At 29.5% G+C, this 127,225-nt stretch overlaps 7 protein-coding genes across 7 annotated transcripts; 4 read left to right on the top strand and 3 right to left on the bottom strand.

The window, feature by feature from the left end:
• Positions 1-12,852: 12,852 nt before the first annotated feature.
• Positions 12,853-48,299, bottom strand: LOC135954069 (uncharacterized). The gene is given in 27 exon segments (XM_065504124.1): positions 12,853-12,948; positions 15,567-15,656; positions 15,794-15,956; positions 20,268-20,422; positions 20,824-20,946; positions 21,187-21,347; positions 21,432-21,629; positions 21,804-21,998; positions 27,724-27,888; positions 32,578-32,683; positions 34,764-34,791; positions 35,140-35,379; positions 35,454-35,608; positions 37,615-37,737; positions 37,804-37,964; positions 38,068-38,265; positions 38,337-38,528; positions 39,734-39,772; positions 40,336-40,420; positions 43,680-43,769; positions 43,840-44,002; positions 44,098-44,252; positions 44,373-44,495; positions 47,089-47,264; positions 47,331-47,525; positions 47,590-47,827; positions 47,892-48,299. Coding segments are annotated over 27 exon segments (4,221 nt in total).
• An 8,256-nt stretch (positions 48,300-56,555) lies between these two features.
• Gr61a (Gustatory receptor 61a) lies at positions 56,556-63,654 on the top strand. Its single transcript, XM_065505161.1, has 7 exons — positions 56,556-56,741; positions 59,296-59,490; positions 59,688-59,864; positions 62,060-62,181; positions 62,364-62,518; positions 62,604-62,856; positions 63,541-63,654. The coding sequence occupies exons 1-7, from the start codon at positions 56,579-56,581 to the stop codon at positions 63,631-63,633; spliced, it is 1,158 nt and encodes a 385-aa protein (XP_065361233.1). The 5' UTR covers positions 56,556-56,578; the 3' UTR covers positions 63,634-63,654.
• Positions 63,655-66,180: 2,526 nt separating this feature from the next.
• Positions 66,181-76,643, top strand: Cep290 (Centrosomal protein 290kDa). The gene is made up of 16 exons (XM_065504319.1): positions 66,181-66,400; positions 66,472-66,572; positions 66,641-66,811; positions 67,000-67,425; positions 67,484-68,070; positions 68,132-68,487; positions 68,555-69,706; positions 69,773-69,926; positions 69,993-70,224; positions 70,292-70,956; positions 72,825-72,975; positions 73,049-73,590; positions 73,764-73,896; positions 73,953-74,971; positions 75,634-75,829; positions 75,891-76,643. The coding sequence occupies exons 1-16, from the start codon at positions 66,181-66,183 to the stop codon at positions 76,224-76,226; spliced, it is 6,441 nt and encodes a 2,146-aa protein (XP_065360391.1). The 3' UTR covers positions 76,227-76,643.
• Uba3 (Ubiquitin-like activating enzyme 3) lies at positions 76,330-77,965 on the bottom strand. Its single transcript, XM_065504318.1, has 3 exons — positions 77,760-77,965; positions 76,712-77,692; positions 76,330-76,616 (listed from the first exon to the last, which is right to left on the bottom strand). Exons 1-3 carry the CDS (start codon positions 77,911-77,913, stop codon positions 76,408-76,410), a joined length of 1,344 nt encoding a protein of 447 aa, XP_065360390.1. The 5' UTR covers positions 77,914-77,965; the 3' UTR covers positions 76,330-76,407.
• Positions 77,966-78,256: 291 nt separating this feature from the next.
• On the top strand, positions 78,257-84,728 carry LOC135953454 (beta-1,3-galactosyltransferase 1-like). The gene is made up of 5 exons (XM_065503362.1): positions 78,257-78,801; positions 79,004-79,401; positions 79,580-79,736; positions 82,576-82,723; positions 82,904-84,728. The coding sequence occupies exons 2-5, from the start codon at positions 79,056-79,058 to the stop codon at positions 83,744-83,746; spliced, it is 1,494 nt and encodes a 497-aa protein (XP_065359434.1). The 5' UTR covers positions 78,257-78,801; positions 79,004-79,055; the 3' UTR covers positions 83,747-84,728.
• Positions 84,729-87,013: 2,285 nt separating this feature from the next.
• Vps60 (vacuolar protein sorting 60) lies at positions 87,014-88,650 on the bottom strand. The gene is made up of 5 exons (XM_065503363.1): positions 88,491-88,650; positions 88,272-88,423; positions 88,053-88,218; positions 87,765-87,998; positions 87,014-87,362 (listed from the first exon to the last, which is right to left on the bottom strand). The coding sequence occupies exons 1-5, from the start codon at positions 88,557-88,559 to the stop codon at positions 87,300-87,302; spliced, it is 684 nt and encodes a 227-aa protein (XP_065359435.1). The 5' UTR covers positions 88,560-88,650; the 3' UTR covers positions 87,014-87,299.
• A 1,620-nt stretch (positions 88,651-90,270) lies between these two features.
• On the top strand, positions 90,271-116,334 carry anchor (integral membrane protein GPR155 homolog anchor). Its single transcript, XM_065503456.1, has 14 exons — positions 90,271-91,212; positions 110,306-110,595; positions 111,110-111,249; positions 111,312-111,640; positions 111,935-112,100; positions 112,164-112,403; positions 112,464-112,655; positions 112,724-112,877; positions 113,216-113,308; positions 113,371-113,701; positions 114,362-114,566; positions 114,631-114,806; positions 114,875-115,000; positions 115,616-116,334. Exons 1-14 carry the CDS (start codon positions 90,962-90,964, stop codon positions 115,815-115,817), a joined length of 2,895 nt encoding a protein of 964 aa, XP_065359528.1. The 5' UTR covers positions 90,271-90,961; the 3' UTR covers positions 115,818-116,334.
• The last annotated feature ends 10,891 nt before the right edge of the window (positions 116,335-127,225 follow it).

Genomic DNA, 127,225 nt, shown 5'->3' with positions numbered 1-127,225 from the left:
AACATAATTATACAAAAGAGCATTATTTATTTAAGTACATTAAATGTGTGATAAATGTATTACTTAACAAGTAAGAGAGCTATATTCGGCTGTGCCGAATCTTATATACCATTCACCAAATTATACTTTAAAATAATTTTTTTTAAATATTTTTAGGTAAACAAAATTTATTTTTTTTTTTTAATTGTTTTTCAAAAAAAATTTTTTTTCGAATTAGTTTTTTAAAAAAAGTTTTTTTAAAATTTTTTTAAACACAATAAAAATTTTTTGATGAAAAAAAATTCGGGTCAAAAAATATTTTTCCCGATTTTGACCCATGTAGGTCCAACTTACTATAGCCTTATCTACATCGTTGCAATGGACTTTGAAATATCTATCATTAGATATCCATATTGTCTATATTAATGACTTAGTAATCCATATATAGATCAAAAATAGGTCAAATATCGAGGTTGTCCCGGTTTTTTGCTCATATCTCCGTTATTTATGGACGGATTTTGCTGATTTTAAATAGCAAACTTCTCGAAAGCATGTCTGACAGAATTATTGAAGATTTGGATCCCGAAGATATCTGGGGTCTTCAGAAAATTGATTTCAACTAACAGACAGACAGACGGCCATGGCTTAATCGACTCCGCTATCTATAAGAATCCAGAATATATATACTTTATAGGGTTGGAAATGTAAAATGTAGAACTTACAAACGGAATGACAAACTTATATATATACCCTTCTCACGAAGGTGAAGGGTATAAAAAAGGATTAATTTTAAATGTATGTATTTAAAAATAAATTATAAATGAGCAGCATATTTCACACATTTTACACTTTCGGTAAATTAAATTTCAAACAAGTTATTAAATTTACAATTAATATGGTTGGTTGAACACCTATGTAGATTGACCGGTTAAATTTGTTATTAAATACAATAAAATAATAAATGAAATATGTAACTAGGTAGTTGTTAAAATTGTTTGTCATCAAATTGTGTAATAATTTACCTATATAACAAGAATTATGCAAAATGTCGCCTAAATTTATACTTTATGACAATCACATGGTTATATTAACATATTTTAAGGCCTTGTTAACTTTTGTTTATATGACCTTGTCTCGCATACACCCAAAATTATGCTTTGCTTTTATTTATAAATATGTTGTTATGGTGTACGTTTTAAGGCGTTTGGTTTATTTGTTTTACCAAAATTGCCTAAACTGACCTTGTCTCTCTCATAGTCAGCAAACATATTTATTTTGTTGAAATACACCTAAAGTTATGCTTTATTTCTGTGTGTTTATAAATAATTGTTATGTTGGGTATATTTTTAGGTGTTGTTTGCGTTTTAATATTTAATAAAGATTTTAGGTAAATTGTCAAGTTAAGTGATAAGTAACTAATGTAATTTAATATATAATTTCATTTATGCTTAGTTTTAGTTTTGATTGTAGTAAATTGGATTTTCATTTTGCTTAATTGCAATTATGACCTTTACTTTTACAGCCACAACATTTTATTCTAATTTATGTTTTATTTTATTTATTGCATAATTTTAGGCTTATGTGATTTTTTTATTTAGCCCTAAATTTTGCTTTATTTTATTAATTTACATATATTTTTTTTTTTTGCATAACCAACTCACTCATTTTCTACTACATCCACTTTATGCGTTTTCCAAAATTTTATTTCCACCAAACGTCGTTTTGGTGAATTTAAATAAATTTTATTTTTCGCAATTTTCATTTTCCTCCTTTCCTTTTGTTTGTTTTGCTTTAAAAATTTTTCTCTTACACTTTATTTCACTAAATAAAACATCGCTACAGCAAATCAAATTTGCATTTTAACATAAAAAATCTTTCGCATTTTATTTTCACTACAAATTTTTCCATTACAAACACTGCTTTAGCCCTGAAACTAAATATGGCTGATACATACATAGATACGCACACACACTCCCGCCCCGTATTATACCCAGCAAAAACTTTTTTTTTCAATTTAAACTGCTTCCTGCTATGGATTACTTTTTGTATTACAATAGCTTCACAATGAACTCATCGCTTGTTGCTCGAGCTACCAGCATTTCTACACAACAGCGTTATCTTCTAGTGACTTCCAGAAAGATCGCCTAAAGCTTTTAAAGCTACTTTACAGTTAATGTTGTCATACTTATAAACAATGTTAATAACAGCGTGTTATCAACATTGTTTATAAGAGAAAGACTCTGCTGATGTAAATGTTTATAAACATGATGAATGTTACAGGCAGCCGTTACATATCAATAAATTCAAATTGATAATGGAATTTTACAAACAGTTAGTTGTAATTTTGTATTTATAGTATTATAGGTATAGTGACGTATAATGTATGAGACTTTTGAAACATTTCTCGGAAAATTCATCGATATTTAAAACCATTTATTTGCTAAGTAAAGTTGTTGCTGGGTTTATGCCATTTTATAGTGAATACTTCAGCAAAAATTTCGAGTAGTTTCAATTTAAAAACAAAATTGTTAAGTATTAATTTGCATGTTTTGTATGTTTTGTATTATACGAGGGTTCTAGTCATTGTGGATTGTTATTAAATATTTTTACTTGTCATTTATGTGTTTAGAGGAGCTTGTCAACAAAATGGGCGAAAAAAAACAATGAATACAAAATTTTGCATTCAATCGTTCATTCATTCATTCGTTTTTCATTTGAATCATGAATTTGCACATTTTGACATTTTTAACAGTGGTTTATCAAACACTACCTACATACATACACTCAATAGACATACATATGCATACATTTTACGATTTTAATGACCTCCCTGAAAATAACCAGCAGTTCTAGGTGACTGTCCCGAACTAGAGATTTTATATAACACAACTAATATTATATATAATATTTCAACAAATGCATGCATGCCTAAGCAGGGTCACAATGAGTCTGTCTGATAGCTGATTGAAAGTAGTCAACGCATAAATTCACATAAACAGAGACCGTTACAAAATAAACGTTTAAAGTAACTACACTCCAGGTTACTTAGAGACACTAAAGTGGCAATTGAAATAAAGTGTATGAGAGTTAAATCAACACAATTTTTATAAAACCAGTTTGTTCGAGTTACTCACAAAAATGTGCAATACAAACTAAACATTTGAAGTGACTACACTCTAGATTACTTAGAGGCAATTAAGTGGCCATTGTTTTCACACTAGATTACCTAGGAAGTATAAAGCAATCAATTGGTACATACATGTCAAATTGCCCAAAATATATAAATTTTAATCAGCTAAGTAATCAACATTAGAGACAATTACTGTCTATATTGGATCATTGACTACTTAGTTAACTGTTGGGTAGTCACTGGATTTTGTGCTGGAAATTATATTTGCAATCAAGTGTTTTATTTTTATGTACACGCAAAGTAGTAAATAAAAAAGAGAAAATATTTATGGAAAAAGCTGTGTCATATATATGTATACTAGTTGATTTCTAAACTAATCCTTTTTATTTTTAAAATTTGTTTTAGATATGAGAAATTATCAATAAGTGATAATCTGAACACTTGTTTTTTCGAATTTCCGATATAAATAGAGTTAAAAACGCAAATGGCGAATGATTCCCCTTTTTAACTTGAATGTGTTTGACCTTGACACAATTTACAGATGCTAAAATATGAATAATAGTTTATTGTTTCAAACTTTAAACATTAAATTACATATTTTTTTAACTCAAAACTCAACATTATAAAGGCCAATTAGTTGTTTAATATTTTCAAATATTAATCATTCTCGAATGGTTTAATCTTGCCCACATAAACATAATTAATTTCAGAATTAATGTGTAAAAAAATATATTAACGATATAGTAGTAAAAACAATGGACTTGTTAATTAATTTAACAATGTCATTAGTAACTTATTTAGTAGTTTTGTTTAGCGTGTTTAAGGTTGACTTTCACACTAATTATAAGAGTTAAGATTTAAGTCCAGTACAGTTATTAAGAAAATAGAAAAACTTTGAGGCCAAATAAAATGAAACGTATCCCAAAGAGAGGGTTCTGCATCGATCGAGATAAAAATGGATACATTTTTCACCTCAAGTAATGATTCGGTGCAAGAACGATTTTATTTTCTAGCGTTCAAACATCATTTCGGACATTCAAAATCGTCTTTCAAGATCTCGCGGCTTCAATTTCCCCGCTTTTGGATGAATCCTGCTGCTCGCAAATGTTTTGAAATTATTGATTGAGTAGCTCCCAATGAATTTGCACGCTCTTGTTGTGTTTGTCAACAATCTTCACTGAGTAATGCCTCCATTTCTTGGCTTTCAAAATTTGTTGTCTTTTCTGGGCGATCTTTGTCTTCCGTGTCAAAATCATCACTTCTGAACCGAACAAACCATCTTTCGCACGTTGAAACCGATGGAACACATTAACCATAAGATTTGGTGAGCAATCGGTGGGCTTTAGCGGCACTTTTTTTTCAAATTAAACATGTAAAGCAAAACTTCCCGCACAAAATTCAACATTTTCGAAGCAAACAAAAAAACTATGATGTTTACACTATAATATTCACCTAATAAAAAAGTAATAGAGCTATATTCGTGCCGAATCTTATATAAACTTCACCAAATTATACTTTAAAACAAAAATTTTAAATATTTTTAGGTAAAAAAAAAATTTTTTTTAACTTATTTTTTTTTCTTCAAATTTTGTGGCAAAAAATTTAGTTTTAATTTTTAAAGAAAAAAAATTTAATTGTTCAAAAAATGTTTTATGAAAAAAACCGATTTTGACGAAACTTAAGAAAAAAATAAAATGAATGGAATTAACCCTTAAGAGAAAAAATAATTTTCGAGATTTTAAAAGTTCAGGGTCATTTGGACCCCAAGTGCTATTAAGGGTTAATATCCATTTTTTTGCTGTTATTGTAAATACTAGATTTCATTTTATATTTTTCTTAAGTTTCATCAAAATCGGCCCAAAAATATATAATATTTCGCTATCTCTCCATGAAAAATTCCAAATATTAAAAAATTTGACCTTTGACCCTCAAGATTTACGCTAAGCCGTATTAGTAAAACATTCAGACTATATTTAAATTCACCTGAATTGGTTTTACTTAAAAAGCATAACAGTAAGGAAATTCGGCTAATTCGCCAAAATATGGCCAAAAAATTAGTTTTTCTCGAAAATCGCAAAATTTATATCGCAGGTACGGAAAAACTGTAGGAGGTATTGACATACTATTTCCACATTTTTATTCCCTATTATTTTGTAAATAAATCCCCATGTGATGATCAAAAAATTCTGAAATTTGTTTAAAAAAATTTTTAAAAATTTGAAATTCGAGTTTTGAAACTGCCATTAAAAAAAATAGTTTTTTTTGGTTATACCTGCGAATAGGTTAACTGTATCCTATGAAGATAAAAACTCATATACAAGTAAATAGGGATATATAGTTTAAGTAAGAATAAACTTTTATTTTAATATTTTTCAAAATATGTTAATTTTGTTCCTACATTTCTTGTTCTAGTGGCCTGATACATATTAATGGCCTGGCGATTTTTTAATAACTTTAAAACTTTTTAACCATTTTTTTTCTTTTATATCTTATTAGAACGACAATTACGTAAATTCTTTTAAATTAAATTGCAAAAGTAATTATTTAATAGCAAAATTAAAAAAAAAAAACTGAAAAAAATGCATTTTTTCTCCTTGTAAATGCACCGCAAAACTAAATCGAAAGTCGAACAAGCTAAAATTTGTTGGTGGTATTTTAGGTCATTACGAAAGTTTTCAGTGGGTATCGTTTCAACATTTAGGTCATTACGAAAGTTTTCAGTGGGTATCGTTTCAACATTTCAAAAAATTTTATTCTGAGGGACACTCTAATATACATATGTAGGGTATAAATACCTACACCACAATAGTGGGGAGGGTATAATGCGTTTGTGCAGATGTTTGTAACGCCCAAAAATATTAGTCTAACAACCACCTTAAAGTATACCGATCGACTTAGAATCACTTTCTGAGTCGATTAAACGATGTCCGTCCGTCTGGATGGCTGGCTGGTCGGCTGGCTGGCTGGGTATCCATGTAAACCTTGTGCGCAGAGTACAGGTCGCAATTTTGAAGATATTTCGATCAAATTTGGTACGTATTATTTTTTCGGCCCAACGACCAAGCCTATTGAAACTGGCTGAAATCGGTCCATTATTTCACCTAGCCCCCATACAAATGTCCTTCCGAAATTGGATTTTATCGGTCATAAATGTTTAATTTATATATGTATCTCCACAAATTCCCCTCCAAATAAGTTTCATATATACAAAATTCATGTCACCAAATTTTGTTACGATCGGTCCATAATTAGTCATAGCTCCCATATAGACCCGCTTCCGAAAATCACTTTAACATGCATAAGTCTCTTAAAAATGTTGGTATACACACAAAATTTACCAAACCTAATTTCATGGTGATCGCTCTATAATTGGTCATAGCTGCCATATAAGGCCCACTTCCGAAAATCACTCAAAAATATAAATTATTGAAATTTTAAAAGAAAAATGTTTTTGCTCTTTTACTTAGTGTAGGGTATTATATGGTCGGGCTTGACCGACCATACTTTCTTACTTGTTTTTTAATAGTTTTTTTATTGGATAAAAGACAAAATGCACAAGATAGGATTTGATTTTAGAACCTATGGTTTATTGAGGCAACTTTTTTGGAATTTTCCGTAGATTGCGTTTCTGCTATACGATTTTTTACTTTTTGATCGTCCATACAAATAGACCCATACAATGTTCATATTTTTAGAAAATAATGACAATAATATTGTTTAGGATTGGTTAAAATTCGATAATTTACATTCTGGTTTTAAAAAATTTAATTTAGTCGGACTTCTCTATATTTTATACATTGCTAAATTTTGAACAATTATTTGAAAAATTTTACTGATTTTTCGATTATTTTAGTATCAGTGTAGCGGTCTCCACGCTAAACTATACTAGATAAAACAGTTAGTTATTAGAAGCGAAAACTATTTTTGAAAATGTTATATTGTTGATTTTATTTATGCATGATATTTTATGTTTTTTTGTTTTTTTTTGTATGAAGTTGACGATGTCAGAAAAATTGTATATTTATACATCTGTGCACATATGACAGAAAACATTTTTAAACCATGGGATCATAGTCAACTGGAAAATAGCTAAATAAGAGACAACCAAATGGTCACCATTGTTGAAACGAATGTGATTTGTGTAATTTTAGTTACAGGTGGAGAATATTTATGATTTAACTTGTTTCATAGAAGAATAACGAGGAACAAGATTCTCAAAAAACATTTAATATTTATAAACTATAGAAACTCCAAATCTTTTCCGCCACGAAGTTGGTCAACATTTATATTCTATTAAGTCCCCTATATTCAATTGTATGTATGTAGTTTCAAATGTTTACAATGATATTCTACTCTGTTCATATTTCCGCCTACTATAGTTTCCTGAATAAATAAAATCAATAAAACCTTTCAATTTAAAAAAAAAGAAAAAGGAAACTGCGCCCAACATCATACAAAGTGATATTTAATATTGGACTTATACAACTTAAACAATTGCAATTGTTGTTGGTATCAAATGGTAATAAAACATTTTACTTACAAATCTTTAAATAATATTTGACATTTTTTTCCTTCAGGAAAAATTCTAATACAACAACAAAAACAATTTAAATAAATGACAAGACCAACAAATATCAATTAGAATGTCAAACACTTATTGATTGAGAGTGAAAGAGAAAAAGGGAGAGATAACAAAAAATCAAATGCAAAATAATACAATTAAATAGAAATCATAGAATTTCTATTATGTAGGGTAAAGTATTGATACGCTACACAAGGTCATTGGTGATTTGCTAAAAAATAATTAGACATTTTCAAAACTCTTGCTTGCACAAAATTGTGTTTTTTACTACAAACTATAGCAAATAAATCTCATGCTTTTAATTTAATTTGTATTCTCCAATTTTGTATTGTAAGTACTTAAAGCAGCGCCATAAATAGTCTACCAGTTTTGAATATTTCAATACGACTCCTTTCTTTATTGTTCAAAACACACACAGATAATGGCAGGAGAAATAAAAACCAACAAATAATTGAATTTAATAAACAAGACCACAATCTGGTATTGATTTAATGTCGAACAAAATCAAGGAGTTACACAAAATACATGTGTATGTTTGAATGTATGTATGACACTCTTATAGAGCGAACGCAGTCGTCCACAATATATAGGAATACAAAACCACAAAATACTAGAGTCATTTTATTGTTTGTGGTTTGTGTTATCAAACAGTAACGTAAGTAGAGATACACATCGTACTATTCGAATGGAACACCAGCAAATGGTCTTATGTTGTAATGTAGAGTAGGATAATTTGAGGTATGGGTAATTCCAAAGTCTAGTGATTTAAAACTACAGCTTTAAAAATTTAAGTCTGTTTATCTTCTATCTATCTTCTATATACATATATGGGGCATTTCACGTCAAGTGAACCAACTTTTGAAATCGACGTCTTCCGATCGGGATGAAATTTGCACCAATATATTGGATAGTAATTCAAACACAATTTTTCAACAAGATCGGTCAAGAACTGTCTGAGTTAGAGGGGGTCAAAGTTTGACATTTTGGCCAAGTAGGTGTTTTTTCTTATCCATGTAATCTTATCCTATTATTCTTAGTAAAATGTGTCCCAAATAGTTTAGATAGCTCTTTCTTCAATCTTTCAATAAAAAAATAAAAAAATTTTTTTTCCGAAATCAAAAACTTTTCTGATTTTTTTTTTTTAATGGGCCCTTTTTTCTTAAAATAAACCTTAGATATTTTCCTTGAAGACCTATCTGGTCGCTTAGTGGGATGCGAGTTCGGTATCTATCAAAATAAATGTTTTGTAACTCAAAACATAAAATTTTTTACTTTTTTTTGCAAAATCAAAAACTTTGTTGACGTTTTTTTTCAAAATGGACTCTTTTTAAATTTTTCTTTTAGCTCAAACAAAAGCTTAGATATTTCCCTTGAAGACCCTTTATGTCGCTTAATGGGATGCGAGTGGGATATATACCGAAATAAATATTTTTTAACTCAAGACATACAATTTTTGACTTTTTTTTTTTTGCAAAATCTAAATTTTTTCAAAATGGGCCCTTTTTTAGAAATTTTTTAGGGTACACACAGTATTATTATTAACTTATCCTGTAATACTGTGTAGTCAATAATACAAAATAATATATGCGTGCGTATGGAAGAAAATAAATCAAATTGTAAAAATCCATGCATATCTAAGAGTACATATGAATAGATAAATGTGGATAAAATCGAACTTGATTTTACATGCATTCATACACACTTTAGTACATACATATCTGTACATCCCCATTCATTGTTCACAAAAACCAGATGAGTAGGTTTTATATAAATTAAACTTGTGAAATTTTCAATTTTCCATGGCTCTGGCGCATAAATCAGGCTGAATTTGACCGATGATATCTCACCTCCTCGTGCCATATCATACAATTAAGGCCTATAGATGTTGGTAATCATCGACTTATAGCTCTTTCCGTTGATGAGGATGGTCTGGCCAACGTCATTCTCCATGAAATATGGACCGATGGCGCACCCAGCCCAAAATTCCCAATAAACAGTGACTTCTTCCGGATGAATTGGACTCTTTTGTATCTCATGTGGATTGATATCGTCCCAAATTCGACAAGTTTGTTTTTTGACATCCAGAAATGAGTCCTGTATTGTAAAATCAAGCCCATTATGATTTGGTGATTTGGCAAAACAAACTGAATAAATGACTGCCAATTCGACAGGTGTAGCTTCAGCTATATGCAACTGTGAAAGTTCGGTAGCCCCTATTGGAAGAATCTATTCAAATCACTAAATCTTTGCCTCACTAAAATGGCAATAAAATTCTTTAAAGTTTGTGAGTATAAATAAATTGAATTACTAAATATTTTTTGAAAAACTTCTTTCAATTTATTATTTTTTTTTAAATTATTCCTTTCAGCTTAAGTAAGTTTTAAAATATTAACGGCGACTTATAGAGTAATTTTTCGAAATATAAAAATTACTGATTTATAATGCTGTCCCTGCTATGGAAATACTCTGCTACTTGATTGAAATTAATAATATCTGACACCATTGGAATTTGAAGTGTGTCAAATTTCAACTTTCTAGATCTTCGGGGAGCTTCCGAAAGATCTGAAAAGAAGCAAACATACATTGAAGTACTTAGGATAGATTGTGTAAAATTTTATTTTTTCCCAATTACACTATGCCCTTGCCTTCTTTTAAGGACATTTACGACTATTAACAATTTAGATTGCAAAACAAGAACAATTTGTATCAGTCTTATTGACTTTTATAGGCAAACATAGATACAGCAATACAAATACTGTCTCACACACATCGATTAATTTTGTTAATTGATTTTTCAAATATTTGCTCAAATTTTTACACCCACCATCAAAAGAGATGGGAGATATGTATATTGATTGTATCAATCCATTTTTAACACTTCAAAATATTTGTCTCAGACTCAAAAGTCTAAGACGATGAAAACACTATAGGTCCCAAACAAAAGGATCTGGCTGGATTAAATTTTCCACAAATTCTCTCTGATGATGGTTTGTCTAGTATTGAAAATGGGCAATTCGGTCCAAGCCACCATATAAATGTCCCCCGGAATACTGTTTGAGCTATCATAAATATGTTCATTATGCGGCACAAATTTGTTCCAAGTACTCTGAAATTATACTGTATACTGGCGAAAACCGGTTAACATTTGTCACCAGTCACCATACAAGGTGACTTGTATGGTGACTGTCGGTCCTACAATGGCTCAAAATTGAGAAATTTTGTTCACCAAATAAAATAAAAAAATAGGTTTTTACCTTTTAAAAACGGTGGTTTATTTCCTTTAAACCGGATATTTTTGATTGCAAATAAAAGCAGTTTAGTGGTTTAAAAATTACAACAACTCTTTATTTATTCAAATTTAGACAACAACAGTTTAAATAGTCTCTATGTGTTTTTATACCCTTCATCTTCGTGAGAAGGGTATATATAAGTTTGTCATTCCGTTCGTAATTTCTACACTTTTCATTTCCGACCATATAAAGTATATATATTCTAGATCCTTATAGATAGCGGAATCGATTAAGCCATGCCCGTCTGTCTATCCGTCAAATAACTTACATACACCGAGAATCGAGAAAATCGGTCCTCAAATGGCTGATATATAAGAAAAAAACCAGGACAACCTCGATTTTTTACCTTTATTTGGATTACTAAGTCAATAATATAGACAGTATGGATATCTAATAATAGATATTTCAAAGACCTTTGCAATGACGTATATAAGACCATAGTAAGTTGGACCTACAATGGGTCAAAATCGTAAAAAAATATATTTTAACCCGATTTTTTTTTCACCAAAAGTTCTTTTTCGCTAAATATTAAAAAAAAAAAAATTTTTAAAAAATTTAATAAAACAATTCAAAAAAAAATTTTTTTTTTCAAAAAATGAAAAAATGGAATAAAAAAAATTAATTTTGTTTACCTAAAAATATTTAATATTTTTATTTTGAAGTATAATTTGGTGAAGGGTATATAAGATTCGGCACAGCCGAATATAGCTCTCTTACTTGTTATACAAATACTTTTTTATAATGTACAATAATACACACACTTTATAATGTACAAGACAGTTGATGTTAACTCTAACAGCGCCAATGATAATATAACTACTGACGGCAACCGCTGCCACTATTTAAATAGCGTCATCTTCCTTTCAGTAGCTTCATGAAAGATCTGATCAACTCAAAGCTTTAATTCAGAAATGTTGAGATACATGATGAACCTTGAAACCAGCCGTTAGAAACCGTTATATTTTAGAATTCAAATACAATTTCGTAACAATGTTGGAACAAAATTAGAATTTTTTAAAAATTTTAAGCTTGTAACCGACAAATTGTACCCCTTGAACCGCCGCCGAGGTACTGTGACTGTGGCAGGTTCTCATCATATTTAGTATTAGAACTAGGTCAGGTCCTTGCCACCTAGCACCAGTCACATGACAAGTATTGGGTAGTTCCCTTCCCCCTAAGGTGATTTTTAAACAATTTCAAATAGATTTAAATGTTATTTAAATCTATACAATCTACTAAAATTAGTTATTATGAATGGTTATTTATAAATAGTTTTTATTTCCCAATTTACACAGAAAATGTAAACAAACATTTTTATTAGAGACAAATTTTTTATTATCATTGGCAGCCAAAAAACCAGAACCTCATTTTCCAGTTTTGAACACGCGTAATTGTAATAAAACATCATAAAAAAATATTAAAGCAATATGAGCTTGTATATTTTATGATCTCTCATAACTCATAAATGAAAGTTAGTCAATAAAAAGAATTATATTCAATATTATTATTAGCAAAAGATTAAAAAGTTTTATATGTACACACACTGGCATTAAAGTCTTTATAAATTTTAATAGATTTATAAATTGATATTTTATTGCCCATAAAAAATTAACTTTAAAGTAACTTCTATAATGTTTTTATTTATTTATTTTTTATTATTTAAACTCTTAAGAGATGTCCTCAAAAACAAAATTACATCAAGTATTTACTGAACATGGTTGTAAAAAAAATTTTAGCACTCTATAAAAATCATTCAAGTAAATAAAACATCAGCTACCAAAACGGCAGCTAGACTACAACCATCCAACATTATGGTCTTCAGCAGGAGTCTCTTCATCAGCTACATTATTAGATAGAATGTATGCATCCATTCAACCCTTTCGTTGACTGCAGAGTGGAATTGAAACGTCAGACGTATCGACTTGATCCAAAAGTACCAGCTCGTATATGACCAGTGTGCCAGCCATCTGTTAAAGTCATAAAAAACCATCAATACATCCATGTACAGCAAGGAGATGCGAAAAAAACAAATACACAAATATTGTGATGAAATATAGGGAAGGCATTCTTTACGAAAAATCAAGTTTATCGATAACCCAGCAAAAAAATTAATACAAGCAGAGAACTTATATGGTTACCGTACAATACAAAAATTATTGAATAGATAATTTTCGTAATTGAAACACAAAAAATAACAAAAATGTGTTTTCAATTACGAAAATTATCTATTCAATAATTTTTGTATTTGAAATTCCACCAATAACGAAAATTGTATATTCAATTGTCAAAATAATCAAATTCAAAACTCAAAATTCAATAGAAAAATCAAGGAATTTTGTGTATGAGCAAATGAATACTTGATTTTATTATGAAATAATTGAAACCAGTTCAATATGTGACAAATATTTGAATTGAAACGGTTTAAGAAATAGTTTTTTCTGTGTAGTTTTGGTGTTATAATAACAAATTTAAGCAAAAAATATATTTTTTACTGGAAAATAGCAAATTTGTTTGTTTTAAAAAAATCATGAAAAATCCAAAACGGCAGAAATTGTACAGATTTATTACTTTATCGCAAATCCACATATAATAGCCACAAAAGGAGATATCGATCATAAAAATCGATTGAATCTTTTCAAATTTATTCACAATTAAATGAATTCGCTCATTTTCACAAAATTTTAATTTCTTGTTTGAGATACATAAAATTGAGTAGTTAATGTTCTTCTTTCGAATGATTGAATTTTGAAAACATTTTCCCCATGCTATGTGCAAATTTTCATATATATATTGCGTTTCAATCGGCTCAGTAGTTTCGGAGTTATAAAAACAAATTGAAGCAAAAAATATATATGTTTTAAGAAAATCATGAAAAATAGGAATAATAGGAACAAAATGAGATATCGATCACAAAAATCGATGGATTCTTTTCGAATTTCTTCACAATTAAGTGAATTCGCTCATTTTCAGAAAATTGTGGGCCTAATTCAGAAACACGAAAGGAAATCGATTTTAAAATTTTTTTATGAAAATCACTCAGTTTTCAAAAAATTTTTGAGTGGTTTTCATACCAAAATTTTAAAATCGTTTTCCTGTGTTTCGTGTTTCTGAATTATGCCCTGTATGTGCTTACAAGCGTATACTTTGAGTGTAAATTTTACATGTGTTTTTATACCCTACACCACCATAGTGGGGAGGGTATAATGCGTTTGTGCAGATGTTTGTAACGCCCAAAAATATTAGTCTAACACCCACCTTAAAGTATACCGATCGACTTAGAATCACTTTCTGAGTCGATTAAACGATGTCCGTCCGTCTGGTTGGCTGGCTGGCTGGCTGGCTGGCTGGCTGTCCATGTAAACCTTGTGCGCAGAGTACAGTTCGCAATTTTGAAGATATTTCGATCAAATTTGGTACATATTACTTTTTCGGCCCAAGGACCAAGCCTATTGAAACTGGCTGAAATCGGTCCATTATTTCACCTAGCCCCCATACAAATGTCCCCTCGAAATTGGACTTTATCGATCATAAACGTTTAATTTATCTATGTATCTACACAAATTTCGCTCCAAATAAGTTTTATATATACAAAATTCATGTCACCAAATTTTTTTACGATCGGTCCATAATTAGTCATAGCTCCCATATAGACCCGCTTCCGAAAATCACTTTATCGTGCATAAATCGTTTAAAAATGTTGGTATACACACAAAATTCAACATAGTTAACTTTAATATAGACATAAATCACACGACCCAATTTCATGGTGATCGGTCCATAATTGGTCATAGCTCCGATATAAGGCCAACTTCCGAAAATCACTCAAAAATATAAATTATTGATATTTTAAAAGAAAAATATTTTTACTCATTTACTTGGTGTAGGGTATTATATGGTCGGGCTTGACCGACCATACTTTCTTACTTGTTTTTTATTGAATAAATTCGAAAATAATCCATCGATTTTTATGATCGATATCTCATTTTGTTCCTATTACATGTGGCTTTACGATAAAGCAATAAATCTGTACAATTTCTGCCGTTTTCGATTTTTCATTAAAACAATCAAATTAGCTATTTTCACGTAAAAAATATATTTTTTGCTTCAATTTGTTATTATAACTCCGAAACTACTGAGCCGATTGAAACGCAATATATAAACGGATTAAAGGTTATGTAAACCTAAAAATTTTTCAAAGTTTATTTTAATAACATCGGACTAACCCTTTTTGAGTTATCTTTAATTATGTGGAGAAATGTCTAAAAAAATTTATAATTTTACTTAAAAATTTAAAAAAAAAAATCCATCCATAGAAATGAAAAATTTTACCACAAAAGGTGAAGCCTTTTGTTGCTCTTGACCTGTGTAATATATGACCATATTACAGACCACAATATAATTTGACAGCATCCATAAAATCCAATCATACTATTATACTGTTCGATTATGGTCACCACAACCATATATTTTCTTTGCATTTAGAAAATTAATTATTAAGCTGTGATTTGTTTGTATATAAAGTCAAGCATATATGGAATATTCATTTCTAAACATTTCACTGGGTTATGCGTCAATCCACACTTACAGCAAACATCAAACGTCTGGTAAGGAAAAAGAATCCTCTGCCACTTAATGCAAACAAATCAGACACAATGACTTCATTAAGTCTTTTAAGCTAAAATCAATATTTAAAAATACATTTTTAACACAATTCCACTTCAATAAATTTAAACAAATTTGCAATAAAACTTAAAAAGTTTTAAAACATACCCAACTGCTGGACTTATTACACATAAGGACTTGCATACATACCTCTAAACACCAGTGAGCTGTAGGAATTTCATACATGGATGATATAATCTCATTGGCTGTATCATTAATATTGGACGCAGTCAACATCATGTAATATGTACGAAACGCTACATAGGCCAAAGAAAACCAAAAATACAATTCCATCATAAAGTTCTCGCGTCTTCTGTTTATAAAAAAAATAAATTAAAGTTGCAAATATGAGTAAAATTACTGACTGTACGTTTCCACTTGAGTTGGATCAAAAGAAGTTCATTTGCACAAAGTAATTTGCTATATTATTATACCCTACACCACCAGAGTGGGGAGTCGATTAAACGATGTCCGTCCGTCTGGCTGGTTGGCTGGCTGTCCATGTAAACCTTTTGCGCAAAGTACAGGTCGCAATTTTGAAGATATTTCGATCAAATTTGGTACATATCTATTGAAACTGGCTGAAATCGGTCCATTATTTCACCTTGCCCCCATACAAATGTCCTCCCGAAATTGGACTTTATCGGTCATAAATGATTAATATATATATGTATCTCCACAAATTTCGCTCCAAATAAGTTTTATATACACAAAAGTCATGCCACCAAATTTTGTTATGATGGGTCCATAATTAGTCATAGCTCCCATATAAGGCCCACTTCCGAAAATCACTCATGAGTAATATTTTGAAAGAAAAATTTTTTGGCTCATATTCGGTATTATATGGTCGGGCATGACCGACCATACTTTCTTACTTCTTTTTATATGTATTTTACTCATGAACAAAACACATCAACACAGTGGATTTGCTGCAAACTGTTTCTTCTCTAACATGCTTATTGTGTTTTAGCGAAATAAATTTAAAAATTAAATGTCATTTGGTAATGAATATTCAACAAAATGGCATCAGTAGTAGATCGTTTTTCTTGTATACCAAAATTAAATTAACAGTTAAACTTTACTCTAAAATACAAAATGTCATACTATTTGGGTATTCACAAGGTAGTCGTAAAGTCGTATGTCATAAAATAATAATTTGAAAAATTAGACTGCTGTCAGCAACCCTCATAAGTAGAAACATTTTAAATATTTTTTTTAATTTTCATTTCAAAATTATTAAAAATTAAATAAAAAAATTTTAAATTTTTAGTGAAAAAAATGTTATGCCAAATTTTTTTTTTAAATTTATTAGTGAAAAAAAAAACTTTATGATAAAAAATTTGTTTGGTTAAAAAAATAATCGGATTAAAAAATTATTTTCCCCATTTTAACCCATTGTAGGTCCGACAGTTTTTCCCTTTCGACAAAACCATTAACACAGCATAAAAGGTCTTATTATTTTACGACTATTTTCTTTGAAGCACAAGAACAATTTTTTAAAAATTTTGTAATTTATGACAATATGACCTGATAGCACACCGTGTGAATACCCCAAATATGTTTGGCTGAACCATACTATGATTTTGCTGTGGTTTTATCAGCTAACATGGTTGTGGTGGAATCATAGTATAGTGGAACAGAATCATGTTATGGTTCTGCTACTTTTACAAAATGATCGTCGAACCATAATATAAATTCACATGATAATATATGTTTGCCAATAAACAAATAATTATAATTAGGGATTAAATTATGGTTAAGAAGGATCATATTATGATATTTAATGATACTGCACTATTAAAATAATAATATAATTTGACAGCAACCGTAATATGAGGCGTGCAGTTACCTAATTTAGGCATGTTTAATTGATTTCGAAATTTTGGAATTATAAAACAGTTAAAACTTTAACATGATTTGCTCAAATATGCCAATCAATTAAATACAACAATCGCTAAATTGCGGAATGAAAAATAGTAAAATTAAATCTTGTTTAGAGCTTTGTCTTTATATTCTAAAAAATTGTTACCAAGTAGTGGATGTCACAAAATTGTTTTTTGCATATACCGCGGTTATTATTCTTCCTACGATTTTATGAGTTACTACATTTATAGAGAATAAAATGTGCTATATTTTGGTAGCAGACAATGTTTGTGTTCCATATACGGTTTTCTAGTTATAGTAACATTTGACCTTCAATATCTCGAATAACTGACAGGTGATTTGTGATGACTTTTAGCAAAATATTTAGGCACATTAACAATAAAAACTTTACTTAAAGTTAGCTCAAATTATAGGTCTTAATATTCCGTTGAATAGTATGACACATTATTATTTAGTTTGATTAAATTTTTGACTTGTAATTTTGTAAAATTATGACCTATAGTTAGTGCTTAGAATATAACAGGGACCGTAATAAGTGATATCAAAAAACTTATTTTATAACAGTTATTTTGTGACTTTAAAAATAAAACTCCATCTGAAACAGTTACTTTTCAACGTAAAAATAAAAGTTCACATAAAACTCTTAAAAAAGAGTTTTAAATAGCCGTCAGAAAAAACTCATTTGAGGAGTTTTATTTTATCCGTCAGAAAATAAAACTCATTTGAGGAGTTTTATTTTTCCCGTCAGAAAATAAAACTCATTTTATGTAAATTTACACCTAAATCTTGCCGCTGCACAGTGGTCGGTGCTGTATGGAGTCGGCGGCCAAAAATACTTCCAGTGTAGGTATCAACTTGTAATTTCGGTCACGGCTTTATAAATATGTCAGAACTGTTTAATGATAAAATGTGAGTGTTTGATGACTCATATCCACCCCCTACCATACCTTAGCATCCAAATTCACCACATCGCTCAGTGCGAGGTTATGACATTCTAGTTAATCATAATTCCATATCTCGGTAATAAATAATAGTACATTTATAATTTTTGGTACAATATATAATAAGGATATTACACAATTTTTTTTCAAAAATGGGCGTAATTGTACAACTGCCATACCCACTCCCCATATAAGTGAAACTATAAACTTTTTAAAATTGATAAAAAATTAAAAATCAATAAGAATTCTTACTAAAAAAAATTGCAAACTAAATCTGGGTGTGGTCCGCCCGCTCATGTGAGTTTAATAAAATCGACTCCTTTTAGGCAAGCCAATCAGAATATGTATTTTGAACTTTTGTTTTTATACGATTGCATTTCTGACAAAATTTTGAAATTTTTTTGCAATTATAATTTGAACGTGTTTCTAAATTACTTTCTTCAAATGTGTAGCCCTCATTTTTAATATAGTTTTTCACGACATCCTTCACTTTTCGAGCTTTTTCAGCATTTTAAGCACCAAATATCAAAAATATGTGAGCGCGAAAGTTTGCAATTATAAGATGTGACTACTGCAAAAACAATTTATAATAAGAACCAAATTCATAAAGTAAAAATATTAAAAGTCCGTGGAAAAGAAAAAAAAACAAACACAATTCTTTACATGCATAACAATAACAAAGCAACGCGAACATAAACTAACAAAACACCTCACAAAAATTCAAAGTTGGACATCGAAAACAACGAGGCCGCTTTGGTGTATGGGACATAAATCAAAGAGATGTAAAAGGATGCAGCTGAAATTTTCAATTTTAGAATCTTGGAATATTAACTAAGTAATAAACGAGAAAAAATCCCATTGGAGACATCAGGGGGGAAACACAACTAAAACTCTAGTTGAAATTGAAATATATGGTCGAACGAACACTAAAAATGACACTGGGCAAATATTAATTTTATAAAAAATACACAAGAAGCTAAACACATTGTAATTATCTTAAAATTAAGTTAATACCTTTCAATTCAATATTCATTTTGATTTATTTCAAAAAAACATTTTTTTATATGGTTTTAATTAATTTAAAGTTGCGCTTAATTTTCCACTTTTTCACTCTGCAAAAACCAACTGTCAACATGCTCTCACTTTTGAAGCTATTCCTGAAGAGTATAGTTGGAATAAAACAAAGACAACTATAAATTTTAAAACCTTGTTTTTATAAGAAATAGTGATGACACATTTGGTGACAAACTTTTCACTTTGTTTTTTTATTTTTGGCCTATGGGATGTGCGCTGGTCAGATCATAACAATTTGTAAAGCACCTTGCATTGCAATTAAATAAATTTAATTAAAATAAAAACAAGTTTGATTTTAAGTTGCTATTGTTTGATACCTATTAATTAATGGTTATTTTTCTTAAACAAATAAATTACCACACACATTATATCAGATAGACTCAATAAAGAAAGATACTCAAAAAAAGTAGATAATAAACGAAAAGAGTTTTATTTTATGACGCAAAAGAATAAAAATCCTCAAATGAGTTTTTTTTCTGACAGGAAAAATAAAACTCCTCAAATGAGTTTTATTTATGAAAGAGCACGTTAATACGAATCCATTTAGGTCTCCGTTGACTCTAACATAGAGAGTTTTTGATTTTCAATTTTCAGGATAACCGTTATTTACGGTCCCTGGAATATCTTTAATAATATTTGTTTCACAGTCTTTCATTCCACAGTAAAAATCATGTTGATCATATTGTGGAAAAGCTCTTTAAGAAGAACTAACTATTATAACTTACTGAAAACTGTGAAAAATTTGCACTGCCAAAAAGTACAAATTCTGAGCTGAGGATAACAGCACCAGGGCGGATAATTTGTCATCGTATTGTCCAAGTAGTTCGGCGAGAGTTAAAAAATCATTACGTATTTTTAGCCAGAATTCATTTGACATATTCTTCATATTTATAACAAAGGATAAGAAAAGAAAAGAAAAGGGGGAATATTTAAAATTAATAATAAGAAAAATAAGACACATTTGTAATGAAATACTAAGGAGTGCGTCGATAAAAAATGTAATATGTAAAGTTGTATTAAAAATTATTGGAGTAAAGGAGAATTAAAAGTAAAACCATTTATTGTTGTATTTTCAATTCCAGATTCATATTGAACTGTGTGACTGATTCGAGGGGCTATTAAATCTCCCATATTTCTCAAATGTAGTTTAAGAACTATGAGAGAATTTGTATAGTTTGTTGTTATCAACATAATTATATACTTTTATTGGTAGAATTTAATTTTTAGGAAAATATGTACTTTTATCGATGCCCTCCTTAATATGAAAATTAATCCAAATACCTTTTTAATGTGACGTTTAATGCAACAGTTGAACTGACGAAATCGTACCGTCAAGCCAAGGCAAATAAGAATCAGAAAAATATCAATGAAATTCCAGGCAAATGTCATAGATATTGTAATCCACTAAATGTAATAAGAAATTAACAAATTAATAAAAAATTTATTGTATTGAAATTACTCTAAAATCTACAACATAAATTAAAATAAGCTACAGTGCAGTAAAGTAATGGTGCTATTAACATTATAATAAAATAAATGTTGTTATAATATGTACATATGTATATCTACCATTAGCTAAGAGTGCTACTAATGAGTAAACATCAATGAACACATTTATTAAAATTAGATTGCAAATTAACTTACCTGCAGCAATGGTATCAACCACACCGTGTAACCCATCAGGGAGAAGATTTGCAAACGTTCTCTCACATAATAGTTGTGCCAGAAACCTACCGTTAAATTACACTCCTTAATTTGTAAATAATTACTGTAGATGCCGCTGCTAACATAACATAAATGTTCAACTAAAATGCAAACAAAACAAAAAAGAAAATGTATAATCGAAATAACATTGTAATAAAAAACAACAATTTCCCCAAATGACTTACAAACGGAACCAACCAAAAACGCACAGCCTATGATACGTATACGCTGACTGAACTTTTTGGAATCTTTGCAGGTGTAGAGATGTTGGGAAAAAATTTGTTCCAAGCGGCGCGTTGACTTAATCAAATTTGGCCAATTACGTGAGAGACATAGAAAAACAATAAAGGCACTTAAGCATTCAATGCTAAAGCTTAAGGGACCTTACAATAACAACAACGATAACAACACCATGGCATTACAAGAAGATAGAAAATAAAAAGAAGAAAATAAAACGATAAGGATAATGATAAGAAAAACAAATTATTTTATTAGAGTTTATTTTTCTCGTTTTTTTTGTTTTGTTGTGTTTGTGGAAGGAATTATCCGATACCCACCTGTTGTTTTCAACTTTAAGCCTTGTTCCGACACCACTTTAAATGACAGACAACAGTCCATTGTTGCAAATCCTATCATTATTATGGACACCAATACAGGCAATGTTAACCATTTAAATTGTACTTGCTGAACATCGGCGTTTGCCCAAACTCCCATTATGGGTAAAATGCCGAAACAACGAGATAGAACTAGAACTGTAAGGTATTTAAGGGGTAAGGGGTTATTTCTAAATAGTTTTTGATCAAAATGTTATTGAACTAGGATGATGTAGATTAAAAACCGAATAAGTAAGAAAGTATGGTCGGTCAAGCCCGACCATATAATACCCTACACTAAGTAAAAGAGCAAAAAAAAATGTTTCATTTAAAATTTCAATAATTTATATTTTTGAGTGATTTTCGGAAGTGGGCCTTATATGGGAGCTATGACCAATTATGGACCGATCACCATGAAATTAGGTCGTGTGATTTATGTCTATATTAAAGTTAACTATGTTGAATTTTGTGTGTTTACCAACATTTTTAAGCGATTTATGCACATTAAAGTGATTTTCGGAAGCGGGTCTATATGGGAGCTATGACTAATTATGGACCGATCGTAACAAAATTTGGTGACATGAATTTTGTATATATAAAACTTATTTGGAGCGGAATATGTGGAGATACATATATAAATTAAACATTTATGACCGATAAAGTAAAATTTCGGGAGGACATTTGTATGGGGACTAGGTGAAATAGTGGACCGATTTCAGCCAGTTTCAATAGGCTTGGTCCTTGAGCCGAAAAAATAATATGTACCAAATTTGATCGAAATATCTTCAAAATTGCTACCTGTACTCTGCGCACAAAGTTTACATGGACAGCCAGCCAGCCGACCAGACGGACGGACGGACGGACGGACATCGCTTAATCGACTCAGAAAGTTATTCTAAGTCGATCGGTATAATTTAAGGTGGGTGTTAGACTAATATTTTTGGGCGTTACAAACATCTGCACAAACGCATAATACCCTCCCCACTATGGTGGTGTAGGGTATAAAAATCATTTGTGGGCCGATTTTCCCGTAAGCGGGACTATTTTGGATTTATTTATCTATCAATCAAGTAAGTAAGTTATTTAGGGGCTTCGAAAACTTGCAAAAAATTTTAAACAATTTTACCTTTTTTTCCCATGTTCAGGTCCATAGGTAGCAAACCGTTCAAAATACAAGGAAACAATCAACTACAAAAATGTTATTAAGAAAAGACTAAAGGAATTAAGTGTTTTGGACCATAAACTATTAAATTATTATAAACATACTTTTAGGCAGCTTTAAAAAAAATTATTCCTAAATTTATTTCGAATTTTTTAAAGTTTTTTGCGATTTTGATCTTGAAGATGAAGTTTTTTTGCTTTTATATGTTCACAATTTTTGTTACTTATGACAAGGGCTACAACTTTGCCTCAGAGAGTAAATAAAAATTCTGAACTATTGGCAAGATATGAGCCAGAGAAAATTATAATTTTTTTGCAAAAATTACACAAAGGCCCCAAATTTTTGGGTGCCCATAAAAAAATGCCTGACTTTGGGCAATACTTGGAGACACGGGACTTTTTTTTTGGTTTTTAATCATATAGTGGTGTCCATATATGATTATACAGTGGTTGACAAAACAATGGAAAGTTTTCCAAATAATCCATATGTAGCCCAAAATTTAAAATATATTTTTAAAATAAAATTTTTTTAGTATTTTACTTGTATAGTTTTATTTATATAAATTAACTGAAAAAAAACAAACAACATAATTAATTATATTCTGAAAAAAGGGAACAAAATTAAAAATATTCACTATTTCGCTACTGACAAAACAATGGAAACTTTTAAACATCTGCAAGAAAGAAGTGTAAAACGAAAATAATATTTAAAAGAACGATGTAAAACGCATCGTTTACAGTTATTATACCCTACACCACCATAGTGGGGAGGGTATTATGCGTTTGTGCAGATGTTTGTAACGCCCAGAAATATTAGTCTAACACCCACCTTAAAGTATACCGATCGACTTAGAATCTGAGTCGATTAAACGATGTCCGTCCGTCCGTCTGGTTGGCTGACCGGCTGGCTGTCCATGTAAACCTTGTGCGCAGAGTACAGGTCGCAATTTTGAAGATATTTCGATCAAATTTGGTACATATTACTTGGCCCAAGGACCAAGCCTATTGAAACTGGCTGAAATCGGTCCATTATTTCACCTAGCCCCCATACAAATGTCCCCTCGAAATTGGACTTTATCGTTCATAAATGTTTAATTTATCTATGTATCTACACAAATTTCGCACCAAATAAGTTTTATATATACAAAATTCATGTCACCAAATTTTGTTACGATCGGTCCATAATTAGTCATAGCTCCCATATAGACCCGCTTCCGAAAATCACTTTAACGTGCATAAATCGCTTAAAAATTTTGGTATACACACAAAATTCAACATAGTTAACTTTAATATAGACATAAATCACACGACCTAATTTTTTGGTGATCGGTCCATAATTGGTCATAGCTCCCATATAAGGCCCACTTCCGAAAATCAATCACGAATATATATCAATAATTTATATTTTAAAAGAAAAATATTTTTACTCATTTACTTGCTGTAGGGTATTATATGGTCGGGCTTGACCGACCATACTTTCTTACATGTTTTATTTTTAAATTCTGGTAATTTTTCACAATTTCTTTTTCTAAGTTTTTCGCATAATTGTTTTTTTTAATGTTAACGAAAATGGCTAAAGTTAAGATTTGTGAAGACTTAAAAAATAAAATAATTAACGATTTTAAAGCTGGTTTAAAACAAAAAAGTATCTGTGACAAATATTCAATAAATAAATCAGCAGTTTCAAAAATTATAAAGAAATTTCGTGAGACCGGTTCTGTAAAAACTCAACATTTAGGTGGAAGACCTCGTAAGACTACTCCTAGACAAGATAATTTAATAGCGAGAGAGTTCAAGAAATTCCCAAAAATAACTCCTCGAGAGGTTGTTAATAGCCTTAAACTAGAAATAGGTACCCGAACAGTTAGTCGCAGGGAAAATGAGGCTGGTCTTGGTTGCTATCGTCCTGTGTCTACAATTTGCCAGGGATACAGAAATGGAATACTGTCCTCTTTTCCAACGAATCCAAATACAATTTAAGAGGCAGAGATGGGAGAGCATTTGTAAGATGGCCAAAGGGAAAAAGATTAGATCCAAAGTACACAAATAAAACTGTAAAGTTTGGCGGTGGCAATATTATGGTATGGGAATGTTTTTCAGGGCAAGATATGGGCCCAATTCATATTATAAAAGATACCATGACATGTATAGGATACAGAACCATATTAAACGATGTTATGTATCCATACGCTGAGGAAAGAATTTAATTAAATATGTCCTTTGTTTTTTGTTAAATTAAGTTAATAAAAGTATACAAATAAAATACTACAAAAATGTTACACACAGTGTAATTTAGACACAATTTTTCAACAAGATCGGTCAAGAACACTATTAGTTAGAGGGGGCCAAAATTGACAGTTTGGGAAAACAGATGTTTTTTCTCATCCATGTAACTTATTGTTCTTATCAAAATGTGTCCCAATTAGTTTAGATAGCTATTTCTTCAAAATATCGAAAAAAAAATATTTTAGATTATTTTTTGCAAAATCAAAAGAAAAACTTTTTTGACTTTTTCCAAAATGGGCCATTTTTTCTCAAGAGAAAGCTTAGGTCTTTTCCATGAAGAGCTTTTTGATCGCTTAGTGGGATATCACCAAAATAAAACATAACATTTTTGACTTTTTTGGAAAATCAAAAACTTTTTTTTTTCAAACTAGACCCATTTTTATTTTTTTGCTCAAAAGTAAGATTAGATCTTTTCCTTTAAGAAAATTTGTTTTAATAACTTAGTGGGATATATCTCAAAAAAAATGTTTTAACTCGAAAATTTTATGTCTTGAGTTACAAAACATTTATTTTGCTTGGAATACGTATATCGAATTTTGAGTAAACACAGCGTCATATTCGGGAAGTTTAGCTTTACTACTTTAATTTTAAACAAAAAGTGCACCGATTGCTCTCTCGGTTTAAAAGTACGAGAGATGGTTTTTGCGGTTCAAAAGGGGTGATTTTGAAACGAAAGACAAAGAATGCTCAGGCCAGCTAAAAAAGGATAAAAAGTGTCATACCTATTATGAGCAGCTGAAATCTGGCCAGACCATCACAGGAAACCTGCACTAAACGCAACTCATTCCTTTGAAGCGAGCATTGGATGAAAAAAGCCCAAAATATGCGGCCATACATGAAAACGTAATATTTCATCATGACAACGGAAGGTCTCACGTTGCAATACCTGTTAAAAAGTATTTAGAATGAAGTGGTTACGAAGTTTTCCTCACCCGCTTAATAGTCCAGACCGTGTCCGTGTCCCGACAACTATTTGTTTTGATCGATGCAGAACGCTTCCTCTGGGATATTCTTCACTTTGGCACAGAGTACCCGATATTGTCTTGATTGGTTATTGGCCTCAAAAGATGAGCAGTTCTTTTGGATCGAATTCCATATGTCGACAGAAAGATGGGAAACGATCATAGCTAACAATGGCCAATACTTTAAATAAATTAATATTATACAAATGTTTCAAAATAAAAGCTAAACTCTTTAAAAAATCCCGCATTTTTAAGTTATACATCCAATTGTAACAAAATTAGTTGATAATACAGATTTAACAGATTTGAATTTGGAAATATTAGTGGTAGTAATAGGTACACTTAAAAAATGTTCAAGTGTATCTATCAACTTGATCATTATACCCTACACCAGCATAGTGGGAAGGGTGTAATGCGTTTGTGCAGATTTTTGTAACGCCCAAAAAAGTATACCGATCGACTTAGAATCACTTTCTCGTCCATCTGGCTGGCTGTCCATGTAAACCTTGTGCGCAGAGTACAGGTCGCAATTTTGAAGATATTTCGATCAAATTTGGTACATATTATTTTTTCGGCCCAAGGACCAAGCCGGTCCATTATTTCACCCAGCCCCCATACAGATGTCCTTCCGAAATTGGACTTTATCAGTCATAAATGTTTAATTTATATAAGTATCTCCACAAATTCCCCTCCAAATAAGTTTTATATATACAAAATTCATGTCACCAAATTTTGTTACGATCGGTCCATAATTAGTCATTTTCGGAAGCGGATCTATGCTTCCGAAAATCACTTTAACGTGCATAAATCGCTTAAAAATTTTGGTATACACACAAAATTCAACTTAAATAACTTTCATATAGACATAAATCACACGATCTAATTTCATGATGATCGGTCCATAAATGGTTATAGCTCACATATAAGGCCCACTTCCGAAAATCACTCAAAAATATAAATTATTGAAATTTTAAAAGAAAAATGTTTTTGCTCTTTTCTTAGTGTAGGGTATTATATACTTTCTTACTTTCTTAGTGTATGTATATGCATTTTTGTTATTGAAAATTAAATGACAATTTCAATTTTCAAATCCCAGAAGATGTAATGTATCTCAATATAAACTAATACTTTTTTTTGTTTCACCAAAACTTTCATGCATGCAAGTTAAATAAACATGAAAATATAATTAGCACAACCACAAAAGATGTGGTGAAGCTGAAGTAATATTTCTATGCATATTCTGTGGATTCGAATTTCCCAGAATACCAAATAGTCTTCTCAGTAATAAGTCTCCACAGAAATCTATGAAGTGTTTTTGGAAATGCTGACCAAGGTTATGTTTCAATTTTAGTACGAAAATTATGATTTAAATAAATTAAACTCTTGTGCTTAATACTTAACCACAACTGTTGGCAATTTCCCTTTACGTATTCAATGAACTTGTCGATGTTAGTGTGTTTGATTTTATCACTTACATGGCCCCAGAGCATGATGTAGAGTGTTTTTAACACTTTTACTCTCATCACTTGACTGCACTTTAACTGGCAACATCTGCCATTGTGTCAAACGTGCTGCTGAAGTTGTTGCAACCGTCTTTGAAGTAGCATCACTAGTTGCAGCTGCTGGAGACATTGTGCTTTCTATACGTTATTTTCTCACTACGTGTTGAACAGTTTTTTAAGAGTGCATTTGTTAAACTAAATAAACGTTTGTTTAATATTTCAACAATGTTCCTTTTTACACTAGAAATTTTACACACATGTTGAGAAATATTGAAAACTTTACAGTTTTTTTTTATATTCTAATAGTTGGAGTGTTAGTAAGCAGAAGTGTAGTTTAGAACAGTGTTCGTTCCTTTAGTTTATTTTCGCATTTAATGTTCATTTATATTTCAAACAAAATGAAGTGCCACAATGTACGTTGTTGCATGACACATTTAAATTTACAGCATGATACAAAAAACAGTAATAAAATACAAATAACAATTGTAAGCATGTGAGATATAAATCTAAAACAAAACCCTAAACAGTTGGCATTAACCCTAAAATGAAGGGGAGTATCGCAAAATGTCACAATTGTAAATCATTTAATAATTTAATATTGACATCTGATTTAGTGCATTGTAGTAAAAGAACTTTAAACATGTTTGCACTCCATGATTTTACAATAAGTAGTTTTGTGTTAAAATTCTATTAAATCTTAAATATTTTGATTCTTGGAAATATAGTTGCCTCTAACACCTACGACTAGCAATGTATAGTTTTATGACTATTTAATGGAATACATAATTTATATAGAAATTTCCATGAAAACTAGGAAAATATTTGCCAGAATTAGGTTTCAGTGCAAAATGTTTATTAGCTTAATGCATAAAAGCGTATATTTTTGTTTAACCATTAATAAAGAAACCATAAAATCTGCTTAATAGAAAGCATGTGTACGTAAAACAGTGGATTGAATTGAAAATTTGTTGAAACTTTTTTTTTAGTAAACAAGAAAATTAAGGTATTTATTAGGTTTTTAATAATGTACAAAAAGTAATCTCCCTAGAAATCGTTGCGGGATTTTTTCAAGTTTTTAGCTTTTATTTTGAAACATTTGCAACATATAAATTTATTCAAAGTAATGGCCATTGTTAGCTATGATATTTTCTCATCTTTCAGGCAAAATATGGATTCTGAGCCAAAAAAAACTGCTGATCTTTTGAAGCCAATTCGATCTGAAGTGCTGCGTACACAGAGAAAGAATTCTGGATCGATTGAAACAATTAATAGTCGGACGGAACAAGGGTTAGGCTATAAAGCGAGCGAGGCAAAACTTCCCAGCCACTTCATTATAAATACTTTCTAACAGTTATTGCAACATGTGGCCGAACGTTGTCATAATGGAACATTACGGTTTCATGTCTGGCCGCATATTCTGGGCGTTTTTCGGCAAATGTTCGCTTCAAACGAATCAGTTGCGTTCGTTACAGGTTCCATTTGTTGGTCTGGCCAAATTTCAGCAGCTCTTAATTGATTGGACACCTTTGCTACCACCAAATACCACCTTAGCGCCATGGAATGGCTTTAGTGTCGATTCGATTGGTTGGTCAGGCTTCACGTACGATCTCTTACGCTTCGGGTTATCGTAATGGATCCATTTGTCATCGCAATTAATGATTCGGTGCAAAAATTATTTTCTTTTATAGCATTCAAGATGAGTTTCGGACATGCAAAATCGTATTTCAAGATCTCGCGGCTTCAATTCGTATTGGGTACCAATTTCCTTGATTTTGGATGAATACTGCTGCTCGCAAACGTTTTCAAATTACTGCTTGAGTAGCTAGCTCCCAATGATTTTCCAAGCTCTTGTTGAGTTTAACAACAGTATTCTTGGTCTTCAAACTTTTATGGCTTGCCTAGGCGATCTTTGTCTTCCGTTTCAAAATCACCACTTCTGAATTTCAAAATAATAGAATTCTTTCAAGAATACTTATCAAATCTGCCAAAAAATGTAAAAGTAGAAGACATTCAAAAACCAAATTTAAAAAAATAAAAAAATTACTTCACTTATTACACAGTAGAGTTCGTTTGTGACCAGGTCATTTCATTTGATTTTCGGGTACCATAATGTTACGAAATATAACGATTTTAACGAAATAACAGTGCTGTAATAGCAAACTGTAACATATCTGTGGGCATTATTAACATTGAATAAAAGCTTTCAGTTGACTATTGATCGTAAGTTTGCAACGCTGTTTGCTGCAACCGTATATTCGAATTCGAATATTCAGTTAAAGAACATTGTAGAAAGTACACCACAGATGGCGTATGTATTAGAAACCTATAGACAGTTAAAGAGAAATCTAGAGTACAGATGGCAGTGTTATAAATAGTGGCAGAGGTTGCAGTAGTTAGTGAGTTTAGCAGAGACGCTATTCGAATAAACATCAACTGAGTGCCTTAAAGTGTGCTGTATTTTTCAAGTGAATTCGTGTACATTATAAAGTGTGTCTGTATTTCTGAGAATTTATAAACGTGTATAAAAAAACATTGAGTGACTATTTAATTCTGTGGTTGTTGTACATTTTAAATAAATAAAGAGTTGTTACAATTTTTAAACTTTTATTTGCAATCAAAAGTATCCGGTTTATTTAAAGGAAATAAACCAAGCGTTTTGAAAAGGTTAAAACTTAACAATAATTTTTTTGATGGTTTTTGGGTAAATAAAAATAATGGCGTCCTTTTTTTTTGGCAAATTTTTACTCCTTGTGGTGGTTCAACGCACTTAAAGACGTGGATTTTGACAACATTTTTCTGTAGAGCAAAAACGTTTGAATCTATTGCAAATATGATTTCACCAGTCTATTCTACAGCAAAAATTAATACAATTGACATTTTTTGAATGCTTAAAAAAAATTTCCAAAAACCAACAAATCTCAATTTAAAAAAAAACAAGAATTTTAGTTTTTTTAAACATGCTCGATGAAAAGCTTAGCAGAACGGCATTAATATTTCCTTTCTATCACTAATCATTAAAAAGTTATTTGCGCCACCTGTTGTGGCTTTTTGGAACTTTGCGCCTCTACAAAAAAATTAGCTCAAAATCCTCGTCTATAGGTGCGTTGAACCACCACAAGGAGTGAAAATTTTCCTCAAATAAAATTTTTTAAATTAACTCTATTACACAGTGATACAAAAGTGAAGGAATAAAATATGTAGGGCTTCTTTCTCATATATCAATTCTGTAAATCACGTCACCAAAGTAATATTTTTTGTTTTATATACAAAATTTTCAAATTATGAAAGGCAAATTAACGCTTGAATTTTGGTGCGTTTTTAAAATTTTTGAAATTTTGTTTTTGCTTTCCAAATATCACTTTGTGATGTGATTTACAAAATTAGGGCCTTAAAATTTTGATCACTTCGATTAAACATACATTTTTTAAAGAAAAAAAAAAACAATTTTAAAATTAACTTCAAAATATATTGATTTTGTCATTCCGTTTGTACCACATCAAAGTATTTGTCACAGACCCACATAAGTATAAATATTCTGGGTCCTCATTAGATTCTAAGACGATCAAGCTATGTCCTTCCGTCTATATGCCTGTTGAAAAAACGATAAGGCTCAAACTAAAGTAGCTAGCTGACTGAAATATACCACAAATAATCTCTGTTGATAAGGTCTGTTTGGTACTGAAAATAGGCAATATCGATATATGATTTCACCTAGACCCCATAGAAATGTTCCCAGGAATAATGTTTGAGCAGTTATACAAATTTTTATTATGCGGCAATCCTGATAAAATTTTCACAAATTATATCTAAGTACTATGCAATTATAGGGTAAGTATATCAAAAATCGGACAACATTTGTCCCAAGTCCCCTTCAGAAAATGACTTGAACATTCATAATTGTCTTATAATAATTAATATCGTGATGAAATTTGGCACAAAAAAGTTTTATATGAAGATTGGACCATAATTGACCCTACCCTTATATCAGAAAAATTCTTTATTGTCATTCGTCACAGTCGAACATAACACTCTTACTTGTTTTCAATTCCCAATAACGTTGAGTTGATTGTCTTTTCTGCTTTGGTAACTACAGACTCAGTGAATAGAAATTAAAATAGAAGTCAAATTCCTTGCTTCATGTGCAATTTTTCAGCACTTCTGAATAGTAAATTCGTATTCTTTTTCAATATTTTGCAAATATTTTTTATTTATGCGGCCCAGTGTGCTTTACCAAAGACATTAAAGAGCGTAATTTGTAAATTGTACTCGTAATGGTTAAATTATAAAAGTCATTTGTTTTACTCATTGACTATTCGTCTAATTTGTGCTAATGTTTTGGAGACTATGACGTGTTTATGTCTCAGACAATAAAACTCAAGTTTCAATTTCTAATAATAACATCCTAATACTTGTATTATGGTTTATAAATGTTTATTAAGAACACAGTAGAATTCAATTACAATGAATTGGACTTATTAAGTACAACAATCTACTAGGATCACTTTCGAAATACCAATCGCAATTTAAAAACTAATTTCATGAGATTTGGCATATATAGTTGTTATATGCACTAGCAGGTGTATTTCATACTCTTTTACTTATTTTAAAAGTTAAAAAAAATTCATGGTTTTCTTTCTTTTCTAAGTTCGTTATAATCCAACTCCACTTTAGTAACAAAATATTCCATCTTAATGCAACAAATCAATAAAATATTTATATTTATTGTAATTATTTTCTTTATTTAGTTTGTGGACACAAAATTGTATTACATTATTACACATAATATTGTGTTTGATTTATTTTAAGAATATTGTTCAACATTAGCACTTGGCTCATCATAATAATGAGAACAATAATCGGTGATTTGTTTAATAGAACCCTGATTTATGACATCAGAAACCATTAATTGATAAGTGACAATGGTGCTGGCCATCTGTTTTAACAATAAAGTATAAATACAAATGTTATTTTAGATATTTGGTTAGTAATTAAAAAGAAATAAAAAAATATAGCTCTTCTTTAACTATACCCATTACCAGAGATAATGTTACGTCTTTTGATGAATCATTTTTATGCTGTTATAACTGGGAAATGTTTTCAAACAAAAAAATATTGTTGATTTTAAAAAAAAAAAAATCAAAACTACTACTAAAGAAATCAAACATATTTTATCTAGTCAAATATATGTATATTTTTGTTAACTTGAATAAAATTTACTAAAAATTTTTCAAATCAACAAAAGTTTAGTCAAAACAGATGTAACTCAATTACTCAAATTACCATTCCAAAGACAAGTTAATTTGAATAATATTTTTGTTAATTTGATAAAATTTTGTTAATTTAATTATCTTAAATGGAAACGATAAATCAAATTTATCGTCTATAGACTTGTCCATAGTCTAGTCTATTGATTCCTCCATAATATCGTTTATAGTCTCCTCCATAATCTCGTTTATGGACACGTCCATAATATCGTTTATAGTCTCGTCTATAGTCTCCTCCATAAATCAAATTTATGGTCTATAGACTCGTCCATAGTCTCGTTTCATATTGTCTCGTCGATAGTATCGTTTATAGTCTCGGCTATAGTCTATAGTCTCCTTCATAGTCTCGTTCATAGTCTCGCTCATAGTCTTGTCTGTTGACTCATCCATAGTCTCGTGTATTAACTCGCCCATAATATCGTTTAGAGTCTCGTCTGTTGATTCATCCATAGTCTCGTCCATATTATCGTTTAGAGTCTCATCTATAGTCTCGTCTGTTGACTCATCCATAGTCACATATTGACTCATCCATAGTCACATATTGACTCGTCCATAGTCTCTTGACACATCCATAGTCTCGTCTACTGACTCATCCATAGTCTCGTCTATAGTCTCGTCTATAGTCTCGTCTACTGACTCATCCATAGTCTCGTCTATAGTCTCGTCTATAGTCTCGTCTATAGTCTCGTCTATAGTCTCGTCTATAGTCTCGTCTATAGTCTCGTCTATAGTCTCGTCTATAGTCTCGTCTATAGTCTCGTCTATAGTCTCGTCTATAGTCTCGTCTATAGTCTCGTCTATAGTCTCGTCTATAGTCTCGTCTATAGTCTCGTCTATAGTCTCGTCTATAGTCTCGTCTATAGTCTCGTCTATAGTCTCGTCTATAGTCTCGTCTATAGTCTCGTCTATAGTCTCGTCTATAGTCTCGTCTATAGTCTCGTCTATAGTCTCGTCTATAGTCTCGTCTATAGTCTCGTCTATAGTCTCGTCTATAGTCTCGTCTATAGTCTCGTCTATAGTCTCGTCTATAGTCTCGTCTATAGTCTCGTCTATAGTCTCGTCTATAGTCTCGTCTATAGTCTCGTCTATAGTCTCGTCTATAGTCTCGTCTATAGTCTCGTCTATAGTCTCGTCTATAGTCTCGTCTATAGTCTCGTCTATAGTCTCGTCTATAGTCTCGTCTATAGTCTCGTCTATAGTCTCGTCTATAGTCTCGTCCATAGTCTCGTCTATAGTCTCGTCTATAGTCTCGTCTATAGTCTCGTCTATAGTCTCGTCCATAGTCTCGTCTATAGTCTCGTCGTTGACTTGTCCATAGACTCGTCTGTAGGCAGACTTTTCTGTCGGTTGGTCTATAGACTACTCAGTAGTCCTGTTGTCTCGTCAGTAGAATCATATGTAGTCTCGTCTGGACTCTACATTTATCTTTCTAGGCTCAAAGTTTTATGTACATTTGTAATCGAATCGGAACACTAATATTTTTAAATAAGGAAGGAAGGATCTTAAATGATCCCATGGTACTTTTTTGATTCTTTAATTAGAACTTTTTGAATTTTTTATAATAATGGACCTAGCTAGAACTATTAAATTAAATATATATGGTCCTGACTCATACTGAATCTACAAAAGAAGACTTTATGCTGAATTTTTCTTAATTCTAAAACGTAATCTTTAGTAATGGGTATATAAAATATATGTTATTCCAAATCTTCTAGCCAATATATAGTGAGCTGCATACAATGTATAAACTTTTCTTAAATTCACATCTTTAATTAAACTTTTGCCCTCAACCTTTTAATTCTTTAAATTGTCCACACTACAGCTCACCACACTACATTAAATATTAAATCACAAATCGCAATAAAAAATCAAATACTTTTATATCTATATTTACCGCCAGTATAAGTTTACGGGTCATAAAGAAAAATCCACCGCCAGAAAAAGCTGTTAAATCAACCGAAAGTTGTTCACTAAAACGTTGAGTCTGTCAACAGATGACGACATGCCGACAGCCAATACAGAATCGAATATAAATAAATGAAAACAAAAAAAGAAAAAATACCAAAATAAATTGCAATAACAACAATAAAAATCGAAATAAAGTTCATCATCAAAAAGTCAACACAAATAAACCTCACTGACACACACACAGAGAGATTAAATAAATAAATGAATGAATGACAATAAAAAAAAACTAACTTCCATACACCAGGATCTCGAGGGTACATCACGCAAACAGGATACAATTTTTTTCGTATAGTCATCAGTTAATGTGGCCAGGTAGAGTGTTAAAATTGTACGCATTATACTGAAAACCAATGAAAACCAAAAACCAGTTTCGGCCACCGAATCGACACCGATGTTGCTAGAGAAAGAAAGAGGGAAGAGATTAATTCATATTTATAACTGATATGTTAATATGTATGGGAAAAAACTCACTTGAAACTGTTAAATAGTTGAAAACATATAAAATACATATTATTGGCCAAGGTCAACAGGATCAAGGGCGATATTAGATTATTAATGATACGCATAAGCTTCTTTAATACCAAGTAATGTTCTCGAGTTTCAGTCCAAAATATGGAGGGCATAGCCTAGTCAAATATTAGATTGTGTAAATATCGAAATTTTTTAAAAAATAATAGTTTAAATAAAAAATTTAATTGGTATATACATGTTGCTAGAATTTAATATTCTAGCAACATGTTGCATGTCACCGGTAAGAAAAATTAAGAGAAACAGACATCACCAGCAACATGTTGCTATAATGAAATAGGTTTTACCATTCACGGAACATGTTGCAGGAATAATTACTTGATAGCAACATGTTACTAGCATTAAAAATAGCACTTTAAAATTAAATTGTTATTTTTTTAATTTTTAAATATTGGATATATAATTTCATTGATATATTCCAGCAACATGTTGCTGAAAATAAAAATTTAGCAGCAATAAATAAGCAAAACTTTTAATAATATTATATTATCATTATGCTACAATGTTAAAATCATATTTCAAGATATCATATTACAAACTTATTGGTAAAATCATATTTTAAGAAATTTAATAAGATTTAAAGATTTTTCTAGCAACATGTTGCTGGAATACAAAAAAATAATAGCAACAAATATGCAAAACTATTTGAAAATTTTAAAAAAAATATTAATTTTATGTTGCAGCAAAGTAATTATTCCAGCAACATGTTGCTAGAATGTTATAATAACAACGAAATATTTCAAATTTACTAATTAATACCAATTTTATTATAAAATGCTCTGATAGCAACATGATGCTCCAGTATAATTATTCCAGCAACATGTTGAAAGAATGATAAATTTGTGTTTTAACAAATTAACAACAAAAATTAAGCAAATAATATTTCAAGAATTTTTCTAGCAACTGTAGCAAGTTTAAATAAATACCTCATCACTTAAAAAAAAAACAATTTCTAAAATATGCTTTCCCTCAACATGCATGTAGATTCATTTTTTTAAATTTTCAAAAACCAGCAGAGTGTTGCTAAAATATAAAAATTACATTGAAATGTTGAAATATTTGTATTTGTTAAAAATAATATACCATGGCCACATATTGACAGAATATTAAAAACTTATAGCAACAACAGAAAAAAAACAAAGATTTTATTTAATTTTACAATGCTAACATCATGTAGCTTTAAAACATATGTATTCTAGCAACATGTTGCTAGCTTATTATAAAAATATTAATATTAAAATTAAATTACTTGGAAAAAATTTAAACAAGTTGCATGAATGTTAAAAGCTTATATCAACAAAGAAACACAAATACTATATTAAAATGATAACCTAACTTAACATTGTTAGATCATAACCATCATGTATCATAGCAAGATGTTGCTAGCTTAATTTTAATGATGGAATATGTTGGCATCATTAAAATTAAATAACTCGAAAAATATTTGAATATTTCTAAACATTTTAAATCTTTAAAAAGGATTTTCACTGCAATCCTGTTTATCATGTAATAAATTTCAGTATTCTATTTTAATTTATTAGTAACATGTTGCTAACTTACTTATTCCAGAAACATATGTTGTTAAACATAAAGGTGACATATTTTTTTAAATATTGAGACATTTGTACAAAATCTCTGTTTTATTTTTGAAGTACTTTACTGGAGTAATGTTGCTAAAAATGATGAGCTATAAAAACATGTTGCTAGAATGTTAAATGTTTATAGAATATAAGCAAAACAATGATACATATTATTAAGAAATCTTAATTTTATTATCATGCTCCAAACAATTATCCTAGCAACATGTTGCTAGATTTTTAAAACATAATAAATAAATTATTTATAAAATATTTAAATTGAATATTAAAAATAATGTCCGTCAACATAATGCTTGCATAAAAAACTAAACTATTATATTTGTATCTGTCTTTTATATGAATTTGTTTCTTAGTTTTATATGAATTTGTTAGCAACATGTTGCTGACTTACTTTTTAAATGATTTTTTAAAGAATTTTTTCAGCAACAATATTTTTATTATTTCGAATTTCTTATTTTGCTAGGCTATAAATAATGAAAATTAAATATATTTTTTATTCTACTCACCTTTTGTTTAACACTTTCAATGCGCAAATATATCTGACGAAACCTGGTGGCCAAACCAAAGCTGATAATTATAATAAAAGTATCGGTAAAGGAACGGGGATAAGCCAATGTTAAATTAATCCACTAATAGAAAAACAAACGAATTAACATGAAAATTTTTTATTATTTTCTTATTCCCCCATATCATACCTCCAAAACCATTATAGCGAAATAATTAAATGGTATAACATTTTGCAAGTGAGGTCTTTCGCGCACATACAAAACTTCCCAGAAACTGATATTCAATTTACATTGAGTTTGTTCCAATTCACTTTTATGGAAAGCATTTGACAACAGTACCGAATGTTCAGCTTGAAAATTAATAGCAACAAATGTAATGGAAAGCGAACAATAAACCAATTAAAATTATTTATTATTTACATATTTATATTTGTTGGAACAAAACATTTATACCTAAACTGCCCAACATAATGAACGAATACCAAAAATATATTCTCAATTTCATATTGAAATTCGCATACAATTGATAGGGAGCCTTGAGAAATATTTGTTCCACTTGTCGCCATTGTACCATGAGATTTGGCCATTTAATGGCCATACGCCAAAAATAGACATGCTCAAGCAGACACACAAAATACAATTGAATTGTACCTTGAAATCCAAAAAAAAAATATATGTATTTATTAAGTGTCTTAAATTATCGCTACTTTTTAATTATTTACCTGATGAATGAAAATTGAGACCAGTTTTAATGATGTACTTTAAGGCAGCGGCAAATTCTAAGATATTAAGAATCATAATTAAAGATGCGTAAAATGTCGTTATGCTCAGCCAGTTATATTTAATTTTTAAGTGATTTTTGTAATAGACATTTTTTGCAGGAAATAGACCGAAGATTTGTGATATAAAAAGAACTGAATGAGAGATGACAATATTGAATGCAATGAAATTTTAAAGTTTTAAAATAGCAACTGAACCAGCTCATTTCGAATAGTTTCGAATACCATGAAAACTGAACCCATTAATTTCGAATACCAATAAAACTGAATCTGAAATCATTTCGAATCAAGAAACTTTAACCGATTAATTTTAAACAGCATGAAAATTGAGCCAGTTCATTTTGAATACCATGAAAACTGAACCGAATCATGAAAATTGAACCGATTAATTGTAAATACTATGAAAATTTAACCGATTCATTTCGAAAACCTTGCAAACTGAACCAATTAATTTTAAATACCACGAAAATTGAGCTGATTCATTTCGAATACATTGAAAACTAAACCGATTCATTTCGAATCATGAGAACTGAACCAATTAATTTTAAATAACATGAAACCCGACCGATTCATTTCGATCCATGAAAATTTAACCGATTCATTTTAAATACCACGAAAATTTATTCGATTCATTTCGAATACCATAAAAACTGAACAGATTCATTTCGAATCATGAAAATTTAACCGATTCATTTTAAATACCATGAAAACTGAACCGATTCATTTCGAATACTATGAAAACTGAACCGATTCATTTCGAATCATACAATTTTAACCGATTAATTTTAAATACCATGAAAACAAAACCGATTCATTTCGAAAATCTTGAAAACAGGACCGATTAATTTCGAATACATTTAAAAACTGAACCGATTCATTTCAAATAACATGAAAACTGAACCGATTCATTTTGCATACCTTGAAATTTGAACCGATTCATTTCGAATACCATGAAAACTCAACCGATTCATTTCGAAAACCTTGAAAACTTTTTGCGGTTCATTTCGAATAGCATGAAAACTAAATCCTACATTTCGAATTCAATAAAAATTCATATCGAAAATCAGTAAAACTGAACCGGATCATTTTAAATATCATGAAGACTGATCGTTTTTTTGGAATATCATGAAGAGTGGTTCAAATGTTATACATGATATTTCATTTGGAATACCATGAAAATTTTACCAGTTCATTCTGAAAACTCAATCTGTAGTTTTGAATTATATAAATCCGGTCCTGGTTATATCTTTATATAAATTTTATTATACTTTTATTTCGAATTTTTTTCGCAATTATATTTTCATTTAAAACCATTCCATCTATATTAAATTAATACGTACTTCTTCTTACACACTGATGAAACGTTTGTTTCTCCATTTAATTATTTCTTTCACTTTTTGTATTGAAACGAATAAATAAAATAGCAATTATTGTCACTGTGTATTAAAAACAAAAGTGTATTAACTAAAGTAAAAAAGGAAAATAAATAAATAAAGGTAAACTACAATAAAATTGTCTCTGTTTAAAAAAGCAACAGGAGCAAAATAAACCAAGAGGTACTAGAGTAACTAGTGCAAGTGAGGTTACTCCAACCGAACTGTGCTGTGTTTTGCGTGTCTTTGTTTAATTTGTATGACAGTTGTAAATTAAGTGTCTGCTATTGCCACTCGACAGCACTGTGTCTCCTAGCACAGTTTTACTTTCTACGAGGGTTGCTTTTTGCCAACTTACAATTAGTGTTAACTATTTATGTAGTACATAAAACATGTCATGACATGCACTTTATTTTTATTTTTTTTTAAACTATCAATACAAAAATAAATGTATGCATTTTATTTGTAATTTGTTAATAAACGTTTTTGATGTATTTCAAATGGGAGTGTCAAGTGACATATTTTAGCAGCATTTTTGTGTTACAAATTAATTTCCCATTAGTTTTAACCACACAAGGCTGTCAAACCTTTAGCACGATTAGGTTCATCGAATTGCAGGAGCACTAATTCGTATGTCACTATGGTGCCAGCCATCTGGAAAAGTTTTTAAAAAAAATAAATGGAAAATTATTACTATTAATTATTTAAATGTACATAGTAGGTTCCTATAGCGAACAGTACAAATAACTTGTCCACTAATCCAAGTATTAGAAATTAACACTTAATTGAGGAGCCGCAGAACAAAAGGTACTTTTTCGCACATTTAAAATTTTTGAGAAAATGAGTTTTATTTATTTCGCCCCGTTAAAAAACTGCATGAACCTGGAAATGGTAACAAGTTTCTTACTTATCAATAGATACATCTAACTGTCATAAGTCACCACATTAAATGTTAAGGATGTTTGATATAAAACCATTTTAATATCGGAAAAAAAACTTTTTGTTAAAAAATAAACAAAAAAAAAATGTTTTGTTAAAAACAAAATTAAAGAATGTAATTTTTTTTAGAACCCATTTACTTAGTAAAAAATTAAAAAAAAAATACTGACTTGATTGTTTCTAGAAGATTTCAACCCAAATATTATAAAAATACCAAAAAAAACAATTTTTGATAAGATGCGAAAAAGTACCTTTTGTTCTGCGGCTCCTCAATTGCAGTTTTAAAAAAATAAATCACTTAAAATCACTGTTATACAATCATTTATGTGGCTTGTTGTGACCCTTACAAGTTTTTTGGTTTATTTTTAATAAAAATCAGAAACAGTGTTTTTCAAAAAAAAATTTGGAATTCGAGGAAATAAGAAAGGAATTCGGGTTTCTGCTTTCCTTAAGCAAATGAATGTAGGTAGATTCGTTTTGTTTAAGTGATACCTAAATGGCAACATTTTTTTTTCTTTTAATGGAACGACTCAAAATACCATGAAAACGGAACCGGTTCATTGCGAACACATTGAAAACTGAATAATTTCTTTAGGAATATCATAGAGACTGAACCGGTTAATTTTGAATATCATGAAAACTGAATCGGTTCATTTAGAATAGCACGAAAACTGAACCAATACATTTCGAATACCATAAAAACTAAATCCGTTTTTCGAAGCATTATTTATTTAATAATAAATTTCGCATTTAGTTATAACAAAATCGTAAAAAGATAAAAAAATAAATAAAAAATCGGTTGAAAATTGTTCGAGTTATTTCAAAATTCCCCAGACCACTAAGTGCCCAAGGTCACTGCTAAAAGAAAACTCAAAAACCAAATTTAAATCTTTTTGAGAATTTTATAACTTAATACTATTTTTACCATTCTAACCCCCATTTTCTCAATCTCTGGTTATTTTTTATCGTGACGATAAACTGACAGTTCTCATATAACAAAAATTTTAATTGGAGGTTTATCGTTACGAAAAACGATAACCAGATATTGAGAAAATGGGGGTTATATTGATAACAGCTCTCACATTAAATTTTGTATAACTACGATAAGGCAGATGGGCCAATAAAAATTTTAAGTTGATAACATGCTTTTTAAAATTTTAAAAATTCGTTAAACGAATTCAAACATATTAACAATTTCTTTTCAGGATTTTGTCATGGATATATAAGAGAATAAAAGCCAATAATAATTAGATCAATACCTTTTATAAATTTGCCGTTTCAGCGATTTGAACTTAAAGGATTTTAGAAAAAAAAGGAAAATTTTGTCAATACTTGATTCCATAGTCATTATTTTCATAAAACAAATTCAGAATATTATTACCCAATATTGACTTTTTAACTGAAATTGGGAAATTTTTACACTTTCCCCACCGAAATCAAAAGTAACTTTTTTCAATATTTGGAATTATTTTTTTTTAGCTTTGACCAGCACTCAGAGGATGACCCCTACTCATGTATTGCATTGTGTTGAAACTAGGAAAATAGGTTATGGGAGGGAGGATAGAGGGAGTAGAGTTTGTGGACATTTGATTTGAATTTTCCTATATTGAAAGTGACAGGAAAGACTTCATCAGGAAGCTTATTCTGCTTACAGACAGTACGACTAAAGGACGAATTTTCCCTGTAATATGTTGTGCGATCCACTGTTCAGTCGACGACTAATTGATGAGCCCTTCTCGAAGAACGTGTATTGCGTAAAAAACAGGGAACAAGTTCTTAGCAGAGCACATACCTTTGTAGTATCGGTAGAACAGTAAAACACAATCCACATTGCTATGATATTACAGGGAGTCAATGGAGCTAAATACCCTACTGACACCGATAAGCACCATCACCCTCTCCTGTACGCGGTCGAGTAACTCCAAAATATACTTCGAAGCACCGGCCTATAGAGTTGTATTCCATATTGGGTCAGATATAAGTGGTGTAAACAGTAAGGAGATCAGATGGAGTGAAGTATTTCCTACATCGTTTTAGAAAACCAAAACACTTGAATGCTTCTTTCGGCACTTGAAAAATGTGTTTTTTCCAGCGGACATCTCACTGTATACTAATTCCCAGAACAATCTCCGACAGGCTTGGTCTATAATTGAATGAATATGAATGGCAAATGTTGATGTCAACTGCAAAAGATAGATAGGGTTGCAAGTATGACGAAGAAGGACGTTTAGGAAGATAAGAAATAGAGTAGGAGAAAAGACTTTTGGCGCATTTTGACCTTAATTTCAATAATTTTTCCTTTCACAAATCCATAACAAAATGTTCTAATGTTAATATCTATTTCAATCAAATAGTGTTTGTATATCTATTATAAAATTGGTCTTATTTTGACCCCTAGTGCATCAAAGGTCTAATAAAAATATAATATTCAGTCATCCTGGATAAAGTTTTATCAAAATCTTTTAACAAATACAAAATAATTCAATTTTTTATGAAAAATCCCAAATATTCCAAAATTTCACCTATGACTTCGGTTTTTAAATGATTGATGGTATTTTTTCTTTTTCAAATTGTAACTTTAGATTCTTCTAAATCAGTTACGTCCAAGCACGCATACATCGATTTCTGAATTTCTGTTAAACAGCTTTGAAAGTACATAACGTAACATCGACTGATCGTTGTTTGTTTGCCAAATAAACAGCAAGCATTGTTGGCTGATTGCTTATTGTACTCTTGTCCATGTGAAAGCACAAAAGCTCTTTTGTAAAAGCTCGCACATTGTGCATATGAGCTGGACATAACTGTTCTAAATCAACGAAGTTAGAGACATGGAATTTTTTGTATTAATCCTATTTAAAAAATAATAATTATCTTAATACTATTATTTTCTCATTACCATTCTACTGCTATAGCTTTTAACTTTAAAACAGCTTTTAAACATGAATAAGTTTCAAATTAGAAACAAAATATTTACCCCAAAAAGTAGACGTCTTGTTAAAAAGTAAAATTTCTTGCCAGACAATGCCACCGTTTGTGTAGTCATTTCAAATATTAATCGTTCCACCTAAATAGGCCATAGAAAAGAAAAACACACAATTCAAGCAAAAATAGATAAATTATAAAAAAAAACCTACCTCAACACACCAGGTACGAGAGGAGACTTTTCTTAAGACAGGCAAACCACCTTTGGACTCATCATTAATCGATGCAGCCGAAAGGAAAACAAAAGCAGTGCGACCAATTAAATACAACAAAGAATACCAAAAATATATATAATTAATAGGCCATCTTAGTTTGCTGGAAACAAAAATTCAAACAATAAAAAACACAAAAGCAGTAAATTTTTAGTCATTATTATCAAAGATTCGAACAAAACGAACAGAGCTACTTACTTAAAGATGTTCAACAATTGATAACAAACAAAATATAAATTGTTTATACAGGACAATAGTATGATGCCAGATAAATTATCATCTATAAATTCCAAAAGTTCACACAATTTAACATAATGTTCACGTATCTCAATGAAGACTGTTTCGGGTATTTCCTTTAAAATAAATCACAATAAGTGCAAACGACATAAACACAAAAATTACATTATTATTATTTTACTTTTTGTTCATTTTCTTTTATTGTTGAATTAAAATTTAGCAGACAGTCAGCTTACCTTGTCTGTTAATTTATTAATACGTTTTGTTACTTGCTCGAAACGATAAGCGATGCCCTTGCTGACCATCATTATAAATAGATCCATGTAATTCCAAATAAATGTACAGGAGCCATTTACGATCTGTTTAAATGTAAATGTTGTGGTTTATAAAATTTTAATGAGATTTTTAAATTAGATTTAAATGAATTTTATTTCATTTTATGGGAAATTTAATTAATTTCAAACGATTAATGATATTTGTAATGTTAATGTTTTAAACGAGTAAAAGTATATAAAATAGATAGATAATGAATTAATATTGAAATTTTGTTGAAATAAAGAGAAACAACAAATAATATGATGCGTTTAATAAAGAATTTCAATATCGTTTATCACATTTTACAGGAGACACAAAAAACGTGTTAAAATGTTCATCCATCTTTTTGGATTCAGTTGAGAATCAGTAAACGCTATCACAGTTAAACAAAAATTCATAGAGCTTTTATGAATATCAGTAAGATGAAAATAATATTGCATTATAAATTCCAAAATTTCAAATAAAATCAAGTAAGAGAGCTATATTCAGCTGTGCCGAATCTTAAATACCCTTCACCAAATTATACTTCAAAATACAAATTTTAAATATTTTTAGATAAACAAAAAATTTTTTTTCCAAAGTTGTTTTTTCATTTTTTTGAAAAAAATTTTATCGAATCGTTTTTAAAATTTTTTTAAATTTTTTTTTTTGGTTTTTTAAATTTTTGTTTTATATTTAGCGAAAAAAATTTGGTAAAAAAAAAATTTAAAAAATATTTTTTCCGATTTTCACCCATTGTAGGTCCAACTTACGTCATTGCAAAGGTCTTTGAAATATCTATCATTAGATGTCCATCTTAATGACTTAGTAATTCAGATATAGGTAAAAAAAATAGAGGTTGTCCTGGTTTTTTTTTGGTAAAATTTGTAAATTTCAAATAAAAACAAATAAGAGAGCTATATTCAGCTGCGCCGAATCTTATATACCCTTCACCAAATTATACTTCAAAATAAAAATTTTAAATATTTTTAGGTAACAAAATTTATTTTTTTTTTCCAAAGTTGTTTTTTAATTTTTTGAAAAAAAAAATTTTCGAATCGTTTTTTAAAATTTTTTTTTTTGGTTTTTTCAATTTTTTTTTTAATATTTAGCGAAAAAAAATGTTGGTGAAAATAAATTTAGGTTAAAAAATTTTTTTTCCGATTGTGACCATTTGTAGGTCAAACTTACAAACATGAAATATCTATCATTAGATATCCATATTGTCTATATTAATGACTTAGTAATCCAGATATAGGTAAAAAAATAGGTAAAAAATCGAGGTTGTCCTGGTTTTTTCTTATATCAGCCATTTGTGGACCGATTTTCTCGATTTTAAATAGCTACCGAGCCGGAAGAATTCCGGAGATATTGATGTATGAATCGTGTATGTAAGTTATTTGGGGGCTTCGTAAAGTTGATTTCAACAGACAGACGGACAGACAGAGGGACATGGCTTAATCGACTCCGCTATCTATAATGATCCAGAATATATATACTTTATAGAGTTGGAAATGAAAAATGTAGAAATTACAAACGGAATGACAAACTTATATATACCCTTGCCACTCATGGTGAAGGGTATAATAAAATGTTCCCCCTTTAAACGCATTTCCAAACTTCAGAGACTTTGACATAGACATATACTTGGACACAGACTTGGACATATACTTTAACATAGATTTTAACATTGACTTTGATATAGACTTTAACATAGAATTTGGACATGGATTTTGGCATAATCAAAGTTTTTTTCACAGACTTTGGTATAGACATTGATATAGACATTGACATAGACATAGACTTTGACACAGACTTTGATATAGACTTTGACACAGTCTTTGACATATACTATGCCAAAGCCAAATTGACATTGGCTTTGGCATAGAATTTTACATAAACGTTGACATAGACCTCGACATCGAAATTGGCATAGACGTTGACATAGATATACAGTGGTGGCCACCAATTTAAGACAAATACTTGAATTTTTTTCATCAACTGAATTTTAAGTGCGATAGATGAAATTTATTATTAATGTTTCTAGTTTCTGAAAAATGTTTGGAAAAATCGGTAAAACATATAAGGACAAAGATATGTGGAAATACGTTGACCCACATCAGCGAACATCCGCTGTTAATAACATGATATGAAACTAATGGAACTAAAAATACGAAATTTGGTCCGAATATTTTATAATAATAAAATTATAATGATATAAATGTGAGAAAATATGTTTAATTAAAAAAAAAATTTTTTTGGTCGAGTTGATGAAAAATTTTATGTGTTCGTGGTGAATATGTATGAATTGACACAGTAGAATAAAACACACTTGTGTGTTAAAACAGTCATCATGCATACATATTTGTGGAAATATTTGAAAAAATAATTGTCAATCACGTGGAATTTAGCAAACAATTTTTGTCTTAAATTCCTGGCCACCACTGTAGATATACAACATAGACATTGACATTGACATTAACATAGACACTGACATAATGTTCACTTCAGACGATCTAATATCTTTCAATGAATTTTGTGATAAATGTATGACACGAGTATTTATATGATTAAATATTGTAAAACCTTAAAACATGTTTTCAAAGCGACTGAATTTAATTATAATAAAAAAAAGTTAAAGATATTCGTCAAACTTACCAATATAAAAATGGCCACAGACATATTATAGGGTAAAATTTCAAAAACATAATTATAGTTACGTCGAATATAATCCTCAAACGAGATTTCCTCTGTATAATTTCGCATTGGAGCGCACAACTCGATACTACGTCTGTAGGTTAAAACGGCCGAGCACATGTACAAGGCATGTTCCACTACAATAAATAAATAATAATAAATTATTAACAAATTAGTTATGTATTTAATATAATAGTTCCTACCAACTGAGCACAATATAATAATTAATGCCGCAACACGTACTCTACTGGCCAAATGTCTTTTGGCCATCTCATAGGGTTTTTGGGTAAATATTGTTTCAATTCGGGACCAATAACGCATAATTTTGGGCCAACGCTGAGCCAGCGAAGCAAAAAGGAAGGTGGAGCATTGGACACAGCTAAAGAAAACCAAGCCGACTAAAGTAAATATTGAGATATTATTTACTCTTAATTTTGGACAGGTGTTTATGGAAAAACTTACCAAAATTCTTGGCATTTATGCCAACATTTATTAAAAATTTAAGCATGGTTAAAGTTAATATTGAGCTAGAGCATATAAAGAAAAGTGTAAGGATTACTTGCAGAGATTTGTAGGAAAATCTTAAGCGTTTCGGATTAGGATTTAAGACGCCCATGACGGGCATTAAAGCAAAACATTGACCCAAGAATAGAACTGGCAACAAACAAAAAAACAAAACAAATAAAATAAAATATTTTACCTACGAAAGTATGTACGTATATAAACTTACTGGGACTCACTGCTCTATGGAAATTATCCTCTACACTATTAGTAACTTCACCTTTGTCCTCTTCATTGCCACTCTCTTCAGCGGCATAGTTCTTATTCGGTTTGATTGCACTAAAGTTATCCTCTTGCACCAACATGTTCTCCACCGGAGTCTTGGTATTTCTCAAAGTCAAAGCACTTGCCACTATACGATTATTGTCATCATTACGTATATAACGATCGTCCGGCAATATCTCAACATCCTCAACATCTTCCACTGCATAGAATTCTTTTAGCGATTGCTTACGCATACTTTGTTCATCACCATCACTACTTAGTTGTTTATTTAAAGTATTTATACTCTGTGTTCGATTATTCATGACAACTTTAAAATACTTGTTGCTTTTCGTTAAACCTTCTGGATTTTCTTTAACAAATTTTTTAAACTTTTCACGAGAAAACATTTTTTTAGCAAATTTTTATAACTTAAAAAAAACACGTATGAGTAGTTGGCGTTACAAAGTTGTTGAAAGAAATGAAAGATTGTATAAATTTAACAAATGTTTTCAAATGCTCTGGCGTTTTTTTGCTCTTTCTATTTGTTTTTTTACTTTTGTTATTGCTAAAAAAATACCACAACATTATAAATATTTGATTAACTAAATGGCGGTTGAATGCAACAGCACCGTTTGTTATAAACGATTGTCATGCAAATATTGCAAAAAATATATGAGTTCATTTAGTGAAAAAGGTGCAACATTTTAAGTAAACATTATAATTTAGGAAGACCATATCAAAGTTTTATAATAAATTTAAAATTGATTTATTTTTTAAATTGAAATTGGTGGCGTATGATTAGTTTTTCAAATAAATTGCAATTAAATATTAATCATACGTTTAGTATGACAAAATATTTTAGATGTAAGAGCTTCACAAAATTGGTGGCGTATGATTAATATTTCGAATAAATTGCAATTAAATATTAGTCATACGTTAGTATGAAAAATATTTTAAATGAAAGAGTTTCTCAACTATATTATATTGTATGCTATTTAGTGTAGCGCCATTGTTGCCAACTAAAACTATAGTTTATTTAATTTTAAGATACGATTTATCTATGAAAAGTAATTTAGAGATTTCGAAAAATTCTGTTTAACTTTAAACAAGAACTTATTTCAAAATCAAATGTTGAAAATACTATAACTAATGAGAATATAAGTGCAAAAGTGGTGTAACCCCAATCAATTTATTTAGTGGTTTATTCAACTTACACCACTTTTGCGCTGATGGCCTCAAATATAAGTAAATAAATATTTTAATAATTTATTCGTTTTTAGTTCTTGGTCACAATTTTTTTATATTGTAAATTATTTCTTAAAAATTAGTGCCAAGCCTATTTTATAATATTTAATTATTTCTTTAGTTTGCTTATTTACAATTTTGTAGTTTTAAATTTCCGCGACAATCTAACTCTTTTCTATCAGCAGTCAAATACTGTCCAAGCCGGTTAAGTTATACCTCAACACTAAAAATTATTAAAAATATAAAATATAATGACATTTGTTTGTTAAGAACAATTTCTGTAATCTATACGGCCATAGCCATTAAAAAAAAATAATTGTCCAATTCACAATCTACATTTTCAAACTAAATTTTTGAAAACAAAAACAAAACAATTAAAATACACCGTTTGTGTATTGGACAAATATATTTTTTATGATACTTTATTAACCCATGGTAACCTAAAAAAATTCGCATAACAATAAGACCATTAATAATGATAAACAACGAAATTGTCAAATAAAATAAATGTTTAAACTATTTTTTTTTAAATACGAAAAACATTTAATGTAAACAAAATTTTGGACATTAAAGGGTTAATGTTTGTAAAAATCTGTATGAATGCTAACACGTATTACTTAAAAATAGTTTCGGAATTTTTTTTTACAATATTTATATGAATTCGAAATTGCTTTGAAAACTCCTTAAATTATACCAATCTGCTCAGAATCAATCTGAGTCGATTAAGCGATGTCCGTCCGTCTGTCCGTCCATGTAAACCTTGTAATCAAAGTATAGATCGCAATTTCAAAGATAAGTCGACAAAATTTGGTACAAACTCTTCTATTGCTTCAAGGGCGGAGCCTATTGAATTTGGTTAGAATCGGCCCATTAAAAAAAAATTAAGCTCTCATAAATATCTTATTTACATTGATATCCAAACCACATTCAACACAAATAAGTTTTATATAAGCCTAACTCGCACCGTTAAATCTTGTGATGATCGGTCCATAATTAGTCATAGCTCCCATATAAGACCCACTTTCGAAAATCACTTTAAACAGCATAAATCTCTTAAAAATGTTTTTATTCCAATAAAATGTAACACTAATAAGTTGTATATATACAAGTCATTACACCAAATTTTGTAGCGATCTGTCCATAATTAGTCATAGCTCCCATATAAGACCCACTTCCGAAAATCACTTTAACGAGTATAGATTTCTTAAAAATTTTGGTATTCAAATAAAATTCAACACAAATAAGCTTCATATACAGTGGTTGACAAAACAATGGAAACTTTTCCAAATATTCCATATGTAGCCCAAAATTTAAAATATTTCTTTAAAATAATTTTTTTTTTTAGATTTTTACTTGCATAGTTTTATTTATATAAATTAACTGAAAAACAAACAACATAATTAATTATATTCTGAAAAAAGGGAACAAAATTAAAAATATTCACTATTTCGCTACTGACAAAACAATGGTAAAAGTTTCCATTATTCTGCAAGAAAGAAGTGTAAAACGAAAATAATATTTAAAAGAACGAAATTCTGGTAATTTTTCACAATTTCTTTTTCTAAGTTTTTCGCATAATTGCTTTTTTTCAAAGTTAACGAAAATGGCTAAAGTTAAGATTTGTGAAGACTTAAAAAATAAAATATTTAAGGATTTTAAAGCTGGTTTAAAACAAAAAAGTATCATATATTCAATAAATAAATCAGCAGTTTCAAAAATTATACAGAAATTTCGTGAGACCGGTTCTGTAAAAACTCAATATTTAGGTGGAAGACCTCGTAAGACTACTCCTAGACAAGATAATTTAATAGCGAGAGAGTTCAAGAAAATCACAAAAATAACTCCTCGAGAGGTTGTTAATAGCCTAAAATTAGAAATAAGTACCCGAACATTTAGTCGCAGGGCAAATGAGGCTGGTCTTGGTTACTATCGTCCTGTGAAAAAACCACACACGACCTGAAACACACTTCTAGGGTTGTAACTGAGTGGTTACAATCCAACGAGGTACGTGTTTTGAAGTGGCCTGCCCAATCACCAGATCTTAATCCCATAGAAAATCTATGGAAAATTGTACTAATGAAATTTTTGGAAAAGTTTCCATTGTTTTGTCAACCACTGTATATAGAAGACATGCCACCTAATTTTAAAAGAAAACTGATCTTCTCGGTGTAGGGTATCATAAGGTCGGGCCGACTATACTTTCTGACTTGTTTACTTCGGGTTAAAGACGTCCAACTATAAAACTTTATTAATTTTGTACAAGTATTGATCTCAACAAATAAATTGCATCTATTTAATAGTTTAAATATTTTTTGTATACAGGCTTAACTTTTTTTTAAATTTTTTTTTTTTCGAAATTGTTTTTCCAAATTTTTTGCAACATTTTTTTTTTAATTTAAAAAAAAAAAATTTAAATATATTAGTGAAAAAAATTTATGAAAAAAAAACATTTTTTTTTGGTAAAAAAAAATTGGGTTAAAAAGAAAATTTTTCCCGATTTTGACCCATTTAGGACTTGGAAATATCTATCATTAGATATTCATATTGTCTATATTACTGAATTAGTAATCCAGATATAAACCAAAAATCTAGGTTGTCCCGGTTTTTTCCTTATATCTCAGCCATTTGTGATTTTAAATAGTAACCGAGCCGGAAGAATTCCTGATATATTGATGTATAAATCATGTTTGTAAGTTATTTGGGGGGTACGGAAAGTTGATTTCAACACACAGACGGACATGGCTATTTCGACTTCGCTATCTATAATGATCCATAATATATATATACATATATACTTTGTGGGGTCGAAAATGAAAAATGTAGAAATTACAAACGGAATGACAAACTTATAAAAATAGACAACGAAATGTTTATTTAAGACATTTTGTTAACAAATTTGTGGCTAATACTAAATTTTCCTCGAAATCCTCCAATTTAAAATGGTGCCAAATGTTTGTTCAGCTGTTTGCTATAAAAAAAGTTTAATTAAGCGTATGCTTAATTTTTATTGAATTTACTAATTAAATATTACTTATACGTAAAGCTCTTTTTATAGCAATTTGCTGAAATTAGTAAACATTTAAAAAAGTAATGTATTTTTATAAAAATTTCGGGAATCCAGAAAATTTTTATAGCAATTTGCAAGATTGGCTACCTATTCGAAACGGTTAAAATATAACGGTAACGCTAAATTGGATTTTAGCGATAACGATAATTTCAACTATTTCGGGGACAACAGCTTAACGGTAATTTAATCATTTATTGAATTTTTAATGAAATTTACAAAAATTAAAAATAAGTTGACAAAAAACTGCTATTTTATTTTGCAGATTTTTTTGAAATCAAAAATTTTCGTTTTTATAATTTAAATGATTTATAGAATATCAGTTCGATAACGGTAGCTAAGTATTTTTTTTAAAAACAGCATCTTTTGATAAATGCTGTGAGTCCAGTTATCTGTTCAATTCTTTAGCTGTGTGCTAAATTAAAATATCAATAAATTTAAGTTAAATTTAATTTAAGTGCAACTGCAGCGTATGCTTAATATTTATTTCATATACTAATTAAATGTTACTCATACGTAAAGTACTTTCGTGTAGCAATTTGTTTATATTGCATTTGTGAAAAATGATTTGTAAATCTGGTCTTATTCAAAACATTTTATAATTGTAGGCCTTTCAAACTAAATTGCATGTTTTATTTATTTATATGTTATACAGTTTGTGACACTTGTACACAATTTTACTTTACAGTGGGTCAATAATTACACAATACAGACAACAATATACTTTTTGTTAATAAATTCGTATGTTTTGAGACAACAAATGGTTAAACTTTTGAGATATTTATTAAGAAAATACTAAAAATACAATTAACATTTTAACAAGAATAAAAATAAACAGCATTATTTCTGTTTTCATTTGTCTCACTCCAACTATATTCTGCGTTTTCGTTCAAATACCGATTGTAAAATAATATACAAACAAATCGTACACGAGGACATAAGCTTTCAGAAAATTAAATTTGTGACCACCGTATTAGATTACAAGGTGTCAAAGTTCACCGCTTTTAGTTTGCTAAGTGCGTGCCGTTTTGAATGATTCACAGGCTTTTAATTTTAAACATAGTCTCATTTGAGCTCTATCCACTTTGTCCAACGTTTCCCCAATTTGTTATCCCCTCCAAAAAATAAGATTTATCGAAGTCATCAAAATATGTATTTTTTGTGAAATGAGTCAAATCTCCTTTCGCCTAGAGATTTCTTCAGGTTAGGAAACACGAAATAGTCACTCGGGGCTAAATCCGGATTTTTCATGGATTTTGTCCATGGAAACATGCGGCAGCCACCTTCAAGTGATTATGCAAAATTGAAAACACTGATCCACAATCTCTCGCACTTTCATCGTAACTGTTTTCAATTGTTTCGGGTGCAGATTTGATTGACCCTTATTAAACAAAAGTTGGATTTTGGCCAGTCTCATCCCCCAGTTTTGTGAACATTGGTAAAAAATTATCCCGAAATTTTTTGTAGGTAAATCGGTAAAAACCTGCCCTCTGAAGTTTTGAAAAAATTCAAATTTTGCCATTAAAAAATTACTTTTGCAATTTAATTTAAAAGAATTGAAACGTGTACGTAATTTTCGTTCCAATGAGACATAAAAACCAGAAATTGGTTAAAAAATTTTAAAGTTATTAAAACTATCCCTGGCCACTAGAAGAAGAAATGTAGGGACAAAATTAACATATATTGAGAAATATTAAAATAAAAGCATATTTTTACTTAAAATATATCCATGTTTACTTGTATATGAGTTTTTGGCTTCGTAGAATACCGTTAACCTATTCGCAGGTATGACCAACAAAATAAATTTTCAAAACTCCATTTTAAAATTTTATAAATTTTTTTTACAAATTTCAGAATTTTTGGATCATCTCATTTAGGTTTTATTGAGAATATAATAGGGAATAAAAATACGAAAAATGTATGAAAATATCTTCTATAGTTTTTCCGTACCTGCGATTTAAATTTAGCAATTTTCGAGAAAAACTCATTATTTGGTCATATTTTGGCGAATGAGCTCAATTTCCTTACTGTTATGAATTTTAAGTAGAACCTATGAAAATATTATAGTCCAGATAATTCTAAATATACTCTGAAAGTTTTACTAAAATTGAAAAACGGTAAACCTTAAATCGTGAAGGTCAAAGGTCAAATTTTTCAATATTTGGAATTTCTAATGGAAAGATAGAGAAATGTTATATATTTTTAGGTCGATTTTAATGAAACTTAAGAAGTCTATTATTTATAATAACAGCACAAACATTTAAATTAAACCTTAATTGCACTTGGTATTAAAACCTAAACCGATTTACCTAAATTTTTTTCAGGATGATTTTTTACCAAATTCCACCAAACTGGGGGTGAGACAGGCCAAAATCCAACTTGTTTGGCACAACAAAATTCAAACCACTTTTTAAGCATTGATATTGATGGTGCAGAGTTCCCATAGTATTTATCAAGCTTAGCCTTGGTTTGAGTGATGGTTGTTTTCCTCAAATAATGCTTAGTGAGCAGACAGAATTTACTTTTTTCCAATTTCTTCTCAAGTCCCGATGTGGTATACTATCAGTGGCTGTCAAGCACAAACTAAATAACTCAGCTTGTTTAAATTTTGACAGGAGTCAACTGACATATTTCTGTCAGTTTTTCTGAGCAGTGTTGCCCTTTCCGTTAAGAGCCGGGAAATTCAAAAGCCGCGGACTTATTGACCCATCTTCGGGGTCTTAAAATTGTAAAATGTAATAATAACTTTTTTTAAACTTGTGTAATTAGCAAAATAAAAACTCTTATTTTATCCTTTCGTTCTGTTGTAAAATAATGCCGTCTGAGAACTTTTACTCTTTAGCTTAACAGCTGAATACTTATCCAATGCACAAGAACGTCAAAATTTATTTAATATATTTTTGATGAAGAAAATCTATTAGACCAGAAAAGTCTTGTTAAATATGAAAGTTATACAGCTTTCGTTTAAAATAATAAAAACAATATTTAGCTTGGCTTCAGCTTAAACACCTTTTAAATTTGTTCTTGGAAACTAAAAGTGGCCATCATTTATTAAAACCGAATTATTTGAGTTATTTTCTTGTTTGTTACAACAAAACGTTTTAAGAGGATTATTAATGTTTAATGACTACTGAAAGTGAAAACGTCTTAAAGTCAATAAAAGAAAAACATTTTTACATGCTTAAAGAAATGCCACAACAAATAAACGTACATACATATGTACATCGACATAAGAATTATTTATTTAGTAATAAAAATAAAAGAAATAATGTTTTTTTCTACATTATAAATATTTAAGGAAAATTTAAGATGAAAACATTTTGAATGTCAATGCACTGAAAATAGAAAACAATTACATTCTACACATTCTCTGATACTTCTAACACTTGTTTACTGCAATCATATATATGATTTCTACAATCATATGGTTACCGCAATCATACAAATAATTACAGTGGCCATAATATTGTTTATTTACAACTAAATTTTTTATCTACTTGCAGTCTCAAGGATGCTCGAACTTTCTTCAAAATATCTTCTAAATATAATTGAAAATTCAAATAACTCACAAGTGCTTATTACACAAACTTTGCTGTAAAATAAAATATTCCATAGAAATACCATGGAAAACAAATAAACAATAAAAATTCCGAAGTAAAATCTTTGTGATTACAAGTATTAAAACTGACATTACAGTTAAAAATGTCAGTATTTTATAATAAATTTTGTTTATATTTATTTAAGTTGTTGATTGATCACAATAACTATTTAAACAAAAAAAAAACAAAAGGACAACAATTTAAATAGCAAAAGATAACTTAAATTTTAAAGTTTTTCTCTAATGTGTCATTGTTATTTCAAATTAATTAACACTTAAACGAAAGTAAATATTTTTTTTTTGAAAACTGTTAATTAAACCACACATATTAAATGATTTATCATTTAACAAAAATCAACATGCAATCACGAATAGATTTGCAACCAATATACACTGGAATACTGGATTAGTTTTTATTTTAAATTGCCAGTCTAATAAAGTCCTATTGATTGTGGCCACACAAAACCATTAAACCAACGCAAAACTATGAGTTTCACTAGAAATTTAATTTGGCAAAAATGGAAAACGAGCCATCATTTGCGCAAAGAAATGTCACGTAAAATTTTTGTTTTACATTCTGTGGAGGAGTTTAAACATTTGGACACTTTTCATCGTGCCACCAGGCCATGTAAGTGAAAAATCATGTCAATTTGTTTTGTTTTATGCTGTTAAATTCTTTAAATCCTTTTGTATTTATTGTTGGTTGAATGCTGTCTGTTATCATACATACATACATATGTATGTATGCAGGTTTATTTCTTGCTCATATTTTTGGTGTAATGCCGTTGGTGAATGCATGGGAATACAATCCATATCGTTTGAAATTCAATGTACCCTGCTGGGCCATGACAACAACCGTATTATTTTTCATATTTGGCGGATGGAAAACAATGCAATTTTCAGCACAAATGTTTAAAAGTGGCATAAATGCAAAAAATATAGGTAAATCAGTATTTTGTAATGTTTAATACAGCTTTTATCTCTATCTACATACCTCTATCACTTGTCTGTCTTTCTGTATCATTCATTTTGTAATGGATATTTGTAAAAGAGCATTTTTTTGGAAAATTTTCACATTTATGAAGGATAAAAATAATATTAAATTTCAAGGATATTTTACTGATAAATATGAATATTTTTTTTTAACCAGTGAGTGATAAAAAAAAGAAACTATTTGGAAAATTATTTCAATTATATTTAGCTGAGAAGGACCGTGAATGGGGACTAGAGACAAATGTTGCCCGATTTTCGCCATACTTTACAGTATAATTTCAAAGTACTTAACTAATCTGTGCAAAATTTTATTAGGATTTTCGATGTGTTAAATTTTTAGTAAAAATTTCTAAAGGCAAAATTTTAAAAACAATAAAAATAAAAAACTTTTAATGCTGGATTGAATCAAGAATATTCAATTCCACAGGGCAACAAAATCGAAAAAATTGTATAGGCTTTTTAAACCAATACACAAATTGTATGTATTGTGGTTCCAGTAGTACAAACATGATCCAAATTTTAAATTCTTTGGAGAAGTTTTTTTTTAAAAATGTTTAAGTAAAATTGTGATTTTTTTTTTGGACGTTAATGATTACTCAAAAACTTTTAGTCCGATATTATTAAAGTAAACTTAAAATTGCATAACCTTTAATCTATTTATATATTACGTTTTAATCGGCTCACTAGTTTCGGAGTTATAATAACAAATTGAATCAAAAAATATATTTTTTACGATTTTTTGTTTTAAAAAACTCATGAAAAATCGAAAACAGCAGAAATTGTTCAGGTTTATTGCTTTATAGCAAAGCCACATATAATAGCAACAAAATGAGATATCGATCATAAAAATCGATTGAATCTTTTCGAATTTATTCATAACTAGTTGACCGCCCTGGCTTCGCCCGGTAGGTAAATGTTAGTTCGTCAAGTTTCTCCAACCCTGTCTGTTCTTTGCAAATAAAATATCTAAATTTGTACTGCATACTTTAGGGGCTTTTTTATTACAGTTGACTGGACTCAAAAAAGCCGGTTTTAGCCGTAATTTTTTAATTTTTTTTTCTTTACAAACCATCTCCTGAAAATTTCAAATAGAATAAAAAAAAATCAGCCAAATCGCTCCAGCCGTTCTCACGTGATGACATTACATACATGGACCATTTCATTTTTATATATATAGATTAAGTGAATTCGCTCATTTTCACAAAATTTTAGTTTTTTGTTTGATATATGTACATAAAATTGAGTAGTTAGTGTTATTCTTTCGATTGATTAAATTATGAAAACATTTTCCCCATGCCATCGGAGTGGGGAAATTGAATCAAAAAAATATTGTGTACGTGAAAATACCAAATTTTTTTGTTTTAAAAAACTCATGAAAAATCGAAAATGGCAGAAATTGTTCAGGTTTATTACTTTATCGCAAAGCCACATATAATAGCAACAAAATGAGATATCGATCATAAAAATCAATTGATTCTTTTCGAATTTATTCATAATTAAGTGAATTCGCTCATTTTCACAAAATTTTAGTTTTTTTTATATACATAAAATTGAGTAATTAATAATCTTCTTTCGATTGATTGAATTTTGAAAACATTTTCCACATGCTATGTACAAATTTTCATCTATATATTGCGTTTAAATCGGCTCAGTAGTTTCGGAGTTATAATAATAAATTGAAGCAAAAACTATATTTTTTACGTGAAAATACCAATTTTTTTTTGTTTTAAAAAACTCATGAAAAATCGAAAACAGCAGAAATGGTTCAGATTTATTGCGTAATCGCAAAACCACATGTAATAGGAACAAAATGAGATATCGATTTTTTTACATCTTTTACCCTGTTCAGGTATATAGGTAGCAAACCGTTTAATATTCAAGGAAACAATCAACTACAAAAATGTATCTAAGAGCTCAATAAACAACTTTCTAGAACATATGAACTTCCTAGGAATGATTCTTAACACAATTTAGGTAGGTCAATATAAGTTAGTAAGAAAAAAATAAGGGAATTAAGTGTTTTCGGCCATAAACTATTAAATTATTATAAACTAAAGCATACTTTTAGGCAGCTTTAAAAAAAATTATTTTCAAGTTTTTTGTGATTTTTATCTTGAAGATGAAGTTTTTTTATTTCATATGTTTACAATTTTTGTTCTCTATGACAAGGGCTACAACTTTGCCTTAAAGAGTAAATCAAAATTCCGATCTTTTTGTAAGATATGAGCCTGTGAAAATGATCACTTTTTTGCAAAAAAGACACCGAGGCCCCAAATTTTTGGGGGACCATAAAAAAGTGGATACACGGGTCTTTTTTTTTTTTTTGGTCTTTTATCACGTAGTGGTGTCCATATATGGTTATATTTCCATGACCCAAGAAATTACATACAGTGTTACTCTAAATAAATTCATTAAGATAATTCCTTATATTTCACAAATTTCTTCTTAATTTTGAAAATTATAATAAACTATGTACATTAATTTGTCTCCATTTTTATTACAGTTAGCATTGTTTTCTTCTGCATAAACTTCGTTATTTGTATAAATTTTCTAAATTTAGCAAGAAATTGGCCACAATTAATACAATATTGGACACGCATCGATTTGCTGTTTCTAATGCCTCCCTATAAACCACCGAAATGGCCATTACGTAAACAATTACGGACACTGCTAATTGGTTTTTGGATAACGGCTTTAGGTAAGTTTAACACACGTACCTACTAAATATGTATATAAGAAATCTACTCTAACCATACATAATAAACACCTTTATCTAAACAAATAACTATTTCCAAATTGTATGAATATTTTTTACTAATTAAAGGCAATTTTCCTATTTGCTCTCCTCGCTCTCTTTGCCTGCCTGTGCGTGTCCACATCCTGGCGTACGTGTAGTGGAACATTGTTTGTTTTATGCTTCCGGTTATTATAATTTTCGTATGCGTCGCCTCTATTGCCACCCCCATGATGTACACTACTCTTTTAAGGATTACATACAGATGGAATTGTTTTCGGATATCTTTACATATTATCCCTATAATACGTTTGTGGCTGTTTATGGATTTGTATTCAGTTTATTTAATATTTTACTTAAACTATTGCTTTCTTTTTTTCTTCACCTCTTTCTGCGCTTTCACTAAATGTTTTGCAAATATTCTTTAAAGCACGCAAAAACTGCTCACGGTTAAAAGAGGAAAGAAACTAAAACAAAACTTTCAAAGAAGAAATTTTTTTTGTGAAAGGAATTAATTTATTTTTGCTCGTGTTTTTAATGTGAATTCTGTTAGTATTGCTTCGCTATTAGGAGGAGAGTTATTTCTTTATCCTTAAATTTGTTACGCTTTCTTTGCCATCGTAGCAGGTTATTGATAAATGTGATTATTCTTTAATATAGTAAACATTTATTTTGTTTTAAATGTTTCAGGAACGTTAAAGTTTTAGTAATAGACAGTATAGAACGATAACAGTCGTAGTATAAGAGGATGACAGTCTTTGTATAAGAAAACGACAGTCTCAGAAATAGATGACGACGGTCTTAGTATAAGTCGACAGTTTTAGTATAAAACCTTTAAAAGATGACAACACTCTGTAGACGGCGACAGTTTCAGTATAGAATAAGACAACGACAGTCCAAGCAAATGACAGTCTCAGAAATAGACCACGACAGTCTTTATATAAAAGAACGACTGTCTTAGTATAAGAAAACGTTTCAAAAAGACTTTAACGGTCTTAGTATAAGTAGACAGTTTTAGTATAAAACCTAGTATAAGACGATGACAGTCTTAGTATAAAACCTAGTATAAGACGATGACAGTCTTAGTATAAGATGACGACAGTCTTAGTATAAGACGACACTGTGTAGACGGCGACAGTCCAAGTATAAGACGGCGAATATCTGAGATAAAACGACGACGTTCTTAGTATAATATAACGACACTCTTAGTATAAGACGACGACTGTCTTAGTTAAAAACGACGACATACTTAATTTAAAATGGTGACAGTTTTAGTATAAGGCTATGAATTTCTTAGTATAAGGCGAAAACAACCTTACTGTAAGGCAACAGTCTGAGTATAATATGAAGACCGCCTTAATATATAACGGCGACAGTCTTAATATAAAACGACGAAAGTCTTAGTATAAAACGGTGACAGTCTTAGTATAAGACAGCGACAGCTTTAGTATAAGACAGCGACAGTTTTAGTATAAGACAACGACAATCTTAGTATAAGACACCGACAGTCTTAGTATAAGACGATGAATTTCCTAGTATAAGGCGAAGACAGCCTTACTGTAAGGCGAATATGTGAGATAAAACGACGACGTTCTTAGTATAATATAACGACACTCTTAGTATAAGACGACGACAGTCTTAGTTAAAAACGGCGACATTCTTAATTTAAAATGGTGACAGTTTTAGTATAAGGCTATGAATTTCTTAGTATAAGGCGAAGACAACCTTACTGTAAGGCAACAGTCTGGGTATAAGACGACGACAGCCTTAATATAAGACGGCCACAGTCTTAATATAAAACGACGAAAGTCTTAGTATAAAACGGTGACAGTCTTAGTATAAGGCGACGGCAGTCTTAGTATAAGACAACGACAGTCTTCGTATAAGACGACGGCCGTCTTAGTATAAGGCGATGAATTTCTTAGTATAAGGCGAAGACAGCCTTACTGTATGGCAACAGTCTGAGTATAAGACGACGACAGCATTAATAAAAGACGGCGACAGTCTGAGTATAAGAGACATCGACAGTCTTAGCATAAGATACCGACTGTCTTAGTATAAGACCATCTATACTAAGATGGTCTAGACTACAACAGTCTTAGTATATGTATGGCGACGCCAGCTTTAGTATAAGAAGACAAAAAGCAGTATTATAAGTATATCGGACAATTTATAATAATGTAAATATAAGAATATTTGTAATTAAATGGTCTTTGTATAAGACTTATTAGAGAATCGGCTAAATACTTATTTGAGGATCTTAGTACAACATAGAGTGGGTTAAAAAATGTTCGGTCCTACAAAATTTTTAAAAAATCACAAATTATTCAGTTCTCATCCGAATGTTATGAAATTTAACCTGAAATTTCATCATATACTGATTTTAGAATGTTTTATTTTAATGCAGTGTATTTCTCAGCTTTTATTAAAAAAAGTTTTAGAACTTTTTTTTGCATGCTTGTTATACATTTTATTATATCCAAGACATATTTCCTTATACAACTTTATTTTATTTTTTACTCCTCGTTTCAAGTTTTTAAACGGACTTTTACATTTATATGGAATTTTTTGGATTTTTTTATAATGGCCATAAGTTTGGGACTGGCAACACGTTTTCACCAATTCAATGCTCGTATAGAAGTTTTGGCGGGTTGTGTAAGTTACCATTTGTGCACATTTTGTTTTCATCTTTAAACTTCTCATATTGGTGCAAGTCAAAGAAAATATGTATATAAAATAAACTTTTTTTAATTTGAATATATTTTACATATGTAATACATACATATCTACATAAATAAATATTCATATAATATAACTGTATATATATTTACATTCAGTATGTTCCAGATGTTGTCTGGCATAGTATACGTCGAGAACACATCATACTGTGCGAATTCATGGAGCATGTTAATGATCAAGTGTCGACAATTGTATTTCTATCATCGCTTAACAACATGTATTTCATTTGTAATAATTTATTAAACATATTTACGTGAGTATATTTCATATTTATTGAATTAAAATGGTATTTAATTGTATGTACTAAATACTGTAATTTTTTCTTGTTTCATTTTAAGTAAACTTCGTTTTGCCATTAATTATGTGTACTTTTGGTTCTCCTTAATATTTCTGTTAAGTCGCACCTTTTGCGTTTTTATGTTTGCTTCAGAAATCCATGATGCCTCGGTGTTGCCTTTGAAGACTTTATATCTGGTACCCAGTGGTTGTTGGACCGTAGAGGTGCAACGTTTTACAGCGCAAATTGTTAACGAGTTTATCGGTTTGACAGGCAAACGTTTCTATGTCGTGACGCGAAAGAACTTATTTGGTGTGAGTTAATTTGTATGTTGCTTCTAAACCCCTTTATTCATGATCAAATTTTTATTTTATCAAGGGTTTATAAAACAAATTTTGTATTGAATTTTTGTTAATAATATAAAAATTTGATTATGCATAAGAACTAAGGGTTGCGGGTTCAATTCCCTCCATGTAATCTGGGTGTATCTGTAGACAAGCCAAGTAATTTGTTAAAAAAAACAAGTCAAAATTAATGTTAGCAAATATTTTTAGAGTATACTCTAGTTTTGTGTTTAGGTTTTTTGATTCAGTTCTCGAAACCTAATGCAATTTAATGTTAAAAAATTCGAAATTACATTCGAAAATATGGTAGAAACATTTGTAAATCTGTTAATATAATCTTCGAAAATTTTCAATTAAATTCGAACATATGTCCGAATATTTTTGAAAGCTGTTCAAAATAATCTTTTAATTATGAGGACCCTTAAAAATTTTCTTTAGTTTTATTTTAATAAATTTAGTTCATTTCTAATCTAATTTCGAACTTTAAAATTTTGAAAAAAATTATTTTAATTTTAAAGTATTTTAATGTTTAATGTAATTTAATGTTTATTTTCCTAATTTTAGAAAAAAAGTTCTTTTAAAATTTATTTTGAATTTATTATTTAATTTAAATTCTATTCATTTAATTCCTTTATTGTTTAATTGCCTTTTCAGATGATGGCTACAATAATAACATATGAATTTATGCTTTTGCAGTTCGATCAGAAAAATCTGGAAATGGGTTTACCCGATTTATGTAGTAAATAAAAAATGATTTAAAAAATTATAGAGTTTTAATTATTTCATTAATCTCTCATACAAGATTTTTCAAATATGAAAAAAAAGTGTGAGTATAAGTAAAAGTGTTAGTATAAGACAACTACAGTCCATGTATAAGACGACAGTTAAAATATAAGACTATGACAGTCAAAGACGTTGACAGTCTTAGTATAAGACGAATCTGAGTATTAGACGAGTCTGACGATAGTCTTCGTATAAAACTTTGACAGTCTTAATATACGACTACGACTGTATTTGCACAAGATGATGACGGTCTGATTATAAGAAGACGATATTTTTAGTATATGAAAACAGTTTAAGTAAAAGACGGCTACATTATTCGTATAAGACGACGACAGTCTTCTAATAAAACTACCACAGTCTTTGTATAAGACGAGTCTGGGTATAAAACGAGTCTGAGTATAAGACGTGTCCAAGTAGAAGATGAGTATATGACGAATATGGGTATAAAACGAGTTTTAGTATAAGACGAGTCTTAGTATAAGACCAGTATGAGTATAAGACAAGTCTGAGTATAAGACGAGTCTGAATATAAAACGAGTCTGAGTATCAGACGTTTCTGAGTATAAGACGACTCTAAGTATATGACGGCTACAGTATTCGTATAAGACGACGATAGTCTTCAAATAATACTACGACAGTCTTAGTACAAGATGACTAGTCGAAGTATAAGACGAGTCTGGGTATAAAACGAGTCAGAGTATAAGACGAGTCTAAGTATATAGTCAAAGTATAAGACGTGTCTGAGTATAAGACGACTCTGAGTATATGACAGCTACATTATTCGTATAAGACGACGACATTCTTCTAATAATACTACGACAGTCTTAGTATAAGATGACTATAGTCAAAGTATAAGACGAGTCTGGGTTTAAGATGAGTTTGAGTATACGACGTGTCTTAGTATAACAAGACTACTATAGCAAAAATATAAGACAACGACAGTCAAAGTATAAGACGATGACAGACAAGGTATAAAAAATATATTTGATTTTATAAATTTTGTAATTGATTACAAATTTTAATTTTTTCTGTGTAGTCTTCGTATAAGACTTCGACAGTCATAGAGAATTATACATAGAGACGAGACACTCCGATTTGTCAAACAAAAATACAACAAATAATATTTCTGATACAACAACAAAATACTTTGACTAGCATGTATTTTGTTGTGGCAAGAGATAGGTTTTTGACAACAGACTTATTTTTTTGACAATTCCGTCTCGTCTCTATGTTACCCTATGTCGACAGTCTTAACCCTATGACGGCTGAGTACCAAATGCCCTTATACGAAGAACAGGGTCCACAGGGACCTTTAGGGAATTTTATATGAAAACGCATTTTTTAAACATTTTTTTTTTGTTTTGATTTATTATTTACTAATTATACATGTATAATGAATGTTAGAAAAAAAAAATTTCTTTTATATATAACATTATTAATTTTTTATGAGTTTTATATGAAAAAAGCCTAAAAAACTATTGTTGAAATTTCAGTACAAGGTACCTTTTCACACGTTCCCGTACTAAACACATTTAAATCTCAATAGAAACTAAACTATTTGTCGGATCGCTTTGATTTTTTTTTAAACGATTCTAGATAAAATTTCCTTGAATCAAGGAGTAATTTCAGTTTGAAAATGAAAAAGGTCCCCAGGGACCTTCTCACAACGTAGTTGCACAAGAAGATGGCAGTCTGAGTATAAGAAGACGATGGGTTTAGTATCAGACAATAGTTTTAGTAAAAGACAGTCTTCATATAAGACGATGACAGTCTTCGTATAAGACGGCGACACTCTTAGTATAAGACGGCGATATTTTTAGTATAAGACTACAATGACAGTGTTAGTATAAGACAACGAAAATCATAGTTTAAGACTGCAACAGTCTTAGTATAATACTTTAAACTTAATATTAAATAAATAACGTTCTAAGTGCCTCATTAAACACTTAAAACGAATTTAAACATTAAACAGCCAGTATGACATAAACGATATTTACAGTTGAATACAATTTTTTCAATGTCAATGGCCTTTTATACCTGAATTTTTAACTCTCACTAAAATAATTACACTTTACTCTATCACTTTCCTTTTACCAGCTCATTCTAAACAATAACAAACTAAACAATGAATCAAAAAATAATAATAAAAAACAAAAACAAAACCGAAACACTACCATATATTAAACCACCCCTAACCTGAAACAACGAACCAACCAACTCTGCACGTGATACAGGTTAAAACAACCACTAACGGTTGCAATGGGCATTACAAGCATTAGCGCCCAAACTACAAACCCTCCCGGCCAGTAAGTTAACACTTGTGTTCTGAGTGAAATGGTAGTCAAGGTAACTAGAAGGTACTCAAGGATCTAAGTACAAAGAAAAAAATATTATTTTCATTATTCATTGCCTTTTACAATATTTACCATGTCATTTTGTTTTAAATTTTAAATTAATAATAAAAGAAAAGAAATAATTACATTTGCTGCCTAGAATTTAAATAGCTAAACAATGGATTTGCCCGATGTGGTGTCTTTAAGAAAATTTAAAGAGTTTTCTAAACCTCAAAAAGAAGAACTTTTCGAGACCTTATTGGAGCTGTCAGAGGCCATAGATGAATTACCTAAAAAATCAATTCGAAAGACTTTGGAATTGACATTGGCCGTTTTGACATACAAAGGTGAACAGGTCAGGGAGTTGGAAGAGCAATTGGAAGCTAAAGATAAAGACAGTTTGGGTAAGGATAGATAGAACAAAATATGTTTAAATGAAATAAAATTTATTTAATTTGTTTCAACAAAGAATCCCATCATGACCGCTTAATGGCTGATAATGAAAAACTAAAACGCATGGTGGCCAATTTGGAGGACGACAAACTAGAGTTTAAAAATAAAACCAAGGAGGTAATGTAGCTTCATTTATTTGTTTTTATTGATTTAAAAGAAATGTTTCTTTATTTTTTACTTATTAGTTAACGGAGGAAATTTTTTCTTTGCAAAAACGTTTACGTGAGGCTGCCAATGCTGATGTCAGCGATAAAGACTCTTCCGACCCCTTGTCCGAGCTGGATAAACAAGAAACTCTTCTACGCAATATTAACACCAAGAATAAACATATCAAACGTTTGCTGAGAGAAATTGAGGTGGGTAATTATTTCGATTTTACAAGAATATTCAATGATTTTTCAGATTATTAATTCAATTCGGTGAGGACACTAGATGACTTTCTATTGTGAGAAAGAAAACCTTTTGTCTAAATTTTACTTTAATATTATATATTATTTAAATATTTTGATATAATCTCATGATCTTTTTAATCTCCTATCAACAGTCCCTACAAAATCAAAACATCGAACAATCCAAAACGATTTTAACCTTGGAAAAAGATTTGAAACATGGTAAAGATATATTATTAAAGTTTAAAGCCGACGTAACTTTATTGGAAAGCGAGAAAAAGGCTCTCGCTGATTCTATGCAAGATCTTAATATAGAAATAAAACGTTTGGAGGGGAATATCACATATTTAGAAGATGAACGAGAGAAAAGTGAGAACGATTTGAAAGAGTTCATAGAAAAGTTGGAGAAAAAAGCTATGTCTTGGAAGAAAATGTTGGAGGAGAAAGATAAACAATTAAAGAAATTTAAAAGTAAAAAAGAAACAAAGCAAGATAATGACAGCCAGAAAGAAGAAGAAACAGAAACTAAAGAGGAAAGTGAGCAATCAGAAGAACAGGAAGAGATAAGTAAACTACATCATGTAAGTGATAGCACTTTAAAACTAAAAACTACTTTTATAACAATTTTACTCCCCATAGTCCTTAGAGTCCCGCGACAAACTTATCGAACAATTGGAGAGTAAAATAAAAATGATGGCCGAGGAAATGATTACCTCCACCAAACTTATGAATAAACTAAGTGCGGAAAAAGAAGAAGAACGTAATCCTCGTAAACTACGGCAGTGCTGTAAGTCAGTGGAATTAGCTTTAATGGCCAGCAATGAAAAATGTCATGAACTCTCGGAAATGCTGCAAAAAGCCGAAGAGGACAGTTGTCTCAAGGCCAAACAAGCTATGGAAGCCACAAAAGCTTTGACAGCCTATCAGAAGGGCGAAGACGGCCTAATGCCGGCCTTAAGGAAATGTTCTTCCTTGGAGAATAAATTGCAGTCAAGAGACAAGCAAATCAGAGCTTTGGTCATGGAATTGAATTCAATGCATGAAATAGCTCAAGAGAATACTTTGTTAAGAAAACGTCTAAATATACCGGAAGATGTGGTTATAACAGCCAAAAACTTGCAAGCCAAAGAGCGTAGCAAAGAGAAAATGATAGAGAAATTAACATTGAAACTGAGAGCATCAGAGGAAATGAGATTACAATTGAAAATGGAAAAGTCAGATTTAAGGTAAGAATCTTAATTCTGTATATACATACTTAGAAACTTTATACATTTTTCATAATTTTAGAAAGCAACTATTGGACTTAAAACAAAATACCAATACGCCTTCCTCTCCAGAAGTGGAAGAAAATAAAACTCCTAAGACCCCTATAAAAACACACAACAAGTCTCCTAAAGCAAAAACAGAGCTGTATTCAACAAGCTCTATGGGGAAAGAAGTAGGTGAAGTAGAAGATTCTTCCAATTCAAGAGAAACCTCTTTGATGGTAACTGTTTGTAGCCAGTGCCAAGGTAATTTGAGAGTAGAACTACAGGATTCAAATGATCATGATTTACAAGCCAAATATCAAGAAATACTGCAAGAAAACGATATTTTAAGACAAGGAATGTTGGAAATTTTGGAAAAATTAAGGGAATATGATGGTGAGTAGGATATTAAAAGTAAACTTTACTATTTATAAAATGTATTTCTTTTAATTAAATAATTTAGATTGTTCAGACAACATTACCATCGACAATGTGATGCTTTCTAGATTAATCCAGGCTTTAAAGTGTTCTAACTCTGCATTTGATACTCCCAAAAGGATAAGAGATCAATTGGCTTTGATACAGTCACGAGAAAAAGCTTTAGAAGAGCTTTTGCTAAAACATAAACCTCATGAGGAGGAAAGGGAAATTGCTACTGAAGATTTAAATTCCATAGAGAGTATGCGTGAAGATGGTGAGATTAGAGACATAGAAGAGCCTGTCTTGCAGCTGCCCGAGTATTTAGATACCTCTACCAGACCTACTACCCCCAACAAAAGTATCATTATACCCAATATACCAGAAGAAGAAGGTGCCCCAGATGCAGATTCGGAACCCGAAACATATATTTCTTTGCCCAAAAAACGTAAACTAGAAACCGAATTGGAAGAACTTAAAATCTTTAAGAAATATTATGAAGAGCTTAAGCTGCATATGAATGCCAATGAAATGGAAACTATGCAAACTTGTGCTCAACTTACCGAACAAGTTGTTAACCAAGAGCTAGAGTTAATGAGAGAACGCAGAAGTTATGGATATATGAGAGAGGATTTTGACCAAAATCTGTCGGCTTTAAAACAACTTGAAATATCAAGTATTAAAACAGAGGCCCAGTTAAAGAAAGAATTATTGGATAGTCAAGAAATTGTAGAAAAACTCAAACATGATTTACAAAATCATAAAAATGTGTATGCCTATACAACGGAAGACTATAAATGTTTGCAGCAATCACTCAATGAAAGTCAAATGAAACTGGCCATAGTTACAGAAGAGCTTTTGGCTGGCAAGCAGGAATCGAATATAAAAATTCCCGAACTTTGTATGGATTATGGTATAATAAGAGACGATTTACAATTAGAATTTATAACACAACAGGAGTATGAAGAGCAAAAACTAATAGTCAAAGAGTTTGAGACACAGAAATTGGAAATGCTAAGAAAAACTACACAATTGGAGTCACTATTGGAAATAGCTCAAGAGCAAATATCATCACAGCAAAGGTTACTCAATGATATCACTGATAATCATGTTAATTTGAGACATCTAGTAGCTGATTTACAAAGTTCTACAGAAGAGAAATTGTTAATGGCTAAAATGCAAAGAGATTTAGATGCAGGTAAACTATCAAATTCAAACTTTCAATATAAACTTTAAATTACTTAAATTTGTATTAAACTTTTAGCAAAACTGGAGCTTAGTCATGTGAGAAATGAGCGAGACTCTCTTAAGTTGCAGTTTGAAAATACAGAACAGGATATAATCAGTCGAAATCATATGATTGAGAATTTAAACAAAAGCTTCCAAATAGAACGCCAAAATAGCAACGTTAAGATCAAGTATTTGAAATAAATATTGTATAAAACACTTGGAATATTTTATTTACATATTTTTAACAATTTCAGATTTCTACAAAAATCCTTATGTTGTCTTAAAGAGAAATATGCCAAATTTACACCATTGGTCTTCCTAACCAATTTTGTTTATGCCTACAACAACTTCCTAAAGAAATCGTCCAATTTAAATGACAATAATATAAACAAAACTGAACTATTAAATGGTTATATAGAGGAAGTTATTAAAGCAGCTTTAAAAGAATATAATTTAGAAATGGAAGAGAATCAAAAAGTTATTAAGGTAAGCTTTTCTTAAAACTCTTTAAAAGCTGTAAATATGCTACATTTATTTTTCATATTATTTAAAGCTGGTAAAAACTGAAACCCAGTGCAAACTCTTTGAAGATCAATTGCAACAGTCTGAAAAGAAATGCCATGAATTAGAACACGATCTACATGCAATAAAACTTAAAATGGCTGCGGAGTCCGAACACTGGCACACAATAGAGGCGTTATTTGGTACAGAGAAAGCTCTAGAAGAGCCCAGTAAGCAAACTGAAAATAATGATAAGCCATTACAGCAATTAACCAAAGACATTGGCTGTAATACAGATAGTACTCCAATACCAGCTGAAAGAAATCTATCAGCCAGCAAATCACACAAAGTCTCCAAAGAATTGGTGGATAAAAACATGTCTCCCATACAATCTCCCAAAAGGAAAACTCACAAAGAATCATCAACACAAACCGAAACGGAATATTTGGAAACAAAAGAGAGTACTCAATCAGATGTACAGCCCGAAGACGAACAAAACGAAAATCCTTTGGATCAACAACACAAGGAAACTACAGCAGAGTCTTGTAAGCAAACAGTAGAGGCTGAAATCCAAACTGGTGTTGATTTAATTGAACAAGACTCAAAAGCTATTCAAACTTTAGAGGAAGAGGGTAAAGAAAAAGGTGATAGTGAGAAAATTGTTAAAGAGAGTGAACTAAACGAAGCTTTGGAGAAACTGCAGAAAACGGAAGAGAGGTTGGTACACAAAATCTAAGAAGTTTTGCAAATTTAATCAAAATCAAATGTTGTTCTAAGGCAGAGATGCGCAAAAATAAATTCTCTCACCAACACATTCAATTCTTTATTTTATTCAGTGCACCTACAAACACACAAATATAAAAACTGAAAAAATAAAGAAAAAAGTCATACACCAGTGCTCACGCGTTGTCTCGTTGAGTGGACAACGACTACTAAAATATAAGAGCATAAGAATACGTGTGGTTTGATTTTCCACAATTGTGGTATGGGCTGCGCATCATTGTTCTAAGGTTATGTTTCTTATAAACTTTTCCCAATAATCCTGTCTCTTTGATCTAACAATATAAATCTTGAAGGTTGTTCAATTTTCAAAAGCAGTTAGGTTAGGTCAAAATTAGGGATCGTCAAATTGCTTTCAGTACTAATGCTCTCAGGCATAGAGAACATAGAGCGGAAACTCGAAAAAAACTCAAACAAAAAAATTACTCAAAATAATCACACATACGAGTGTTGCTTTTGTTTTCACATAGTTTTTTTTTACTAATACATTCTCACCACTTAGGTTTTTGACAACTGAGTTAGGTCTTTGACAGGAGAGTTTCCGCTCTATGTGTTTCTCTATGCTCTCAGGTCAGTTACATGTTGTTGTAACAGGTCTGCTGTGATAAAAAGTTCTTGACTGGCGATAAAAAGAACATTAAGACAGCTATCGCTGAGTTCGAAATCTTTGAACTGTGAGCCTCGTATCGTTCCGTAGCGAATATCCAATTGTCTTGGGAACTATCATTCTGATCTCATTCAGAATAAGTATATTGGTCTCGTGAAATCGAAAGTTAACGGTTTTATATTCAATCTACAATTAAATGCTTTATCGATTAAACAATAAACTATATTGGATTTCATAACTCAAACGTATCTTTTTTGTCGTTTTCAAAACCGATTCCGACAATGATTGGAATCTATGACAAGTACGATTATGTTTCTCATTGCTTGCAATCTAATATATTAACTGGTTAAGAAGCATTTCAAAGGTCTAGAGTCAATATTAAGTTTGTGATAGAGCAGCAAATGAACATAGGTATCGCTCCAGTTCCTTCATTAGAAGTTAACATAGATTTTTGTAATTTGTCAACTGATATTCTTGAAATCTATCAAAATTCATAACAACTTCTCAAAACGTTAGGTTTGATATCAATTGCATTTCAACATATCTGATTCCGTTACAGTAAGATCTAACACAAGTAAGATAGCTTATATATTCTTATATACCCTTCACCAAATTATACTTAAAAATATTTTTTTTTAATATTTTTATTTAAACAAAATTAAAATTATTATTTTTTTCAAATGTTTTTTTTTAAAAAATTTTTTTTTTAATTTTTTTTTTAATTAAAAAAAATGTTTAAAAAAGAATTTATGACCAAAAAAAATTTTTTGATGAAAAAAAATTCAAGTTAAAAAATATTTTTCCCGATTTTGACCCATGGTAGAAGAGAAATTGCTATCCAATTCCATTTTGTAATTAAATGTATCGTTGAGCGTTGTAGCCTTTCAAGAAAAACGGAATGAACCCACGTTGGTAGAATTATTGCTTTTCTAGAAGTTGCTTGCGGAACGTAACAAGTAGGGCACGACAAAAGCCCTTTACAAAGAAGATACTCCTAAAAAAGTTTTCACAAATAAATTTGAACATACTGTTTATGACCATCTCAGAGACATCAAAAACGAATAGGCAGGAAAGTCCATCATACATCCCACTAACGAAAAAATACTTCTACCAGACTAATAGGAGGTCGTCCCTAAAATATCCGTTTTGGCCTAAATTTAACAATTAATAATAATTCATTGATCCATATTTTCCCCAGTCTATCACAAGCCAAACAAGAAATAGAGGACTTGAAACAAGAGCTAACAACTAAATCGGAAAACCCGCCCACTCCCGAGCAACAGGAAAAGCCTACAAACCCACCAGAGCAACAAGCACAAACTTCTAGCTTGCAATCAGATGTAATAGAGGTAAAACTTCTAACTTAAAACATTCTTATACTTAATTCAAACACTTAAAATTAAAAATACTATTTTTTCACAGAAAACCATATTATCCTTCCATACACTCTTAACTGAAAAGGATAAATCCATAGGAAAAATGCAAGATATTTTGCAAACCGAAAGAGAACAAAATCATTTGAATCTTAACAAATTAAATACCGAAATGGAGGGTTTAAAAAGCACTATTGTAAATCTAAATTTCAATATAAAAACTAAGGATATAGAAATATTAGAACTTAAAACGCAATTGGAAACTCTTAGCGTAAGACGTAATTCGAATGAGAAATTGGAATTGGCCACACATCTGGCTGCCGGAGGAGAAGAAAATGTGGATAATAGCCTCAATGAAATGACAGATGAAAAAATCGAAGAAATGTTTGAGGAGAATACTACGACGCCATTGGTAAAGGTAGCCACAAACAGTACAGGAGAAAATTGTGCACAAGAGAAACATGAATTAGAGCATAATAAGGATATGCCCGAAAATTTGAGCAAACAATTGAAAGAGCTTAAAGAAAAGGCCAGTTATTGGGAGAGTTCCTTTAAACTAAAAGAGGAAGAGATACAGATACTTAAAGAAAAGTAAGATAATAAGAAATATTTAAATTAAATCTCTATAGAAAAACTATTATGGTACCGTAGTTGTCAGAATCACAGATTTTAGTTTCAGCATAATTTGCAAATCTAACAAATACGGGAATAGAGCATATACATAAATACATATTCATTCAATTAATAAATAATTTTTTCTTTAGAATCAAATTTTTGCAAGATCGTGAGAAATCTTCAAACATGACTCACAATCCAGAAATGGAGCAATTACGTTCCTTATTAGAAGAGAAGGATAAACACATCAATGAGTTAATGGATACCTTAAATAACTTCCATGTAAGTTTAAAAAACAAGATATTTATAAATTTTCATTAATATTCCATTTCATTAAGGACGATCAACAACGTTTTATCAATGATTCTTCAAATTATTCAGCCGATCAAATAGCCAAATTGGCCAGTGATCTGACACGTACCGAGGCCACCAATAAAATCTATCAAGCTCAAGTTGAAGCTCTGCGCAAGCAATTAACCAATCTAACGCAACGTGAAAAACAAGCCAGAGAATTAAGTCAATCTTTGCGCAATCAATTAATTAAACGACCCGTGGTCTCTATTAAAACCGAGCTAAATGCACGTGTTAAAAGTGAAAATCTTCAAAAGAGAGTACAACAACTGGAATTAGATTTAGAGGATGCCAAAATCGAAATACAAAAACAAAAAGTTATAATCGACAGTAAGAGAGCACGCAGTGCCAATGAAGTGGGTTTATGGGAGAAACAAAAAAGATGGCAACAAAATGCGGAGAAATTTAAAGCCAAACTGGAGGAAACCGAGACATTGTTGGAAAAAACTCGAAGTCTATTGCAGTCGGCCAGAAACACCATCAACCGTTTAGAGAAAGATAAACAAATTTTAGAGGCGAAAATGGGCAGAATCACTCAACATAATGTACAGCATTCTATGAAATGTTGTCGAACACCCTCATGTCCCAATTTACACCGTCAGACATCGAGTGTTGGTACAAAATACACCCCCTCCGAAAGTCCCGAAACATATACCGGGGCTAGCAGTGAATGTAGCTCACCCGGACGCAGCTCTTTACCACCCTGCAACAAGACACATTTCACTAATGTCACGAGTTCTTTACAAAATTCCCATGGTGACATCATCGAGGCTTTGAAAGCACGCATTGAGATGCAACAACGTAAAATTTTGGCTTTAGAATTGGAGGGCAAGGGCAGCAATGCTTTAACTACCGAAATGGAAAAGATACAGGAAAAGCTTTCGTCCATAGAAGCTCAAAATATTCGTTTAGAGGCGAAAAATCTGCAGCTGCAATTGGACAATGATCTGTTGAGACAAGGTGATGGTACGGAACGTTTGCAGAAACGTATTAAACATTTGGAAGAGTGAGTAGATGATTATTTTTTTGTACATAAATAGGAAATAGTTTACTTGTTATTAAAAAAAAATTCTTTTTAAATTTATAAGTGAAAAAAATGTATGAAAAAAAAAACAATTTTTTTTCGTTGCAAATGACTTTGAAATTTCTACCATTAGATATCCATATTGTCTTTATTAATGACTTAGTAATCCAGCTATAGATCAAAAATAGGCCAAAAATCTAGGTTTTACTGGTTTTTTCCGTATATCTCCGCCATTTGTGGGCCGATTTTATCGATTTGAAATAGCAACCGAACAGTGTCTATAGCGGATATATTGAAGTATGTATGAATCATGTATGTAAGTCAGGCGCGGTCAATCATTTGGGGGGTGTGTTTTGTTTAATTTAAATTTTGTTTTACATTTTGCTTTTTTCCCTTTTTTATATGAAAACTTTTCGGTTTTGATTTCCATATTTCTCAATTTTTTATATTTGATATGTCTGCCTTTGGTGGAATCTAAACCTTTTAAAGGTAATCGAATTCTTCATGTGGTTAGTTTCCATTCATAACATATTTTGGCGTTAGAAAACGCTGTAAAAGTCCACTTACCTAAAAAATAAAAACAAAATTAATTACATTACATTAAATAATTAACTCAAAAATTACCTTAAAATTTTCCTTTGCAGCTACATAATTGCTTTAAAAGAAGAAATGGCTTCCGCAGAGGCTCGCAAAGAATTATGCAAATGTACAGGTATAAAACTAAACACACAAATGGGTCAATCGGCAGAAACGACCATTTTATCGCTAAGAAATTTAGTGGAAAAATTGAAAGCTGAAAATAAATATTTAAAAGATGGCAGAAGATCATGTGAATCAAGAGTAAGAAAACTCGATTAAGAAAAATATATAAATAATTACATATTCATCCTTTATTCCACAGGCTTCCAGCGAAACTTCTACGCTTGAAACGGCCCGTTTACAACAAATGTATACCGATTCACTGGACAAAATCTCCGCTCTGCAATTAAAACTACAATCTAAATGTCCGCACTGTGAGAATAAAGGCAGAATGCTGGCCATGGACTCTCAGACACAAGATGAATTGAAATATGTTAAAGAACAACTTGTAAAAAAATCACAATTATTGCAAAAAGCTAAAGTTTTATTAACACGAGCCGCCGCCAAAGAAAAAGTGTTAAAAGAACAATTATCGATGTGGAAGCGTAAATGTTCAGAGTTACAAAATGTGCCGGTTATAGATGAAATTAGTGAATAGTTTTAATCTATTTGATGAGTTTGAATTTTTTTCGTTTTTTTTTTCTTTTTATTTTTTCTTTACTTAAATTTGTTAATTTAATTCTTTTTTTTACTGCTTGATGTTGGTTTAAATTGTTTTATTTATGTTGTTGTTTTTCGTTTTAATTATTTTATAAATTCCTGTACTATTTTTTATGAATTTAATTCATTTCAACTTCATTGGCATTATATTTTAATTGTAGTGTTATAGTATTTGGTGTAGTCTGATCGGACACCATTATTTGTTGACCATCTTTGAGTCCTAACTCGCCCAAAGACTCTGTCAAATTACAGCGCGTACGCTCTTCAATACTTTTAACCGTAGACATGTATAAAGTTTTATTTTTACCATTAATTATTGTTGTAATGCCTGAAATAAAATAATACAAAAAAGTCATTGCGAATTTATCAATTTTCTTAAAGAAACTTTTTCCAACTAGAAAAACTATTAAAATTCTTATTTACCTGGTTGTTTCATTTGATACATGGGACTTTCGCACAGCATTTTTATTAAATCCTCCAAAGTTGTGGTATTGGGATCTTCAATATTTATTATCTGAGGCACATTGCTGCAAGCCAAACAATTTTCAGACTTTTCGGCAGCATAAGTATAGGTATAAATTCCATCGATATCATTGAAATTTAAATAATTGGACATGCTGTCATAACAACTGGTGGCCAATTTGAATACTTCTGTGGCACAAGCGGCCGCAATAACGGCATTTGTACTGGCCACTGCGGGAATTATGTGTTTTAAAACTCCCTGCACCAAACGATATGTTATGCCAGCGATACTAAATTGATTAGCTCTTTCGCTGGCACGTTCATAAACCCAGGCCACATGTTGGGGATCATCACCATCTAAAGCCGCGCTAAAGGGATTCTCCTTGTCCCATTGTATAATTTTCACATATTCAATACAGTGTTCGGGCAGACGTGGTGTATTCGCTATGGTGCACAATGGATAATTGATTTGTGGTGGAAATAGATCCAGGGTACATTCAATACAGGCCGTAAATCCGGGCAATATGACACGGGCGTTGCCCTTAAAGCCTTCTGTGCCACCATCAATCATGGGTATTATGGTGGAGGGATCAACGGAACCATCTTCTTCATTATAGCTAAGCATAGATAATAACATGCCGTTTATCCAACGACGCGCCACTATGGAATCAAGGCCACATACTATGATATGGAATTGCTGGTAGAATGATTCATCATAATCTTGGATTTTACAAAAATGTGGCGTAACACGACACGTAGGCACACGGTTATTTATAAACTTTGCCGCACACTCAGACTTGGAAGAGCCAATATCGGATCTGCGGAATAGGAATTGACGATTTAAATTCGATAAATCTATGGTGTCCATATCGATGACATGCAAATCACCGAACCCCATTAAGGCCAAATCTTTTAAAAGTTCACATCCCAAGCCACCAGCACCTGTAAGCAAATGAATACTAAATATATAAAATCAATGTATTTGCTGGTAGTGCTTAAAATAATTTACCAATTACTAAAATTTTGCAAGTATTTTGCAAAAACTCTAGATTATCTGGCGATGGTGTAAAATCGGATTTACAAAAAGGTCCAGCCCTTTCTAATATATGACGCAAACTATGCCATCTTTTGCTATTTAAAGAATTGGCTGTAATCGTTGCCATTTTATAGTATAAAACTACAAATTGTTTTAAATCGTAAGTAAATCGTGTAAAAAGAAAATTCGCACAAGAAAAAATTATTAGCCGGCTTTTGAAAAGGATTGCACTAAACAGCTGTTACTTTAACAGCTGTTCAGAGTTGCAATATTTTAGTTGGGAAAACGGTAGTGCATGAAGAAGTTGTTACAAAAAACACAAAAGAATTTAGATAACAAAATGCCAAACTTTGTACTTCTGCTCCGGCTGAAAAAAAAAACCTTTCATAAAATTCAGCCTTTGTATATAACACAAAGATAACAATATGGCAACTTAAAAAACAATACCTATAATTTCAGTATGGCAACCACATATAATTTGGCACTCGCAAAAAAACAATCGTAAACAGAAAACAAAACTGAACTAACTTGTTTTTTTATACGGAAATAACGAATCTAATCAAACTAATAAACCAGAAATGTGATTGATAACAAACAATATCAATTAGGTTTATCGGATAACAACAATTGTAGTGCAAAGTAAATTAACTTAACTCATGAAAGTTATGTTTTTTTAAGTTTTCATACGGTGTTGTCGCGTGATAAAAATTGGTAGTGCATTAATAATCAAGAAAAAGTATAAACAAAAAAGTGAAAGAAAATTACATGAAAAAGTTTAGTAATTAGTTAAAAGAAGGAGAAAACGAAAATAATCAAGACAATGCAATTTATGTGTTACTGCAATTTATGGAAAAAATAATATGATGCACACGAAAATAATTTGAAGGTCGCTTTTTTGCTTGTAAATAAAACTAGTACTCTCTTTTGTCCAGACTTGTTGTTGTTGCTTTTCTCTTCACTACAAAATAAAAGTACTTGATTTGTTGTTATTATTACAAAGAAGGAGTTGGGTTTGGTAAGCGATAAATAAACAATAAATTTCATAAATTATTACAAAATATCCACTTATAGTGATTTTGACATAGTGTGGTAGTTAAATGTTTAACGTTCTTAATGAACAATTGATAAGATTAATAAAATAAACTCATTCTGATATTGATAGTACATATGTAGGTTTATTTAACAATTTTCTACTTAACTTTTCCAACAAATTTCAGATAAGACGTATTTAAAAGAAGACAGTAATGAATATTATTAGAAAGCCAAACGATGGGTCGTTATGAATATGAAAAACTCACGCTTTTGCCTTTAAGCTCAAACAGTTCCAATTCAACAATAAATCCATCATCGTCTTCGTCCGTCGATGACGACGATAATAGTGAACATGACGATACCGTTGAATTCAAACAGAAAACAAAACATTTTCGCAAAAAAATAGCCGGTGCCATACGAACAACCTCAGCTACATTGGCGGCAAATAATCGTCGCAAACTACACCTTAACCGTGGAATTGGAAAACGCCTAGCACGCCTCGTATTATGTGCTTTTATGGTTCCCATGATGTTATTTTTAACATGGTATAGTTCTATATTCACTGGTGCACCATCAAGACATTGTAAGTATTTTTGAGTTTTCTTTTTTAAAGTGGATGTATTAAACCTTGTGGTTATGTGTGTAGGTAGTTTGTTGTTGGAATTTATGTACATATGTATCATTGTTTCTGTAAATAATTGTTGCTCCCTTTGTTTGTTAATATTTTTTCTTGTTGTTTTGTTTTCTTATTCTTCTTGCAGATCCCTTGTCCGATTGGGATTTTAGTGTGTCACGTAATATTAGTGATTATGTTTTGCCATTAAATGATACAACATTATTGGAACCGCGTCATAAGTGTCATGAGAAAATGTTCATTTTAATTGTTGTGTGTTCGGGTGTAAATAATTTTGTTGCAAGGTATGTAAATCTTATATAAAAATAGGCCACACGTTTTTTTTTTTTGTGGTACACTTTTAAGTATGTTATTGTCCACCAATATTGATGAAACATATATGGTTTAAAAAGTTATTTTCTCTAAATGTGCACAATATAAATATTTTTTTTAAATTCTTTCCATAAAAGTGGTAAAAATTTTAAATTTGCTTGAAAAACAACAACAACACGTTTATGCTCATCTAAATACCCGTGTATTATTACACAAACGTGAAAAATATTTTTAAGTATACTCAAAAGTAACTGTATAATTTCGTTATTAGTGGTCGAATTTTGACCACCAGGCGATCCTAGTATTAATAAAACCGTATGAGTAAGCGATAAAGGCCTGGATATTTTGCTTTATATATGTATGATATTTAAAATAAAATTTCGTTATGAATATGAATTTTAGAAATTTAGTATGGTGGCGTGAATTACTCTAATATTAGAATTATAATTGTTTATTTTTGCGGTTTAGATTTCATATATTAAAGGTTACGGAGTTGCATATTTTTTATAGAAATCATCGGAATATTAATACCTATAACAAATAATTTTCAGATAGGTACAATACTTATGTACATAGGTATATGAAGGAATATCATAACAGAATGATTAGGATTTGTAGGTCTAAGCAAGAGTTGGTATTTAAAAAACATCCAGTAAAACAGCTAACTACAGCTAAGCTACATTAATGTTCATATACAGTGATGACAATGGAAGCTATTCCAAATCTTATATATAAATAGGCCACACGTTTTTTTGTGGTACACTTTTAAATATGTTATTGTCCACCATGTATGGTTTAAAAGATTATTTTATCTACATGTGCAAAAATATAAATTTTTTTTAAAAAATTATTTCCATAAAAGTGTTAAAAAGCGTTCTAAATTTGCTTGAATAACAACAACATGTTTATGCACATCTAAATACACGTGTATTTGTACACAAACGTGAAAAAATATTTTTGGGTATACTCAAAGTAACTGTATAATTTCGTTATTAGTGGTCGAATTTTGACCACCAGGCGATCCTAGTATATGTAAATAGGCCACACGTTTTTTGTGGTACACTTTTAAGTATGTAATTGTCCACCAATATTGATGAAACATATATGGTTTAAAAGGTTTTTTTCTTTAGATGTGCACAATATAAAAAAATATTTAAAAATTCTTTCCATAAAAGTGGTAAAACGCCACCAGCCGATCCTAGTATTTAATTAATAGCTTAAAATCCAAAAAAATTCTTATCACATTTGTATTTGTTTATTTAGTATTTCATTAGTACCTACATACTTGTTTTTTACATATATGTATGTATTATCGAATATCATATCGGAGAGCAATATTCGGCTGTGTCAAATCCTATATACCATTCATCAAAGTATGGCGTGGATATATGGATGTGAAAAAAGGAAATTTCCCCTCAAAACTGAAATTTTTTAAAGTAAACAAGTAAAAGTGATATATGTTTTGTGCTAAATTATACCTTAAAATACAAATTTTAAATATTTTTAAATATTTTTTTTTTCAAGTAAAAAAAATTTGGAGAAAAAAATTTAATTTTTTTAAAATTTATTAGTGAAAAAATTTATGAGAAAAAATTTTTTTAGTAAAAAAAAATTCGGGTTAAAAATTATTTTTACCGATTTTGTCCCATTGTAGGTCCAAATTACTTACTATATACATCACTGCAATGGACTTTGAAATATCTATCATTAGATAGTAATCCATATATTTAGTAATCCATATATAGATGCCGATATATTGATGTATCAATCATGTTTCTAAGTTATTTTGGGGCTACGGAAAGTTGATTTCAACATACAGACGGACTATATCGAATTCGTTATCTATAACGTTTCAGAAAATATATACTTGTGGGGTCGCAAATGAAAAATGTAGAAATTATAAACCAAATGACAAACTTATATATCGAGGAACTATATTCTATACTATAGAAAAATTTAGAAATTACAAACGGAATGAATTTATAAAATCAACTGAAGTTGAGCTCATAATTGAGTACAATTTTTTAGTTTAATATTTAAGGCAGTTGTTAATTGCTAAATTAAATTTTTTCATTTTGAAAAAAAAACTCCGTGTTAAAGTTTCTGAGTTAAAAATAATAATAAAATTAATATTTGCTTCAGACTTGCCTTATTTTAATTTCTAAATAAAGACCATTATTAATATTTATCACATATAGTTTTTGCTTCGTTTATTATTTTGATTTTTAAATTTTCACAAATCTTGACTCTAAAATTTTTTTCTAATTATTAAAAAAAATTACAAGATATAATAAATATTGAAATAACTGTAAAACCTTTTACATATTATTATTGTTTTAGTCATCTTTCTTGTAGAAGTTTCAAAGTTTCCATTGTTTTGCCAAGTATGACTTCATTTTATAAATATATTTAAACATTAATGCTAAAATTTGCTATATAATAATAGAAATCCTAATAAACTTGTATGTATCTTAGAAATATTTACATATACATACCTATTTGGTAAAAGTTTATAATTTTGAAAGCTGAAATGACGAATTAAAAAACCGCTATTTCACACAGATTTCAAGAGTTTCTATGTATGTATATAAAAAAAATATTTGAGGTTAAACGGCAGGTTTATGATATTTTAATAGAAGAATATTTAAAATTTATTATAGATTATAGATTATTATATTTATTATATACTAGTGTTTGTAAATACATCAGATAGGGCTAAAATTTTGTATTATTAAACAAATTTAAATTAAATAATTATGTATTTAATTAACTTTTTATTAATATCTCTGCTACAACACCCACTCTTTTCAGACAAACCATACGTGAGACATGGGGCAATATCACGGAATTCAATTACAGTATGTTTGAAAAATTGCATACGCATTTAAGTGACAAATATTTGCAACCCAAAAGACAACGTATAAAATTATTTCAAGAATTTTTAAAATTAAATGGCAATGTGAGTGAGTTAATTCCATAAAAGTACTTTGATACTTTTGCACATATTTAATTTGTTTCTTTTTAGTAGTTACTTTTGTATTTATTTTTTAATGTTTATTTTATGTTTTTTTTGCTCTAGTTGGGCTTTTTTTGTTAGTTTGTCATTAACACTTTCTATTGTTTATTTATTTGTGTTTAGCAAACGACAGCAATTCCACCAGCTACATTGCCAGTAAGAATTTTGTTTTTATTGGGTCACACAAAAGTTGACACAAGTATGGCTGGCGGGGGTGATAATGAAACGCACATACGTCTACAACAAGAAGCCGAACAATATGATGATATAATACAGGAAAACTTTTTAGATACTTATAATAATTTAACCATAAAATCTGTAATGGCTTTGAAATGGATAACGCGCAACAAATGCTTTCAACAGGCGGCATTCTTTATGAAATGTGACGACGATACCTTTGTTAATGTTCCCAATCTACTGCAATTCCTATTGGGTGGCACAGTGCCGCTGTACAACGAAACCCTGGATTACTATGATAGTCATACGTATCAGACACTGTCCGCTTTGAATCGTTTAAATGCCACCAAAAATTATATGGTGGGTTATATGTTCTGTAAGGCTCCTGTTCTGGGCAATGTGAAGAGTAAATGGTATATGCCCTATTACATGTATACCAAAGATTATTATCCCACTTATTTATCCGGTTCGGGATATCTCATGTCCATGGATGTGGTGCCCCGGCTATATGAAGCAGCCTTGAATACGAGTTTAGTGTATTTGGAGGATGTCTATGTGACCGGCATGTGTGCCGAAAAGGCAAATATCCAGAGACATCATCATCCCCTATTCAATTATGGCCGTTACAAGCATGCCTGCACATTGAAAGGTATGATAACTCTGCATAAACTCACCAATGACGACATGTATGCTGCATATAATTTTGTAACAAATGTTACATATCATTGTCCACCACCAGGGAAGTATTTTAAACGTATACGTTTACGTAGATTAAGTGGCTGTGGTTAAGTTTAGCAACTAAGAATAAAATGTATGTCTAGGTGTGATTGTCTAAGGCATTACACATTCGGGGGGTGTTTAAGCTTATAAAATAATTAATGATTTGCCTCAAATCTTTATTAGATTTATTTGGAAATTAGCACAAATTTATTTATAGTAGTTAGGCTAGGCGCAAACAATGTTGAAGGTGGCACAATTTACTATTGTATTCTGATCTGACAAATGTTGAAAATTTTAATAATATTTTTGCTGTTTATTGGAAAATCTTTTCTGAATATGAAAACATTAACTATTAAAATGTTAATTTGTTTATTTTATTATATTAAATTATAAAGTTTAATATTTTGTATTTAATAATGACGGATATTAGAAATTGCTATAACTGAAAGGCTGTGAAATATTCAAAAATTATTGGTTTATTTAGTTTTTATAGTTATACATAAAACTAACAAATTTAGCAAAACATAGCTATACAAATTACAAATCCGAAAACACACATTTTTTTTTGTGAAAAAATAGTTTTTCTTAAAAGATGTCCGCAATATGCAAAATTAAATATTTCTAAATGATGCAGTTATTTAAAAAATTTATTTAGTTTAAATTTTATTGTAAATTTATAAGAAACAAAAATGGATACCACCCAGATATGTAAATAAATTAAGATACGCTTTTATTTGAATACTTTATTAAAAAGGTGGAGAGAATAAACTTTAAATTAAACTATTTATTATACATTATGAAAAGCTTGTGGCCATATTTTCCTGATGCAGGGATTGTCGCCACAAGCTTTTATATCATATAAATTTTACAATTTAATAAATATGTAGTTTTAATTTAGTTTATTTTCTTGCTTTTAGAGCATTTAAATAAAATAAATTGTTTTAAAAATGTTTTTTTTATTATTAATTTACTTTCTTCTTTCAGAGCACATTGAATATTTCGAATTTATGAACATATTGTAAAAAGCTTATAGTTTGAAACAGCATGTAAATATGAAAATTTTGAATTTTTTTTTAAATTTTTAAGTTCGAAATTTTGAAATTTACTTCGAATTTTCGAACATAATATTGCCTTGTCATCAGGTTTTGGAAATGTAAGAAAAGAAATTGGTCTCAAATAAAACTAAAAGTGTTTTTTTTAAGAATCCTCATGATTTGAATATTATTTTAACAGCTTTAAAAACATTTCAAACTTTTTGAACATCAAATATTGCATTGTCATCAACTGTATGCATGAATGCCAAAATTCCGTCTATTCGACCTACGAGAACTGATACAAAATTCATTTACAAATGTTGACCTAAACTAACATACATACACATAAACGAACAAACTAACATTGTAAATTAAAAAAAAAAGCTTTCGAAAAGTTCAAATATTTTAATAATTGTGTGTTCAATTTGTACGTTAATATTTAAATTATTAGAAAATTGTTTAAATTAATTATACACACAACATTTTTGTATATATTTTATAATCTTAAGCACTCCCCCCTTTAATAGGTTTTAAATTGAAAAGTTGTTCAGGAAGTTTATGATTTTTTGAGCCCGCACGTTTGTGATTGTGATTTACATATATGTATATTGTTTTAAATTAAAATTCAGTAGAATTGATATAGTTAAAGGCTTTCTTGTTTCTAATTATTGTTTGTAGTTCCTTTTTATAATTTATAGGCCACGAAGACAAGACTATCTATATTTATACAAAATAAAATAAGTAATATTTTTTCATCTTCTTAGAGTAGATGATAAAATAAAGTTAATTTTAAACATTGTAAAAAAAAATCTTCAAAATAAATGTAATAATAGTTTATATTTGTATGCTAAATTGTGCTGTTTTAAGTTTCTTTTAAATCAAATATTTTCATACATACAATTATTATATTTTCATACGTACAATTCGTCATTTAAAAACAAAAAAGACGTAAGTTACCATTTTTTTTCTTTATTCCAAGAGTTGACATAATAAACATTTTGAAATCTTGGATATATTTATTTTTTGTCGAAAGGCGTAAGTTACATTTATAATTTTTTGTGCTTGCGTTCTCGGCTTTTAAAATTTTGTTAATAAAATCGTCGTCTTTAGTTGTAGGCGTGTAAAATTTTGCAGGAACATCAATCAAAAAGTCGATTTTGAATTTTTTTAACTTAACGGCTTTTCTGATTATATATGACGAATTGTAGATTATCATGAGTCATCATATTTCAAAATTAAAAATCATATAGACCATTCAGACGGCCTCGGTTTGCACTTGTGTTATTATACCCTTCACCATGAATGTTAAGCATTTACATAAATAAGTTTTGTCATACCGTTTGTAATTTGTACCTAATTTTTTGACCGAAATATTTTTCACCAAATTTTGTTCACTCAATTTTTAATATTTTTCTTAAAGTATACTTTAGTGAAGGGTTATATATGATACGGAACATCCGCATAGATCTCATGTATCTGGATCACAAAGAGTCTCCAGTCAATAAAACAATATTATAATCAACACATTGAACATTTAAATTTCATTGAAATCGAACATTAAAAATCCGAAATGATAAATTTTTCATCCGTTTTCATTATTTATTTATAATTTTTTAGTAGAAATTTAAATTATTTATAATTGTATGTCGATATCGTTGAGATTGCGCTAAATAATGACAAATTACATGACAATATATTTCATTCCCAAAATTAGGTATTTGAATGGGCTATAAAAGAAAAATTACTTCGTTCTAACGTTTTTCATTTATAGCTAAATTTTTATATTGAAACGATTGCCTGTAGAACCTGCAAATCTGCCATAAATCTTAAATGTTTCTATCACTGTTTTAGACACTTGCTTATTTATATTCGTCCTAATATTAATTTAAGTTTAAAAATTAAATTATTTATTTTCTTTCATTACAAACAAATTATAAATTAAACACAAATCAATTATGTCACACTTTTTGCTGGAAGTATTTTCAAAAATTTAACTGTAAAAACATTAATTTAAAATTTTGTTACTAAACTGATTTAGGCAAATTTATTAAACAATAAGTCTTCCTTAACTAAATTGAACACAAATTCATATTACTAATATATTAGATGTATGAACGAATAACAAACAAAGACCACAAATATTTATTTATTTAATCTAAAATCTAAAAGAAAATTATTAAAATCAAAACAATTGTCCATTAATATACACAACTACTAAATGTTTTAAATTATTTATTATTAATATTAAAGACATAACTTTAATACATACTACTACTATTTTGCTTCAGTAAAAAAACAAATATTTTATTTCTATTTTTTAATTTATTTATTCATTAAAGTCTGTGTTTTTTTCCTTTACAAAAATAAACAAATTCTTTTAACACAAAATATATATAAAAATTAACATAAACTTTAGAATATCTAAAAGAAATTATTCAAATTTATCTTGTGAATTGTTGTTTTTTTATTAAGCAACTAATTTATAAAGCAAAAATAATAAGAGTTGAAAAATATAGTTTTTTTTTTAATAATAAAGAAAAAATTTGATAACGTAGTTAAATACTAAATGAAATTGAGAGTTGTTTTATTTAAGACGTCTTTACAGATGTGGGAACCTTAGGTAAACCAAATTCGTCAGTTTCAATGGAATTCTGAAAAAAAAAATATTAAATAAGTTTTTCATAATTTAAGGAACGAATATACATTTTCGTATATTCAAAAATCGTGTATCGGCCAGTAATCGCTAAAAATTTAACCGAAAACCAAAACTTTTATATAGAAAAACATAGATTATGGAACTTTAAATTAAGTTTAGGACACCTAAAAAAGTGAGCTAAAATGTGTTCTAAACAAGATAATTACATAATTTTAGAAATTCTAAGGACAACATTGGAAACATTTCTAATTTGGCCGAACATTAGATTCGTTATCGGTCGGACTCTATAATTTTATAATGTATGCGTTAAACTTAAAAAATATATTTTTTTTTTTTAAAAATACAGGAATTTCCTTATATGTGTATTTCTCTCGTTTTTTAAATCATTACGCCTTACCTTATTGCCTGGTATAAAACTATCAGCACCAGGTTCCTTATCTGGTGCTGAAGGAGCCTTTACAACATCATCCAAATAACTAGTATCATCATCGAGAGCTATTTCATCACCCAAAGCATCTAATTCAGCTTCTAGTTCATCATCATCAACCTCGGGCATACCATAAGTGCGACCCAAAGCTTCTTGCACTTCATCGGCTTGTTCCAGCATATCCGCCATATCATCTTGAATATCCTATAATAAACATACATATTTACTTTCTTTTAACATCAAATTTTCTCACATTACCTCAATGTGATCAATATTGATTTTCTTAAATTCTTTTTGCATCTGCTTAACGCCATCTTTCATGGCAGCCACCGTAGCCTGAGTATCTTTCAATGATTGGGCTGCATAATTGGCTTGTTCCATATTAAACGATTGATTTCTCAAAGCTTCGGCTTGCTGTTCATAACTAAAATCAAAAGTATGCTTATGAATCCTAACTAATCAATCTTTTGAACTTACGCTTTCTTTTGTTTCAACACTCTCATGGCCTTTTGTTTTACGGAGTTCTTGGCCGGTCCTTCACGCATTTTGGACATTTGTTCCCGATATTTACGCAGTTCATTTTCTAACTTGTTAATTTTCTCCTCTATATTACTAGCTCGCTCATCAACCTTTAAGTGGATGATTTCATTGAATTTATAACAAACAATTTTCAATTGGGGTAGAATAAGAACTTACGCCTTTGATGCAATCATTTATATTTGGTGCTGGCTCTTTGGGTTTTCCTTTGCCAAACAAGCGATTCATGGTGTTGTCTTGTTAAATTTGTGTGGTTTTTCAAAAATTATTGTAAAACTTAATAAATTTTAGAATAAAGATAACTACAGAATTTTAGTGGATTCATATAAATGATGACTAATTTTATGTATTTGTTTTGAAACAAAAAAATAGTATGGCAACTCTTGTGAACAGCTGTATATGAAAACAATGTTGTCAACTTTTGTGTATTTTAAAATGCTTTACAAAATAAATAAATTCAATTTTATTAATTTATAAGCCGAATCCAAACAAATATAGTTGATCGCATTATAATTGAAATATGATCGTTATTAAATTATTTTCAACGAATAATTTTATATTAAAAAATACATTCATAAACAATTTTTAAATTTATCAAAGCTTTATAGAACAACTTTTGTATGATCAATTTAAAAATTGTTTATGAGTTTAAATATTAATCACTTTTTTTATATGTTGTATGTTTAAACTTTAACCACCATATTCATAATCAATTTTTAAATTTATAAAAGGTTTAGGAAACCGACAATATAAATTTTTAAAAATTGATTTTGAATAGGGCCTTAAATGTAAAATAAAATTGTTTATATTAAATCAGATTGTATCATCGTTATCAAGAGAGAAATCGGAAATATGCCGTGAAAACTGAAAAATATACTCTAAACAAACAAAATTTGACAATAATATTTTTAAAAAATTTTTATTTATTGCTGGATTTAAAATTTAAACAGTAATATTTGTATTTTCATAGAAGTTTCTATAGCAATTTTTTTACATATAAAGACACTATGAAAAACAGTGTATGCTTCCGGTTTCCCTGGTTATCTTGAAATTTCAGAGATATGAACAAAAATCTCGATTGTTATTATTATTAATTTGTTTGTGCTATATTTTTAGAATCCGGCAGATTATGGCCGATATATATATTCTTGATCGTCGATATACCATGACCGTTTGTCGAAATCAATTTTTCAAAGACCACAAACAACTTACAACCATGATTGATACATCAATATATCGGATATGGTTCTGGTTCGGTTGAAATTTAAAATGTGGAAAATCGACTACCCCGATTTTGGTACCTATTTCTGAACTATATATCGATTACTAACAACGTAGATATTTTCACCAAAAAATTTATTTGCTCAAAAATATTTGTTCACCTAAAATTCTTGACTCAGTTCAATTTGCTAAAAAAAAGTTGTTTTCACAATTATTATTTCAATTATATTAATTTGAAAAATATTAAAAGAGCACAATATCAAAAAATAAAAACAAAATGCATTAGAAATTTAAATGTTTGTCAATAAATAGCATTTCTGCTTTTTTACTAGGCCAAGTACTCTACATTGTGAATACCGCTATTGAAGACTATTTTCTTTTTGGCGTATTGAAAGTAGATTTAGCTTTGTATTTAAAACTTAAGAAATGTTTGTAGTTTTTCAATCAAAAACCGAATAAAGTCAAATTAATAGATCTTATTTGATTTATGCTTTTGTATTTATTATTTGTTTATTTTAATTTTGTGAACTATATTTCCCTAAATTCGTATTAGAAATAGTGTGTGTTTTAACTATTTAAATTTGACTATAATTTTCTATAATAATTTCATTAACCAACACTTTTTTTAAAATAACAAATAACTAGCCCATCTGGCATCGCCTTCACACAGCTGATATATAAATATCAGTTATTCTCTTTTATTTGACATTTATTAACGAAATGCCAACGTGAGTGTATGTCTGAAAAAATAATAATGAATTTGCGGTGTGAAAAAAGGAAGAAAATATAATTAAATAAAGAAATTAATTAGTATAATTGATACACAAAACAAAGAAAATATTTTATTTATCCTTAATTTATATTTCTTATACAAATACAAGTGAAAAGAGTTGTGAAAAATATAAATAGATAAAGTAATGTATAAAAGTTATAAATAGCAAGAAATTTATAAAGAGGGAATACAATAAATAAAACATACGTAAATAAATATTTTCTAAATTAAAGTGCTTTAATAATTTTTTTACAGTTTGTAAAAATTACTTGGCATATTTATTGTACATATTAAAGTACTATTTAATAACTTATTGTGTAAATTTAAAAAAACTTGGTCGACGTAAATAGACCTGCGCCCTTTAAACAACAGCAATTTGTTGTTGCTTCAAATTTTTGGGTCGACCTTTGACGTATTTTTCACCCACTTGTTATAAATTATACATAAAGACAAAGAAGCTAAAAACAATAAGCCCGCATAATGACGTAGTTTTTGGTAGAAAATATATAAAACACATAAATTCAACGATAAGCTAAATATTTTAGCAATACAACACCTTTCGCTGACAGGCTTTATTAAAAGCAACCCCTTTTTTTTGGACGAGCACGTTTAACGTGCAGTAAACCCTTTTAACAATATGGACAGCTCTATGATGTTGGCAGCTTTGCATGGAGATTCGGCTGTTTATGCTAACGTAGCTAATGCTGAAAATTTGGAGGAATTTGATGCAACCACCATGTCTTCGTTAACAGATGACATTTTGGCAGCCATTACCACAACTACAACAGCTGCAACCACTACAACAGCGTCTCCTGATCATGATTCTAACATTTCTATGAATAACTTTTATCCAGCCTTGGTACAGTGCTTTGGCATTATAATTTGTGGGTAAGTACAAAAAATATATATTTACATACATACATATGTATGTATTGCAATAAAATCTATCATATCGATTAAACAATACAATATTCTTTAAATAATATTTTTTTGTTTAATGAACAATATTTATTTAACACATATGGAAGTTATATTTTTACATTCATACATACATATACTCGGCCAAATTATTCGCAGTTATTAATATTTTTTGCCCAAAATTTTGGCTAGACACAAACAATCATCTATGGTTCATTGATTTGTTTTTTTATGTTTTTTGTTTTGCTACATTTTTGCGTGTTTTATTTTTTGTTTATTGTGAATTAACCAGCCACCCAATATATTATATGTCGATGTTATAAAGTGTGATTTTGACCTTGAAAACTATAATATAAAAACCTACTTTCAAATTTAAAAGATTTATGTTTGTACTTATTTGAACTTCTAACTCCATAAAATATACATTAAACCATAAAATTGTTAAATAATTACATCAAAATACCGGTATCTTGATTTTTAATGTAATTCCCCCATTCAACAGCAGACTGCAGACACAATTTTCCAACATTTAATGATAAATTGTAAGAAGCTCAAAACTTGCAGTTTTAAATTGATTACATATACACAGTAATTATTAGGTTTTTGCAAAACTTCATGTGATTTTCCTGTATTTTATGGCCTACTACATTTAACATGAATATGCCATGAATTTTTTGGGTAATTTCCCCTTATAAAAGCGGAGCTCCGTTGTCTTTTTTGTAACTCTCAATAGATTTAATAGCAATTTTATTTTAATCACGTGATAATCTATTCAAATTAGATCATGTAAGGTAATTCCCATTTTTACTAACGGAATTCTGTTTAGATTTAATGATTAATTTGAATTTAATCAGCAGACATAAAAGTGTGATTATTTTCACTGTAGTTGTGGCTATTAAATAGTCGTATAACTACAAATTAGAAAACTGAAATAATAATAAATATGGTATTATCAAAACAATGGAAACATAGGTTTTATTATACCCTTCACCATGAGTGGTATGTTTCTCATTCCTTTTCTACATTTTTCATTGCGACCCCATAAAGTATATATCTTCTGGATCGCTGTATATAGCGAAGTCGATATCGCCAGTCCGTTTTATCGGTCTGTATGTTGAAATTAACCTTCTGAAGCCACGTAATAATTTACACACGTGATTGAAATATCAATATATCCCCTATAGTCCCGGTTCGGTTGCTAGTTAAATTCCGGAAAATCGGACTACAAACAACAAACCCAGACATCGACAAAAGATAATAATCGAGAAAAAAATTTTTAACCAGATTTTTTTTTTATCGAAATTTTTTAACCCAAATTTTTTTTAACAAAAATTTTTTTTTAACCAACAATTCTTTTTACTTTTTTAACCAACAATTCTTTTTACTTTTTTCAACAAAAGAATTGTTTTCATACACAGAAATTGTTTTCAATCTTTATCTTAAACTATACTTTAGTGAACTGTATACATATAATTTCCGTCACAGTCGAATATATTTTTATTTTTTTCAATTTGGGATTTTTACGTTTTTTTATAATAAAAAACCTGCATATTTGTTATATTTTCAAATTAAGACATTCTAAAGAGTTTTTGAAAGATGTGTTCCTCTAAAATTGCCTGGAAAATTGATTCTTGAACATTTTCTATAGCAAATATTTCTAAAGGATTCATTATATGTATATTTGTAGATTTCAACCAAATAAATGAAGTTGTCTAACTGACATATTTTTAATAGGGTGGGTCAAAGTGTAGGGGCCAAAAAAATGTTCAAAGGCGCATCGCGAATCTTGCAAAAATGAATATCGAGGTCCATAGGTCAAATATTCGTCAAACGCCACCAACACATTTGGCTACAGGAAATAAAATTTTCTTTGGCCTCTATTCTTAATTATTTTGGAAAACCCGGGGCTTGAAATTCATTTTTGATCTATGGTTTATTCGGCAAAGTTTCATGGAATGACCCATAGAACAAAAATCGCCGTAAAAAAATTTACCAACCCAAATCTATAAGAATCACAAATATATTTTAAAGTTTCGCAAACGAGTATAGAACTAATTTACAAGCAGACTTTAACCTTACCATGTGAAACGATTGTCAGTGATTAGAATTTAATGGAAAAATTATTAAAAATTATGCTTTATTTTATTACAAATGCATTATTTACAAAGTTTACAAAGCATTTTAAGATGAGAATTTTTCATGCATTAACATCATTCTATATTCTATATACATTTACTTGTAAAATTGTAAAAATTCCAAGAAACTAGTTGTAATTATTCACATAGCAATAATTCCTTAAGAAAATTGTTAATGGAGTGCGAACAAGCTAAAAAAATGTGATGAAGCTTGTGATCATTGATCAAATCAAATACATATAGCTAACAACGATGATACCTTTTAATTATATGCATGATTGTTTTTCCTTAACTTCATTATATTTAATTTTCTTGTCTATTTATTCATCGCTCATTATAACAGCTATTCTCAATTGTGACGTTTGTATAAAAAGTCTAGTTCATACCTAGTTAAAGTTGTGTGAAAATTCCCCCGATATTAGTCATTTAGCTAGTCAGTGTAACTAACATTAACTATGTAGAGAAGTTTTAACAACATAGCGCTTGACTTTATCTTTATGAATAATGAGAAGTTGTATTAAAATGCAATTTAAACTGTTTTTTATATGTATTGTATAATTTTTAATTTAAACAATTACAAACACGCCGTATTTTCAACTAAAGTACACCTTTTTGAAGCCAATCAAATTGCATTTTTTTTTCAAAACTAATATTTGACACAATTACAATTATATGTACAAAATGTATTGCGTTGTTCGCAACTCAGTACAGAAATTAAATAAATATTGTGTTCTAACTGTATTCTAATTATAATTAGTTGTATTAAAAACTAAATGAAATGCATCACATAACAATTTATAATTAGAAAAATATTTAATTTGTATAGTTTATATAATCTGAAGTAACCAAACAAACAACATGTGTACTATTGTTATATGTAGTAAATTAAAAGTGGTGTATTCTTTATAACAATATAATCTTGATACAAAACAACTAAAAACAATACAAATAATTAGATCCAACATTTGGGAAACGGAAAGTTTTTCTAATTATTAACTTATGTAGCCTGTAAGTGTTTAAATACAAACTCAATTTAATTCAAAGAATTTGGTTTTGCGTTTATGACGTTATTTATCTCTAATTCACATAACATTTTATTTAATTTGTTGCTTTCAGAAATTCTTTTTGATTTATCAATTAAATAAATAACTTTTATAATTTTATACAAATCTTTTGTTATTAAATTTTACAAATCAATATTTATGTGATAAATATTGATTATTTTTGTTTTATTTACATTGCATGCTTAGTAAACTACAATCCCAGAACAAATTAAATATTAAAAAAAAAACGACAGATAATGACATGAACACGAAATTTGTATTTATTTACAGATGTTATAGAGCCAATCTCACAATTTTAAAAATTTGTTTGCTATAGATTTTAGTTATAGAACTAACTTAGAGAAAGTAATTGTTTCAATTAAAATTTTAGAATTTTGACAACAAGATAAATAGCAAATTTTAATAAATAGACATACAAATTATAATTTATAGTAGAAATAAAATAAATTTGGTATCATTTAATTTGAGAAACTTTAAAAGCCAAAATATTTTATTTTTGTATAGTTAGTTCTTTGACAATATTAAAATTGCTGCATCATCTATATAAATAAAAATCAATTGCCGTTCCTTGGTAATTGTATCAGTTGAGAACGGCCGGACCGATTTAGACATTTTTTTTTTAAATTTTTGGTCATAGTCCAACTTAGGTTTTTACGGAATGAAAAATTGGCCACGACCACTTTTACGCCCACTTTTTTCGATTTATCTAAAATCGGAAAACGGCTACACCGATTTGGCTAATTTTTTAAGTTTTTACTGAAGGAAAAATTTACCACGCCCACTTTTACGTCCACTTTTTTCGATTTATCTATAATCGGAAAATGGCTATTTGGCTAATTTGTTTTTAAATGTTCGTAGTAAAATTCGTAAGAAAAATTTACCACGTCCAGTTTTTTTCGATGTATCTAAAATCGCAGAACGCCTGACCGATTTGGCTATTTATTACAAAAGTTTTTTCCGCCCAATAATATGCTCACTAATACGCCCACTTATCAAATGCTGTAAATATGTGACCAAAGGTAGTGACATGGCATCTGGAAAATGGTTGATCGACCGTCATCTAAAACATTGATCAGATTTTTTGATATGTGCCGGAATGATAAATTTGGCTGAACGCTGCTATACTCCGAAATGCCAAGATATTATACTTGGAATCAATCGTCAAAAAAATTTCAACGGCGGAAACAAAGCATTCCAGTTCCGGGTTTCCCCCATTTATTTCTGGCCAAAAATCGATTTTTTTTATATAAAACTCACAATATCTAAACTCGCTAATAACTTGGCCAATAAGCGTTTAGTCAAGAAAAAGAGCTCGATCTGTGATCACTCATATTTCTGACCAAAAATCGATTTTTGATATAAAAACTCAAAATATCAAAATTCGCTAATAACTTGGTCAATCAAGAAAACGAGCTCGATCTGTGATCACTCATATTTCTTAACAAAAATTGATTTTTGATATACAAATTCAAAATATCTAAATTCGCTAATAACTTGGCCAATAAGCGTTCAATCAAGAAAAGGAGCTCGATATGTGATCACTCATATTTCTTGCCAAAAGTCGATTTTTTATATAAAAAGTCAAAATATCTAAATTCGCTAATAACTTGGCCAATAAGCGTTTAATCAAGAAAAAGGGCTAGATCTGTGATCACTCATATTTCTTAACAAAAATCGATTTTTGATGTAAAAACTCAAAATATCTAAATTCGCTAATAACTTGGCCAATAAGCGTATAATCAAGAAAAGGAGCTCGATTTTCGATCACTCATATTTTAGACCAAAAATCCATTTTTTATATAAAAACACAAAATATCTAAATTCGCTAATAACTTGGCTTAAAAACACAAAATATCTAGATTCGCTAATAACTTGGATAATAAGCGTTTAATCAAGAAAAGGAGCTCGATCTGTGATCACTCATATTTCTGGCCAAAAATCGATTTTTTATATAAATCTAAAATCGCTAATAACTTGGCCAATGAGAGTTTAATCAAGAAAAAGGGGCTAGATCAGTGATCACTCATGTTTCAGACCAAAATTCGATTACTTATATAAAAACTCAAAATATGCACATTGATTTACATGTAGTATGCTGTTGTGGCTTGTACAGGACAACGTCTGTCGGGTCAGCTAGTTATCAATATATGTCTTTTGTGATTATGTTTTGAAATCATAGATTAAAAACAAACTACTACTACACAGAATTCTATTTCGATCGAAAGTAGAATTAAACGATAAAAATTTCAAATTTTTAAAAAACTTCTTTAACAAAACCTTCTAGTAATATACAAAATATTGCCAAATTAAATTCGGAAAAACAAAATTAACTCTTTTGCGAATTAAAAAATTTAAACGGAATCTGAAGAAGCTAAAACAAAATCTATCGGAATTATAACTATTGAAACCATTCCGAACGAAATATGTGCCAGGGCTGTTAAGCACTAGAAATCGGCCAATTGGGAATATCAAAGTACTACGTCTGTACATCGCTTATAACAGTCATTTGAAATCTTAGAACAAGATAAAATCTAGAAAATTATAAAATTATACTGAATTTGAGTGACAAGATTTTTGGAAAATTTGGAGGTTAAACCTTAAATATTTTCGAAGACAAAGCTCTGCTTGTACAGTTTTTGTATGGGATGTATTATGAATATTGATATTGAAGGTGTTATGCATTTAGACCAATTGAAATTGAGATTTTTCATTTCATATTCAGAAAATAACAATTCGTAAAAGGTTTTTCATTTGATATTCGGAGTAGAACAATTGAAAATGATATTTTTCATTTAAAATTCGAAATAGAACAATTGCAAATAAGATTTTCCGATTCAATTTCTGAAAAGAAGAATCGCATTCATGCATACACCTGTTGACAATTTGAATTATTTTGGTTGTTGTAACAGTTCGATTGTGACCGATTGTTCTTTCCTGGGGAAAAAACTTTCGGTTTGTACAGCTGTCGCTGAGTTGACAATCTTTTGCCGAATATGATTCGGGTCGTTCCGGAACGGAGATCCAATTGTCGTGGGAACGTCGGTTGTTGTTGTTGTAGCAGTGTGAACAATTTTACAATATTTAGTCTGGGGGTTCTGCAATATCAAGTCCAAGAAATTGTGCTACTTATGCTGGATGGGTCCATAAATCTACTGGACGTAGTGAAGTAGGGCTGGCTGGACAGTGGAGGGTATCATGAGGACCCTGACCACATGCTGGGCATATGTTGAGGACGGCACGGTCTATGCGGGACCAGAAGGCATTAAGCCTGTTGCTCCATCCTGATCTTAGTTGTGCCAGAACAACTGAAATCACTAGTAGTAGATCTCCGTGGCTAACTAATTCGACGTAGCGGAACTAGTTCAATGAACTGCAGAGATCATATAAATTTATTTTGGAAAAAAAATTGTCAAAGTGACATTTCAAAATCATCCATTTTCTATTATATATTCAGTGAATTATTTGTTTAATTGACATTTAATTTGCGAATTCCCGGGAATATCTTTTTTAACATTCGCTAAATTTTTCCCGGGAATTTCTTTATATGCTTTCTTCTTAAAGTTATAATACAAATGATAGTCAGTTGGCTAAGAAGCATCACAGTTATAATAACCGAATGGTTATAATCACCATTATCGTGGTTGGAGTAAACGTCTTACTCCCACGACTGTTTCGTACTAGATTAAAGATAAAATGCAAACTGTTTCTTTAATCTAGTACGAAACTGTCGTAGGCGTATGACGTTTACGCCAACTACGATAAGGGTGAATAACTCAACTACAATTTTTCAGCCACAACAGAAAAATTTGGTCATTAAGAAATTGAAATTGTATGGAATTATTAAGGTGCCTTATTACTTCTATGGATGTAATGTCTCTTTCGAAACGAATTACATACTCATATTTTCCAGATTTAACATAGTCGTTATTCTTAAGTTTCTACCGAGTGTGACAATACCGGTAAAACGACACTATTATATTATAAACCTTTAAAACGCTGGACCAACATTGTACACACAAATATTTTAGTTATTTTATACTTCTACGCAGCCATATGTCTAAGTTTACTTATTCGAAAAAACGTTACTGGTTTTTTGTTTAATTTAGTATTAAAAAAGTACCGGGAAATTCAGGAAATGTAATGATTTTTTAATTTCCTTACGGCAATGGAAAAAAGTCTGTGAAATTAGGAATCCTATTTTGATATGGCAACCGAGATTGTATAATGTAATAAATAGTTTGATTTAAATAAAAGTTTATTTTCTTTTTTTTTTGAACAATTAAATAAAAGATTTTTTAAAAAAGTTTTTTATTATTTTATTATAATTATATTTATAAATTATTGGTAACGTTATTTACGATTATATCGGTGACGTTATTTTAGCCGTTACGGTTATTGCAGATATTTCGGTAACGGTAGCTTAGCGGAAATATAGATGAGCTCAAAGGGTATGGTTGCTTAGCGGTAACGGTAGCCAATCTTGAAAAACAAATTAATACGTATACAAATGTTTATTAAAAAGGGCTACCACAACATGAGGATGCAGTTGATTATTGATGACGATAAACGTTGTGAAACACTAAAATTATAGGTCATTGACATAAGTTCAACATTGATATGACTTTAGGTCTAATCTTTCAAGTCTGATTTTTCAAGGGTAAGAAACTTAAACATTTGACAAATGTTTAAAATTTTATTTATATATAGTAAGTGCTTAACTTTGAGACCCCACCTCTGTCCCACCGTGCAACATTAGAGAAAGTACAAAAACTAATCTAATGCCAATTTCTTGTTGCTACTAACTGTAACAAAATACTTTTGATCTCTTTCAATAGACTCGATTGTCGTTGCTCCCTAATTGTAAACAAAAAACGTAAACATGAGAATAAAAGTAAATTACACATGAGTATAAAAATTATTTAAACTCGAAGCTACTTAAAAACAAAATTGTGACGCCACTTCATAGTCAATTACACTTTGGAATATCGTAACTCTATATGGCAACTTACAAATCTAACTAAATAATCTAGATATTGAAAATACACATAACATTTACATAATTTTGTATAGGCGCAATAAAATTGTTTTTTTAAATAAACACAAATTGCGCAAACAAAATCTAAATTGAATTTCAAAATATGTAACAGTATTATAAAATAAAATGAACTAATTGAAATCATCTTTTACTGTTTAGTAAAATAAATAATTTACAAGTTTCTTAATAAATTAAAGAATATTTATTTATTTTTTAATTCACTGCAATTAATTTGATTGATTGAAGCCGCGGATTTTGTTGTTGAATTAACATTATGTTCTGTTGTGTTTTTTATGGTAATATTGTTTTTTTTTTTAATAAAATATAAGTTTGTGTAAAAAAACGTGCTTGAGAATCGAGGGGTATAATTTTCACGTTCATATGTACAGATGTTTATTTTAGCGTAGAGCACATCTCAATTTATATTTAAAAAAAAATCCAAATTTAACAAAACTTGTTATCAATTGTTTAAACAAAAAAAAACAAAACATAATAAAAAATGTATATGTATGCTTGTAATGGTTTTATTTTAAATGACAAGATCGCACCTTAAATTCTGGGAACAAATAAATAATGATTCACAACGGTTATTTCAGTTCAGACCAGGAAATCCTTTAACCAAGAGGTCGATACATACATATAAAGAACAATTTAAAAGTGAAAGTTAATTCTTGTTTACTTGGATTATTAATCAATAAAATTACACCAATTTAGAGAATCAATAAGTCAATTCACTTTGAAACAGAGTATCCGAAATTGGTTTGATTCGTTATTGGCCTGAAAAGATGAGCATATGTTTCCAGAAAGATGGAAAAAAAGCCAAAGCTAACATAAAAGCTAAAAATTTAAAAAAAATCACGCATTTATAAGTATATTTTTAATAATTAATTCTTTTCTTTATTTTTTACATTTTTCATGTGCCTCAACATATTTTAACATTGTCAGTCATTTGACAATTAACAAATATTGTCTTTGTTGCCGAGACGCTCTCACCTGATTAATACGCCTTGCTTATGAATTTAAATTAATGAAAGGCAATTCATACCATTTAATAAAATATTTTTATAATTTTTATAAATTACAGTAATTAATAATCGTAATACGTTTAAATCTTTATCAAATTGCTACTGTTTCTAACAACCGTTTTATATTTTCAGTCAATATACAATTTAAAAACAATTTAAATATGTTCCTCTACTTTCGTTAAATTGCACAAATTTTAATTAACTATCTCTGTTTCCTCCTTTTGGCACATTTCTTACAATTTAAGAAAATATTGTATTCTATTCGTGTTTATTACGGAAATAATTATAATATGTATTTAAAAGGTATAAATTACGCACAATTCCAGCCAGCAACAAGCAGACTTAAACGAGTTTTAGGTAAATTTCAATAGTTAACCAACCGAATAGGGGGTCTAATTTAATAAGGAGACCGAATAGTTTAATAATTGTTCTTGTTAATGAACAATTTTTCCCTATTGTTTTAATACATTTTTCGCATTTTATTATAAACAATTTCGAAACCCCTAAATAACTTACCTAGATCATCCGAATCGGTGAATAAATGAGCGATAAATGAAATTATTTTTTTTCAGACAAACCATGTTTTAAATTGTGTTTTACAAAAACAAATGTTATCATAGAAAACTGTTTTTTTAATCACAAATAACTGATTTTTTTAAAAATCTCGATTTTTCACAACAAACTAATTTTTCATACAAATTCACGTATTATTATTCAAATCAGTTTTTTCACATTCATCTCGACGCACAGAAAAAATTATATTTTAATTCAAACATTTATCCCATATTGAACTGGTTTCAATTATTTCATAATTTAATCAAGTATTAATTTGCTCAAAAACAAAATTTCTTGATATTTTCTATTGAATTTTGAGTTTTGAATTTGATTATTTTGACAATTGAATATACAATTTTCGTTATTGGTTGAATTTCAAATACAAAAATTATTGAATAGATAATTTTCGTAATTGAAACACAAAAAATAACAAAAATGTGTTTTCAATTACGAAAATTATCTATTCAATAATTTTTGTATTCGATATTCAACCAATAACGAAAATTGTATATTCAATTGTCAAAATAATCAAATTTAAAACTCAAAATTCAATAGAAAATATCAAGAAATTTTGTTTTTGAGCAAATGAATACTTGATTTAATTATGAAATAATTGAAACCAGTTCAATATATGACAAATATTTGAATTGAAACGGTTTAAGAAATAGTTTTTTCTGTGCGCCTAGTGGTAGTTTTATATGGAAATATAGCAAAAATTTCTTTTCGTTTTCATGAAAATTCGATTGCTGTTACAGGTCAAACTATCACTTGATGCAGGGATTTAGTAAATAAGGCCCTAAATCTACTTAAGATTACAGCTGTGTTTCTATAATAATTATGTCAAAAATTATAGATTTTTTTAGATCCAAGCTCAAAATTAATATGTTGTTAACTATTACACTGTATATTAAATTTGAACTAAATTTTCTCAAATCATATGTTTAACGTAAATTTTTACCAAAAAGACATCTCGAGATTATTTGTCTTGAACGTGACGTGTATAAGATCCAGTGGGATAAGCTTTTTTTAACATATTGTAGTGACTATGTATAAAACGAAATTTTAACAGCTTGGAAACTCAAACTTATGTTTTCATACATACCATCAAATATAATGGTTTGTCATTCCATTTGTAACATATCGAAATATTGGTCGTAGAACCAAAAAATACGATCTAGTTATGTCCGTCCGTTTGTTGAAAACACGATAGGACCCAATCGAAAGGAATACCCCGGAGTAATGTTTGAACCGTCATAAATATATTGATTATCCAGAAATCTTGATAAAATTTTTCACAAATTAGTTTTAAGTACTCTAAAATTACACTGTAAGGTATGGCGAATATCGGGCGACATGTGTCCCTAGTCCCCATACAAGGTCCCCCCTCAAAAAATGTCTTGAACATTCATAATTGTCTTATAATAATTAATATTGTGATGAAATTGGACATAAACAGGTTATATGAACCTAAATCTTTCTACCAAATTTTGTGAGGATCGCTGACCCTAAGTATTCGACACTGCCCAATATTACACTCTTACTTGTTGGTACTTGAATAGTTCTAGGAATGTCAATATTTAGACAAAGTTTCCTTTCAGTGGCAGCTCAAACTATTGTGTATTCCTTCGAGGAACTTTCGTAGAATGCTCAGAAAATGTTGCCTTTTATATCTCTTCAAAGTCGAATTACAAACAGCATATTGTTGCGTACCTGTTGGAATATATCTAGAGCTTTAAAATTCAATTTTACAATTTTTTTTATAAAATATATTTTTTTCGCAACAAATTTAAGTCTTATTATTAAAAACTGTTTTTTGTTTCACAAAAACAAAATATCAAAAATTTGTTTACATTTTTAATTCACTAAAATTTAATTTAGAAATAAAAAACACTCCCAACATAACAAATGCATTAGCTTCATTTGAATTGAATTCATTCATTGTTCGAATTCATAATAAAATTCATTCAGTCTTTGCATGTCTAATTATTTTTAATTCAAAATTAATACAAATTGAATGAAAGTGTTTTCTTCATTAATTTTTTTTTTTTTGCTTTTAATCATTTATAAAATTATTTGAAATAAATTGTCTAAAGCCTTTTTGTAATAGATTTAAAAGGAAAAAAATTCAATCAATCAATAAATTTTTATTAAGCTACTGGATTTTAAATTGATAAAACTTGAGTAATTCAATAAGGCATTAATTCTACGATAATGAGTTCTCCAATGAATGAATTCAGTATGTTTGAAGTCCTAAGCTTTATAGCAACGGTTATTAGATTAAATTTAATGATTTTCAAAAATATATTGAATTCTTTCGAACGTTTAGTTTTTTTTAATTCAAATTTAATACAAATTTAATGAAAGTGTTTTCTTCATTCATTTATTTTGGTTTTTAATCATTTAGAAAATGATTTGAAATAAATTGTCTAAAGCCTTTTTGTAATTGATTTAAATTGATAAAAATTTAATCATTCAATGAATTTTTATTAAGCTACTTATATAATGGATTTGAATTAAATAAAACTTAAGTAATTCAATAAGGCATTATTTCTACAATAATGAGTTTTCAAATGAATAAATTCAGTATGTTTGAAGTCCTAAGCCTGTTAAGTATATGCATTTATTTTGAATGCTTTATGGGAACGGTTACTAGATTAAATTTAACGATTTTTCAAAATTGTATTGAATTCTTTCGAACCTGCAGAATGCTCCAACAAAATTGATGGAAAAAGTGCTAAATTAATCTGGAATGGTTTGATTTTTTGCATGAAAAACTCCAAAGCTAATACAAATTTTAAAACATAACAAGTAAATGAAAAAATTAATATTTTATCAAATTAGTCATCTTACAATTAAATTTCGTTTAAGTTTCAAATACAGTTTGATAATATTTTCATAATTATTTTCCCAATATTTTTTTTTTTCGTTATATAATCTAAAATGTGTATGACATTTGACGACATGAATGCTGTTCCAGTTTGATAAGCATACAGTTATACAGACTCTTGGTGACTACCGAATAATCACTAAACTTAAAAATAAAATATTTTTAAGTTTAGTGATATTATTAAATAAGTCCCACCGAATTGTTGAAATAATTGTCTGATGTTTGTTTGCCTCTACAGTTTAGCATAATTTACACTATTTATAAACAAAACACGCGTAAATTGTAAATAACATGAATTAAAATCCAGTTAATCATTTAAAACTCATTTATCTATCAAACCATACAACTAGACTATTTTCAATATTTTTTTTTTGTTTGTTTGCATTAAACATATTTTTAAATAAAAAAAAAACTCTTAAGGAAATAATGCCTGCTACCAGTTTAATGAAATAATAAGAAATTACATGTTACAAACTATGTGGGCGGTGATCAAATATCAATTTTCAAATCTTTATTATTAAATTTATTGGAAAATCATGCTGTCGTTTGTTGATTTTTATAAATTGTTTTTTTTTTGTTGTTTCAGAGAGTACGAACGAGTATTATTTTGTATGATTGTGGTAATTAGAAGTTTACACGCATTTTAACACACAATAAAATATAAATATAAATTGCAATAGAATTAAATAGAGGTGGGTTAGATGTGGTACCAAATGATCTGCTAATAATCACTGTATCGAGTTATTTTTTATATATATAATTCTTATGTACGTGTGTTAGTAACTGAACTACTCCTTAACGGCTGGGCCGATTTCGATGAAATTTTTTGTGTGTGTTTGAGTGGGTCCCTGGATGGTTTAGATTCACAATTGACCTATATAGGTGCAATGAGCGTGGTAGCTCCCTTACGAAATAAACATTTATTATTGAATATCTGGAGTACTATTATAGTGGGAGTCTTCAAACTTTGTGTGAGCTATGACAGAACAACGTTTGTCGGAACAGCTAGTTATACCCTACACCACCATAGTGGGGAGGGTATAATGCGTTTGTGCAGATGTTTGTAACGCCCAAATATATCTAATATCAGTCTAACACCCACCTTAAAGTATACCGATCGACTTAGAATCACTGAGTCGATTAAACGATGTCCGTCCGTCTGGTCGGCTGGCTGGCTGTCCATGTAAACCTTGTGCGCAGAGTACAGGTCGCAATTTTGAAGATATTTCGATCAAATTTGGTACATATTATTTTTTCGGCTCAAGGACCAAGGCTATTGAAACTGGCTGAAATCGGTCTATTATTTCCTTCATGTCACCAAATTTTGTTACGATCGGTCCATAATTAGTCATAGCTCCCATATAGACCCGCTTCCGAAAATCACTTTAACGTGCATAAATGTTTGTATACACACAACATTCAACATAGTTAACTTTAATATAGACATAAATCACACGACCTAATTTCATGGTGATCGATCCATAATTGGTCGTAGCCCCCATATAAGACCCACTTCCGAAAATCACTCAAAAATATAAATTATTGAAATTTTAAAAGGAAAATGTTTTTGCTCTTTTACTTAGTGTAGGGTATTTCATGGTCGGGCTTGACCGACCATACTTTCTTACTTGTTTTATATATAATTTTCTATAGAAAATATTGTTACACATACAATTTTTATTTTTTTTTTTTTTTGTGATTTTGTCCTTTTTATTGACTGTTTGGAAAAGTTTCAAAATGTTCAATATTTCTTATAATTTGTTTGATTTATCTCATATTTCCAACTAGGGGCCACAATTCTCTACATTCCTGCAACATACACGTAATTCAATACTCTCTCACAATATATCTTTCTCGACTATTTTCTTAATTTGTCTGACCTTAAATCTGTAACAAAATCATAACAGTAACAATATTACAATAAACACAATTATAGTGAAAGTGACTTACATCTCGTTAGTTATGTGTGTAAACGAGCTAAGTCCACTATTTATCAAAATTGAGATTTCAATACAAAACTACAAAATAACTAAAAATACAACATTTACTCGATAAATGTAATAATTCTTTAATTTTTATAAGAATATATTAGATAATTTTTAAATGTTTTACAAAGATTTTGAAAAACTAACGAAAACACATAAAAGCAGCTATGTCATAAATAAGATTCGTCGTCAATCTAATTATTTTAAAGTCTGCGTATTTTGTTTTTAAACAGCTTATCAGATCAGGAAAATTCTGCATTTACAGATTTAAAAAAAAATAATTCAAAACAAACCATTTAAAATGTTTTATATGTGTCACCTGCATAATTTATAAAATGTGACTTGGCACATTTTTGAAGTAACAAATAAAAAAATCGTCTTAAACAATTTATTAATGCCAGTTAAACGATTAACAGAAATTAAATTGTTTTAATCAAAATTATTTATACATATGCACATGTAAGCTATTCTAAAAGTAAACTTTTTCAAATGAAATTTTTATTAATTGAATATGCTAATATTGTGGTTGGAATATCCAACGCACACTTGTTAAAATTTCAATCTCACACTGATTCATTTCATATATACGTATAGGACGTGCTTAATAGTCCATATTTCAATTTGTCAACAATAAAAAAAATCATATTTAAGGTGTTTTTTTTTCTTCAACATTCTCTACATAATGTTTTAACATTTATTTTGTTTCAAATAACGAATGTTTAAAGTGTGTTGAACACAAAAGAAAAATAAATCTAAATTACAGATAAGTCACGTTGATTAAAACAATGACTGTCTGTCGTATTTAGTTAGACTAATTTTGTTTATACTCGTATTATACAGCCAGGCGGGCAGCTGTTCGTTAACCTTTTAGGTGATACTTATTTTATTTTGTTATTTTGTTTTATTTTTATTTTGTTTGCAATTCATCATTATTTTATTAACAAATATGTACATGCAATACACTGCAGAACCTATTGGAGTTGAAAGATTGCGATTATGAAATAAAATTTTAAATTGATTTATGTATGAATGTAAAGAAATGTAAGAAGAAATATAAATATTCAAAAGTCTGTATTTATATTTAATATAAATTAGATATGTTATTATAAGAAAAATGTGCGACTTTAAGAAGCAAGTGTCAGAATATTTGACATAAGATTATCATAAAATCATTTACAGAATACATTTCTTATTAAATCAAGTTTACCTTTTGAAATAAATTATTATTTCACAAACCAGTCTTGTACAATAATTATTATTTTTCTGTTCGTTATATTCAAAAGTATAATTGTGTCCTCATTTCATTAATATGTAATTTCATATCTTATTTAACTTATTTGTTTAATGTTAAAAGAGCATTGGCAAAATAAACTGCTGATTTTAACAATTTATTCAACGAAACAAAGTTTGAGTGTTGTGCTGAATATCATTTACCCTTCATTAGTGTTGCCAGAATTTGAAAGCACACAATTTTTAATTAAATCCTTCGCCATGAGAGGCGACACCACAAAGCATACTATATATTCTGGATCGTTATAGATAGCGAAGTCGATATAGCCATGTCCGTCTGTACATGATTCATACATCAATATGTCGGGAATTATTCCGGCTCGGTTGCTATTTAAAATCGACAAAATCGGCCCACAAATGGCTGAGATATAAGGAAAAAACCGGGATCTATATATGATTACTAAGTCATTAATATAGACAATAGATGGATATCTAATGATAGATATTTTAAAGTCCACTGCAATGATGTACATAAAGCTATAGTAAGTTGGACCTACAATGGGCCAAAATCGGGAAAAATATTTTTTAACCCGAATTTTTTTTTCATCAAAAAATTTTTTTTCATAAATTATTTTCCAAAAATTTTTTTTTTCAAAATTAAAAAAATATAAAAATAAAAATTTAGAAAAAAAAACTTTTTAAAAAAAAAAATTAAAAAACAATTTCGAACAGAAAAAATTTTGTTTACTTAAAAATATTTAAAAAAAATAATTTTTAAGTATAATTTGGCACAGCCGAATCTCTTACTTGTTTTTTAATATTTTTCATATTACATATTCTGAAAAATAAATTTTAGAAGATTTTTTATGTTGTAAAAAATATCCACTTGTCCACAGGTTTGAGAGGTATTGTAACAGTTAAATGTCAGATCAATTACAGCTCACAAAGCTTCCTTCGAGGTATAATTTTGAGTCCATATTTTGCGTTCAACAATTTACTATAGGTTTTCTATGATATTTTCGCGGTGCGATCGCAACCAAGGCCAGACTCATTTGCCATGCGGCTGGCTAACAGTTCAAGCTCTAAATTCCATATAAGTAAATTATTAAATTACTCGTATCTTGTCTTGAAATTTTTAGATTTTATTTTGAAACATTTGTACATTTATTTAAAGTATTGGCCACTGTTAGCTAAGACCTTTTCCCGTCTTTCTTGAAACATATGGATTTCGAGCCAAAAAAACTGCTCATCTTTTGAGGCCAAGAACGAATCAAGCCAATTTCGGACACTGTTCTGATGTGAAGCGTATCCCAGAGAGAGAGAGCGTTCTGTATCTATCGAAACAAATAGTAATCGGATGGGGCAAAACTTTCAAACCACGTATTTCTAATTAGTTTTTAACAGGTATTGCAACATGTGGCCTAGCATTGTCATGATGGAATGTCACGGTTTTATGTCTGGACGTTTTTCGGCCAATGCTCGCTTCAAACGAATCAGTTGCGTTCGGTACAGGGCCCATGTGATGGTCTGGCCAGATTTCAGCAGCTCATAATAGATAGGACTTTTTGGTCCCACCACTTGCATAGCATTACCTTAGCAAAATGGATATTTGGTGTCGATTCGGCTGGTTGCTAAAATGATTTTCTTTTATAGCGTTCAAGCATCATTTCGGACATTCATAATCGTCTTTCAAGGTCAATCGGATTCAATTCGTATGGTACCCAATTTCCCTGCTTTTAGATGAATCCTGCTGCTCGCAAACGTTTTGAAATTGCTGCTTGAGGAGCTTCCAATGATTTAGCTAGCTCTTGTAGAGTTTTACAACAATCTTCATGGAGTAATGCCTACAATTCTTGGTCTTCAAACTTTTTTGGAGGACCTGGGCGATCTTGGTGTCTGCTGTGTCAAAATTACCACTTCTGAACCGAACAAATCGTCACAAGTTGAAACCAATAAAACACATTCACCATAAGCTTCGGTGAGCAATCGGCCACTTTTTTTAAAATAAAAGAAGTAAATTGTTTTGCCATTGATAATAAGTTTTACAACTTTCTATAAATGTATTTTTTAATCTTGAATGTCTAAAAACGTTGATATTTATAATTTTGTAATAGAAAATCTAGTAAATTTAAATTTATCTTAAAAAATATACACTTATTTTTTGTAAAAGGTCATATTTTTTAAAATTGAAATTACGGAATATGAGTTTCAAAGAAGTTTCCATTGATGTCAGTCACTTATTTTGTTTAATTTTGCACTGAAAAATCTGGAAATTAAAAGATATTACCCAGTAAGAAGTCCAGGATAAACACTTCAATTCGGTTATTGAAACTGAATCATTCGAAATCATCCAAAGATTATTTTTATTTAAAAATGAAGGATTGTAAAGGACAAATATTTGGTTTAGTGTAAGAAATTAAAAGAAACCCAATTTCTGTTTTTTATGTCTCATTAGAACGACAATTACGTTCACATTTCTAATTTTTTAATGGCAAATTTTTTACAAAAACTGAAAAAAATGCATTTTTTCCCCTTGTAAATGCATCTCAAAACTTCACCGGCACTTAACCCAAACCTACAATTTTTTCAGGATAATTTTTTTTTTATTAATGTTCAACAAACTGGGGGTGAGAATGGCCAAAATCCAACTTTCGCTAATTAAGGGCCACCCTAATCTACATGTACCTTAAAATTACTCCATTATTCGCTCGATATTTTGTAGAACATGTAGACCAAATTATTTTTCAGATACTCTTATTTTTGCAAAATCTAGTCCACTATATAGGCGTACAAATGATTTTTTAATTCCTAGTAACAGCTGTATGACACGGAAGTTTTTCCCCAGAGACGACTACAGAGCTGTTACAATAACAACAAACACTTTTATGAATTTTCTTTTTAAGGCACTCTTTCAAAACTCCCTTCAATGACGCATGTAAATTCCGTGAATTTTTTAACTTTAAATTTCGATACCTGTTGTCAAAATTAATCAAATTAATTTGCCATTTACATTTCATTTACAGATTTATGTATTGGGCAGTGTAACACACAATAAATTTAAATGAAATTTAATTAGTTTGTAATTTATTTAGTAAACGTGCATTTATATTGTTGCCATAATCCAATTTAATTTTTATTTCCTTACAGTTACATTGCTGGACGTTTTAAAATTATCTCAAATGCTGAAACCAAAGGTCTGGGTACATTTGTGGGCACATTTGCTTTGCCCTCGTTAATATTTCTATCGTTGGTGGAATTGAATTGGAGCAAAGTCAATTGGACATTTCTGTTGGCCATGTTAATATCAAAAGCAGTGGTATTCTTTGCTGTGCTCGTTATATCACTGTTCGTGGTGAGACCTTTAAATGTAGCCAGAGCTGGTCTGCTGGGTATATTTTGTACACAATCGAATGATTTTGCAATTGGTTATCCCATAGGTGAGTTGGAAAAAAATACTTACTGTTCGAAACTTATAAAAAAAAATGCTGGCTAACAAGTGTATAAATTAGTTGTTATAAATTAGGGTTATCAATTATTCGTATTTTAATTTTAATCGAATAAAATTTTATAATTTTTATATTATTCGAGCGATTGGTTAATTTTTTAAACTTCCTCGATTATTCGAACGAATAAAAAATATTCGAATAATTTAATGGAATATATATTCTGAAAACCAGTAACAATTTAATAATTTGCTGGTTAACAATAAAAAATATAAAGTTAAAAAATATATTACAAATTACACAAATTAGTACAGATATGCAACAACTGTCATTCGAATGACTTTTATATAATAATTTTTATTCGAATAATTTTTATTCGAATGACACACCTAGTATAAATATTCAACTTTTAATTCAGAATTTATTTGTTTCATTATAAATAGCCCTCTTATTTTTATTACATACTTATAATTTGCATTAATTTCCATTGTTTTTTTATATTAAACAGTTATGGCTTTATATAAGGACATACATCCAGAATATGCCTCATATTTATATTTAATGGCACCCATATCGCTGGCCATTTTAAATCCAATAGGTTTAGTATTAATGGAAATTGCCAAAATCTCGCAAAATAAAACTGAACAGGTAAGTTTTCTTGTGCATCTAACAAATTGTATAAAATTTTAATAATTTTTCCATTTCTTAAGGCTCAAAATCCTCCCTTATGCCCAGAAACCTGTCCGGCCGAACAAATGGCTAAGCGTAGTCGCTGTCTAAACGAGAGATCTTTAATTATCTTGACCACGATTAAATCATTATTTTTCAATCCTTTGCTGTTGATGACTCTTTTGGGTGTGGCGGGTTCTTTTATATTTCCCAATGGTTTGCCCGAAATGGCAGCCAGTGTTTTGAGAGTCTTTGGTCAATCGTTTTCCGCCACAGCTTTATTCTTGCTGGGCTTGAAAATTGTTGGCCAGGGTAGTTCATTGAAAGGTTCGGAGTTTCTGTTACCCGGTATATTGATTTTGGTGAAAATGTAAGTTTAATTAGAGCTAGTTTTTGCGATAAAATAATCTACATTCTTTGTTTAATCCTATTTAGTTTATAATCTGGGTTTAACTGAGCATCATTGGCTGACTTGTTTATTAAATTTGTCCATGCTGTTTGTGATTTGACAGTTTAGGTTTAAATGGCCAATGATGCACAGTTAAACCTAGATTAGTTTAAGCTAGGTTAAAACGAATAATGAAGATTAAATTTTTACCAAAAACCAGCTTTTAGTAAAGCATATTGTTAGGAGTTTAATTTAATTTGTAAACTACTATTACAGCTTGGTTTTGCCTTTGGTTTGTCGCCAAACTGTTAATATTATGCAAGCTGGTGAAAATTTTAATGATACCACAGAACTAAGTACATTTGGTTTTCTCTATGGCACCTTCCCAGCTGCTCCCGGGGCTTTTGTTATAGCCACACAATATAATATGGAAGTGGAATTGGTGTGTATTGCAAACATATTTTTATAAATTGTATATTTAATTTATATATATTTTAAAATTTAGATTGCCAAAAGCATGGTTCTGTGCACCTTTATCTCAGCTCCTTTAATGTTTATCTCAGCAAAAATGATTTCTCTAACGAATCTCAATCCTATTGATTATATCCATGAACTGGATGCCTTTTCCTTTGATATCAGTGTAGCTGGGGTAGCTGCTTGTATTTGGATGCTATTGTTGCTGATAACCACTAAACGTTTCAGACGTATGCCTCATCGTATTACGTTTTGTTTGGTGTTATCTCAGGTAATAAATATTTATTAAATTGTTTACAGCATAATATTTCTTTGCTAATTTCATTTTCAGTTAATGTGCTGTGTTGGTGTTATTTTATGGTCTAAATTGGAACATGTGCAAAAATGGCAATTGCTTATACAATTCTTTTTATTCAATATCGGCACTTACAGCAGCCGTTTATGGACTGGCATCTTGGCCATTTCATTGTTGTTCTTACAATGCCGCAGTCTTTGTTTTGTCTTGAAATTGTGGCCTTATATGGTAAGTTGCTTATTTAATCCTTGTAGATAGTTTCAAAAATATTTTATATTGATTAATGTCTTTTAAAGATTGCTTTTGCTTGGGGTGTTCCCGCAATTATATCAGGCTTATTGGTAGCATTTGATAGCAATGTTATGTCAGGGGAAAAACATAATCCCAGTTTCCAATATGGCAATGCCCAGGCAGCCATATCAGTGTTTATGCTGGTCATGTGTTTTATAGGTAATTTAAAAAATGTCCATTACATTTTATACATAAAAAAACCTCTTAATGATGAAAAATTAATATTTATTGAACAGTTATTAATCTTAAATTACTTTAAAAATATGTATTAAAACTTAATAACTGATATAATTAAAATATTTTAAAACAAGTTATGGTTTTAATATATTTTTATTATTTCAGTTTGATTTAGATTTTTTTCATATTCAAAATTTAGTTTAAGATTCTTTAGTGATGTCTAAATAAAAGTTTTCAATCTGATAACAAATTAGTTGTATTTAAACAACAATTATAGTTTGCCGAAAAATTCTAATATTAAATTTTTAACACTATTTCAGTTACCGTGGGCTGTTTGGTCATGCATCAGCGTTATAAGAAGCGCTATGAAAAATATCTAACATTTTCACGTGAATTATCTAATCCAGAATCAGGTATTAAGATTTAAAAATTAAATTTTTTCTTAAAAATGATTAACAATTCTTTTTGACTTTAGAAACATCTGATCTGCAATCCACTATATCCACGGCAAATCTCATTACCTCCTCGGCTAATAGTAATATACATCACAGACGCCGTTATACTTCTTATTCTTCATCTGATGATGACGATATGCTGCCTAATACTGTTAATCCTTCTGGTAATGGAGCTGGGGGCGGTGGTTGTGGTAATAGCGGTGGTAACTGTTGCTCTTCAAGCACCACCACAAGTCCTACGACCACAACAGTTGTTGTGGACATTGAAGATCTCTTAAATAAACGTAATTTGGAACAAAATAAAAAGGATTCAAAGGATTCGGATATAACACCGATATCAGAAAATGAACCGTAAGTAAAAATAATCACCCTTACCGTGGTTGGCGGAAACATCATACGCCTACGACAGTACTAGATTAAAGAAACAGTTTGCATTTTATCTTTAATCTAGTACGAAACAGTCGTAGGCGTAAGACGTTTACGCCAACCACGATAAGGGTGCATAACATGCTCAGAATGAAGAAGAGTTATTTGCTTGAAAAATAAATTTCATTCAAAAATTTAGTTTAAATTGTGTTAATTTTCGAATGTTTTAACTCAACAACAGATTTGCTAATCAACACTCTTCGACTTTTAATGGTTAATCAATTTCCGGGGTTATCCCGTTTCAATGGTTTTCTGAATTCAGAATTAGCACTCGCTGCAGAAAAAGCTTCATGTAGTTGCAAATATCTATATTTTGCGGAATATTATTTTGTCTTTGCGACTTTTACTCATTTATACCCGTATATTAAACATAACGTGCTTTTTGATATCAAAAGAAACGATTGATCGAATTAAATCTTTGTCTTTAAGTTAGCTTGTTTCAAACACTGTGAACAGTATTTGAATTTCACTGAGTAACTTCATAAAAAATCTGCTTAAGTTCATTTGAATTTGAAAACTATGATTGGTGAAAATTTTAATTTAGAATAAGAAATTTGTTGGTGCTAAAAATGTTTCTTATTACAGAAACCTTAATGGACGTCCCAACATTTGTGGCCCTGCTTTTAACTGTGGAGCCAGCACATCACAAAATTGTCAGTCCATAATTGATCGCTATGAGGAACATACACGACGTGGTTTAGAGCCTTTAGAGAAAGCCAACGATGAAGATGATCATCAAACCCTAAAACACATTGTATTGTTAATTATTTTGCTGTGTTCAATGTTTGTGGTAAGTTTTGGAACCTTATATTTACCATTAAACATATTTTTATTTAAAATCATTATATTTCAAGGGTTTGGCTGTTTCCATTTGGACCTTGGTAATGGAGGGCATGTCCGGTATTTACTTGGAATTAAGTTTTTTGGATGCTTTCTTAAATTTCGGACAAAGTTTAATAGTAATGGCTGTATTTATTGGTGATACGGGAGAATTGTTAATGCCCTTGATTAAAGTTTGGCGTAAAATATGGTAAGAAATTTTAAAATCTTTAAAAGTTTAATGTTTTTTTAAAACTTTGTTATGCTTTTTATTTAAAGGTATGGAGCGAATATTGTCACTTTGCCTCACTGGTCTCATGTTAGTCAAGAAACTAAACATATATGTGAACAGTTTCGCAATCATCATTTGGAAAATTGCAAAAAGGATATTGCTAAGGACAGAAGGTAAGATGGAAAAACAATTAAAAAAACACTTTTTGTAAAGTATGGATTTATGTGTCTTATTAATTCAAATTTTAATATGCTGCTTTTGGGAATTCAGTCAGGCTGTTTTTTATAAAAACTTTTAAGTAAATCTAAAATACATTTTTTCTATAAATTTTGTTGTATTGCCATAATGTTTATCTAAAGTAAAATTGCTTTTAATTAATCTATACAATTCTGTTTAAAGTCGGTGTCAATTCGCATAAAGTTTAATAAAAAAAATAGTTCAAAAATAAATAAGAATTTTTTCAAACTGTATGTACCCCGTTTCTGTAACTTTTGAAAAAATTTTTGAATCGAAAAAACTTTAAAAATTCGAATAGTCATTCAGTTTTTTACGGTGTGGTTCAAACTGAGCACATTAAAAGTACAGACAAGTAAACAATTTACTCTTACTCCACCTGCGTTTAATAAATATTTGTAATGAAAGGTTCTCACATACAATATAGAAACGAGATACTGAAGTAGAAAACAGACATAATTCTTATATTTATTTAAAATTTTTCTTTTCATTTAGTAAATTTACCAAATATCTAATTGGTTTTGTTAATTTTTTATATTATTATGTTTTTCAAGGTGGCGCATTCGAACATATCGCAAAGTATTTTATGGCTGTGAATTTGTTGATTGGCTAATAGAAGTTGGTCTATCTAAGGATCGTTTGGAGGCAGTGCACTATGCAAAACATTTAGTTAATGGTCGTGTCTTGCGTCATATCAATAATGTTTATCATTTCGAAGATAAACAATTGCTTTACAATTTTTGCAGCCGCATGTAAAAACAGAAAACAAATGACGACAACACATGCGTTCTGCAATTTATTTTTATCATATAATTTTTTTTTTTTGTTTTCAATCAGCTGTGATTTTTGTTAGTTCATTTTAATTTTAATTATTGTAACAATTCCTCTTTTTTTTATTTCTTTAGTTTTTAAGTTTTTTTTTTCTCAAATGAATGGAAAATATAAGTTACAAATTTCTTAAAAATGTTCACAACTTATAAGAAACCCTTTAGTGTTTTAGAGTGAAAACCACATTTAGCTCAAGCAGAGAAACTAGTCTCTCAAATATATAATTTAAAAGTGCAATTTACTTTTAATTTTTATTAATTATACATAAATACATAATTGTTATTTCATCAATGTTATATTAAATATTTGAAAGTTGTTAATAAAATTGTCACAAATGGCAACAAACCAACAATACCAAAAGTAATTTGTCTCAACATAATGCTGTGGCTTTCAAACAAATTAGGGAATATTTTTAAAATGATTTAAGATTATAGAAAAATAAAAATATTTTACAAAAGAAAAATCCTATTTATATTGTAAAAAGAAAAATAATTTAAAAGAATATATACCAAATTATGCTTAAAATTTAGTAAAATATATACATACATATATATAATATATTAATTTAATTAATACAAATAAATATATGGTCACAAAGATGCTTAAAAAACTACACATAATGAGTTTTCATTAACCTTGTTTTTGGAATGCTTGAAAAGTAGGTTAATCAAAATGAATTCAATTAGTGTAAAGATATTGAACTTTCTATATGTTTGACAGTGGTTCAGAGTGGAAATGTTAATCGTGTTTGTAATGAAATTATAAATAAATCGTAAGGATTTCAACTTCAGCGGGGAATGGAAATCAGGAAATTGCAACATTTAGTTTGGAATGTAAAACAGCAAAAGAAGACTCACTTGTTATACAACTCAGAGATACATATCGATGGCTTAGTATAAAAAAGGCGTAACTATTTTTTTTTTTTTTTTAAATTATTAAAATAAAAAAAAAATTATTTTAAATGAGAAATAAAATGTGATGTTTCTTCTTATTAAAAATTACATTAAAACTTTTTTTGTATCTAAAATTGTATAGATTTTGTTAAGTTTTTTCCTTCTCCTGTAAAGTAACAAAAAAATCGAGTTACGCCTTTTTTATATTAAGCCATCGAAATACAGTGAGTGAAAATACAATGGAAACAATTTTTTGAAAACTATATTCAATAATTTTAGTGGTTATACTTCTTGGCATTGGCCAAACAATGTGAAGGATGTAAAAACCGTAATTTCAATATTTATTTTCGGCTGTATAGAATCTTATTATGGATGGTAACCGAACTTAAGTTACGTTGTCACAGGGCAACCACAAATTTCTGTTTGCCAACTTGGCAACAGAAATGATTTACTCTTCACCAAAGTACGAGGATGGGTCAGTAAGTCCGTGACTTTTTGAATATCCCGTTTCTTAACTGAAAGGGCAACACTGTTCCTGTCAACAGGCATCTGCCAGTTTACTCCTGTCAAAATTGAACAAGCTGAGTCATTTAGTTTGAGTTTGACAGCCTCGCAATATAAGGAGAAATTGGAAAAAAGTGAATTTAGTCTGCTCATTAAGCATTATTTTTTGGGGAAAAAAAAACATCACAACACCGAACTCTGCACCATCAATTTCAATGGTAAAAAAGTGGTTTACTGAATTTCGTTGTGGCCGTACAAGCACGGAAGATGCCGAACGTTATGGACGAGCAGAAGCAATTGATAAAAATCACGATATGGTGCTGGCCGATTGGAAATTGAAAGTGCTAGAGATTGTGAAAGCCATAGGCATCTCACATGGAGTAGTGGTTCCAATCAGTATCTGTATATTTCAAAAAGGCTTTTGATTCGATGAAACGAAGCGCGATATGGACTGGTTTAAGAGGTAAAGGGTTCTAAACGATGATAATAAATCATGTATGACAACGCCATATTGAAAGTAACCCGCCTGGTGTGGGTATAGCGAAATCTTTATTAATGCAGGTGTCATGTTATTATTTTGAAGTTTGTTTAAAAACTTGCAATTATTTCTATTGATTTAACATGATAAACCATTTTAGAACATGTTTTGAGTTCACTTTTGAATTGTTTGATTTCGATGAAAATTTCATTATTATTTCAATGAATATTTTAATCCAATTGTATCCCCATAAAAAACTATTGTTGTTCCCAGATTTTTAACTTAAAAAATCTGTCTGTTTAAACCACTGTTTTACAATATATGGCACACAATATCCATCGATTGTATCAATCATTTGTTTTTACTTTTCAAAATGCATTCATTCCATGTTTTTTCTTCTTTTCATGTATTGCAAAATATTCTTTTGAAAAAAGTCTTTATAATTCCATAAAATACTTTATATTGAAGTCTCTTTATTTTTGCTATGATCAATAAGTAGAATTTTATAGATAAGGTAAGTAAGTACTCATAGCCATTGTGTTTTGCCTTTGATTTGGCTTCTGTCTTTTATATAATAAATGAATGCGCGCGTATCCATGTCGGTAAATAAACTTGACTGCTGTGCATTGTAATTGTAAAGTATATTTGTAGTGGCCAAGTAAAATAAATGCATTTGCATTTTTGGTTTTCAATTTTTTTTTTTGTTAAATGTTTTAGTTCTGCTTCAAATAACTTCCATTTGCACTCGATTAATGCGATAAATTTAAAATTCAATTAATGTAAGTAATACACACAGTCGAAACAATTAAATGAGATTTTTTCGACAGATGTTTAAAAGAAAGGGTTCATTACATCTCACATGTAGTGATGTTATATACTTTTTTGAGAAGTCTTTACGCAGCTCGAAAAAATCCCTTTTTTTCCCTACGCGCTCAAAAAATTGTCTCTACAAAAATCCCTACAACTTTTGAATGATAATACTAGTATATCAATGCAAATAAAACCCTTTCCCCTTATTCGTAATCAATTTTGAATTTTATAAAAGGTGTGTAAATCAAAATATCCGCGATCAAGACATTTGATATTTTGTAATGTTGACCTACAAAGAATTTTATTATTATACAGATAGAAAAAAGGTTGTCAAATTAATATATTTTGCCACATTATTGAAAAGTCCCTACCTTTTAATGATTTCTGTCATTTTTTCCCTACAGCCTTTTTTTTAGCAGAAAATCCCTACGAATAGGGATTTATCCCTACGTATAACATCACTGCTCACATGGCTCAGTGGTTTCAATTTTGAATGATCACTTGGGTATGAGAAAGCTTTTAGCAAGATGGCTGCCGCGTTTGGTCACAATCGTGTGCACACATGTGCAGACGATTTCTTGTTTCCAAACCTGAAGAAATGTCTCGGCGGAAAGAGATTTGACTCCAACGATGAAATCATCTCACTAAAAATACATATCTTGATGACCTTGATAAATCTTATTTTTTCTAAGGGATAAAAAAATTTGAGAAAACTCAGCAAAGAGTTGAGGCTATGTTGAAAAATAAAATAATTTTTTATCCAAAAACCTGTGTTTCATTCAAAAAGGCACGGACTTTTTGACCCACCCTCGAAGCCATTTCGTCGGTCCGTCTGTATGTTGAAATCAACTTTCCGACTAGTATTCATTATTGATCCATATTACCGCTATAATCCAACTTAGATTACTATTTAAATCGAGATAATCGACCCACAACGGCTGAGATATAAGCAAACAACAGCAACTAGTTAATGTTTATAATATATGTCTTAAAGTGAAGGGTAAATAAGATTCGGCACAGCTGAACAAAATCAATTTTATTTGACAAAAATCTTTTTTTGCACTCCGATTTAACTAAAATGTTTATAGTTTAATCACGTTTTTATTATACTTCTGCGTATTGTTATTATTTGCTATAATGATAGTCAAAAACAAAAACAACAAAAAATAATTTAAATTGTTTTGTTTAATAATTGTTTATTGTTCTTTCTGGTGCTCAACAATAAATAAATTATTCTTTGACGACGATTTATTTAGCAAATTTATTGTTTATTATAATGCGAAATTAATTAGTACGTGTGTCTGTGAAGATAAAGAATTTGGCTCACAAATAGACTTTTGTCAATGGAGATAATAAAGATTTCTTAGTTACTAAAGATATTTGTGCATTTTATAAAAAAACAATTTATTTATTAATTATTTACATGGTGAAAGTTTAAATTCAGCTTTTAAAAACTATGTATGTATGTATGTTTGTATGTATGTATGTAGTACTCAATTTAATTATCCTTATTTGGAAATTCTATAAATAAATTAATAAATACATGATAAATAATATTCAGCCACTTGTTTTAGTAATTTCCGTGCTTTACAAACAAGTACTCCCAAACAATTTTGTTCGTAAATTAAAATCTTAAAGATTTGGTAATAAATTTAATTAATTACACGGTGCTACGATGGAAAAAAAAACTTGGAAAACGACCTAGCGTAGGTTATAGGGCTTGCTGAGTACATTAGAATTTGTGTCAAAAAATTTCCGAAACACCCTCGAATTCAGAAGTTATTCTGAAGAAACCGTTTTCAGTGATGTCCGTGAACTTATCGATCTGTAATTCATTCAGTCTCTGTCCGATTTTAAATTTTTAAACGGGGTTGGAAAGAAAACTGATCACGCTTTAAAATGACGTGCATTTTTTGATACATTTGTTAGTTATAAGTATTGTTTTTGTTAAGAATATCTAAAAGAAAAACAAAATTTATCTACTTTTTTGAATTTAGTCGCTTTTCATTGCTTATTTTGATATGGAAGCTTATACAAATTTATAGCAATGCATTAAGGAAATTTAGTTCTTAAGAAACCATTGGTTTAATTATTCAAATCGGATGAAAATTATAAATGTTATTAAACTTTTCATTAACACCTTTTTTTTAGTATTTTCTCCCCCAGCCCATATGAATAAAAAAAAACAAAAAACTATAAAAAAAAAAATTTTGTAAAATTTTTAATTTACAAGGTAAATTTTGTAGAACTTTTTTCATAAAAGTTTAATAACTTTTGCAAATATAAACCGATTTTAATAAGTAATATTTCGTTTTTGTCTATATAAAATTGTCTTTAAGATACTGTGCAAAAAATAGGGTTTCATAGACAAAAATTAAAATAACTATTGTTGAATTTGAAAAATTACAAAAAAAATAAAAAAGAAAGCGAAACTATTTAAAAAAACTTACACAATTTCTTGGAATATAGATGTTATGCATACATTTTATGAAAGCTTGATTCCTTACCTATCCATTATTATGTAAAATTTTGAAATCGGTCTAAAAATGTGTGAGTTAGAGGTACTAAAGTACTACGACCTACCCTAAAACAGTTTTTTTAAAATATCTCAAAATTTTGAGGGTGTTTCAAAATCTTTGAAAACGGTTTTAGTATAGAGCGGAAGAGGGATCACTTCGTAGCCTAATTCATAGATTTTTTCAATGGAAACTGCGCCTGTGTGTTCCTGATTGAGAGTAAGCGTTGCAATCATCTTACGGAAAGCTTTATCATACCCAAGAGTATGTAGTATATAAATAGAGAAATAGACATAGAGCGGAAACTAGAAAAAACTCTAACGAAAAAATTACTCAAAATAATCACATGCATGAGTGTTGTTTTTGTTTTCACATGGTTTTTTTACTAATACATTCTCACCACTTTTTGACAATTGAGTTAGGTCTTTGACAGGAGAGTTTCCGATCTATGTGTATTTATCTATGGTATATACATCCCAAAGATATTTTATGGCAAGAGTTCGCAGATGCCATCCAGGTAAGTTTGAACGATTGAAAGCAAATTGGGCAAATCTACGCACCTCTTTCAATTACAATTTGGAAAAACTTAGAAGAAAAAGATCAGACCAAGGTACTGATGAACAGTTTCAAATTGTTCAAATTTTAAATGATTGGCAGTTTTGGCAAATGTCTAACAACGGATCTGGCAATTTTTACCATACAAGTCTGGCAATATCTGGTTTTCTTACAATCGTTTGAACTGACAATTTACATTTTGCTAAAAATTTTTCATTGTCAGTACATTGCCAGATCTGACAACAATGTATGATCTCACAATCGTCTATAACTTTACACTGCAAAATTTGGTTCAATGGCTCCGATAACACTACTCGACACTAGGATTCCTACGCGGGAAAAATTTCCAGGAATTTCTTCATAAGTTTTTTTCCTAAAATTTACAATATTCAGATTCGTTTCTATGGCCAAATTTGTTGTTAATTTAAAGTTTATTCTCTTAAAGGAATTCTTAAGATGCCTAACATTACAACTTTTATTGATATTCAATGAATATTATTCATATTTAGAGAAAATAATAACAATAATAGTTGTTCAAATTTGTTTATTTAAAATCTGATTTGTTTTATAGATTTAACATAGTCGAAATTCGTAAGTTTTTTAATTAAACAAAGAATTTATTGATTTTATACTGATTAAAACTACGACTTTGGCAATACCGATCAAAAGCCATTATTAAATGAGAAACCCTTATAAATGCCAAATATAGTTCTTTCATACTTCTTTTAAAACCCTGGAAAAATTATAAATCAATTTATTCGAAAAATTTTTAATTTCCTCCCGGGAAAGAAAAAAGTCCGGGAAATTAAGAACCCAACTCGGACTCTTCGTTTAAATTTATTTATATATTTTCAATGAATCATTTTATATAGAAATAGTAGATCTTGGGGTTTACTCTCTATTGCGATGTGAAAGAAAAACTGAACAATTGGTACTCTTTATTGCGTTTTCGCATCGCACAAAAAATGTGTTTAAAATGTTTTTATTTACAGTTTTGACATTTTATTTCGCTATTGTTTATTTTGTGGTGCCAGTGTTGCTTATTTTTCAACTTATATTGCGAAAGCGTTTTTGTAGACGATACAGAGTACTAAATTGTATTCTTATCGCATTTACCTTTCGCATCGCAATAGAGAGTAGCCCCCCTTGTCCGAGAATAATGTCTATATGAAACTTATTTCTGTTGTATTTTATGTGGATAGCTAAATTTTTAAGAGATTTATGCTCGTTCAAGTACTGTATCAGAAAATTACATTTGTATTATGAATGTACTTCTATATTAAAAGATTCCTATGTATTTATATAATTAAAAGAGGACATAATATCCTTTGATATTGGCATCACAATCAAATTAGAATTTTAAGTTTTAATTGTTTATTTACTGTTGCATTACTTTGATGAATAAATTTGTCAAAGCTACAATCTGTATTTGAAAATTTTAAAAGTAACATTAAATTTTTAACATACATATTGTAAATATTGCAAAAAATCATGGTATGTTAATTTTAATTGATAAATTCTAGGTACATTTTCAATTCCATTAAATTAAAGTAAATATAAAATAAGTTTAGCATCATACAGTAATTAATTCATTTTGATTCGCTATGTATTCATTATTATTTCATTTAAATGTTTACATTTCAATATTGCTATTTGTTTTAATGTCTACATGTGCAAATCTGTGTAATTAAACGAATAAATGTATTTATTTATTATACGTTTAATCATAAAATAAAATATTTGTAAATATTCTTGTTACTTGAAAGGCGTATAATTTATATAAGATGTAAAAGTATTTAAATCACTCATACGCATACAAATTGAAAATTTAAATTGAACTTTGTACCACACGGCGTATGTTTTCTTGTAGGATGATGAATGTACTATAATAACACTCATGCGTTTTTTGGGTAATTGATTCTGTAAAATTGATATTCATATGAAAATTTTTTTAAAATAAATTAATTCATTATAATACTAAATCTATTCTTCATTATAGTGTATATTTAATTTCATTATACGTTTAATATCTTTGCAGAAATTCTTGTGATTTTTTTTTAAATATGTATTGCTTTTCACTTTTTTTTATAATTTATAGAGGTTAATGAACTTACTAACTCTACTGTTTATATATTATTTTATTAGTATTAGTTCTTTTTAACTAATGATGTTTAAAAAGAAAACACTTGACACGAGTGTTTGTTTAAGAAATTCATTTAGAAAAATGTGTACGAGTATCATAATAAAAGTACGGTTTTTAATGACCCACAGACGTTGAATATTCTAAAGTAATAAATATTACAGAAAGATGGATTGTTTAAGCATTAAGTAAACTTATGATGAGACTAGGTATTAAAAATAAGTATCTAAATTTAACTTTTTTACTTAAAAAAGTTTTCAATTTAATTTCGAAAGTTTTGTAAATAAGATTATTGCAAAATTGAATCACGCCCTACACTAAGCGACCTGTAAGTCGACTTTTGTACAGTGATTACTTTTTAAGTAAAATTTCAAAAGGTCAACTTCTGATAATTATTATACCCTTCATTTTCGTGAGAAGGGTATATATGAGTTTGTGGATTAAGCCATGTCCGTCTGTCTGTCTGTTGAAATCAACTTTCCGAAGCCCCCCAATAACTTACATACACGATTCTTACATCAATATCTCTGGAATTCTTCCGGCTCAGTCCACAAATGTCTGAGATATAAGGAAAAAAATCAGGACAACCTCAATTTTTTTTACCTATTTTTGACCTATATCTGGATTATTAAGTCATTAATATAGACAATATGGATATCTATATAAGACCATAGTAAGTTGGACCTACAATGGATCAAAATCGGACAAAATATTTTTTAATCCGAATTTTTTTTTCACCTAAATTTTTTTTTTTTCGCTAAATATTAAAAAAAAATTCAAAAACAAACAAAAAAATTGAAAAAAAACAATTCGAAAAATTTTTTGTCCCAAAAATGAAAAAAAACTACTTTGGAAAAAAATAAATTTTGTTTACCTAAAAATATTTAAAATTTTTATTTTGAAGTATAATTTGGTGAAGGATGTATAAGATTCGGCACAGGCGAATATAGCTCTCTTAATTGTTTTTATATAAACCGGATGTATACTCGACTCAGAATCACTTTCTGAGTCGATTAAACGATGTCCGTCCGTCTGGCTCCCATATAACAAACATATTGAAATCAATAAAATGTTTCTGAGCAATTACTCAGTGTAGGGTATTAATGGTCGGGCTTGGCCGACTACTTTCTTACTTGTTTTCCATTAGAAATATGATTCCTAATTCTTCTTTCTTATAAATACATATGTGCTGAAACAAATGCATTTTTACAAACATGTAGGTTCGAAAATGTAGAAAAAAATTACTATAGAAAATATTTAATGTTCGAAAATTTGTCTATAGAAAATATTTAATGTCCGAAAATGTTATTTAAAGAACATAATTTCGTAGATATTTTCAAAAAAAAAAAAAAAAATAAAAGGTAATGTTAGAAATATTTTCTATAGCAAATATTTTATGTTCGAAAAATAAAAATTCGAAAATTTTTAAGTTCGAAAAATGTAATATTTTCTATAGAAAATATCTAATGTTCGAAAATAGAAAGTATTTAATATTCGAAAAAGTTTCTATAGAAAATATGTAATTTTCGAAAAAAAAACTTAAAATTCGAAAGTTTCAAAAATGTAAAATTTTCTATAGAAAATATGTAATTTTCAAAAAATAAATTTTTACATAGTTTTGAAATAAAAAATGAGAGTATTTCTGCTTTATTAATACATTGTAATACGAACTAGCTAACTAACTTAATTAGTAATTTACTTTTCCAAAGGGACTTTGATTCTTAATCAAACAATAGGATAACAGCTACAAAGAAACAATTCATTCGGTTCTAAGTAGTCAACGTATTCTATTAGCTACCAATACAAAGTCAAAATCGTAATGTAGATTACTTGGCGTAAGTGAAATATCGTCCCAAATGTAAAATATTTTTTTTTTTTAATTGACGGTTGTCAGATCTTACAATATTGTTAGAAAAATGTTAAGAAAATGTCTAACAACCGTGTGAACTTAGAATTACACTAATACCCCGTTTTGCGTCGCTTCGTTCTGCGTCCGTTTCGAAGTTGCGTCTTTTTAAAATTTCTGTGATTTCGAAGTTGCGTCTTTTTAAAATTTCTGTGATTTCGATGTTGCGTCGCATTTTTCGAAGTTGCGTCGTTAGAGCTTCGATTTGCGTTGTTTATACGAAAATATTTATACAAAGCTAAAACAGAAAAAGGGATTTCTCGTTTAAGTCTAGTGCAATTTCGAAGTTGTGTCTTTTTAAAATTTCTATGACTTCGAAGTTGCGTAGTTTTTGTTTCAGTTTGCGTCATTAATATGAAAATGTTTGTACAAAGCTAAAACAGTTAGACAAGAACATAACAAAATCAGCAAGATTGACAAATCTCACAGTTGAAATGATAATAGATTTAGATGACTAAAGTTTAATAGAATACATACACTAATACCCCGGTTTTCGTCGCTTCGTTCTGCGTGGGTTTCGAAGTTGCGTCTTTTTAAAATTTAAAAGATCTGACAATATTGTAAGATCTGACCACCGTCTATACATAGCTTAAGGCGGTGTAATATGTAAATTGACCTCACTACACTCATAGAGAAATACACAAAGAGCGGAAACTCTCCAGTCAAAGACCTAACTCAGTTGTCAAAAACCTAAGGGGTGATGTATAAGTAAATAAAACTATGTGAAAACAAAAACAACACTCGTATGTGTGATTATTTTCAGTAATTTTATTGTTTGAGTTTTTTTCCGAGTTTCCGCTCTATGTGTATTTCTCTATGACTAAAAGTTTTCCTATGTAAAATGCTAAATAAGTTCACAATTATGCAACAAAACACTAATTAATGAATAGAGAAAATTATTAATTAATAAATAAACACTCTCTCACCATACAACCTACAATCTTTCAAATAACAACAATAAGTCTGCACGAGAACCTTAAACCCGTTCCAAAACTGCTCATGTTACATGTGACTTCTAAAGTCACATTATGCCCAGCAGTCTAGTGAATGGCCTTGAGTAAATACAGTCATAAACATAAAAAATTATTCGTTTTAAATCTAACAATCATATATTATCCTTTTTTCATATAAAAAAAAACAAAAATTTCCTTAGAATTTTTCTAATAAATTAAAGTCTTTCTCACTTTGATGAATAATATGAATGTTTATGTTTGTAATTTTCTTTTTTACATTTCTTTGTCTTTCGTATTTTGGAACATGTTCTTAACGTTTCTCACTCCTTGCTCCAACAAACCCTAAAATTATATTCGGTTCCTACAATACAACAGACGTCACCAAATATACCGACCGTCACTAAATTTAAGGTTGTTTTTATAATGGTAGGAAGCCATGTAGTAAATGGAAAGAAATAAAATGAAAATGAGGAGAGCAAAAGATGTGCACAGGAAGATGAATTTATGTTCTTTACTTGTTGAATGAAAATGGATCCTTCTACTTTTTTTTATTATGCTTGACGTTAAAATGAAACAAAGAG

The sequence above is a fragment of the Calliphora vicina genome, chromosome 3, assembly GCF_958450345.1.
Source record: "Calliphora vicina chromosome 3, idCalVici1.1, whole genome shotgun sequence".
Classification (NCBI taxonomy): domain Eukaryota; kingdom Metazoa; phylum Arthropoda; class Insecta; order Diptera; family Calliphoridae; genus Calliphora; species Calliphora vicina.
Note: the sequence above shows the minus strand (reverse complement) of the source record. Positions and strands in the feature narration are given on the sequence as shown.

Coding starts and splice junctions, on each gene's coding strand:
- Gr61a (XM_065505161.1), top strand. CDS start 56,579: ATGCCGTTGGTGAATGCATGGGAATACAATCCATATCGTTTGAAATTC. Junction 62,182..62,363: donor TAGAAGTTTTGGCGGGTTGT/GTAAGTTACCAT, acceptor ATTTACATTCAG/TATGTTCCAGATGTTGTCTG. Junction 62,857..63,540: donor CGCGAAAGAACTTATTTGGT/GTGAGTTAATTT, acceptor TTGCCTTTTCAG/ATGATGGCTACAATAATAAC.
- Cep290 (XM_065504319.1), top strand. CDS start 66,181: ATGGATTTGCCCGATGTGGTGTCTTTAAGAAAATTTAAAGAGTTTTCT. Junction 68,071..68,131: donor ATGGAAAAGTCAGATTTAAG/GTAAGAATCTTA, acceptor TCATAATTTTAG/AAAGCAACTATTGGACTTAA. Junction 69,927..69,992: donor AATAGCAACGTTAAGATCAA/GTATTTGAAATA, acceptor TAACAATTTCAG/ATTTCTACAAAAATCCTTAT.
- Uba3 (XM_065504318.1), bottom strand. CDS start 77,913: ATGGCAACGATTACAGCCAATTCTTTAAATAGCAAAAGATGGCATAGT. Junction 77,693..77,759: donor TTGCAAAATTTTAGTAATTG/GTAAATTATTTT, acceptor ATTTGCTTACAG/GTGCTGGTGGCTTGGGATGT. Junction 76,617..76,711: donor GTATCAAATGAAACAACCAG/GTAAATAAGAAT, acceptor ATTTTATTTCAG/GCATTACAACAATAATTAAT.
- LOC135953454 (XM_065503362.1), top strand. CDS start 79,056: ATGGGTCGTTATGAATATGAAAAACTCACGCTTTTGCCTTTAAGCTCA. Junction 79,402..79,579: donor TGGTGCACCATCAAGACATT/GTAAGTATTTTT, acceptor TTCTTCTTGCAG/ATCCCTTGTCCGATTGGGAT. Junction 79,737..82,575: donor GTAAATAATTTTGTTGCAAG/GTATGTAAATCT, acceptor CACTCTTTTCAG/ACAAACCATACGTGAGACAT.
- Vps60 (XM_065503363.1), bottom strand. CDS start 88,559: ATGAATCGCTTGTTTGGCAAAGGAAAACCCAAAGAGCCAGCACCAAAT. Junction 88,424..88,490: donor TAAATGATTGCATCAAAGGC/GTAAGTTCTTAT, acceptor ATCCACTTAAAG/GTTGATGAGCGAGCTAGTAA. Junction 87,999..88,052: donor TCAATATTGATCACATTGAG/GTAATGTGAGAA, acceptor TGTTTATTATAG/GATATTCAAGATGATATGGC.
- anchor (XM_065503456.1), top strand. CDS start 90,962: ATGGACAGCTCTATGATGTTGGCAGCTTTGCATGGAGATTCGGCTGTT. Junction 112,878..113,215: donor GCTGGTCATGTGTTTTATAG/GTAATTTAAAAA, acceptor ACACTATTTCAG/TTACCGTGGGCTGTTTGGTC. Junction 115,001..115,615: donor GATATTGCTAAGGACAGAAG/GTAAGATGGAAA, acceptor ATGTTTTTCAAG/GTGGCGCATTCGAACATATC.